General features: G+C 41.7%; 3 protein-coding genes across 5 annotated transcripts; 1 reads left to right on the top strand and 2 right to left on the bottom strand.

Annotated features, from left to right (window-relative positions):
- Nucleotides 1-7,611: 7,611 nt before the first annotated feature.
- Nucleotides 7,612-55,690, bottom strand: ATAD2 (ATPase family AAA domain containing 2). Its single transcript, XM_083359701.1, has 28 exons — nt 55,075-55,690; nt 48,466-48,617; nt 46,965-47,014; nt 45,408-45,576; nt 44,033-44,129; nt 42,869-42,953; nt 42,134-42,244; nt 41,300-41,417; nt 40,506-40,613; nt 40,122-40,230; nt 39,779-39,894; nt 37,474-37,648; nt 37,310-37,398; nt 33,170-33,329; nt 26,558-26,648; nt 24,723-25,037; nt 21,594-21,717; nt 20,827-21,013; nt 19,562-19,747; nt 19,002-19,137; nt 18,716-18,912; nt 16,767-16,926; nt 16,120-16,242; nt 15,427-15,579; nt 12,898-13,284; nt 11,330-11,463; nt 10,219-10,347; nt 7,612-8,250 (listed from the first exon to the last, which is right to left on the bottom strand). Exons 1-28 carry the CDS (start codon nt 55,303-55,305, stop codon nt 8,197-8,199), a joined length of 4,146 nt encoding a protein of 1,381 aa, XP_083215827.1. The 5' UTR covers nt 55,306-55,690; the 3' UTR covers nt 7,612-8,196.
- Nucleotides 55,691-58,465: 2,775 nt separating this feature from the next.
- On the top strand, nt 58,466-68,530 carry NTAQ1 (N-terminal glutamine amidase 1). Of its 2 annotated transcripts, none has more exons than XM_083357965.1 (6): nt 58,466-58,701; nt 60,457-60,556; nt 63,522-63,572; nt 65,450-65,598; nt 66,829-66,953; nt 68,314-68,530. In XM_083357965.1, the coding sequence occupies exons 1-6, from the start codon at nt 58,619-58,621 to the stop codon at nt 68,430-68,432; spliced, it is 627 nt and encodes a 208-aa protein (XP_083214091.1). In that variant the 5' UTR covers nt 58,466-58,618; the 3' UTR covers nt 68,433-68,530. The 2 variants fall into 2 exon arrangements, with proteins under 2 accessions (XP_083214091.1, XP_083214092.1); XM_083357966.1 differs by lacking the exon at nt 68,314-68,530 and adding an exon at nt 67,273-67,511.
- Nucleotides 68,531-78,013: 9,483 nt separating this feature from the next.
- FBXO32 (F-box protein 32) lies at nt 78,014-104,815 on the bottom strand. 2 transcript variants are annotated; one of them, XM_083357898.1, is made up of 9 exons: nt 104,417-104,815; nt 92,257-92,369; nt 91,735-91,784; nt 90,617-90,709; nt 84,280-84,373; nt 83,238-83,422; nt 82,430-82,612; nt 81,790-81,933; nt 78,014-81,222 (listed from the first exon to the last, which is right to left on the bottom strand). In XM_083357898.1, the coding sequence occupies exons 1-9, from the start codon at nt 104,536-104,538 to the stop codon at nt 81,133-81,135; spliced, it is 1,074 nt and encodes a 357-aa protein (XP_083214024.1). In that variant the 5' UTR covers nt 104,539-104,815; the 3' UTR covers nt 78,014-81,132. The 2 variants fall into 2 exon arrangements, with proteins under 2 accessions (XP_083214024.1, XP_083214025.1); XM_083357899.1 differs by lacking the exon at nt 104,417-104,815 and adding an exon at nt 103,529-104,031.
- Between the last annotated feature and the right edge of the window lie 29,528 nt (nt 104,816-134,343).

Consider the following 134,343-nt stretch of genomic DNA (forward strand, 5'->3'; position numbering starts at 1 on the left):
GCCTTATCTAGACCTGGATTCCTTACGTACAGTCACCCATGCCCTTGTGACATCTCGCCTAGACTATTGTAACGCTCTCTACATGGGGCTGCCCTTGAGATCCACTCGGAAGCTTCAGCTGGTGCAAAGTGCGGCGGCACGGACACTCTTGGGAGCCTCCCGATACTCCCATATCACACCTCTCCTCCGTGCGCTGCACTGGCTTCCGGTTGCCTTCCGTGTGAAGTTCAAGGTGCTAACAATGACATTCAAAGCCCTACATGGCATGGGTCCGGACTACCTACGGGAGCACCTTCTGCCGATGTCAGCACCCCACCGTCCTGTGCGCTCCCACAGAGAGGGCCTCCTCAGGGTGCCACCGCTCAAGGAATGTCGGCTGGTGGCCCCCAGGGGGAGGGCATTCTCAGTGGGTGCGCCAGCCCTCTGGAACACCTTACCTACCGAAATCCGGATGGCCCCTGACCTCCGTACCTTCCGTCGCGACTTAAAAACTTTTTTGTTCCAGCAGGCTGGCCTGGCATGATAGCGTTAATTGGGGTCCCAGTTTGTGTGCATTAGTGTTTCTTATTATTTTATTGTTCGGTCCGTATACCTTCCCTTCCTCTGTACACCGCCCCGAGTCCCTCGGGAGAAGGGCGGTTTATAAAAACTAATAAATAAATAAATAAATAAATAAATAAACAGAATTTCATTTTTTTAATGTGTGTCAGTGTGCCCACACTAAAAAAAATGACAATAAAGGTACCTTACCACTTTCTACAGTGGGACGATCGAGAGCATCCTGTCATATTGCATTACAGTTTGGTTTGGAAGCATCACTGCCTCAGACAGGAAGGTGGTGCAGAGTGGTGAGGATGGCAGAAAAGATTATTGGCAGTTCCCTCCCTCCCATCCAGGACATGGCATATTTTTATTTATTTTATTTTAATTCCATTTATATCCCGCCCTTCTCCGAAGACTCAGGGCGGCTTACAAGAGATGCTCAAGGAAGATCCGCAGGATTAACTGGGATGCTACACATTCTCTTCAGGACCTGTTTTCCTTATTACCTTCTGGGGGAGGCTTTGGGATATGCGAAGCAGAACATTCCAATTCAGTCAGTTTTGTTCTGTACAGTATCAACCTTGTGAACTCTCAAGCTTCCTCTTTCCACTATGTATTCAAGGTGGACAGTGATATTTATATGCATTTATATGTAAGGGTGTAGGTATATACATATGTATCTGTATAGCATGTCTATATGTGTTATGTGTACACTTTTGAGAGCAGGCAACAATTTCACTCTTAATGTGTGCCAGTGTGCCAACAGTAAAAAACGACAATCTTCTTCGGAGAAGGGCGGGATATAAATGGGATTTTAAAAAAATAATAAAAAAATAAAGGTTACTGTATCTTATCTTAAAAATTAGGACGACTCTTAAGGGAGAATCAGTCTTGGATTCCACACCTTGTGTAGCAGTCGATCGTGCACTTCAAGTCACCTAAAACCTCTTTTGCGGAAGGTTATGATGCCTTTTCAAATAAGGAAAAAAGCTGGAAACTGGACTTTTTTTCTTTGAAGACATTTCGCTTCTCATGAAGAACTGAAGCTTCTTGGATGAAAAGAAAAACATCTTTTGAAAGCACCTTTATTTACCTTTTGAAAAAGTACCTTTGGGACAATCATGACCTAGATGACTGAGGATCTCCATAGACACCCCTGCTCGTGGGTTGCTGGCTCCTCCATACTCTGGCATCCGTTTTGGGGATATTTTCATAGTTCATCTGAAGAGCATCAGATTGAAGATCTCCAGCATTTAGGATAAAAAACCTTTGTCCAGTTTCACCATAGGCCAGGGTTTGCAATAAATTGGGGGGTGGGGGAGAGAAACTGCCCTAAGCTACTCCGTTTCAATTATCTCCTGTATTTTGCGCAGGTTTTGTATTTGTTTATGAAATTTTATAAAGCTTTGGGTGGTATACAATATGAAAGCAAACACTACAAAAGAACAGTGCCTAGGGAAAAACTGGACACTCCTAAAAGCCAGTCGGGGCACAAAGGACCCACCGTTCATTCTAGATGCAAATTGGATTGCACTGTTACACATCAATATTTTACATTTTTCTAAATAATTAACATGAGGGCAGTGCCAGAAGCACTAGGAACAGTCTAGCTAAAACGTGATGGCTCACTTACAAACGCCGAACTCCAGCTGGATATTGTACACAAATATGCTGACCTGCGTTATTTACTTGGCTTTGGATTAGCGTGTTGTGCAAATTCAGCCGTGCTTTTTTTTTTTTTTTTGAATGATGAAAGCTTTACAGTACTGGCAATTTTCTCATCCCTGATCATCCAAATCATAGCATTTGGAGTGGACTTTTCTTTTTCCTATCCACACAACCCTGAGATCGCTTTCCTAGTTTGTTTATTTATTTAATTAATTAATTAAATTTAATTTTTATACCGCCCTTCTCCCGAAGGACTCAGGGCGGTGTACAGGGCAATACAATAAAATACAATATATAAAAATTAAAAAATATTAAATACAATAGCCCAATTTAATAAATTACAAAACGTTAAAATACCCCTAAACCCATCAGACCAGGCCGGCTTGTTCAAATAAATATGTTTTTAGGTCACGTCAGAAGGAGCGAAGGTTGGGAGCCATCCGGAGCTCCACCAGTAAACGGTTCCACAGGTCTGGTGCGCCCACAGAGAATGCCCTCCCCCTGGGGGCCGCCAGTCAAAACTCTTTCACCGGCGGCACCCTAAGGAGGCCCTCCCTGTGGGAGCGCACTGGACGAAGGGAAGTTGATGCCGGCAGCAGATGTTCCCATAAGTAACCCGGACCCATGCCATTTAGGGCTTTATAGGTCATAACCAGCACCTTGAATCTTACCCGGAGGACAACTGGAAGCCAATGCAGCTCACGGAGTAGAGGTGTTACCTGGGAGTATCGCGGAAACTCCCACCACCACTCGCGCGGCTGCATTAGTTATCCAATTAGATTACGTGAGGAATTAGATGTATGCACTCAAGTTATATTTACTATTTTACCTCGCTTATAAAAACCATTTAATTTAATTTTAATTTAATTTAATAATTTAATTTGTATACCGCCCTTCTCCCTAGGGACTCAGGGCGGTGAACAGGGCAATACATAGTAAAAAACCGAATACAAAAATTAAAAGCGATTAAACTATTATGCCCATAATAATTAATACATCTTAAAATTAGAGCTATTTATAAAAACCCAACCCCATCCCATCAGACCAGGCCAGCTTGTTCGAAAAAGGTTTTAAGATCGCGCCGGAAGGAGCGAAGGTTGGGGGCCATCCGGAGCTCAACCGGTAAGCGGTTCCAAAGGTCTGGCGCGCCCACAGAGAACGCTCTCCCCCTGGGGGCCACCAATCGGCATTCTTTGATCGGCGGCACCCTAAGGAGGCCCTCTCTGTGGGAGCGCACTGGACGGAGGGAAGTTGACGCCGGCCGCAGGTGTTGCCGTAGGTAATCCGGACCCATGCCATGAAGGGCTTTGTAAGTCATCAGTAAGACCTTGAACCTCATCCGGAGAGCAACCGGTAGCCAATGCAGCTCGCGGAGCAGAGGTGTAACATGGGAGTATCGGGAAACCCCCAAGACAACTCGCGCGGCTGCATTCTGCACCAGTTGAAGTCTCCGGGTGGACCTCAAGGGCAGCCCCATGTAGAGAGCATTACAGTAGTCCAGATGAGAGGTCACGAGCGCATGAGGGACTGTACGCAAGGCATCCCGGTCTAGATAGGGCCGCAACTGGCGCACCAGGCGAACCTGGGCAAAGGCCCCCCTAGTCACAGCTCCAATATGCTCTTCCAAAGAGAGCTGTGAATCTAGAAGGATCCCCAAGTTGCGAGCCCTATCTACGGGGGTAATAGCTCATCCCCCATGGCCAATGATGGAATAATCGGAATTTCCCGGGATGCCGGCACGAACAGCCACTCAGTCTTGTCAGGGTTGAGTCGAAGCCTGTTCCTCCCCATCCAGACCCGGACCACCTCCAGGCAACGGGACATCACGTCGAGGGCATCGCTGGGGTGGTTTGGGGTAGAAATAAAAAGTTGGGTATCATCAGCATATTGGTGATACCCAACTCCAAAACCACGAATGATCTCACCCAGCGGCTTCATATAGATGTTGAACAGGAGAGGCGAGAGAACCGATCCCTGAGGGACTCCACAAATGAGAGGTCTCAAGGTCGATCTCTGCTCCCCTGCCAACACCGACTGCGAACGTCCCAGAAGGTAAGAGGAGAACCACTGGAAAACTGTGCCTCCCACTCCTAACCCTCTGAGACGTCGCAGCAGGATATCATGGTCGATGGTATCAAAAGCCGCTGAGAGGTCTAAAAGGACTAGGACAGAGGAGCAACCTCTGTCCCGAGCCCGCCAGAGATCATTCACCAGCGCGACCAATGCCGTCTCCGTGCTGTACCCAGGCCTGAAACCCGATTGGTACGGGTCTAGGTAATCAGCTTCATCCAAGAACAAAGGGAGCTGCTGCGCCACCACGCTCTCAACAACCTTCGCCAAAAAGCGAAGGTTGGAGACCAGACGATAGTTGTTTAAAATTGCTGGGTCCAAGGCAGGCTTCTTGAGGAGGGGTCTCACCACCGCCTCCTTCAAGGCGGCGGGAAAGCTACCCTGACTCAGAGAGGCCGTAATCACTGCCTGGAGCCAGCCTCGTGTCCCATCCCGGGCTGCATAAGTCAGCCAGGAGGGGCACGGGTCCAACAAACACGTGGTGGAGCTCAGCTTCCCCATGATCTTGTCCACTTCTTCAGGAGTCACAGGATTGAACTCTTCCCAGATTAAATCGACAAGGCCGCCCGTATCCTCTTCGTCAGACTTTGCCCAGTCGGAGTCCAAACCAGTCCGGATCCGAGCGATTTTGTCTGACAGAAATCGACTAAACTCCTCGGCTCGACCCTGCAAGGGTTCCTCCCTCACCTCCTGGTTAAGAAGGGAGCGAGTTACCCTAAACAGGGCGGCCGGGCGATTATCTGCGGACGCGATGAGGGTGGCAAAGTGGTTAGACCTAGCCACCCTCAACGCTGCGAGATAAGTTCTCGTAAACGACCTTAGTCGTAACCGGTCGGATTCGGATCAGCTGGACCGCCAACAGCTCTCTAGGCCCCGTCTCTGACGCTTCATCTCGCGGAGCTCCATGGAGAACCATGGGGCCCGTTGAGATCTGCGTCGGGTCAAGGGCCGCATGGGTACAACTTGGTCGAGTGCCTCTGTGGCTGCCCTTTCCCAGGCTTCCACTAGGGCATCGACCGAGCTGTGAGCAAAGGAGGCAGGTGGGGGCCCAAGCGCCATTTGGAACCGCTCAGGGTCCATAAGGCGTCTAGGGCGGAACCATCTTATTGGCTCAGCAACCCGACAGGGAGTGGCAAAACGGAAGACCATCCGCAGGAGATGATCGGTCCATGACAGGGGTGAAATGATTGGAGAACCCCCCCCCAAGATCATCTAACCACCGTCCGGATAGAAAAACCAAATCGAGCGTGTGACACCCCCCCCCCCCGAGTTGGGCCCAGAATAACCTGCTTCAGGTCCATGGCCGTCATGGAAGCCATGAACTCCCGAGCTAACTCAGATGATCCCCCCAGGGATGGTAGGTTGAAGTCACCCAAAACTATAAGTTTGGGGAACTCAACCACCAACCCTGAGAGGATATCGAGAAGCTCAGGCAGGGCTGCTGCCACGTGTCTAGGTTAAAAATACACCAGAAGCAAGCCCAACTGAGTTCTGGGACCACATCTCAGGAGGATTTAAAGCTAACTCCTGCTATGCTTATGTCCCTGATCTAACATTCAATATTGCAGATCCCAGCTTACTAAAAAAAAAAAACAAGACAATTTGGACATGAACCTTTCTTGTTAAGCAGCAGAGCGAAAAATCAAAAGGAGAAGCTGTAGTTTATAATAAACTTTGAAGAAATATTTTGAAGATTAAAGACAATTGAGTACTAGGTACATTCTAATGGAAAACAAAGATTCTTTAGCATTTCCCATGGTTCTGGGCAACTTTCATAGCTTTCAAACATCTGGGACCACATCTGTTAAAACCCTTACCCTCCATGCTGGAAATTTCAGACTGAAAGCAATAGGAAAGTTCCCTTTTTTGTCCTGTGAAAAAATACTGGGGAGTGGGGTAACATTTCATGTCAGGTAGTTCTCAATTTACAACAGTTTGTTTACTGACCAAACTTACAAAGGCAACTGAAAAAAGTGACTTATGACCGTTTTTCACACTTACGACCATTGCAGCAGTCCATGGTCCTGTGATCAAAATTCAGATGCTTGGCAATGGGTTCATATTTTATTTATTTATTTATTTATTATATTTTTATACCGCCCTTCTCCTGAAGGACTCAGGGCGGTGTACAGGGCAATAAATATAAAAACAGAATACAAAAGTTAAAAAACGATTAAATATAATGCCCAAATTTAAAATTTAAAACAATACTTAAAAACATATTAAAACTCCAACCCTAACCCATCAGACCAGGTCAGATTGCTCAAATAAATACGTTTTTAGATCGCGCCAGAAGGAGCGAAGGTCGGGGGCCATCCGGAGCTCAACCAGCAAGCGGTTCCACAGGTCTGGCGCGCCCACAGAGAACGCCCTCCCCCTGGGGGCCACCAATCGGCATTCTTTGATCGGAGGCACCCTGAGGAGGCCCTCTCTGTGGGAGTGCACTGGACGGAGGGAAGTTGACGCCGGCCGCAGGTGTTGCCGTAGGTAATCCGGACCCATGCCATGTAGGGCTTTGTAAGTCATTACCAACACCTTGAATCTCACACGGAGGGCAACCGGCAGCTAATGCCGCTCGCGGAGCAAAGGTGTAACATGGGAGTATCGGGAAACTCCCAGTACAACTCGTGCGGCTGCATTCTGCACCAGTTGGAGCCTCCGAGTGGACTTCAAGGGCAGCCCCATGTAGAGAGCATTACAGTAGTCCAGACAAGAGGTCACGAGCACATTAGTGATTGTACGCAAGGCATCCCAGTCCAGATAGGGTCGCAACTGGCGCACCAGGCGAACCTGGGCAAAGGCCCCCCTAGTCACAGCTCCAATATGCTCTTCTAAAGAGAGCTGTGAATCTAGAAGGACCCCACGACTGCAGTAGCCCGTGGCTATGTGAATCCCCTTTTGTGACCTTCTGACAAGCAATGTCAATGGGGAAACCACATCCACTTAACAACCGTGTTACTAACTTAACAACTCTAGTGATTCAGTTAACAGCTGTGGCAAGAAAGATCCTACAATGGGGCAAAATTCACTTAATGAATGTCTCGCTTAGCCACATAAATTTTGGGCTCAACTGTGGTCGTAAGTTGAGGACTACCTGTATTGTAGTATCCCCAGCCCTGGTGAGTTTTCAATCACCTGCATTTGTAAGAAACGTCAACAGTTATGCAGAGGGCTCTCAATGGCCATAATCTCCCTATCCACATAGTATGGAGGCTCCTCAGTACCAATCTAGGAACAACAGTGATTATTTTAATCTTCGACAAATGAGATTTGGGGCTAAGGTTGCAACTAGTACATGTAACTTGACAAAAAATGCCATTTATAATTAGTATCAAGAGTAATTTATTTTGTCCTTTAAGATTTTAACATATATATTACATAACCTTTGGAGCATTACAAAGCTTGTACAAACAGAATTAACACTAAAAATTAGTGCAATAAAAAAACAGGAATGCTATTTCAATTGAGCTAATAGAACCAAAAAATATCTTGTCTTCAAAGCAATTTGATGATACAGTAAAACATCACATGCAATTCAACATATATACATGATTTGACTAAAGAACATTGGGATAAATTAAGATATTTTTATTCAATTTACAGAAAAAAATATGTATTTTTCAAAAGGTCACATAAATAACTTGACAGATTAGGCTGTTTAAACTCATTGGATCCTGATAGTTGTTAAGAGGTTCAGTTCTACCAGACAAAAAAAACCAAGCATTCAGTAGGATGACTGTCAGGCACACTGGCCCATCCATTTGCCTTCTTTCATTCTTGTTCTCAATGTACTAAAAGAATAGGGCTTCTCTTCCATATGGGTAAAAATCTAGAAATGCTAGATAAAGCTTACTGTGCGTACATAATATTGGGTCTCACATTAATTTCCAATAAGATTTCAGGGATTTGACGACATTATGAAATTATGAATTCAGAAGGATTGAAGGCTGCAATTTCTCTTGCCATTGCCTGAAAATGGACAAAAGAATACATAGTTTAATTAGCTGTGTAACTTCCTTCCATCATTGAACTATAGTTTTGAATTGTAATTTGTGTTGCAAAGTTTGGTGGGGCAAGCAGTCATTATTTTCTATTTCCCTTCAAGGAAAAGATTCTTTTCTTAACTCATGGAATTTCAGGGTGGGTCTTCTGACTTTTGGCTAAATAAGTCAGAATAATGGTTCTCTGGCTTGTTTGCCAGATACCAAGGCATAGCTCAAGTTTCCGGCTCTTGTTTTGTTGGAAGAAACAAAACAAGACTGGACTGACATATTAAAAGAACAATGAAAGTTCTGCTATTTATTCACAGTCACTACTCAGCTATCAAAGCAATGTCATTTCCAAAATCTCACTATTTAACAAGAGAAAAAGTAAAGTTAAATATAAAGAAATATTATTATTTTGGAGAAATCAACCAGGTTCCTGTGATTTGGAGGCAAATTTGAAGCCATGAGAACCATTTTTTGATCAACCAATGACTATAACTAAACCAAAGGCGGCAAATTTTAACTCTGAACTTTCTGTTGGGTCATGCAAGCTGTGTATTGGATGGGTCACCTTTCTTTCCCACTCTTATGTCAGAGATTAAGCTCTACAGAGCCCTCACAGAAGGGACAGTTGCTCTGGAAACTTTGTCCCTTTTGGATTCTGCTGCAAAAGCCATAGGAGGAAATTTGAAAAAGGCAGAAAAGGGAGGATAAATCTCCCTTGAGCATGCTACCATGTTGCTAACGCCATGCATTGATGGTTTCCCCCCCGCTTTTTTCATAAATTATTGGTTTGCACCTAAAGATGCATTCAAAGCATTTTTCCTTATTTTTTATTTATTTATTTATTTTTATTTATTTATTTTAATTCCATTTATATCCCTCCCTTCTCCGAAGACTCAGGGCGGCTTACAAGCTTAGCAGTAGCCTTCATTCTATGTATATGCCTGCTTATTAGGGCTTTCACACAAACCCCAAGCGGCATTATTACAAAGTCAGTTTAATTGCCCCCAACAATCTGGGTCCTCATTTTAGTATCAAGCAGCAGTCCCCAACTTTTCCAGCTTGGTGTCTGGGGAGATAGTTCCATAGTGAGTGGCAGGTGTGCCCATATGAACAGCTCCATTCGTGTGAATGGCAGATGAGAGTGAATTGCACAAGCACCTACCATGAGCTGCCCGGTTCCAAACAGGCCATGGCCTGGGGTTTGGGGACCCCTGATATAAAGTGATCTCATTTAAAGGCATCAGCTGTCAGTAATGATTTAAAGCCGAAGATAGTTTGTTATAGCAAAGGCTTAATTAATACCAAACTGCTATAGAATAGCTCACCACACAAGGAAACAAAATATATGCAAATGCAAGAGAGCCAACAAGATGTTTAGATTGCAAAAAAGCACAATGAAGCTTGTTTGCCCCAAATGTAAAGTGACAAACTTGGAAAAAGTGACAAAGCCTTGGTGGAGCAGTGGGCTAATGCCTCCTTAAGTAACACCAGCTGCCTGCAATTAGTGCAGGTTCGCATCCCACCAGGCTCAAGGTTGACTCAGCCTTCCATCCTTCCGAGGTAGGTAAAATGAGGACCCAGATTGTTGGGGGCAATAAGCTGATTTTGTAATAATGCCGCTTGGGGTTTGTGTGAAAGCCCTAATAAGCAGGCATATACATAGAATGAAGGCTACTGCTAAGCTTGTAAGCCGCCCTGAGTCTTTGGAGAAGGGCGGGATATAAATGGAATTAAAATAAAAATAAAAAAATCACATGTCCCAATAAATGCAAATGTATAATTACGCTTTTGACTCCCCCCCAAATGACAGTAATGCAGTAGTAGAAGAGCAGAGCTGCAATAAAACACAATACAAACTTCGATATCTACTATGAGACAGTGCTAGTAATATAATCAGATGCAGACTTAAATTATGACTAGACTACATTCATGCAAAATACTGTACCTCAATCAATTTGCTTTTGTCATAGTCTCCACGATGTCGATAAATACACTGACTGAGTAAGGCATAGAGTTTCTCCAACTCAAGAATAGTGTAGTCACCACTTTTCTCAACAACCATATTTAGTAATTTCTGGGGGAAACAGAGTAGTACTATTTATTCCTTCAAATAACATCAAGCATTTATTAAATAATTTTCTTCAAGAGGCTGGCTATACATTCCATACATTCTGTATGTACTTGCAGATAAGTAAGAATTTTAAGTGCCAAAATACTGTACATCCCCCTCCCCATGAGTTTGTTCAATGTGTGAACAGGCTTATGAGCAATATGTAGAGTAATGAATGAACCTTTACTGTTAAAGTACAACCATATATACATTGAGATTGGCTGAGTCTTCTTTCGCGCCCACCCCGCCACAACTCAGTGACAACAAACCCACCATCTTGTTGCCATGTGAGCTAATTGCACAACACACCGGCCTCACAAGCCAATCATACATAAAGTTATTTAATATTTTTTAAAAGTACTTGTATATTTTGTGTATATTAGATAAGTCTATTTCTGGATAAGCAAATCTTTAATTTTTAACTAAAAAACATGAAAAATGCATCACTCATGATAAGCCAACTGTCAAAATTAAAACACACGAATATTTTGAAGGGTTGGCATATCCCAACATAGGAGCAATTTCCTATGTGGAATAAAAGGAGAGTTTAAAAATAAAATAGTGGAGCTATTTGTGAACCTGAGCTATTTTGCCTGCTCTCCTTTCGCAAAACTATTTATCTGTTTAACATATTAGTTTGTAACCTCCAAAATATTATTTTGGTTTGAGTGCAAACACATTTCAATTCACTGAGCTGGAAAGTGTCTCTGTATAGAAAATAAATAGCATAATTTATACTCTGTTTATGAGTATTAGAAACTGTGATCTAATAGCAATGTAATATTTAGCAGATTTAACACTATACATTATTCAGAAAAAAAGACCCACCCATCCCCCTGCTCACAAGAGAAGGCAAGACACACTCTGCACTCAGGTGTACACTATATTAAGATACCCAAAAGTAAATAATAGAGAAGGAAGAGTGCCAGTTCCCTCTAAAACATACATTCAGCTTGTCTTGATCCACCGTGAGTGGTGGCGTTTGCTCTGACAGAATTTCCATGGCTTTCTCAACATTTATAAGGTGCTGCTGCTCTACCTGTGAACGCCTTGCACGGGTCATACGAAGCATGCATATATCTAGAATAATAAAAGGAAAACCAGGATTTGTTGCTGCTAGAAGATGTGAAAAATATACAGTAAATAAATAAAATAAACCTTGTGGTACTTACAAGTAGTTATCTAGCAGCAGAGTACCTATAGCAGTGATGGCGAACCTTTTAGAGACCGAGTGCCCAAACCGCAACCCCAAACCCACTTATGTATCACAAAGTGCCAGGGCTGCATCAACATTGTGGTGTACTCGGGGTGGGGGGCAGGGAGGCACCTCTGAGTGCCACCTCTGCTACACAAAAACTGGGGGGGGGGGGCGCGCCAAAATGGGCCACCGTGCTGCAAGGTGCCAAAATGGCCGCCGCCGCACCACGGGGTGCAAATAGAAGGCACTGCACCATGCAAGAATGGGGCAGGGCTAGTGAGTATCACGCAGGCACTAGCCCTGCCCCGTTTGCAGTGTGTGCGTGCTCGCGGCCCCATGTGCGCACGCACGCGTGTAAAATACTTCCCTCTCCCTTTTCTTCCAGTTCACCAATTGACAATGGTTGGTGACCTCTGCTCTACCACCTCTATTCGAGCTTCGCCTCCTTTGTGCTGGGCGGGGGTCCTGCTCCGGGTTGCGGTGGCGGCCTAATGGACCTGCTGCTGGTGGCGGTGGCGCACGTGCCAACAAAGAGGGCTCTGAATGCCGTCTCTGGCACGCATGCCACAGGTTTGCTACCACTGACCTATAGAACTTTAGTCTGCCTATCCCACAGCCCAGTAGGCCACGGCCCAGTAGTAGACTGTGGCCCATGGGTTAGGGACCCCTGTTCTACAGTCCACAAATGGGATATTAGGGCTTGCCAGCAAAAGCCTTACTTTCCTAAGGCTTTCTTTTCAAGGATTCAGGTGTTGGTTTCTGTATTAGCAGTTTTGAGGGGAAGGTCTTCTACCTAAGTGGGCCGCATGTAGAGATTTTTATCGTGATGAATGCAATAAAATCATCACAAAGCAAAAGATTTCAGAATACTGGAACTAATTTTTTTCCTTTTTATGCAGTTCCGAGACTATCCCACAAAGAAAACGTTAACTATGGCAATATAATTCTAATGGCCCTGGAATAATCACAAATTCACGGAATAAAACTAATTAATTCTGTTAGCCTGGCACTGCAATGTGAATTTAAACTTAGCTGGCAGAATCACTAACATGGAGAGAGCAATTCAATATTTAAGAGAATGTGAGGTAGAATTAAACACTCCCCCTAGAGCAGGGGTCCCCAACCCCGGGTCTGCAGACCGGTACTGATCCGCAGCCTGATGGGAACCGAGCCACAGAAGCAGCGGGTGAAGACATGAAGCTTCATCTGTGTGTGCACGGAATCTAGACTGCACGTGCAAAGCTATCCTCAGCCCTGGAGCCCAGAAAGGTTGGGGACCACTGCCCTAAAGTATATTTTGACAACTTTCTACTCACCATTAGCATCCCTATCTAAGGAATGTTCTGTTGCATCACCATTGCATGCCTTTTTTGGTTCTGAAAGTTCTGCATCCTTGTTGCTCTTGTCAAATTTACACTTAACATCATTGCGAATGGCCAGCTCATTTTCCGCATCAGATATACCGATATGCTGCTTTGGAGGCACGTGTTCAGAGTCATCTAGAGATGTCTGTGTTATTTCAACTTCAGTCTGCTCCATACTGGAGTTATTATTTTCCATACATTCTTCTCCATCACTCTCCGCTTCATCTGGCTCTTCTCCTGGAGCTTTGTTCTCTTTATTGAAATGCAAAGTCTTTTTCCGCTTTGCTAGGTTGCCCAGGCACCATCGACTCTTTCTTCTTAGTTTTCTCTTTGATAAGGCTACATTAAAAATACAATCAAATTCACTCCTTTCACTTAAAATTCACATATTCAGAACAAGTTTGGGGAGTACTGCGGGAAACCACCCAAGTTACTTATGTTACTACAGATGTAAAAAAAAAAAATCTACATATGAATTTGCACATAAAAAGACCATTTGCCTTCTCTGGTGTAATGGTTTAAACAGTTTGATATAACTATAAGATCTATACTGAAGCTAGACCTGAATCTCAACATCTTCCTTTTCTGGGGGGAAATGTATTGATATTGTTTAAATAACCATTCATATCTTTCAAAGACATATAGTAGTGGCATGCTTTATAGATGCCATTTCTAGGATCAACATATGAATACAAAAGATATTTAAATGCTTTCCTATTCATTTCTATGCATTTTTCAAACTAAATACGAACACAGTCTGTTATGTTAATGTTCCCATTCCTGAATCTTCATCAAGGTGACCGCAACTAATTATTGTGAAAATTCTGTGCAATGGCACTGTTTTACAACTGCCAGAAGAATACTATGGGTTATGCTGTGTAGCTGCTGCAGCAGCTGCTTGCAAAACTCTTTTGCAGCTTGGAAGTCTCTCGGCCTTTCCTTGGCTGAATAACTAAGCATTGTGTAAGAATAAGAAATTGAAGACATGCTGCTATTAGTGTTGTGCAGCTGTCACTTTGAGGCCTAAGGGGCCCTGCTCTTTTGCCATGAGGTCTTAGCAGGGTGTGAGAACGGGTTTGAAATTTTTTTCCCCGCTGCAGTATGACATCCAACCAGCAGACAACAGAGATTTTGACAACCTGATAAAAAAAAAAAATGGAAGTGACGCTAAAGACCACTTTTGCATTATCTGAAGGAACCAGATACATTCCACTTATACCGTTTCTCAGCTTTTTAGTTTAAGATCAGGTGTATACAGGTAGTCCTCGGCTTACAACAGTCTACATAGTGACCGTTCACTTACAACGGCACGGAAAAAACTGACTTAGGACTGTTTTTCCACACTTATTATTTATTTATTTATTTATTATGGGACTTATATGCCGCCCTATCTCCCAGAGGACTCAGGGCGGCTAACAACAATTAAAAAAAAAACCAACAGTACAAAAGTTAAGAAAAAAATTAAATAACAGCCCCAAATATTAGTTACACAGTTAAAAATTAAAACTTTTAAAAACCCATCATCAATCCAGGTCAGCCTGATGGAAAAGGAACGTCTTGAGGTCGCGGCGAAAGGACCGGAGGTCCGGGGCCATCCGAAGCTCAAGGGGGAGTTGGTTCCAAAGGGATGGTGCTCCCACAGAGAAGGCCCTCCCCCTGGGGGTCGCCAGCCGACACTGTCTGGCCGATGGTACCCTGAGGAGGCCCTCTCTGTGTGAGCGCACTGGGCAATGGGAAGTCGTCCCCAGCAGCATCGGTCCTGCAAGTATCCCGGGCCTAAGCCATGTAGGGCTTTAAAGGTAAGTACTTATGACTGTTTCAGTGTCCCAGGGTCATGTGATCCCTCTTTTGCAACCTTCTGACAAGCAAAGTCAAAGGGGAAGCCAGACTGTGTAACAAACGTTAACAACTTTAGTGGTTCACTTAACAACTGTGGCAAAGAAAGTCATAAAATGGGGCAAAACTCACTTAATTTCTGTCTCACTTAGCAACAGAAATTTTGGGCTCAATTGTGGTCAAAAGTTGAGGACTACCTGTTTTCCAAGTATATAAATATTTGAGAGATGGGTTGTTTTGAGAAGAAGCACAACCTATCAGCAACCAAATATTCCTGCAGAATAAAATGTTTATTGGGAGAAACAACTTAAAACGTTTTCTGCAGGATTTAATTAATGGTCAACTTCATTTCTCAAATTATTCACATAGCCAAAAGGACAGCGTTTTAAGAAAGATGCCAGAAGAAAGCAATGCAGTAATCATTTTTGGTGTTTGTAATGTGACTAAATAGTAAAACATTTGCAGAGTAGCATCAGTAGGATATGAGTAGTTGTGGCTTACACAAAATTTTTATGCATCCTCTATTTATAGGGTTACGAAACCAGAGAATGAACTAAATTAGTGCTTATTAGAAATAAGTCAAGAGAAAATTCAAGCGCACACATTCTTGGCTCGCAACGCAAGACCAGATAAATTAGCACTTACCACTATGAATGAAAGGAGAACTAGAATCCAGAGGTATGGGTGGGCTTTTAATCTTGTCAACACATTCAGAATCCAATTTCTTATCCTGCAATGTGGTATTTTGCTTTGGCATGACATGGTAATAGGATGGAGCATATTTTGAAGAACTGCAACCTTTAAAAGTAACAATACATTGTAAGAATCCTTTACCCACCTTTGTTGAACTACTCTAATAGGTTGTGTACAAATACATTTGGGGCTGATGCCACGTTCTAAAGAAAGGGATTCTGGGAGAGAGGAATCTGATACCGTGATGGCGCAGTGGTGAGAATGCAGTATCACAGGCTAATTCTGCCGACTGCCAGCAGTTTGATTCTCGCCGGCTCAAGGTTGACTCAGCCTTCCATCCTTCCAAAGTCAGTAAAATGAGGACCCCGATTGTTGGGCAATATACTGACCCCGGAAACTGCTTAGAGAGGCCTGCAAAGCACTATGAAGCAGTATAGAAGTCTAAGTGCTATTGATACAACTTTAAGTCTCCTAGCCTGAAAAAAAATGCTTCTTATACACAGAATATACACAGGTATATTCTCTCTATTCCAATCACAGTAATGCTATATATTTGTCAAAGCAAAAACATCCTAGTACACAACGTAATAGTGTTAAAATCATTCTGCAACTTTTTAAATGTGCCACATGGTGAAGAAAACCCACCTCTCTTTTTGCGTGATTCCTGAATTTCTTCACAAAGTTGTTCAAAATTTTCATCCATTTCATCCTTTATTATAGCATAGGCTGTATCTTTGAGAAAACAAGCTCTATGTCTAATCAAACGATCTAAAACAAATGCATAAGAAAATACTTTGTTATGAAATTTAATAGTTCCGCAAAGGTCTGTAAAAGTTTAATAAATGGTTAATATGAAGTTTAATACCTTTTAATAGCACCACTGAGGCTTCAAGTTACCCTACTCTTAATGTCTTCTTTTTTAATTTGATGGAGAACAAGTTGGGTACAGCAGGGTGTTAAAACATCTGATTATTTAATGTAATATACAGGAGGTCCTTGACTTTCAAAGCTTGTTTAGTGACACTTCAAAGTTACAATAGCACTGAAAAAGTGTTTTACACACTTAACAACTGTTGCAGCATCTCAAGACCATGTGATCACTTTCTCTGACCTGACAAGCAGAGTCAATGGGGAAGCCAGATTCACTTAACAACTATGGCTGGAAAAGTAAAAAATGGGGCAAAATTCACAATTCAACAACTGTCTTACTTAGCAACAGAAATTTGGGGCTTAATTGTGATCATACGTTGAGGACTACCCGTATAATAGTTTGCTTACGCATTAAGGCTTACCTCCAGGATCTCTATCAGGATTGTACTCTAATGCATTGCTACAGATGAGATCAATATCTTTTAGATAATCTCTGGCAGACAGATACTGATGAAGATCAATTTTTGAAATAATGGTTGAAAGATCCATTGGCTGCTTGATGACTGTGACATAATCTGGTACCTACAGGAGCATTATAAGAAAAAAGTCTGAATATATAACCTGCCTTCAGGAGTAAAATAAGTTTACATTTCTGTTTGTTTTAAGAATGGTTGATACCTGAAAATGTTGGCATTAAGGCTTTTGAACTACCTGTTTAAGATCATATTTTGAATTCAATTTTTGCTGGGAAAACCAAAAATCATTTAGTCAACTGCACAGTTCTGGAAGCTGTTGTTGTTGACAACTCGGGAGAATAGGAGACTTGGAGTCCACTTGCCACATATAACTCCAGCTCCCATTTTAGAGTTTCCAGAAAACCTATCAAGCAATCAGTTTTTTAAAGTGTACATTTTCCTGATTATAGAATAAAAATAAGAGAGCTCACCAATCAGGTCAATTTTCCCTTTTCAGAGAAGAGAAGCAAAAGGTGTATCTTATAAGTAAAGGTAAAGGTTCCCCCGCACATGCGTGCTAGTCGTTTCCGACTCTAAGGGCCGGTGCTCATCTCCGTTTCAAAGCCGAAGAGCCAGCGCTTGTCCGAGGATGTCTCCGTGGTCATGTGGCCGGCATGACTAGACGCCAAAGGCGCATGGAACGCTGTTACCTTCCCAACGTAGTGGTCCCTATTTTTCTACTTGCATTTTTACGTGCTTTCGAACTGCTAGGTTGGCAGAAGCTGGGACGAGTAACAGGCGCTCACTCTGTTACATGGCACTGGGGATTCGACCTGCCAAACTGCCGACCATCTGATCGACGAGCTCTATTCCTCAAAAACTGAAAGCGTTTATTTCATTGAGAAACCTGCCTCTCAAACAGGCTGAGAAGTTTGACTTGCCTATTCAACTGGAATTGTTTTATCACTGGTTATGATCCCTACAGCCCCTAATCACAAGGAAGTTGCTCACCCTTGACACAAGACATATAAAATTGAATAAAAGAGAACAGAAGAAAGAAAATAGGACAAGAACCGGGTAACTGTCCTGCTGGACCAGACAAAAAATCATTGTAATTTTGAACATCTGTCAAGCATATAACCTTTCTTCATCATGTACAGGTCGTTCTATTGAGACTTATACAAGGCCCTGATATTTATGTTTTGGAAGAAGATATACAAAGCATGTGCCAAAATCCCATTCTTCTTCCCTGGTTCGTTCTCAAAACTCCTTTGGGAAGAGAGAAATGAAAAACATTCAACCCATGAAAACAAGAAGTTCTAAGAAGACAAATAAGAGAGTAGACAAAGGCAGAGGGTAAAAGCAGAAAGGAAGAGAAAGGAATGCAAGTGAATGAAAGATGGGGAAATGCCAAGCAGATTTTGATGAAATGGTAAGCAAGAGAGAGAGGACACTTTTAACAGAAGTTGCCTTTAGTGAAGATGTACACATCCCAGAATTGCTCTCAAATTTTGATATTTTAAAATCAAGTTTACCATTTAGAGTATTCATCTCGAGCAGCATTTAGGTTATTATTTTGATGTAAGTTTTGTCTGCATTCATTACTTTTTCTAACTGATGTTAGAACCCTATGACACAGGGTCCCCCAACTTCTGTTCCACAGCCCAGTGCTATCACAGTCCGTTCAGAAACAGGCAGCAGACGTGGTGGGCAAGTGCACAAAGCTGCATTTATGAAAGCGGTGCCGCGCACACGAAACCATCCCCCCCCGCTTGTCCATCAAGCCGGAAAGCTTGGAGACCACTGATCTAATAGCAACATTTGGCAAATTTGAAACTAAATTCAAACTTAAATGTAATCAACGATAGCCAATGATTTGCACTGCAGGATGTACAAGAGAAGAACACAAATTATACCTCGTGCAAATCAACAGGTTTTGTAAAGGCTCTGAAGCGTTTATCAATGGCAAGTCTGTGTGTCACATTTCTTAAAAAAATTCTGAGTTCACGTAGAGTATCTTCTTCTTGCTCCTCAAGCTGTTTGACTTCCTGTTCTGTCAGCTGCCGTGGTTCCGGTGGGGGAGCTACTGGTAATACCTCTAATGCCTGCAAAACTTAAGAAGGAAAATATATTTGAAAACATGTAGCTATTTACAAATCCATCGACAATAAGCTTTATCCAACGTATTTGCAGCACATCTACCTGCTTTCTTTTTTGATACCGGCGATTTAACTGCTTGATGGAGAATTAGACTTTCAAAGAATTTTCTTCTTTCTCCAAAATTAGGCAAACGAACATCAAAAACTTCTCCAAAACCATCAACAAATAATTCCTTTACCTAAAAAAGATAAGATACATCATGCAAACAAATTAACAAGAGAAATAATGTATAAACAAATCAAAGGACAACTGAAGTTAGTGTATCTGTAGGTAGGGCAAAATTCTAGATCTACTGAACTAGTAATGCTTCATGCAGAAAGTCTGACAAAAATAAAGCGAGCAATAAAAATACAATAATGGGAAACATTTAGAGTAATACAACAACAGTTTTTGATAAGCAAGCAACACTGAAGTATGAGGCAGGGATGTGTGTGCATACACACTTTTTTGAAAAGAAAAACATTCTCTTAAAAAAAAAATAAGGTGTGAAAGGAGGGATTTTTTAAAAAAAATTTATCCTAAACTTGACTGTGCTGCTAAATAAGGACAAAGTCAGTTACAATAAGGTACAATGGATTATCCTATGAACAAATTGCACATACCTCATCTGGCAGAACTTCATGACATGTATCTGATGTTGCAAGAAGAAAAATAGGAGCAAAGGATGGAATGTTCTGTAACAGTGTAGTAAATGTTGCTTGCAATGTGTGTCCAACTGTTCCCCACCATATATGAATATTTGGAATGTATATTATACTTGGAGCTGTTCTCTTAGCTTCACAGATCAACTAGACAAAGAAGACATTTTAATCACTAAATCAATGTAGTTGTCCACTTTACTAATACTAGTTTTTAGTATTCATGTAGTAATCTATAAGAGGCATTTTATAAAGACATGTCTTTTTCTGAAAATTCCAGTTTTCAGTCCAGATGATTGAAGATACATATTCTATGCCAAGACAAAAAGGAAGGAAGGAAGGAAGGAAGGAAGGAAGGAAGGAAGGAAGGAAGGAAGGAAGGAAGGAAGGACCAGTCAGCCAAACAAAAGGTTATTAGAAAAGTGGACTAGTCATTTAACAGATCATAATTTAAAATATACTTATATTCCACAAGAGTTTGTGAAATAGCCAGTTATGAGGGCTTCAGTTGATAAAATCAAGTTTTTAAATGCACGAAAGATTGTGGAAGAAGGTAAGAGAGGAGTCCAGTTTAAGAAGCAGCCACAGAGCCCAGAAGTAGAACTATGGAAATGAAACATTGTAAAAAGACTTGGCTTTATAGTGAGAATCTGATCCATATCCTGTCTTGGAATACAGATTGCTAGCGGTTGTTTCGTCTTGTTCTTGAAAATAACAAGCTTGAAAGATGGAAATGAATCTTTGAACTATTCAGTGGAAGATGTGAGATGAATTTTGGAATTTAAATTTCCACTTGAAATCAGATAATGTTTTGCAAAACAGACTGGACAAGTTACAAGAAATAGACATTGTCTGGGTTTCAGTCAAAAATGACCCTAATGTGAAAAAAAAAAAAAGACACTGGCACGTTAAGAAATTCTCCAGCCTCTGCCCTAAGATTGCAGGCAGAACTACTAAATAGTTAGCAGAAGCAAACAGTGCATGTTGGGAAAGGAAAAAGCTGATTCTGTTCTCCAATCTGTTCACACTGAAATTTCTAGGAAGAAGCAATTTCTACTTCCTGGAAATTTAACTTGGTAACCACTGGAAGAGAGGTAGCATCCGTTTCCAAGGTTGATAATTCTCCATAGGAATAGGGAAAAATGTTTACAGGTAGTCCGTGACTTACGAAGGCAATTGGAGCCAAAACTTCCTTCTTAAAAACTAAATGGTAAAAGACAATAAAATACCTGTGCGCATGTTTCTTCAGGGGTTTTGGAGCTGACACCAAAGAGAATAGAAAGGTCTAGTGTATAAACAGGAAACTTTTCTAAAGCATGTATGACTGCTGGAGCCAAATGAGAGGCTTGTCCATATTCTGGCTTCCCACTAATTAAGAGTCTTGGTCGGCAAGATGTTGGTTGGTGATAAGCATTTCTGTTAAAAGAAAAAAAGAAAACAAGGAGCTCCTAATTCAACGCAAATATTAGCTTTTCGGTCATGTAAGATCCAAGATCAGCCTGAAACTAACACATTTTAAATATCCCGAGTCCCGTTTTTAAATCAAAACAGTAAAGGATGTAATAAAGTATTTCAGTTCATTCATATATAGATATATGTAGTGCTTCAACAACTAAGCTATCACAAACTGGCAGAAGCTGCAAGCATAGGTGACCTGAAGTTTTTTTTAAAAAAAAATTACCCATATGCATAGCAAAAATACAAAGTCAAATATCTCCATCTTTTCTCCCTAAAAATTAATCTGTGATAGCATTACTGAATACACTTTTCTCACTCTGCTTTTCATTGTTCTAATTCATATATATGTATGCACAAGTTCATCCAAAAGCTGTGCAAAATAATACCCTTCTTTTTAAATTTTAGTACTGATCAAGGAACACAAAGCAATGAATAAATCTTATTCAGTAGGAAAGGAAACCTAAAACATGCATGAAAACAGTACACATTAGGGGGGTGTTTTTTGGGGTGGGGGCAAAGATTGCCATTGATCACCTACCTATTAAAATTAAGAAAATGTGTCCGCTTTTGAGAACCTTTCTGAAAATGTCCCGTTTCAAATACTGGTGGTCCTTCTTCATCACTGTATAGCAGATCAGGTTCTGACACATGATTAGCAAAATCTTTAAAGGAAACAAAAAGGCAAAGAATTTCATGTGAATATTGTATATATTTCTAAGCTTATTTCTTATTTCTAAGCTTAATTTAAGATTTTTTTTGTTCTCACTGGGTCATTGAATCTTATTTCTAAGGCCAATTTTAGATTTTTATTTCAACACAGGCAACTAAAGGGAGTAAGTCGTCACGAAGCCCGATATCAACTTTCTAATGAAAATATAAATAAAAATGAAGAAAAAAAATGCCTCAGAGTACATTGTGTGCTACTAAATTACAGCTCAAATGTACATATTTTAGACAGTTATTTTTGCTTGTTCTCATTTTAATTAAACTGGATTGTTTAAATTTTAAATAAACTGGATTATTTAAAAGTATATTCTTCTCTAGGGGTCCCAAAGCCCTGGGCTGCACGAGCAGCAGATACTCATGCGTGAAGCTCCATTTGTGTGAGTGGTGGGCACACACACACGTTTGGGCAAATGGAGCTTGTGTGCACTCACACAGAACCATCCCCTCCCACCTGGGCCGCCAAGGCAGAAAGGTTGGAGACCGCTGTTCTATTCCACAAAATATAACATGGAATTGATGGAATTAGAAACACAACCTTTGATTAGTTTTCACGGTTTCTATGTAAAATAAAAAGGTAAAGGTAAAGTTTCCCCCGCACATGTGTGCTAGTCATTTCCGACTCTAGGGGCCGGTGCTCATCTCCGTTTCAAAGCCGAAGAGCCAGCGCTTGTCCGAGGACGTCTCCGTGGTCATGTGGCCGGCATGACTAGACGCCAAAGGCGCACGGAACGCTGTTACCTTCCCACCATAGTGGTCCCTATTTTTCTACTTGCATTTTTTACGTGCTTTCGAACTGCTAGGTTGGCAGAAGCTGGGACGAGTAACAGGCGCTCACTCTGTTATGCGGCACTCGGGATTCGACCCGTCAAACTGTAAAATATCTAGCAGGAAAACTGATGTTGGGAAGTAATTATTCACTAAGGGCCATGGGTATCCAGCTATTCAGCTGCAGTGGTGTTTCATAATAAGCTAGTTCTTAACTTTTCTACTTTCCTCTGCTGTGTGCTGCATCACAGAAAGTTACAATGTGGGACAACAGACAGGATCATTTGGTTTTACTGGCAAACCTATCTGGCCGATCAATGTTATTTTGGTTAGTTATATCAATTGTTTTTTTCCCCATTGATAAAATGGAGCAGTATATTGGAAGAATAATTGAACAATGGAACAGATTATTTTGTATTGTCCCTCTGGATTGCCAGATACAATAAAATACAATACTCCAGATTGTGTTGTCCCTCCATTCCTTACTCAACGCCCTGGTCTTTTAACTTGTTTTACCTTAAGTTATTATCACATCAATCTTATTTTACTTCTTGACCACAGTTAAATAGTTTTTAAATACTGTTCTATAGTTTGCACAGTACTACAATATTTCTTCTAACTTTTTTGGATATTTTAAAGGTTTAGAGATTGCCCTGTCCAGTAGTGATCAACTCAAGGGGGCTTTGTTCATCTCTGATTCTCAGCCGAGGAAGCCTGCACTATTTGAGATGTTTCCATCATGTTGTGTAGCCAGAATGAAAATATGGAACGTAGTAACTTTACCACCGAAGTGGTACCTATTTGTCTACTTGCATTTGCATGCTTTGGAACTGCGAGGTTGGCAGGAACTGGAACGAGTGACGGAAACTCACCCTGCTGCTTTGGTGCTCAGGTCTCAAACCTGGGCTGTCTGCTTTCCAACTGACAAATTCAGTGTCTTAACTGCTGAGCCTTCACACCCCACTCTTAGATAATTTTACAGTATTTTCTTTTTTTTTAATCCTAAATAATTGTGATTCTTTTATTTGCTAGTCAATGACTGAATAACTGATTGTAAAATAAACATTCCAATTACTAGATCACTATTTATAAGAAATAAGGAGGAGGAGGAGGAGGGAGCTTTAGTTAGCAAAGGGGGCATACTCATTCCTTTCTCCATCTCTGCTTTCTTATGAAACTAGGAAATCCAATATGGATGACTGAGATGATTAAAATAATTTCTGGGATGAGTGCAGCAGGTGATTTAATTAAAATATTCAGGTTAGTTCCATAGCTGAAAATAATACTACCGTCTTTTATTTATTTACTTATTTTTATCCTGCCTTTATTTTTACAAATAATTCAAGGCAGAAAACATATCAAACACACTTTCCTTCTATTTTCCCAACTACAATCTGGGATGTGGTTGGGCTGAGAGAGAGAGAGAGAGATTGGCCCAGTCACTCAGCTGGCTTTCATGGCAAAAGTGGGACGGCCTCCTGCTTTTCTAGCCTGCCGCCTTGATCGAGCGGTCCCCAACCTTTCCAGCTTTGTGGACCAGTGGGAGAGGGGATGGTACCACGCAAGTGGCGGGCGAGCGTGCGTAGCTCCATTTGCGCTTACATAGAGCTTCCGTGTGAGTGCTCCCATCACTCGTGCACGTGTAGCTGCATGTGCGCACTCGCCCACTGCTTCTGTGGGCCGATTCCAAATTGCCCATGGCCCTGTAGTGGGCTGTGGCCCAGGAACTGGGGATGCCTGCCTTAGCTATTAAACCAAAATGGCTCTATCGTCCAGCATCTTGATTCCATTAGTCATTTGTTAATGACTACCATTAAAACAGTGTCTCCAATTGTCTGGCTTTCTTTCATGCTGCTCGGGAAGCCAGGAAGTTGTATTCTTAAAACATCTGAACAACATGGATTTGGGAAGGATATGCTAATGTTTTTGCCTGTACAAAACCCATTCCACAGCAAGCAGACCTCTTATGAAAAACTGCAAATAAATAAACTTTATTGAATGTTTTTTTAAAAAATTAATCTGGTTAACTAAAAAAAATCACTGCAGATTCTTTTCCACCCCTCTTCAAAGAGGAAAAGGTAAAGTCTGTCAGTGCTAATATTTTATTAAAATGAAGGTGACTTTAACTATTCGTCCTAAATTTATTTTGTTTCAGAAAATTAAGAAATTTAAATACCTGATTTATTCCCTCCTTTCTTTGCCAGTTCTGCATGTGGAAATACATTTTGTACTACCTCCATGATTCTTTGCAGTGCATTTTCAAGCAGTGGTTTTGAAATTGTAGAGAGTGCTTGGCCAGGTGAGGTCACTGCCCGCTGAGAAGCAGGTATAGTCTTTTGCATAGCAACCACAAAATCTTTAGCGGTTATGTTAATAGAAGAGATATCTAACTGCAGCTTCACGCTGCTGGTGTAAATCTGAGGATAACGTCGACGTAAGGCACACAAGGCTGCCTCAGTACATATCGATTTAATATCAGCCCCACAGTACCCTATGAAGAAAAAAACATTTGTATTAAATATGTTTCAATAATCAGTTTAAAGCCATTTCATGATATATGAACCATGTCTCCCTAAGGAAAGAATCTACCATCGCTTATAATTGAATATAGAAATGTTTCCTTTTTAAAAAAAAATTCTACCTGGGCATTATGCTTTACAGATGATTCTAAAGTGGTGTTTCCCAACCTGGGCAACTTACAGACGTAAAAAATGAGAATTTAAAAAATAAAAAGGAGTGCATATATTTGTGAATAGATGCAAAAACAGTAGGTATATCCATATCTATCATGCTACTTATTAGAATAAGCACTGTCATGTAAGACAGTCAGATTGGTATGATGATTTAAGTCATGAGGCTAGAGACTGTGAGTACTGCCTTAGGCCGGGGGTAGGCAAGCTTGGCTCTTTTATGACTCATGGACTTCAACTCCCAGAATCCCTGAGTCAGCTAACTCAGGAATTCTGGGAGTTGAAGTCCACGAGTCATAAAAGAGCCAAGGTTGCCTACCCCTGCCTTAGGGACAAAGCCAGAAAACCCTTTCTCAAAATTGTGCTGAGAAAACTGCAGGGACTAGTTCAGGCAGCTGAGGAGTCAAGACTGACTTTAAAAAACTGCAGAAGATTAGTAAGTACCTCTTCATTTTTCCTGCAAGCCATACTTGCTTCTACAATGCATTTTAAAAACCTCTTTCCAAGAAACTCATCAACTCCTCCAATTATTATCTTTTTGATCTTCACTCCTCCCTCATATATGTCTTGCAATTCAATCCTAATTTATTCTCTGAAATGATGAAACTACTTCAAATATTTCTTTATGTCACTTACTATTTGTATTCAGTTCATATTTGGTACTCATTTCTCAACGATTCCCTTGTTTAATTATACACACTCTTCATATCCGCCAAGCCTTCAGCAAGCAAGTCATTTTTATGGTTCCCTTAAACGTATCTAACTTCCATTTCATTACAACAAATTGGACAGAGGGATGGTCTCATGGGCTTTAGCGTTCTTTAGTAAGCATTCTACCAAGATTAAGTACATGTGTCAAATTGCTCTGCTATTTATATACAATCATTTCATCTCATAACCATCATTTATATATAATTTACAATACCTCAATCTTTTCTGTCAAGCACTGAAGAACAAAGCAGGCATATACTGCTTTCTGGCAGTCAACTAAAGTGTAAAAAACCCCACTGCAATAATTAGAAATTCTTCCTTGTATTCTGCTTAATATGTTTCATTTACTAGGAAAAGTACACAGCCCCCACCTTCACCGGTTGGAACCCCCATTGGCTCTCCTTGCCCTCACCCTATGTATTCCCAGGGCTACAGCTGTACCCAGCACCTGGATCCCAGGCCACCAGCAGAAGATGTCAAAGGTCAGTTGAGGTAGCAGAGGGGGTCAGTATTTGTGTCAAAGTGTAAGATACCCAAAAGCACCAAGCTGGGGCCCAAATTTTAATCATGGAAATGGATTGTGCAAAATATTTTGAATTCCTGTTCTTACCAACACATTTTTCAGCAACCTCCTGTAGAAATATTTCAGATGGCTTAGGGGTCCATTCTCGTGTATGGATCTTAAGAATCTCCTTTCTTGCCTAGAAACATAAATGTTTTTTTTCAAAAAAAGAAAAAAGCTTTAAGCTTTCTTAATCTTAAGATATCAAATATTTCAGTTCCCGATCATGAATGCTCTATGCTTACATTAACACCAGCTTTTTAAATAGAGGAAAACTACTGTATTGTTCATTACTATAATTCCTCAATATAATTCTAATTTATATAACAAAATTACTTTGGAAAGAGGTAACAGACAGTAAAGTTTATGTGATTTTTATCTTAATACAAGATAAAAACTCAAATGGGCAGACATGTTTTTCAGAAAAGTCTCAAACCAAAGAAATAATCAAACAGTAGCAGGTGCAGCAGTCATGAGAAACGTGGCTCATTAGAATATTAAAGTAGATTGAAAAATGGGATTGCCTGCATGACAAGCTCATTATGCAAATCTATATATGATATAATGTGGAATATAAAAAGATCATTGGGCTACAATTTAAAATAAGGGAAACAACACAAAAATGGTTACTTCAATTATTTTATTTAGCATAATAAATATAATATTGATAAGACTACTCTCTGTTTTAAGTGTAATTATATAGCTATATATAATTTTCAACTGCTAAAAATTGAATATCTGTTTTAGGTTTAGGTTTAAGTTTTATTTAATTTGTATACCGCCCTTCTCCCTAGGGACTCAGGGCGGTTCACAGGGCATATATAAATAACGATACAAAAGTTAAAAAGAGATTAAACCAATGCCCAGTTAAAAAAACAATAATACAATACTAAGAACAACAATTTAAAAACCCACATTCCCCCATCAGGCCAGACCAGCTAATTCAAATAAGTGGGTCTTCAGGCCGCGACGGAAGGTTCGGAGGTCTGATGACATCCGGAGCTCCACCGGCAGTTGATTCCATAATGCCGGAGCGCCCACAGAGAAGGCCCTCCCCCTGGGGGCCACCAGTCGGCATTCCCTGACCGGAGGCACCCTGAGGAGGCCCTCTCTGTGGGAACGCACAGGGCGGAGGGGAGTTGACGCCAGCAGCAGGTGGTCCCTGAGGTAACCCAGACCCATGCCATGTAAGGACTTAAAGATCATAACCAAGACCTTGAACCTCACCCGGAAGACAACTGGTAGCCAATGCAGCTCGCGGAGCAAAGGTGTAACATGGGAGTACTTTTACAGGAGCAAAAGAAGACAGAATTCTTTTGGTCATCCCAAAGGTATTTAGTGACCCACAGTAGTAAAGATGATAGAAAATTGAATGGAATTACAGTATTAACAACAAGATTGTTTCCTGTAATGTCCTAGTTTTCTATTTCAGTCTAATGATTTTCTTAATGTTAGATTTTAATGGTCTTATTTCTAACTGAAGAGTTGTTGGGAAATGCAAAGAAAGGCAGCACCAAGTAAGTATGTTGCCACCTTAGGATGAAGCATTTCAGAAAACCATTCCAGTAGCTACAATGGAATGTATTTCAATCTGATACATTATGTGTTTGGTGAGTAGATTGATGGAGCTAATCAGTGCTTTTTTTGTAAAAGAAAAAGGTGCCGGAACTCACACATGTCATACAACCCGCCTCGCCTACCCTACAAGGTTCCATCCAAAAAAGGTGCCGGAACTCCGTTCTGAGCGTTCTATGAGAAAAAAAAGCCCTGGAGCTAATACAGGATAGGATTACTCTTCCTCTAGGAGGCAGGGGGAAGATCCCTTTGAGCAACCAATTTAAGAAAAACGTGCAGTGGATCTAGTCAACTGGCAGCACACCAAAGAAGGCAGAAGAGAATGCAGAGCAATAGCACTTATATACCGCTCCACTGTGCTTTCCAGCAATTTCAGAGCGGTTTCAATGTCAGCATAACCTTTCTTTCTTGATTTATGATGATTGACCAAATGGAAAATAAGAGAACAGGAAATATATTTATTAGATGCAAGAAACACATATAAAAGTACAGCATTATAAATTATTGGAATATCCAAAAATTGGAAAAAACTATTATGCATCAGCACAACAGAAAAAAGAGGAGTAGCTTTATATATTAAAGAGACAATAAATTTGAAAATGGTGTATTCAGATGAAGAAGGAAGAATTTTAATGGTAGAGATTTATCTGCATCAAAAGCAAATATTAGTGGCAATTTATGCACCGAATAATAATCAAGAAAATTTTTTATAAAAACTTACATAGAAAAATAATAGAAATAGAGTATTAAAATGTTTGCTTACTAGGAGATTTCAATGCAATAACAGATGGAAACATTGATTATAAAAGTAACAAAACAGGGAAAAATGGTAGAGGAAGATTACCTAAGACATTCTTTGATATGGCGGAGGAAATTGGAATTCAAGATGTTTGGAGGGAAGTGAATCCACAAAAATAGCAATATACTTTTTACTCAAATAGTCAGAAATCTTGGTCAAGAATTGATATGATTTGGATGACTGCCGATTTGAGAATGAATGTGCAGGACATTGAAATAGAAATAGGCATATGGGCAGATCATAATCCTTTGAAAATGACGTGGAAAGGAATACAAAAAAAGGCTAAGATGGACTTTAAATCGTTCCATATTAAAGGAAAAAGAATTTATAGTTAACAAAAAAAATAGAATTCTTCTTTAAAGAAAATAAAAAAGAAGATACTACGATACAAAATCTATGGGATACTGCCAAAGCATATTTTAGAGGTATAGCTATATCGTATATGGCACAGGTCGGCAACCCGCGGCTCCGGAGCCGCATGCGGCTCTTTGAGCCGGCCCATGCGGCTCCCAGGCCTCCTCCCTCTTGAAAAAAAAAATGGTACTAAAAAAACTTAATCAATTTAAACTTCTCACAAAAAAACTTGAAAAGTTTAAATTGATTGGTTGGTTTGTGGGACCGCCCACAAACCATTTGTGGGCTACCCACAAACCTTTGTTTTTTTACTGGCAGAGTGGAGGAAGAGAGGAAGAAGTAAAACGTAAGTAGATCTGCTTCTCCCCCCCCCCTGTTCCCTCTCGTCGCCGGGGCTAGCAGCCCCGACGAGCAAGAAGGCGCGCTTCGCCCGCCCCCCCGTTGGCTCCTCGTCGCTGGGGCTGAGAGCCCCGGCAAGCGAAAGCCGTGCTTCGCCCGCCCGCCCCCCATTGGCTCCTCGTCGCCGGGGCTGAGAGCCCCGGCAAGCGAAAGCCGCGCTTCGCCCGCCCGCCCCCTCCCCGTTGGCTCCTCTTCGGCGGTGCTGAGAGCCCCGCCGAGTGAAAGCCGCGCTTCGCCCGCCCGCCCCCTCCCCGTTGGCTCCTCTTCGGCGGTGCTGAGAGCCCCGCCGAGTGAAAGCCGCGCTTCGCCCGCCCGCCCCCCATTGGCTCCTCGTCGCCGGGGCTGAGAGCCCCGGCAAGCGAAAGCCGCGCTTCGCCCGCCCGCCCCCCGTTGGCTCCTCGTCGCCGGGGCTGAGAGCCCCACAAAGTGAAAGCCGCGCTTCGCCCGCCCGCCATTGGCTCCTCGTTGCCGGGGCTGAGAGCCCCGGCAAGCGAAAGCCGCGCTTCGCCCGCCCGCCCCCTCCCCGTTGGCTCCTCTTCGGCGGTGCTGAGAGCCCCGCCGAGTGAAAGCCGCGCTTCGCCCGCCCGCCCGCCTCCCCGTTGGCTCCTCGTCGGCGGAGCTGAGAGCCCCGCCGAGCGAAAGCCGCGCTTCGCCCACCCGCCCCCTCCCCGTTGGCTCCTCGTCGCCGGGGCTGAGAGCCCCGCCGAGCGAAAGCCGCGCTTCGCCCGCCCGCCCCCCTGTTGCCTCCTCGTTGCCGGGGCTGTGCGCGCTTCCCCACCTTCCCTCTCGGCGCCAGGGCTGTGCGCACTTCCGCACCTTCCCTCTCGTCGCCGGGGCTTGCAAAACGGCGGATCGAGCCTCTGCCGGCAGACACGCTTGCAGAACGGCGGATCGAGCCTCTGCCGCGCACAGCCCCGGCGACGAGAGGGAAGGTGGGGAAGCGCGCACAGCCCCGGCGACGAGAGGGAAGGTGGGGAAGCGCGCACAGCCCCGGCGACGAGAGGGAAGGGGGGGAAGCGCGCACAGCCCTGGCGACGAGAGGGAAGGGGGGGAAGCGCGCACAGCCCCGGCGACGAGAGGGAAGGGGGGGAAGCGCGCACAGCCCCGGCGACGAGAGGGAAGTGGGGGAAGCGCGCACAGCCCCGGCGACGAGAGGGAAGGGGGGGAAGCGCGCACAGCCCCGGCGACGAGAGGGAAGGGGGGGAAGCGTGCACAGCCCCGGCGACGAGAGGGAAGGGGGGGAAGCGCGCACAGCCCCGGCGACGAGAGGGAACGGGGGGAAGCGCGCACAGCCCCGGCGACGAGAAGGAAGGGGGGGAAGCGCGCACAGCCCTGCCCCCATCCACCTCCAGTATGGATGGCTCTGCCAAAAGAAAAGCAGCCGAAGCAAGCCTCCCATTGAGAGAATGGGGCGGCGGAGGCTTGCAAAACGGCGGATCCAGCCTCTGCCGGCAGCGGAGGCTTGCAGAACGGCGGATCGGGCCTCTGCCGGTGGCGGAAGCTTGCAGAACGGCGGATCGAGCCTCTGCCGGCGGCGGAGGCTTGCAGAACGGCGGATCGAGCCTCTGCCAGCGGCAGAGGCTGGATCCGCGCTCTGCAAGCCTCTGCCGCCGGCAGAGGCTCGATCCGCCATTCTGCAAGCGTGTCTGCCGGCAAAGGCTCGATCCGCCGTTTTGCAAGCCGCTGGCAGAGGCTGGATCCGCCGTTTTGCAAGCCTCCGCCGCCCCATTCTCTCAATGGGAGGCTTGCTTCGGCTGCTTTTCTTTTGGCAGAGCCATCCATACTGGAGGTGGATGGGGGCAGGGCTTGTGCACGTTTTGCCTAGTTTTGCGCATGCGCGTGCCTGCATGCACGCGCGCGCACATTTTGCGGCTCCCACTTTTTTGTGTTTGTGACGGAACCGGTTCTGAGTGGCTCTTTGCCTTTTTCCGGTTGCCGACCCCTGGTATATGGCAAGGAAAAATAAACAGAGAAAACAGCAATATGTATTATTTAAAAAAGGAAATATATTTATTAGAAACACAGTAATATCTCACTCTGAACAACCCCAATTTGCTCCTTTTGTTATAATAATTATAGACATCCAGTTCAATTCAAATGAATGCTGTACATTCCAGTCCCTAACTGAAAGACTGATTTAGACACAGCTGCTCTGTATGCCTAATGTTTATTGCTCTATATCAGGGGTGTCAAACTCAATTTCATTGAGGGCTGCATCAGCATTGCAGTTGCCCTTGGCGGGCCAGGCGGGTGTGGCCAGGGTGGGTGTGGCCTACTGGGTGGGCGTGGCCAGCTCTACATCATTCGCATCAAGGGTGCCAATGGGGGCCTGGGCAGGAGTGGGACAGATCTGAGGGTCTCTGGCAGAAGATGGGGCTGGGGCAAGTGCCAAGGCATGGTCCACTGGAGGAGCCTCACTGTTCCTCTCAGGCCTTGGGGGGGGGGGTTGGACGGTGGCGCGGAGGTTAAATGCCCAGCCCAGCCATCAAGAACCCACGGCACTAAGCCCAGCTCCACTTCCCCAAGGTGGCGCACCCAGCTGCACTTGCCTCCTCCTCAAGGCTGCTGCTGCTGTGCTTGCTCTCCTTAGCCAGGTTGCTCATGATGGGTACGAGGGCAATGTCAAGAGGGAGGCCCACTCCCTCTCCATGGGAGGAGACCTGGCTTTGTATCCAAAGCTTCCTTAGCAATAGGATGGGAGACCCCCCAGGATAGGCAAGGAGGAGGGGGCAAGGGGATGGTGAAAGGGCAGCAGGGCAGGACTTCCCTCAGACCCTCCCTCCTTCCTTCCTTCCAAGAACAGAGTGGTAGGAAAATATTTGAGATGAGGGAGGGAGAAAAACAGGCAAGAAACACAGCTAGGGAAGTGTCATCCTTCGTAAGGAACGAAGAAATGCACCATCGCCTGGGAGTGGCCAGCACACGGCCTTCACCTACTTCACATATCCGGCTTGGTGGGCTATGGGGGAGGGGATGCCATGAGCAGCATGAGAGTCGATGTTACCTGCGCAATGCTGCCCAGCCTGCCCGGTTTTGGCAGGCAGTGGGGCACTTTCCTGACAGTGCTGAGAGGCTGAGCCGGGTGGCATGAATCTGAAGAGAAGCGCAACGCTGCCCAGGCCCTAGCCTGCCCAAAGTAGGCAGGGCCATGTGTTGGCCACTTCCAGGCGATGGTGCATTTCTTCATTCCTCACAAAGGGTGATACCTCCCCAGCGTGCGCCCAGTGGGTAGTGCCAACACGGCATGGGCCAGTCCCTCACTGTTTCCAGCCGGCCTTGTGGAACTAAGACTGAATGCATTTCAGCATAGATGGCCACCACGAAATTGTACATTGGCTTCAGGCTGGCCTGGGCCGGGGCCAAGGCAGCGGGGGCTGTTCCCTCACTGTTTCCAGGATGGCTTCGCGGGCCACATGAAACCACTTCGCGGGCCGGATCTGGCCCCCAGGCCTTGTGTTTGACATGTCTGCTCTATATAATGCTCCAGTGTGGTAAGCCGAAGCTAATTATTCATAAGTAGTGGAATTTCTTACCTCTTTATCTGGTAACGTAAATAGGAATTCTCTGTCAAAACGTCCAGGTCTTCTCAAAGCAGGATCTATGGAATCCAATCTGTTTGTAGCACCGATCACCACAATCTCACCTCTATTGTCTAAGCCATCCATCAATGCGAGCAACGTAGACACAATTGAGCTTCAAAACAAAATTTTAAAATGTGTTATCCTTTACATGGTAGAATCCACAAGACTTATTTTAAATGTCTGAAAAAAGTGATTTTAGAGCAAGTCCTCACAATCCTTTTCAGACTGAGGACTATGTTTTGCTTAACCTGGCACATCAGAAGTACTGTCTTCGAAAAAAAGGCCAGGACATAAAGCAAAAGCATAAAATACACATAAAACTGGTACCAATAAATAAATATTGTTCATATGATTATTAATTACATGGTTCATCTTCAAGCATTGCAGGAATGGTCCTCGATGCAGTGCTGATGTCACTGGAGGCTGTGAGGGTCTCGTTGAGGAGAAACTGACTTTTGCTTAACCCTGAACAAGACAGAGCAGCTCTGGATTTTGCCCTTTCCTGAACCAGGAGTCCTTGCTCCCACTCATGCATGATTAGGCACTCCTTGCTTGAATTAATGCAATATGCTTTACATGGGGGCTGCCCTTGAACACTACTCTAAAACTACAAATGGTCCATAATACAGCAACATGGACAGAATTGGTGTTCCTAAGTTTGCCCATGTTACACCTTTTTGTGCAAGCTGCACTGGCTCCCAGTTTCTTTCCGGGTGCAATTCAAGCTAGCAATAGCACTTAAGACTTATATACCACTTCACAGTGCTTTACAGCCCTCTCTTAAGTGGCTTAGAGTCAGCATATTGCCCCCAACAAGATGCTGGTTATCATCTTTAAAGCCCTACATGGGACCTGGGTTATTTGTGGGACTGCCTTTCCCTAAGAATATCAGCCTGTTCCAGATTGGATAAGGTAGGCATCCTTGAGATCTCTTCCCTGAAATCCTGACCTAGCGGGACCTCAGAAGCCTGCCTTTTCCACGGCTGCCCCTACCTTATGAATACCCTTTCCCTGGCAATTCTGCAGGGCCCCTGCCTTTTATCTCTTCAGAAGGCCCGGCTTTTCACCCAGGTGCTGGGATAAGACAGGACAGGATGGAATGAGCATAATTAAAGCTGGCTGTGGAGCATCCTACGGAGATGCTTAGGCGCTTAGGCTTTTGATTGACTGGTGGTTATGTTTTAGAGTTATTGGGTTTTATTGCTGTTGTGAATTGCCTAGGGTTGCTTAATAGGAACAGGTACGCACACCTTTAAAAGCAATAAACAAACGTGTTTCTGGAAGTGTGTTATCTATAACAAAAAGAATTTTTTTCTGGACACAATCCAGCCCCAAAAGAGACAAACAACCTTCACAACAGCTGAGTTAGTCCCTCCAGGACAGGGATAGGCAACCTCGGCTCTTTTATGACCCGTGGACTTCAGCTGGCTCAGGAATTCTGGGAGTTGAAGTCCACGAGTCATAAAAGAGCCGAGGTTGCCTACCCCTGCTCCAGGAAGATTTTTTTTACATTTTTTGCAGCTCATTTTTGCATTTCTACATTACTAACAAATTGGTGTAGAAAACTGCATTTTAATCATTTTTGAAGAATAGATATACATAAAAGCTTGTATGAAACTGCAGGATTTCACTTTTTTTGGTATATATTTTATTAGAATTTTTTTTCTTTAACATAACATAAATCATTATAAAACAGAATGTTGTCTGGGTGGCATTTATAAAACAATCCTTAACAGTTAATTTCTATAATCTATATTCCATCTGTTAATTTCATTTGATTTCCCCTATCCCTAGCGTATCGTCCATTGAAAAACATTAGATTAAAGCAATTTTGTTTGTTTAACAACAGTTAAATATATAATCTCAATGGTCCTATATATCGTTTTAGTTGCCTTATCGTAAATCCTGTCACTATATTTATTTCAGTTTATTTCCCCCCCCAAAAAAGAAAAAAACATTTACAAATAACAGTCTTTTTCTAACACTCAACTATATTTACGTTGATGGATTTCATCTTTTTTTTCTCCCTTCATGCAAACCTTCTCATACTTTTTTATTTCCCAATCAATGTAAAAATATAAAAAAGGAAAAAAACAAAAAAAAACAAGAACAACTTATTTCTCCTTTTACATTCTAAATGTTCTTACAAATAACAATCATTTCAACATTCAGCTATATTTACATTTATGAATTTAGTTGTTTTTATATATATAAACCCTTTATACTTTTATTTCTTAATAGAGACAAAAGAGAGGCAAATATTATTATTATTTATTTATTATTTATTGGGACTTATATGCCGCCATATCTCCCGAAGGACTCAGGGCAGCTAACAATAAAACACAATAATACAAATGTTAAAAAAAAGATTAAACTAACAAGCCCTAGTGATAAAATATTAAAAACACAAAATTAAAGAGGGAAAGAAAAAAAAGAAAAAAACGAAGAGAAAAAAGAGGGATATGCATTTCTTCCAGTTCAAAATATATCCATTTCCTCAATTTCCACTCTTCTCAACCTATACTAAAAATATATTTAATCTATTTAAACTTTAAACATTCCCTTTAGTATTTCCAGTCATCTAATCCTCTAAAACTCATTTAAAACATATCTTTTATATTTTATTCCTGTTTAAATCGTTCCAACATGAAAGAATAAAACAAAAAAGCAAAAGGGAAAGGGGGAAAAAATCCCTCTAAAAGTAATATATTTCAAGATTTTCCCGTTATTCAGCCAAATTCAAACATATGTATCTTCTTTCCCCTATATTCCAAATTGTTTAGACATTAAAATATTTCCCTTTTTGAATTAAGTCATGTTTTTTTTATATAGTTCCATCCTCCAGTCTCCTTCCTCAGGGCTAGATTTAATCATCTCTGCTATCTTCTCCTGCAGAAGTTCTTGAAATGAAGTTAAGTTGAAAGTAACTTGGTTCATACTCTCAAGGTTCTTCTGCATTATCTTGTAGTTTAAGGTCATTGTCCTTTGGAAGCTTCGCTGCTTACTATATATCTTTTGTAGAGTAAGCATTTTGATCTTTTGCATTTTGATTCATCCTCTCAAAATTATTTTGCATCTCTATGTAGTTTATTGTCCTTTGAAGTAGTTGTTGCTCATCGCATACTTCTTTTTGTAACGTACTCATTGTTTCAGCCATGTTATTGTTTACACAGGTACAGTTTAATAGCTTAAGAGTTCAAAGACAAAAGAAAATAAGGAAAAAAAAGAGATCCTCATCCGCCAGCAGGTGTCAGCATTTACTCATTTATCATGTCTTTCTGTTTGTTCCGTCTCCAAAAAAATAAAAAAGGCACCACCCAAACAAAATCTCTTCAGAGATTTTATCTTGGGGTTTCTTCTTCAGGAAAAGTAGATAGGATAAAGAAAATCAATATTCTTACCCAGATTCAAGCATGCTGTTTATTATTCGCTTATCTGATCGCTTTGACCCGTTGGTATTTCAGCTGTGACTGGACACGACGTTAGCCAGCCTTTTCTTCTGTTGCTTTTTGGGAGGGTTCTCCTGGGTTGTTCGGAGAGATTGCCGTGTCTCCTAGATCCCTGGAATTTCCTTCCTTCAGTCCACCCCTCCAGGGTGGATTCTGGCCCCTTAGGGTCCCCAACAAAAAGAAATTTCAGCCGGAGGATCAGGGTCTCCGGCTGGCTCACTGAACACCGGAACAGGAAGTCTCAGGATTTCACTTTTTTAAAAAAAGACAGCTGAGGTACATTTCAGATCAGATTTTTTTTTCATAACACGGTAACAGAGAAACGCTAGAAAATATATAGCAATTTGCAGATGAAAGCCACCCCAGCTAAAATCTGCAAGATTTTCAGATATTTTACTTTCATGCATGATGTAATGAGTTTATCAAACATATGCCTATTACTTGATCAAAAGTAGTTATTTATGTTGGCAAATAACTAAATACTATCTTTCCTTGCTTATTTAACTGTTTCTGTCCTAATTTTCTCAAAATAGAATGGTTCCAAGGCTCAGCTTACCCTTTACAATCTTTTGAATTGAACCCATCATACTGAAGTTCAAAGAAATTTTGACAAGCTATAGTTTTTTAATTACAAGCAACATACCTGTGAATCTGATCTTGTCTGCTGGACCGTACAGGAGCAAGGCCATCAATCTCATCAAAGAATATAATTGAAGGACGCATCTGAAAGGCCTAAAAAGACAAATTCAAATTAATTATGATTCAAATAGCTATGCAGAACACAAGATACAAAGAAAGCAAACTTACCTGATCAAACAGCAGACGAAGCTGTCGCTCAGATTCGCCCACCCATTTACTGAGACAATCAGCACCTTTTCTCATAAAAAAAGCTATTCTTCTGTCTCCTTGACTGCACTCATTGGCAAGTGCCCTGGCAACAAGAGTTTTTCCAGTACCTGGTGGACCGTAGAAAAGGCAGCCCCTGGAAGAATTCAAACTTGCAGTTAAAGTAATTATTTTAGCATACTCCACCTAATCACTTTTAAGACTTTGGCAACCAGATTTTTAAGAAAAACCTACAAGCAGCACATAAAAGATACAGAGCTTACTACACTGATGTTCTTAGTGATCAGTATTGGTGCCTATGAATTTGGAGGTATGAGCATGCTAATTAAGAATCCTATCCTCAATGGTAACAAACTGCAGCCGGCTCAGGGCATTTTCTCACAAACACAAGAATGTCTTCCTCACTATTGCTCCAGCTATTTTCCAGAAGTTACTCATCTTAACTGAAGGAAATCTCACTTCTTGTTTTGAACTTTAAAAGTTTCTGGAAAACCACAAACCAATTGTGGAACAGTCAGTCACGTTTGTTTTTTTATCATATTTATATAGCACCCATCTCACAAGGGTGACTCTGGGCAGCGCATAATGAACAGATAAAACCACATATAAAAAAATAACCAAGATAGGCAATATATAAAAGAACAAATCAATACTAGATAGCTTAGCAATCTTGACGTAGAAAGAATAAAAAAACCAATTCAGAAATGGAGCTGAGTATGTCTCCATTCATAAATTTCCCAGAACGCTAGATTTTACATATATGTAATTGGGAAGTCTCGGAATTTCTCCACTTGAAATTCCATAGGGCATCTGAATATTGTACTTTAAGGATCTATAAATTTTCTGTAACAGATCTCCAAACTTCTGGGTTCTAAATTAACAAGCCAAATATTATGGGCAAGTTTTTGTTCATGATTATGGACTCAAATGCTCTGTTGAATAGTTTTCTGTGAATTTCCTCTCGTATGAGGTAAGAACTCAAGAGGTGGCAACCATGCCTTTGGACACTAAAGTAACAGTCTCTTTGTTAAAATTACAGAAAGGATCATGAAAGCTGAGAAATTTAGAACAACAGGACTGTATATGCTACCAAGAATAAAGAAGATGGCAATTTTAATCATCTTTATCTTACATATTTCATTTCAATTTTTTAAAATGTGTGTCTTTGCTATCCCTTCTCTTAGTACTAATGCACAGGAAGTTATTAAAAAAAATTAAATTCTCAAATCAGCTTCACAGTTGCAGTAAGCATGGCCCTGAAGAGTATATTGTTGTTGTTGTTATTATACTCCAGATTTTAAATTTTTAGTGATCTGAATGCTTTGCAGTGTTAACGTCCTGTTGAAATAACCTGCAGGTTTTTGATATGCATTCTTATCTGATTTCAGGAGTTCTAAGAGCAGATGCAGACATGACAGAATGAACTGAAACCAAAATTTATCAATTGGCTGCACTATTTAATGAATCTCTATGGCTCTTCAGAAGGATGCAATATGAATGGATTTCCCACTCAAGGATAAATAAATGTGCAAACATAATAGAAACCAACAACCTATTTATTTAAGCAATCAGAGATTGTCTCCAACAATTAAGCTAATAAAAAATAAAAATAAAAGGGAGCTTGCAAAACTTCTAGAGGAATGTTTTAGGTGATGCTGATTCAACTAAAGCTATTCTGAACAGTTTTCTGACAAAGGCTGTAAACAAATGCAAAACTCATACATAGCATTTAGGACTACTCTTTGGTCCAGATTTTTTTAATGGTTATTTTCTCCTATATTTTGTGCTTTTGTGTTGGCTACTATATTTACATTCTCTTAGCTCCAATAATTACTTCAATTTTTAACCTCTGTAAATAATGCATTCCCCAATTCTTAATTTGGTTTTTCTTAGTTAGGACTTGTTTATATTCTGCATTATCTCTTGTGGAAGTCTGACTATAATACAGTAATTTGAAATTACAAAACTTTACACAAAAATAATTCAAGGACACTTTCAGGTTCCTTTTAAGGTTTGGATACTTCTTAATATAATATAGTATAAATTAACATAATAAAAACTTAGAACACATGTATATTTTTGTAAACTGCTATGACTATAGTAAACCTTGTCAGTTTTAACATGCTAGACAAATTGATCCAAACAGTGCATCAAAGTGATTATTAAGAAATTATCTTGCCTAAAGATCTTAAGAAACTATCCCAAGAAAGTCCAAATTTTAAAAAGATTTTAACATCCAATAAAAGGAAATAGTTTGAAGTACTACCTTGGAGGCTGAATCTTGAATCTCTCAAATACTTCTGGATAAAGTAGTGGGAAAACTACCATCTCCTTTAAAGCTGAAATATGATCAGAAAGTCCACCCACATTATCAAATCGTACCTAAAAAGGGAGACAGTTGACAAATGAAAATCATAAAAATCATAGCCAAAATAAAGGCTGAAGGTTAGCTATGCAATCCTTACAAGTGTCATTTAAGTTATTACCAATATGTAAAGAACATCTCAATCTATATGGTGTCTAGCAGTCAACAATAACTTGATATCATACAATTAATCAACAATAAAAATACATTAAAAATATCAGAAAGTAAGACATCAAATCCTTACTGAAGTGTCTATTTGCATTGGATCAACATCAGCCAAGCTTGCTCCAATTTTCATTCGATCTCTGTGGATTCCCTTCAACTCATCTTTTTGAAAATTTAGTGGAAGGCACCTAGTTTGGGAATTAAGTTATTGAAAGTGCTGAAGTAGAAAGTACCATTTAATTTAGCCAAAATTTAAAACCATGAAAAGCAAATAGATGTAGCTTCTTATTTAATGTTAAATTTGAAAACTTGTTTTACATAGCAATGACTATACAATTCCAATGTGACAAACAACTGTTAAATCCTGGTAGCATTTAATTATGGAAAGCTAGAATTTACCATTCCCCCCCCCCACTCAATGTAATCTCTGGGGGAAAAAACACTACCCACTTTGAATAAATACCTGCTCAGTGCTTTGTTGCGACTTCTTTTCCTACGTCTCTCAAAGCGTTCTTCATCATCAGATGAAGACGAAGTTGTGGAATCACTATTATGAATTGCATGCTTTCGCCTATTTTTTTAAAAAAATAAGTATGAAAATGCATGTTGTGCAAGTATTAATATATTAGTAAATATATGCTGAATATGAGTAGATATGAGTGGTTGAGCTGAGTAAAAAAAAGGGTGGAAGAATAAGGAGGGGATATAGTTAAATCCATGTCGGATTTCCTCCATAAATCTAAAATGGCTGAATACAGTCATGGTTAGTGACATAGACTGACAAGCAAAGCATAATTTTAATTTAAACTAACAAACTGATATTTGACACTGTATAATATGTAAACCAAGTTATCAAATCTCTCTTGAAAACAATATTATGAGGACATACATGTAGTTGTCACTCAGCATAATGGAGCTGAATAAGGAAACAAGTCCTCAAAAATCTTGAAAAATCTAAAAGATACTATTTTCAAGATTCAAACAAAGCCAGTATATTTCTTCCTAATATATGCTGATTGGTGTGTTTACAAATATAGGTAGTCCTCAATTTTTAACCATTTTTAGCAACCATTTGAAGTTACAATGGCATTGAAAAAAGTGACTTAAAACCACTGCAGTGTCCCCATGGTCACAAGCTCAGACAGTAAAGTTTATTCTATAATAAACTATAATTAACTTTTGCTAAATTAATTACAGGGTACAAGCAATATATGAAGCATTGCTGCTACTGTATATCTTGCACACACAAAAACATACCTATTTATTTTTTTACAGAAAGGGCTCCGTGGTCTTGCAGGACTAAAGGGGAAACCTTGTCTTACTGGAGAGGCTGCATCATCATAAAATAATTTAGGCTTCTTCGGATGCCTGGGCTCTGTTAACAATATCATACATTTTTTTTAAAAAAAAAGAGGTTAATATTCTCACTTCTACAATAGATAATCAAAGTAGACCACAACCTAATTCTTGGTAAGCTAGAAAAATGAGGGAAAGACAGCAAATCATGTAGCAAATCATTTGTTTACGAAAAGCCAAACATGCTTAATTTTAACTTGTACAAAGTTTTTTTTATTGAAAAGTTTTACAATACATTTTTTAATACAACCCCCCTCCCCTCTCCCCGACTTCCCAGAGCAAAATACAGGGTATAAAAATACAAACAAACATAATCTAAAATATGCAAACAACAATAAAATATTAAATTCTATCGCACTTTAACTCTTGGTAAAACTTGTACAAAGTTTTTGTTAACTTCGTTCCTGAAAGACATTCAGAAATTAAATCTAGGAAGCATTGGCTGAAAAGTTACACAATAAAGATGTACAGCTGCATGAAATGTTAAGATGACAGTCCCACCCAAAGCAAAACAAAAACAGATTTATAGCACTGAGAAACTTTTCCACGTAATATATTCACAACCACAACGAGATGAGCTGGATTTTTTTTTTAAAAAAAATTCAGAATGTTTTTTAAAACTTCCAACCAAGCAGTACAAAGTAACAATTAAATGGATTCTAGAAATAAGGCTAGATGGTACAATTACAGAACTGAGCCAAATAGATTTTTTGATCTTGAAAATTTGTAACCTACTTTCTGGTGAGGCTTGATAACGTACAACAGTTTTTCGCTGCCGGAGATCATAGCGCTTTTGGTTTTCTTCTCCATCTTCATCTTCATGGTCCTCAACTTCTTCTGAAGATTCTACTTAAAATAAATTGTTCTAACTTTAATAAAGGTTCTGAACCTATAACAAATTTTACAATTGCCCTATGTAATTTTATTACCTATTTTGGCTAGGAACATACACATTATCAGTTTTATTTTTTCATTACAAAATTCAGCTTTCAATGCCCAAATCAAACCAGATCTAATTTGAAGCTATCTCAAGGCTTTAATAAAGATCTGAAGGAAACAGAGATAATCTCAAACTTTGGAAGAAGGTAATAGCAAACACCTTTGAAAATGTTGCCCCTATCGCTGAAAAAAAAAACAACACCCAACAACTGCAAGGACCTGGTCCAGGCATTTGCCAACAGTCAAAACTGACTTGAAAACAGGTGTAATTACACATATGCAAAAATGAAATATAATAGTGAATCCTGTGAGGATCACCAGGGGTTAAGCTGAAAACTCTAATCAATTCGTAAGAGCAGTTATAATGGCTGGATCAAGACTTAGTCTATATTCCTACAGAAGCTAACCAAACATTTCTTAGAAGTTTCAACGAAAACATCTTTCATTCATTTACCCACAAGTATATCCTTCACTCTTTACCCACACTTCAAATTTTCATATATAACAGCATAGTAAAAACAGCACAATAACCTGCACTTCCATCCTGATTGTCAGAGGTTTCTTCATCAGTCCTTTGGATAGCTGGCTTTCCTCTGGAGTACATATCAAGGTTTCCCTGGAAATAGTATAAAAGCTCACTCGAGTAATCCGCCATTACATGATGCTTCTATGTCAATTTCAATAGATACAGTAAATGGAATCAGAATATTGGACTGTGCAAATCTGCTGAAAAAGATACGGTACTTCATAATGTATAGATGCACACCTTTCTCAGCTATATTTGTCTCACACAACTGCTTTTGAAACCACTACTGGTTGCCTGCACATGCGTTTGTCCTGATCTAGTTTGAGGATGCAGACAGCTCACAGCCAATTCCATGGCCTTACAAATAGCACTTCTAGTTTAATGATTTTTTTGGGGAAAATATCTCCTGTTGTTATAAAGCGGACCTTAGAATTACCGTATTTTTTGGACCATAAGACGCACTTTTTTCCCCAAAAGTGGGGGGGAAAACAAGGGTGCGTCTTATGGTCCGAAGGTGATCCGTATGGCCAGCCCCAACCTTCGCAAGTGGAAAGCAAGGGAGATTGCCAGGAGCACAAATCGGCACGTGCTGAGAAACGCTGATCTCACGCTCCTGCACTCTCCCTCGCTCGGTTTCAGCTTCCCTTGCTACAAGAGAAAGCAGGCTGAAACGGAGTGACGGAGATTGCCAGGAATGCGAATCGGCTGATCTCACGCTGCTGCAATCTGCCTCGTTTCAGCCTGCTTTCTCTTGTAGCAAGGGAAGCTGAAACCGAGCGAGGGAGTTCGCATTTCTGGCAAACTCCCTCGCTCTGTTTCAGCTTGCTTTCTGCAAGAGAAAGCCGGGCTGCAGGGCCGCCTCCGCGGGTACTGCTCTAATGCAGAGAGGGAAGGACAAAGAGGGAGGGAGGGAGGGAGGGAAGGAAGGAAGGAAGGGACAATGGGAGAGGGAGGGAGAGAAAGAGAGAGAGAGAGAAAGAGAGGGAGAGAGAGAGAAGGAGAAAGAATTTTTTTTCTTGTTTTCCTGCTCTAAAAACTGGGTGCGTCTTATGGTCCGGTGAGTCTTATGGTCCGAAAAATATGGTACTTAGAATTTGTTCAGGTTATGTTCAAACATCAAAGCAAAAGCAATAAAAATATTGGTGCCTCCACAATGAATGTATACTTACTCCTTTTCTACCATTGAATACCCCAAGATCTTCCATCATTCGTCTACGGCGCATCTTCTTCATATCATCCATTTTTTGTAGCACAGCTTCTGCAGTACTGACAAAAAGTATGCAACAAATAATTAAGCAAAACAATATTAACAAAGACTCAATTGAACAAAGAATGCCACAATACTGTATCTTCAGTTCATAGTAAGGTCGAACTATTAATAAATGCAGGTCCAATCCTGCGTACATCAACAGGCAAGCAATAAGGCCCCTATTTTGTTTGTTTCTTTGTTCATTTGTATGCTGCCCATCCCAGAAGGTTTGCCCATTTTCCTTACTCTTGGAGCTCCTTCTATTATATCATAACAAAACAAAACAAATACAAAATTTCCTACCATTTTGGAGTGAAAAAAAGAAAAGCTAGAATTGTAGTGCAGGTGTATGTAATATTTTCCAAAAGGGGTATATTTGGAATTTTGAGAGTACGTGGTAGTACTCTCAGAGAATGATTATTATGGCGGGTATGGTTAATCATAAACACTCATTTACCAGAAAACAAATAATGTGGATCTGCAAAACTCAGGGACATTCCCCAGAAAAGCATTAATCAATAGATAATGGGAGAATATTCCAGAGTTATCCAGAATATTCCATGCTTAAAGTAGCAAAACAGGTATTGGTGTTTGCTATGCAGCATTCCAGCATCATATTGGTTTTATTTTATTAGAAGCTTATTTTACTTAGTTGGTGTAAGGATCTACTACATCAAACAAAGTATCTTGTCAAAAATCGATACCCATAGGCACCATTACAGGTAGTCCTTGACTTTATGACCATAACTGAGTCCAAAACTTGTTTCTATGTGACAGTTGCTAAGTGGAATTTTGCCCCATTTTACGACTTTTTTTGCCACAATTGTTAATCACTGCAGCTTTTAAATTAGTCACACAGATGTTAAATGAATCTGGCTTCCCCATTGCCTTTACTTGTCACAAAAGTGGATCACACAAACCCAGGACTCTGTAACAGTCATAAATATGAAGCAGCACCCAAGCGGCCAAACTTTGATCATGTGACCATGGGGATGCTGCAAGTCACTTTTTCAGTGATGCTGTAACTTCGGACAGTAACTTCGAACAGTCATTAAATGAACTGTTGCATGTCAAACACTACCTGTATTTAGCTCTTAAAAGTGTCTGTTCAAAAAGCAAAGAATTGCCCCTAGAAGCATAGCTCTGCCCCTACACGTGTTCTGACCTTATTCAGTTTGTGGTCTTCCAAACTTCCAATATGCAAAAAGGAAGAACTGTTAATCAACTGGAGCTTCTTATTTTTTTTTATAGAAGTAATCATTTATGAAGGCAATAAAAAGATAAAACAGCCTTACTTTGTAATTAGTCTGTCAAACAGAACCGACTGGTTCATAGTACTATAGCGACTTTGTCTAATTCTGCGACTGCGACGAACTTCAACATCCCCATTTTCTTCCGCAACGTGTTCTTCAGGCTTCCCATCTACTCCTTCGTTCAGGGACCTGGTTACAGGAACTACAGATCCTAAAGTAAAATAAAGAACTTTTGTCTGCTGCACTTAGCATGTTTCCTAAATTAAGGATCATCTCAATTAAATTCCACTTCACTTTCAATCTGTATGTTGAGATATTTTTTAAAATTGTGTTTATGTCTTCAAGGATACAGCTCCCCAACATAACTGAATTGCCTTTAAATATGACAAGCATCCCCCACTCATATATCCTCATCTATGTAATAAATTAGTAACATCTCAGTTTAAAAGTAACTTTCTCAATGCAAACAATGGAGTTATTCATCTCACTGAAGTAACTTTGTATCTAAAAGAATACACTTCTTTTCAAGTCCCTTTTTTCTACTGCACGCTTCTACCTACCTAACCTTTCACAAAGCTGACTTATCCTGATTGGGGAAAAAAATCTTGAATGGCACAGCAGAGAGCATTAAAGGTTGCCATGGTTATGGGAAATCAGAAAACTTTAGGAGCAATCACTTAGATATGAGCCGAAATGGTATAGGGTTTCCTGCCTGAGCAGGGGGTTGGACTGGATGACCTCCAAGGTCCCTTCCAACATTATATTATTATTATTATTATTATTAGTAGTAGTAGTAGTAGTAGTAGTAGTAGTAGGTTGAAGAGCACTGGGCCCAGAACAGAGCCCTGGAGCGCCCCACTATACACTTCCCTCCATGTAGATGCAGTTCCATTGAGGACCACACGCTGAGCACGGATTGTCAGCCAGCTACGAATCCATTTGGTGTTGATGCTGTGTAACTCACATTTTTCTATCTTATCAAGTAGTAGGTTGCAGTCTACTTTATCAAATGACTTACTGAAGTCCAAGTAAATTATTTGAGAGGACAAAAAGGAAACACACTTAACCTGTCACCCAAAAATATGAATAGCATGGAGATTGATCCAATGCACTGATAAGTTTATTAAAAATTCTGAAGCCACATTTTGGCACAAACAAATCCCAAGAGGTTTTTGGCTAATTTTCAGATTTCAGATGAAACAACATCCTGTTGAGCAGAGTGACAAGGTTGAGGTATAAATGTTCCTTGTCTCCCTCTGCAGTGCCAGGGGCATATCCTTCCCTTTTTCAGCCATTGCTATCAAATCTTTCCGGAGGCTTCCTTTCCTCCTTTGCCACCCAACCTCTGTCTGGAAAAATCAACCTTTATATTTCATACAAACTAAAATACTGGAAACGTGCATTTCCCCCCAGTTTTAACATGGTTCAACAGGAATAGAATGTTTTGCACATTACAAACTTCCAGCCAGGGCCACCTTTGTAAAAGCAAATCCAAGGATGATTTGTATAAATGACAGTTCTCTAAATCAGAAATTTCAATTTATTTGAATCTCTGTAGCCTATCCACATCCAACAGAATGTGTATTTTACTAGATTTACCTTCTTCACCATCTTCATTCTTTCCACCTGCCTGCATTCTAGCCAGTTGTCTGCACAGAAGCAAAGATAACAAGATTTTTATCAGCTTGACATCCAATGTATGGCTTTCATTTGGGTCAGTACTAGAATGAGATTTAGTATCAGAAGAATCAAGTGGACTTAACAACAAAATGGCTTGTGCTGTTCCTGTTTTAGTTTCTATACACTCCCGTCAGTTTCTGTATACCTCTTTACTACCTCCTTACTCACTAGCTATAATTATTCCATTTTTTTATTTGCTTTGTTACCTTGTCTCTACTATACTTAGACTTACTATCTGATTATCTGGTGTTAACCACCTCAGTTTATCTGGGTGTCAGTTGCTGGAAAGGATGTATTCTGGTCTTTCCTTCTTAGCTTTTTTAGTGTCACTTTTGAATGCTGTGTAAATGTTGTTTATATGTATTAATGGCTGATTTGTCTGAATGCCAAGCTAAGAGGAATTCCCTAGTATTTCATTCAATGTCACAACACTTCTTCTGTCTATAGTATTGAAAGAATTCATGGCAGCAGTACCCATACTTGCTAGCACTGACATTACCTAGTTGGGTAATGAAATATCTGCAAGCAAACAGCCAAGCTCAGAGTACTAAGGACTCTACAATTCATTTGTCGGCTACATATATTCTCTTCTACTGTCTATTCTTGGAGAATCTATCAATGCTTTTATAAATTTCAAATTGGATTATTCCAGTGGTTGCGTGGAGCTACAAATATTCTATTCCCTATTAGTTCATTTTTAAGGTCAAATCCAATTTATGGCTAATTATGGTTAATTGGCTGTACTGATACCACAGTTTGTTTGGCTATGCTGATACCATGGTTTGTTGGGAAAAAAAGTGAGCTTTATACACAAAGTAAAGCCTTGAGGATAGGGTACACAGAAAAAGATCAGGCACAAATCATGAATAAACTGTACCTTCCTATCTACATAATACACCAACCACAGCTGCAATTATTAAAAACATGTATGTTGCTTTCAAACTGATTTATTTCTATAAATCAAACTATTTGCAGAATTCATTTATATTATCATAAACATCCCCACCACTACTACTTTAGAGTTCAAAAATGTTCTGTGAATTCAATCAATTTATATTGAACTATATGCTCATGCATAGGACCCGGTGTTTCTTTTCTCAAAGTTTCCTCACCACTGGAGTTCAAACTGATAGTAACCAAGAACATAAACATAATAGAATTTCCTTTTAATCTGCTGGTTTTCCAAACATCCTTTTAAAACATTTGTGCTTTTCTAAGTTATTATAAACACTCGTTGGAATACATTATATATATATATATATATATATATATATATATAATTTCTGTAGACTTTTCTTAGAACATAGGTAGGTTTTTAATCAGAAAATGATTATTTCCAAGCCCTATAACATTGCTGAGCTATAAAAGATCCAAGTACAACATAATTTTACCAAGAGATCTGTAAAAGAAAAAGAAATACCTTGTAAAGTGTTTCCTGTTAATCCCATTTTCACTCAGTGTTGACATCTTTTTGTCAAAGCTAGGGTCTGAATAATGTTGATTATTTTTCCTCATAGATCTCAACGCATGCTGTCTTGTGAAATGTTCACATTGTTTGTCTGAAGAGAACTCCTGAAGCAACACGATAAGGATAATTAAAAATGCATATTTAATCACATTCTAACTCTGATGTGTAACTCATTTCTATTTGAAATATTTACGCACATTAATTCTGATTTAATACTTCTATGAGTTATTAAAACAAAGTAAAGATAGAGAAGTGATCCCTCAAATGATCATGTCTTAAACTACTTAACTTTTAAAAGACAAAAACAAAATTAAGTTGTAAATATACATTCACAACTCCAGTATACTCCAGTATTTCCATAAGTATTCTTATAAAATTATCCAAAAATTCATTAAATAAGGAGACAATTTATATTTCTGTCTTATGGCCTGCTGAATGTGGAACCAGTCACTAAGGATGGTTCAGGACAGGTAAAAATGATTCATTAAAAGCAAGTTCAATAACCATAGAATATACATAGAATGAAGGCTACTGCTAAGCTTGTAAGCCGCCCTGAGTCTTCGGAGAAGGGCGGGATATAAATGGAATTAAAATAAAATAAATAAAATAAACCAATATAGAACCTTTAATTTCATATTCTTGCAGAACATTTGGTTTCCATCTATCACACATATGTAAACACATTATCTGAGAATATGACAACTTATTTTATATTTGTAATTCACTTTTGTATTCGAACTACACTATCCAACCATTCTGAACTACCTCTTGTTTCATAAGCATACATACATAAACACATAAGTTATGACCATTTGTTGTGCCTCATGAACGGCTGGCAGGGAATGCCTAGTCAGCAGGAACACAGCTAGGATTAGTTTGGGCTGCAGCTGCAGCTTTACCAGGGCCAATACACATGGGACAGCAACGGCAGCAGAGTGGAAGGAGGCCAAAAGGGCTAGATTTGGGGGGGGGGGAGGAAGAGAGGCAGAAAGGGAATTAAAGAGTAGACAATCCCTTACCTTACTAAGACTCGAAGATGTCTTTTTTCAATAAAGTGACTAAGATATCATTCTTTGATAAAGTGACTAAACTAATAGACCAGCAAAATACTGTGGACGTAGTATACTTAGACTTCAGTAAGGTATTTGATAAGGTAGACCACAACCTACTCCTTGGTAAACTAGAAAAAGGTGGAATAGAGACGTCACCACCAGATGGACCTGTAGCTGATCAACCGTACTCAACAAGTAGTCCTCAATGGCACTACATCCACATGGAGAGAAATATGCAGTGGGGTACGATAAGGTTCCGTCTTAGGCCCAGTACTTTTCAATATCATCAATGACTTAGATGAGGGAATTGAAGGGGAACTCATCCAATTTATTTTATTTTTATTTTATTGGATTTATATAACGCCCTTTCCCGAAGGACTCAGGGCGGTTTGCAGGGTATTTAAAACAAAGATCAAAGATCAAAAATCAATTTAAAAACAATTTGCAGATGACACCAAACTGGCAGGAGTAGCCAACACCTGAAGAAAAACTCAGGATCCAAAAAGATCTTGACAGACTTGAACAATGGGCCCTATCCAACAAAATGAGTTTCAGTGTGGAGAAAAGCAAAGTTTTACATTTAGGCAGGAAAAATCAAAGTTACAAGTACAGACTGGGCGAGACCTGGCTTAAAAACAGTAACTGTGAGAGAGACCTTAATGGACGATCACTTGACCATGAGCTAGCAATGTGCAGCAGCAGCCAAAAAAGCTAATGTAATCCTGGCTTGTATAAACAGAGGCATAGAATCAAGGTCATGCGAAGTATTAGTACCACTTTATAAAATCCTAGTAAGACCACACCTGGAATACTGCAGCCAATTTTGGTCACCGTATCACAAAAAGATGTTGAGAGTTTGGGAAAAATTCAGAGAAGAAAGAGCAACTAAGATGATCAAAGGCCTGGAGACTAAAACATATGAAAATGGCTGTGGGACTTGGGTTTGGCTAGTCTAAAGAAAAGAAGAAACAGGCGACATGATAGCAGTATTCCAGTATTTGAGGGGCTGCCATAAAGATGAGGGGGTCACATTATTCTCCAAAGCAGGACAGGGCAGGACAAGAAACAATGGTTGGAAACTGATCAAAGAAAGAAGCAACCTAGCATTAAGGAGAAACTTCCTGACACTGAGGACAATTAACCAGTGGAACAGCTTGTCTCCAGAAATTGTGGGCACCACAGAAGGTTTTTAAGAAGAGGCTAGACCAGGGGTGTCAAACTGCCAGCCCACAGGCCTGATGTGTCATGCCAAAACCGCACCTACCCTAGCTCCGGCAATGGGGAAAAAGTCGCGATACGTCGTGACACGTCACAAGACATTACGAGTTTGACACCCCTGGGCTAGACAGTCATTTTTCTGAGATGGTAGGCTCTCCTGCTTAAGGGGGGGGGGGGGTTGGATTAAAAGACCTCCAAGGTCCCTTCTAATTCTATTCTATTATTATTATGGGAAATACCAAGCCAGGAATGAATTGATGTGAGCCCTTGGCTAGTGACCAGTGGGATTCATTTGACAATACAGGTAGTCCTCGACTTACAACAGTTTATTTAGTGGCCATTTGAAGTTACGGCACTAAAAAAAGTAACGTATGACTATTTTTCACACTTATAACCGTTGCAGCATCCATATGATCATATGATTTACATTTGGATGCTTGACAACTGGTACTTATTTGACAGTTGCAATGTCCTGGAGTCATGTGATCACCTTTTACTACCTACTGACAAGCTGCCAATGGGGAAGCCAGATTCATGTAACTATGTTATTAATTTAACATCTGCAGTGATTCACCTAACAAATGTGGCAAGAAAAGTCATAAATTGGGGGAAAAATCACCTAACAATTTTCTCACCTAGCAACATAAATTCTGGGCTCAACTGTGTTCGTAAATCGAGGATTACCTGTAGCCAATGGGACTGCTCTGCACTTTACAGCCACAATGCTTAGCAAGGGAAATTCCAGTCCCAATAGCCACTGTACAGGTGAGTAACCTATTTTCATTGCATTCACATTTTTTCTCCTGAAAGATCCCCAACTCATTCATAGCCAATACAGAAGTCAAATTAATTTTTTGACTTTTGACATTCATCCCTTGCAACAGATCAGAGGACACACTTTGTTTCTACCAGCATTGATACACCTTGAAATCTTTCTATTCATGGTACCATGGTGGAAATGTTCACATAGCCTCTCATTTCACTTTGTGGAAAATGGGAAGTTACTAGTTTTTAAATTAATGATAATGAGCTTTAGCGTCCTTTTCCCCAATTCACATAATATGGTGCAATGCAATAAATAAGTCAGTGTGTTGTCAACTGCCAGATTTCTGATAAGGAAATGTTCAGAAACTAAATTGAAACAAGCTCGGAAAGCAAACCACTGCCAAAAAAGTAGTCAGCAGTATTAAACTGTGAGAAATGCCCCTGACTAAAAAGAAAAAGAAAGCACAACAGCAGAAGACACTACAACTCCATTTACTACTTTTTGATCAAAAACTGCTTCAGATTTAGTACATTATTTAGCTATATCAGCAAGCTAATTATTCAGAAAATATATCTATTTGAATGAGCTCAGAAGAGTTCTTTAGATAGTATCTCTATGTACTATCTCTTGTGTACATACTTATATTTTCATTCATATTTTATGGTGGCTTCTCTGATACACTGTTCAAATATGCTTGACCACTTTTATACTTTATGAATTAGAGAAGCTGCTTAAATTACTTTTTAAAGATAAGGGACTAGAAGCTTCTAGTTAATATCTATGTTTCTAGAATATTGCCAACTGAACAATTAAAATTTGGATTTAAATTTGATTCATAAATTTTCCCATCTCAGGCATGTTTAGTTTCTGTTGCATTTAACAATTATACTTTTTCATAATTACAAACCATTTTTCATTTAAAGTAAGCATAGTATTATGTTGTTTTATGAAATCTATTTCTGACTATAACATTTTTCTAGAGAATGATATAGTACTACACAATTTTCTGCTTTTTTTTTACTCTATTGCTCTTCAGTCCTACTACTCAGAACAAGAACTTGTAGATTACCCAGTTTTCTGGAATAATCTCTCCCTAGAGGGAGATAGCAGACATATATTTTAATAACTTTAAAAATAAAATACAACAGTTGGAATATTTTCTACAATAGAAATATATTAAAATTATTTTAAAAAAATAAAATTTAATTAAAAAATTCAGAAATGAACGTATCTGTTAATTGTATGAGCAGTATTTAAAATTAATTTCCTGATTATGTTGTTTAATTTTACGTGTACCATTGCATATACATTACTGTTTAAGTCTGTTCATCTGAACTTTTTTCAAAATTTCACATATTGTGAATTTTTAATTAATTTGAACACTGTCATATTATAAGTTGCTGAAAATAAAGACCTTTAATCACAATGCTGTAAGTTGAATTCATTTTTCCAAATGTATAAATTTCTTGATTTTCTATCACTGTTACTTGTAATGTTTTAACATCAAACTCCATAGCAGATACTGTGAAAAGGAAAATATAAATACATAATACAATTTGACAACCTATGAGTGGGTATCAGAGACTGCAAGATAGAAACATATTTTGGCACTCTGAAAACAACGTAACCTTTTAGTGCTAGACGTTTACTTTCAGTATAGTGTGTACAAAATTGTAGCCTAATAAATTTATTATACAATTGTAGAGATCAGAATTCAACATCTTCTCCACAATTAAAACATGAGTCTATTTTGCAACTTCCATGAATTGTTAAGCCTAAATCAGCTGCTGTGATATGTACCTCAATGCATGAGGGAAAGTGGGTAGGTGAGAGTTCTTAAAAGCTGTAAAATAAGATTATTTATTTATTTATTTATTTATTTATTTTATATACCGCCCTTCTCCCGGAGATTAAATGTTAAGTGTGTTATTCTTGTGGGATGTTTTATAAGCCAATGTATCAAATTCTATTATATGCAATTATCCATCACAATAAGATTAATTAGCTATAATTGGCTGCTGCAATTGTTGGCTAACTAAATTATGTTTGCTGCTGTTTAGCACATCCTGGTGAAAACATTCATTTTTTTTAATGATTATCACAAATTTCCTGATGGAATAATAAAGTTCTAAACATACCAGTTCAGAGTCCATAGAGGCAATATTCCTGTTAGGTAAACAAGCTAAGATGTGTGTAGCCAATAAAACCCCAATTTGTATGACTAAAGACTCTTTAGTGATTTATGCAACTGAAACGACTGCAGCCAAAGGCACATTAATCATCACCCCTTTTGAAAACTAAATTCTTGATGAAAATTTACAATCCAGCTTAACATAAATATTGGATTCCTTGTTTTTTTTCTTCTATCCAACAGAAATATTTCATTTAAAACGAAGCTGAATCAAAAGGTGTCTAGCTGGATTCACCACTCCAGCTATTACCAAGTTGAAAAATTATGGCAGCGGATGGAATAGTTACAAAAATGCCAGCAAACAGAAAAATCAGTAAAAATTTCTAACCAAACAATTGCCAGCAAATCAACCCCACAGTAGTTAAGAAAATTGCAAGGTCAGTTATAGTCAGAAAAATGACCTTGATGGAAATATTAAAAATTAGCTATGCAAAGGGGCCGAAACTTTTTTTTTTAAGTCCAGAGAAAGAAGATAATATTCAGAAATAGCTCAAGCAGAAGCCTCCCCCATTCCTCACCATCACAACTGCAGGTTTCTGTTATTACAGCCTATGTCAATAAAATATAGTTCTAGTCTTACGGAGATAATTTCTAGAACTGGTCTACCTGGGAGAGGCTGACAGATATCAATATTTTCTCCCCCCCCCCCCGGTCAAAAAAAGGAGCCACGAATAGAGGTTACAAACAGAATATCCTCAATTCCACAAGCTAGCAAACTCAACGCTTAGGGCCACCCATGATTAATTAGGTGAAACTGGAAAGGAAGAGGCCAGACGTCCAACCTGAGGTTAGAAAAGGCATGATTGCAATGGGGAAAGCCCAAGAATATCCCAATTCAGCCACTGCGAGCTTTGCCGGTTTATCCAAAAGGCCTCTTGATTGTCTACTGATCACCTTAAACCAGGGGTCTTCAAACTCGGCCCTTTTATGACTTGCGGACTTCAACTCCCAGAATTCCTCAGCCAGGCATGCCTGGCTGAGGAATTCTGGGAGTTGAAGTCCACAAGTCATAAAAGGGCCAAGTTTGAAGACCCCTGCAGGCTTAAACTATTGGAAAGTGTTCGGGTAAAAATGGAAATTCATCCTCCTGGAAACTTACCTACTGGTCAGAAAGCCATAGTTACTGACCGAAGGTGGAAAAAAAACGACTGGCAAAGAGCGAGACCCAAGCTGGATTCTCTCCTCTTTATATACTCATTTTTGTACTCGAATAACTCCTCAATCCGCAGGATTGTCACCACCACACACACACACACACGCACACTGGGGCCCGCCGGTCTGTATTTTGAACCCCCCCCCCCGCGTTCCTCCATGTTTTCCCTCTCCAAACTCACCCTCCGGGCTTTCCGACCGGCGGGTAGATCCCGGGTGGCCGCTCCGGGGGATCGATTTCCCACCGAGTTTTTCCTCCTCCGAGACGAAGTCGTCGGGGTGGTCAAAGTGAGAAATTCCGAACTCGATTCCATCGTTTCGTAGACCGACTGAGGGGATGTCGAAGCGGTCTCGCCTCCGCCACGAGGATCGGGGCGGCCAGAGCCACCCGAACCGCTGCGGAGCACCACCATAGCGGCCGCCTCCCGTCAACTGCCTCTGAATTCTGGCGCCACAACGCCGAGCGCCATCTCGTCACCAACCGTCCCCGGATCCCTCCGCCGTTCTGTCCTTTTTTTTTTTTTCTTCACTCCTTGCAGGGCTAATTTTCATCCAAGCCGCCGCTGCTGTTAAACGACCCGTCCCGATTCAGAGGCCTTGGGACGACATAGTTGACGAAGTTGCGCTCGGCTGGATTACTTCTATCGGAGTGCTATTTCGCGCCCTGCCCGCCCCCGCCCCCCCCGTTAAGTAGATCCGTTGCCGCGGAAGGACACGACGCGCGTCCTGCTCCGAAAGTTTTTTGGCGCGTGGCAACTTGAAGTGCGGCTTGTTTTCCTTCGTTCTGATTGGTCGGCGCTGTGGCGCGCGGCGGTTTGCTGCTCCTGCCCGGGAGGCGCTCGATTGGAAAACATTTAAAACTTTTGCATGACTCTCCGGGAAAGGCGCATTTTTCTTATACCGGCACAACTACTTGGGAACTCACAAATATACGCGCAATAGGAATACATATAAAGTTGCACTTGTACGTGATGTATTCCCAATTGCAAGACAAAAAAATTGCCACTGTTCTGGTGGAACTGGCAATTGTATACGTAGAACAGCCTTAGGCAAACCGGATTAAAGCTTGTAGGAAACTGGATTCCTGCCATCTGGGCTAAGGACCCAGATTGTTGGGGGCAATAAGCTGACTTTGTAATAATGCCGCTTGGGGGGGGCGAAAGCCCTAATAAGCAGGCATATACAAATAAAATAATATACATAGAATGAAGGCTATTGATTTGTGCTTAAATTGTAAGCCGCCCTGAGTCTTCAGAGAAGGGCGGGATATAAATAGGATTAAAATAAAATAAATAAATAAATAATCGAAATGTATCAGTTACCGGAGGAAGCCAATTTGCGCTCTTTGTGATATAAAAAGCGATTCCACGGAAAGGGATCGGCAACGATGCCTTTTAAAGTGCGGTACTTGGCAGCATGCATTTTGAACTAAGCACGCAAAGCCCTTTAAGCGCTTTTGCTCGGCATTACCAAAATGGCCCTCTTTGGAAGAAAAAGAATCGCATTTCCCATGTAACTTTGCTTCTGCCATTCGGGTAACAGAAAGGAGAGAGAAGGCAATCCTTTACTGCAAACGAAAGATAAGATAGCTTCCCTCTGAAGAAAAAAAAAGTTCTGGCTTCGGTCACAAGCCAGTTAAAAAACCCGCTGCAAAAATAAAACTACTTCCTTAGTCCTCCTTTTGCCTCCTTTAAAGATATTCATTCCCCTGTGACGCTTTCCCGTGAATAACCGCCCACCTTTTTACCTGCATTTTTTAAACAGTTGTACCGAGAATGTAATCAGCTGGCGGATCTACTCTTGTTATAAAGGAGGCCTTTTTCTTTACAGTCCGTTCCTTCCCTATTGGCCTGCGAAAAGTCAAAATAATTTTGCGCCTTGGCAATAGGTCGGAATGGCACACAGCACTGAATTGCACTAAGGTGGCCCATCAGAGTTAATTTTATGTTAAAAAAGCTTTCCCCCCCCCAAAAAAAAATCTGCAACAGATTTATAGCCCCACCATGAGATCCCTTGATCGCTGAGATTACTACGCCTCCTTATAGCTAACACGGAGCCAAGCAGAGCTTGCATCCATAGTCTCCCACAACTTATGGAAGCAGGGCACTAACGGGGAGTAGGCCCTGACATGTGTCCCTTTAAGCAAAGCAGTATTCCCTTAATTTTATGCCCTAACCCAGGGGTAGGCAACCTTGGCTCTTTCATGACTTGTGGACTTCAACTCCCAGAATTCCTGAGCCAGCATGAGCTGGCTCAGGAATTCTGGGAGTTGAAGTCCACTGGTCATGAAAGAGCCAAGGTTGCCTACCCCTGCCCTAACCAAGCAGTCCTCCCACAGCAGTTAAAAATAAAAATGTTTCCTTACTGAAGAGGCTTTGGGGGAGTTAGGAACGTTGATTCCCAAATGAAAAAAAATTCTTAATCCAATCAGAAAGCTGACTCTTCTCTACAATCCCATGAATAGCCTCATTTTCTTTCAGACAACAGGTGGGACTTTGCTGATCGCTTTACTTTCCTGCAGGGAAAGGCTTCACCTGTATGACTTCTACTTACCGACTGCTGTTAAAGGCGCAGAAGCAACGCCCTGCAGAAGTACTTGAAAGGGGGAAATACGTGGCTTATTTACATGACGCACCAATAATAAAAACAGCAAAAAAATTGTTGGGTTGTATTTACACATTTGGTGTTGTTTTTTTTAATGTTCTCCTGAAAATTCTCTTCCATTTGGTTTTCCAAGGTGATGATGAATTAAACTATGTCGTCCAACTTTACACAACCGTGGACTGCTAACAATCAATTATAATAAAATCTATAACAGGTAAAAGCTGGCAAGCATGAAAAAGCAAAGGATCTCACTCTTTTCTATCTTTCGGAGCCGTTTCCAGAGGGCAGGATCTTACTCTAACCCAAGAAAGATAATTGGAGTCTGGTCATTTGTGCCTCAGGTGAGAACTTTGGTTGAATTGTTCAACGATCCGTTGGTTTGTTTTCTCGACTGTCCATGACGTGCTATTCAGAAGTATTTGAGGCTTTACTCCTAGGCAAGTGTAAAATAAACGTCTCCGACTTAGCGCCATTTATCTTGAGATAATATCCTGACTTTCCCAATAGCCAAAGCCCATTGATTGGAAATTGTAGTCCCAATACACTTAGAAGGAAATGGACGTAGAGGTCTCATGTTTATGCTTATAACCTTAGCACGGACACGACTGGAGAGACATAACGATGTAAACAGGCCTGTCTTTACCTGAAGTGCAGTGAGCACTTTAAGCAACGTTGCGGTAAAACGGGTGAGAAAGGGTGGGAGAGACCAAGCTCCGCAACTGATACTAACTCGAAAGCTATAAAGTATTTTTGGGTGTTCATTTGCGCGAATAAAACATTCGGCGTCTGCGAACTGCAGAGAATCGTATTTTAAGCGCACAACACACACACACACACACACACACACACACACACCGGTGTTGCGACAATCTTGCTTAGCCTCTTCGTCTCCTTTTGGCTCGGTCTCCCCTTGGTTGGTCCGAGCGGCCTTGCAAGGCAGCCGCGTTTCCGGGGGAAGGCGTTCCTTGTAACGCGTCCCCCCAGGACGGTCGGAACAGCACGCGTGGAGCGATGCTTCTTCAACGGCCCTCCGTTGCCAGAAACGAGCGGGTTCTCGTTCAGGCTTTCTTCGGGAAATGAACCCTTTAATCCTTTCCCTTGGCCAGCCAACAGCGGGCTTCAATGGCGGAGGTGGAGGCTGCTCCGGCCGTCTATCAACCCGTCGTCCCTTCTCGCTCCGTTTGCGTTTATACAAGCTGCTATTGGTAAGGAAGCGGAAGGGAGGATGGAAGGTATCATAAGATTTGGCGATCGCAGTTATCGATCCAGAAAGTCTTAGTAGGCCAGCTGGTGCCACTAGATCAGAAGTTCCCCCAGCCCTCAAAACCGGAAGCATTTTTTGACAAAGTTTGATTTACTTGTTGTTAGTTGCGAAGTCGTGTCCGACCCATCGCGACCCCATAAGACAACGTTCCTCCAGGCCTTCCGTTCCTCTACCATCTTCTGGAGTCCATTTAGGCTCACACCTACTGCTTCAGTGACTCCCTCCAGCCATCTCATTCTCTGTCGTCCCCATCTTCTCTTGCCCTCAAGCTTTCCCAGCATTAGGCTCTTCTCCAGTGAGTCCTTCCTTCTCATTAGGTGGCCAAAGTATTTGAGTTTCAGCTTCAGGATCTGGCCTTCTAAAGAGCAGTCAAGGTTGATCTCCTCTAGGGCTGACCGGTTTGATCGCCTTGCAGTCCAAGGGACTTGCAGAAGTCTTCTCCAGCACCATAGTTCAAAGGCCTCAATTCTTTGGCGCTCAGCCTTTCTTATGGTCCAACTTTCACTGCCATACATTGCAACTGGGAAGACCATAGCCTTGACTATGGGTGATGTCTCTGCTTTTTAGTGTGCTGTCTAGATTTGCCATGGCTTTCCTCCCCAGGAGCAAGCGTCTTTTAATTTCTTGGCTGCAATCCCCGTCTGCGGGGATCTTGGAGCCCAGGAAAATAAAATCTGTCACTACCTCCATTTCTTCCCCATTTGCCATCTATTTGATTTACTATGTGCTCACAAATAGAGGCAGGAGCAGCTTAGACATAATATAATATAATACAGTTAATAATGGTAATTTAAAGCAAGGAATGTCTTATGGGGATTCTCAATCATCCAGGTCATGGTTATCCCAAAGGAGGCAACTGGACTTTGTTTTTCTTTAGGACAACCATGAGAATCTCCATAGACATTTAGCTATGCACTTTGGGATGGACACCCTTCAAATGGTGCAGGAGTATGAACGGATTTCCAGAAAACATTGCAGACTACAGGAACCATCTGTACTTCAGTTTGAGATGCAGACAGCACAGACTCATCCCCAACAGCCTATGCCTGTCCTCAACAGTGAAGGGACAGGGCGGAAAATATCCTGCAGCCAAGAAGGCTCCACCCACATTTGCACTATTCAGGACACAGAAAAACCTTCAAATGGCCTCAATGACTCTAAAACAAGCATGTCAAACTGCCGGCCTGCGGGCCAGATGCATGACAAAACCGCACCCTCCCCATTGCTGGCAACTGGGAAAAAGAATGCAAATGACCAGCTGTCTGTAAGGAATATAAATCCTTCCATTCCCCACCTTTCAGTCAGAGCTAAAGAAGCTTCTTGGATGAGAAGAAAAACATCTTCAAAGAAAAACTTTGGGTAAAACAAGGAACCTATTTAATCAACTTGATGTCACACCTTCAAAGCTATCCTTTGCTTTTGCTCCATTCATGATTGAAATCCTGTTTGTTTTTCATATTGGGAATTTCATTTTTGTTATCTCTAGTTAAAAAAAAGTAGATGTATACAAAATGTAAACATACCCTGGCAGAATGAAACCCTGATTCAAAGTCATTTATATCCAACTATACAATAGTGGAGAAGAGAGAATGAATTGAATAGAAGATTTAATGTCAGGAAGCATATTCAAAATTAAGATTTTAGTAGCAGAAGGAATCTTGAAAATGTGTGAACTGGTGTTTTTATTTCTCTACAGTGAAGAAAATATCTGGAAGCTCTGTGAATATATCCGAAGCAAGAATCAATACCCTTTAGAAGAATTTTATGCTGTTTTCATTTCCAATGATAGAAAAATGGTGAGTTGGGATGTGGACGTTATATCTGTATTTGATTAAAAAAAAACACCATGCTGACTCATAGTTCAAATTAGCACTGCAATAATGATTAGTATAAGGGATGCGGTGGCTCAGTGGGTTAGGACGCTGAGCTTGTCGATCAGAAGGTCGGCAGTTTGGCGGGTTGAATCCCGAGTGCCGCGTAACAGAGTGAGCGCCTGTTACTCGTCCCAGCTTCTGCCAACCTAGCAGTTCTAAAGCACGTAAAAATGCAAGTAGAAAAACAGGGACCACTACGGTGGGAAGGTAACAGCATTCCGTGCGCCTTTGGCGTCTAGTCATGCCGGCCACATGACCACGGAGACGTCCTTGGACAAGCGCTGGCTTTTCAGCTTTGAAATGGAGATGAGCACCGGCCCCTAGAGTTGGAAATGACTAGCACGCATGTGCGGGGGAACCTTTACCTTTACCTTAATGATTAGTATAACTTTGGATGTGTATGAATAGAATCCTCAATGGGACTTATCGTTAGGTAAGTTGATATATAGATTCGGTTGCTAATATTTTTTTCCATCACTTTGTAACTTTTATAAAAAAGTTGTAATTGGTTATATTTCTATGTCTTCTTAAATGATCAGAAGAAGTTGCAGGGTGATTTGTCTTTTAAAGGACGTATTTAAATTAATCATTCCTAATTTATCTGAGAGAGCCAGATTGGTCTAGTAATTAGGTCAACATGCTAGAACAGGGGTCTTCAAACTTGGCCCTTTTATGACTTGTGGACTTCAACTCCCAGAATTCCTCAGCCAGGCACGCCTGGCTGAGGAATTCTGGGAGTTGTCCACAAGTCATAAAAGGACCAAGTTTGAAGACCCCTGTGCTAGAAAGTAGGAGACCTTCTCCATGAAAGCCAGTTGGGTAAGTTTGGGCCAATCACTGTCAGCCCAGCTCACCTCACAGGGTTATTGTGGGAAAACAGGAGGAATAAGAGGTGTTGGATAGTTCACCACCCTGAGTTCTTTGTAAAAATAATAAAGACAGGATACAAATAAAATAATTGCCTTGATTAGCAATAGAAATTCTGGTCCAAGTTATTTATTTATTTATTTTATTAAATTTTTATACCGCCCTTCTCCCGAAGGACTCAGGGCGGTGTACAGGGCAATAAATATCAAAATACTAAATACAAAAGTTAAAAAAGATTAAATAATTATGCCCAATATAATACAATAATTAAAAACTATGCTAAAACCCAAACCCAAAACCCAAAACCCATCAGACCAGGCCGGATTGTTCAAATAAATAGGTTTTTAGATTGCGTCGGAAGGAGCGAAGGTCGGGGGCCATCCGGTAAGTTGAGGACTACCGGTAGTCCTTGACGTAAGACTACAATGGAGCCTTAAATTTATTTTGCTATGCGAAACATATGTTCAGTGAGTTTTGTCCCATTTTACAGCCTTTCTTGCCACAGTTGTTAAGTGAATCTCGGCAGTTGTTAAGGTAGTAACACAGTTGCTAAGTGAATCTGGCTTCCCCATTGACTTTGCTTGTCTGAAGGTCACAAAAGGTGATCACGTGACCCCCAGGAACACTGCAACCGTCATAAATATGAATTAGTTGCCAAGCGTCCGAATTTTGATCACGTGACCGTAGGGATGCTACAGTGGTCATAAGTGTGAAAAACAGTCATAAGTCAGTGTTTTCCGTGCTGTTGTAACTTTGAACGGTCACTAACAGTCACACGAATCTTGCAGGTTGCTGCTTACTTAGCCAATAGGGCAGACATGTCAAACACAAGGCCCGGGGGCCAGATCCGGCCCGCAAAGTGGTTTCATGCGGCCCGCGAAGCCATCCTGGAAACAGTGAGGGAACGGCCCCCACTGCCTTGGCCCTGGCCCAGAGACCCTCCTCCTGCCAGAGACCCTCAGATCTGTCCCACTCCTGCCCAGACCCCCATAGGCACCCTTGATGCGAACGATGTAGAGCTGGCCACGCCCACCTAGTAGGCCATACGCACTCTAGCCACGCCCACCCAGTAGGCCACGCCCACCCTGGCCACACCCAGCCTGCCCCTTGAGGGCAACTGTAATGCTGATGCAGCCCTCAATGAAATTGAGTTTGACACCCCTGCAATAGGGAAAGGATCACTGACGTGACAAAAGCTTGGCAGTACTGTTTTGTGACAATAGGCCATGTGTTGAACTGTTGGTGTTTCCCCAGCTGGAAACCACTGACCCTGCTAGTGCGATTGTGTGCTGCTAGATCCAGCAACTCTACCTCATTAATTATTTGCTTAGCCAACTGACTGTGTAAATATAATCCAGTGTAGCAGAATAAATGGCTGGGGAAGGGCCCAGGCAGAACCTGTTTTGAAAGGCAAACTCCTACATTTACTGTGTTATTTGAACAATGCAATCTGCTTGCACATTTTATTTATTTATTTATTTATTTTATTTTATTAATGGGATTTATATCCCGCCCTATCTCCCGAAGGACTCAGGGCGGCTAACAACAATAACATATAATAAGTACAGAAATTAAGATAAAAATAAAATTAAAATCATCTGTGCAATAAATTAAGATTAAAAATTAAAAATAAATTAAAAATTGTAAACATAATTAAAATGCCTGTCAGTCCAGGTCAGCCAGGTGGAAAAGGAGTGTTTTGAGGCCGCGGCGAAAGGACTGGAGATCTTACATTTTACAAAATAGAAGCAGGCAGAGAGGAGTTGCAGAAGGAACAGTAGGGAAATGAGTGCTGGACTCAAGAAAAGGATTGGTATTTATTTCACTGTCACGTTTTTGGAGGGAGCAAACCCTGGAGCTTACGATGCCAAAAATAAAATAAAATTGTATAGTAGATGTTACAGCCACAAAAAAAATACCCTTGGGTATTTACATGGCGTTTGTTGAAAATGTATTAGCTCTTAGTTGATGGGAGCCTGAGATGTTAAATTACTTTAACTGTGTCCTTTGTAACCTGCAGGTGCCACTTTGGAAGCAGCAGGCAGGGTGTGAAGAGCAGCCTGTGATCTGGGTGAAGAAATCTAAATTTTCTTTGCGCTGTTTCCCGCTACCCCTATGATGCAATTGTTTTTTTTTTTAATGTATCTTATGCAACCAGATCAGTGAAAAGCGCTCAGTCCAATGTCACCCAATGGGATTTTAAAATGTTTCCTCAGCCAGTATGGCAGTTAACTTGGTGGACCAGGAGTAGAGATACCAAGATCTAGTTTATTTTATTTATTTATTTATTTATTTTAATCCCATTTATATCCCGCCCTTCTCCGAAGACTCAGGGCGGCTTACAATCTAAGAAGCACAAATCAATGTGCTTAGCAATAGCCTTCATTCTATGTATATGCCTGCTTATTAGGGCTTTCGGCCCCATCTCAAGCAGCATTATTACAAAGTCAGCTTATTGCCCCCAACAATCTGGGTCCTCATTTTACCTACCTCGGAAGGATGGAAGGCTGAGTCAACCTTGAGCCTGGTGGGATGCGAACCTGCACTAATTGCAGGCAGCTGGTGTTACTTAAGGAGGCATTAGCCCACTGCTCCACCAAGACTCAACCATAGAAGTACCCTGGATGACTTTGGGCCAATCACTCTGGCTCAGCCAACCTACATCACAGGGTGGTTGTTTGGGGAAAAAATGGGAAGGAAGGAGCACTGGGCATGCTACTTTGAAATCCTAAACGAAAGGCAGGAGATATAACTGGCGAACAACAATGTTCTCTGGATGAGTTGAATTTGAAGTCCCATCATTTTCAGCTAGTTCTATTTGGGTGACCAGATTGCAGCTTAATGTGCTGAGTTATGAGTTTTTAAAATAAGAGCTCATTCCACAAGCCAGCTGCATATGTTAAACTAGGCATGTGTTTTCTGGTTTACTTGATTAGAAAATCACAGGGTTTTGAAACCAAAAAAGGCTGCAAAACTTGGTTTTGGTGCTGATATATTCTTGGTTAACTCTAAAATGATTAACTGGTAGTTTACTGACTTGAATGAAACACGTTTTTGTGTACTTGTTTTCCTGTGCAAATGGTCACATGCAGCCTCTTAAATCTCATAACCTATTTTAGCTATATTTGACTTTGGCTTTTTCTCAATGTCCTGGTGCAAAGCAACCCCTGTTCTATACCAGCCTGCTACCGGCCCTGCAGAAAAGGCAGGGACAACCCCTTTGCAAACGGCAAGAGGCTGGAATTAAGCCTGCCAAATTTATTAACATAAAACAGAGCAAAGCAAGACACGAACCATGAAACAGGAGCTATGAAACAGGAACTAATCAAGCGGTTGCCTTCAGCAAACCAGCCCTCCCACGCATTCCCCTTTTATACAGTTCAGGGCGTGGCTTCTCTCTGCCTCCTTCCGAGGTGCCCCATTGCCTTCCTCTGTTTACTCCTGATTGACTGCCTCCTGCGTCGGGCGTCCTTGAACAGGGCCAGCTGTGGGTCATCTTCATCCACGCTGTCCGGCTCACACAGCTGGGTCTCCGTCGTGACCAGGTGGGAGGGGCCTGGCTGAGGGCTCTCATCAGCAAGATCTTCAACCCCCTTAGCAACCTCTCCAACACCCTCCTCCTCCTCTGAGTCGTCTGACCCAACTGCCGAACCCACAGGCTGACCCTGAATCACAACAACCCCGGAGGACTGCTTTGCACCAGGACATTCAGAAAAAGCTCAGATAATGCATGCTAAACTATTTAGAATGATCCATTCTATGATTCAACTAGCATTCCCATATACCAGAGCTAAGAAAAAAACCTAATAACTAAAAATGAATGAAGTAATTATATAATATATGTATAGTTGAATTAGGTTTTACATATAGAGTTTTACCCTTTTTCCAGTTTCTCCTCTCTAATCACGACAGGTTTTCATTCTCCGTCTAAATATATTTTCTTTTCAGGATTACCATGTTATCTTGTTACACGTGTCGAATGGAGACCAGAACTTTATCTATGATCTTGATACTGTCCTACCTTTTCCATGCCGTTTTGGCACTTACGTTGAAGAGGCTTTCAAATCGGACAGCATTATTAATCCTGATTTTCGAAGGTGGGGATATCAGTCACAAACATAATAGTAGTAAGACTTGGGCGTGCCAAAATTAGCTTGACATGTTACAGTTCATAATTTGAGCTTTCGAGAAACAGTTATTGGATCAGCCTGGAAAAGTGGAAAACTCTCTATAACCATAAAAATAAATTTCAGATGCATACTTCTATTAATCTGTTAAATGAGTGTGTGTGAAGTAATAAAACCTTGTTGAGCTAATACAAAGAATGTATCTGATGAAATGAACAGCACAAAGTCTTTAAACCTTCATTTTACTGAACTCCAAAATATAAAATGATATAGTTCATATCTATTTCAAAATAAATTGTATTACCCCTTGGTTGAAATCTTACAATCTAGAAGTAAGTCCCGCTGAATCTCTAGCTGGATTTATGAATTGTGTCAAGACCACTGCTTACTTAATTATACAGGTAATCCTTGACTTACAACTGGCGTCTTAGCTACTGGTTGAAGTTAACCACAGGCTCCCCAAAAGATACTTACAAACTAGTTTCAAAGTTACAGTAGCTGCAACACCCTCACAGTCATTCGCCATTATGACCGACCTCAGCGATGCTATAGCGCTCACCTCCAGCAAGCAAAGAGAGATCAAGTCAGCCAGAGCTTGCAAGCTGGTGCAGGATCAACTTTTCTTACAGACTCACAGCAAACTCATGCCAAACTTGGGCAGGCATCCTGTGCTCCACTTAACAATCCTCGTGTTCATTTAACAATTGTATCAGGGAGACCAGGGAGTGGGGTCATTAAGCGAGGCCATTTTGCTTAAGGACTGTTATGACATGCAATCGTAATGTGCAGGCTCTGTTATGGTTGTATCTCAAGGACTTCCTGTAAGTTGACTTCATTAGCCACCATGGGCTGGGTATAAACTGTGGCTTGTGAGTTTACGTGGCTGGATTGGCACGTAAACCAAGCAAAATACTTCATAGCTTGGCATGATTTGCGAATTTATCAAATGGGCTTTTTTCTTTTACATGGAATTCCACTGTACTTCACCTTTGGCTTAAGTTGACCGACAACAGATTTACTTGTAAAATATTTCTGGTTTAATATAAAATGTCAACCATTCACAGTTAATACAGTGTGAGTCTGATGCTGAACAGCAATTTAATATTTGATTTAGCTGTAGTTGAAAATGCTTGCAAAAGACTCAGCCTTCTGCTTTCTGGGGTAGGCAACTCTGATCACTTAAATGTTTTTCTTCCTTAGAAAAGTCAGATTGGTTCGAGCTGATGTGTACCTGAAGACTTTTGCTTCTGACCGATCGCACATGAAAGATGCCAGCGGGAATTGGCTGAAATCTCCTCCCCCATATCCATGTATTGAAACTGCAGGTAAATAACCAATATTAATTTTCCACACCAAGCTACAGTAGATCTCTTGTTAATACTGACTGAGCTTAAACATTGCAGTGAAGTGTGGTTTGTTTCTATTGAATAAGTTTGGCTGAGTTTTTACAGTGTAAAGCAATAGGAATAGAAATAGGAATAGGAATTAATAGAATAGAATAGAATACAACAGGATAGAACAGAACAGAATAGGATAGGACTGGAAGGGACCTTGCAGGTCTTCTAGAAATCTCCAAATTGAGCTTGGCTCCTGGTGACTCATGGATATGTCCAGATATTGGTGCACCAAATGTTTTGTATCCAGAACAGTATTTCTCAATCTTGGCAACTTTAAGATGTGTGGACCTCAACTCCCAGAATTCCTCAGCCAGCCTGAGAAACACTAATCAGAAGATCCCAAGAGTAGGTATTGTCTTTTCTTAGTATAATTAATCTCATTTTTGTAGTTTCAGCAACCCAGTTCTTTACTTAGCTACTTCCTTACTCTCTGCTGGAGTTTAAGTAATATGGGTCTATCCTGAGCAATTTTCTTCCATACTCTAAGCTCATCCCACTTCTGCCATGGTGGCTTAAAGCAGTGTTTCCCAACCTTAGCCATTTTAAGATGAGTGGACTTCAACTCCCAGAATACCCCAGCCAGTAATGCTGGCTGAGGTATTCTGGGAGTTGAAGTGTACACATCTTAAAATGGCTAAGGTTGGGAAACACTGGCTTAAAGGACAAGAAGAATCTAGAACAGTGATGGTGAACCTTTTAGAGACCGAGTGCCCAAACTGCAAACCAAAACCCACTTATGTATCGTCAGGTGCCGGGTGGGTGTGGCCCATTGGGTGGGTGTGGCCCACTGGGTGGGTGTGGCCCACTGGGTGCCTGTGGCTGTGGTGGTAATGGCAGACTGGGTGGGACTAAAAAGTTCAATCAATCAATTCCAACTGTGAGATTATTTTTTTCCCCATGAGAAGTTGAAATTGATTGATTGATTGAACCTTTTTTTTTGCACACAGCAGCAGAGGCCTAAAGTGAAAAGGTTTTATAAAACACAGCTGAAGGCCTAGGACTGGGGCGATGACGTGCGTGCCCACAGAGAGGGCTCTGCATGCCACCTGTGGCACGCGTGCCATAGTTTCGCCACCACGGATCTAGAACATCTGGGGGACTTCATTCCTTCATGGAGCAATGTTAGCCTTGCCATCTGGAAATGAGTCTTAGAAGAAGAAAATTGAAACTGGAAATAGTTGCATATCATGGAAACCTAACATCTTTTCTCTACTCTAAAGTAGAGAATATTGTGTCTGCTTCCAAAAAAACTAAATAACACAATTTTTTCTTCTTTTTTTCTTTTAAGATTACAAGATGAATCTGGATGACTTCATTAGTATGAATCCAGATACAGGCTGGGGTTTTGTGCTGAAACTCTCTGATTTTGTGCAAGAATTTGGCAGTCAGAACTATGAAGAAGAATAATTGAGAATTAAAGTATGTATATAATTTGCCATGCAATCTGTATATTGCCATGGTTAAAGTTGGAATAATGTTAATTGTGTTGTGGCAAATAAAAATAAACTTAGAAAATAAAACTTTATTTTTTGAATATATGCGACACAAAAGGGAGCCAGCTTGGTCTAGGGCAGGGGTAGGCAACCTTGGCTCTTTTATGACTCGTGGACTTCAACTCCCAGAATTCCTGAGCCAGCATGGCTCAGCTTGGAAACTCTCCCTTTCCCCTCAGCATGGCTGGCTCAGGAATTCTGGGAGTTGAAGTCCACGAGTCATAAAAGAGCCAAGGTTGCCTACCCCTGGTCTAGTGGCTAGAAACCAGGAGACAGTGAATTTTAGTTCTGCCTTAGGAGGTAGTGACAGATTTTATTTTCCTGGGCTCCAAGATCACCACAGACGGGGACTGCAGCCCAGAAATTAAAAGACGCTTGCTCCTGGGGAGGAAAGCCATGGCAAATCTAGACAGCACACTAAAAAGCAGAGACATTATCCTACCAACAAAAGTGTGTATGGTCTTCCCAGTTGCAGTGTATGGCAGTGAAAGGTGGACCATAAGAAAGGCTGAGCACCAAAGAATTGAGGCCTTTGAACTATGGTGCTGGAGAAGACTCCTGGGAGTCCCTTGGACTGCAAGGCGATCAAACCGGTCAGTCCTAGAGGAGATCAACCCTGACTGCTCTTTAAAAGGCCAGACCCTGAAGTTGAAACTCAAATACTTTGGCCATCTAATGAGAAGGAAGGACTCACTGGAGAAGAGCCTAATGCTGGGAAAGGTTGAAGGCAAGAGAAGAAGGGGACGACAGAGAATGAGGTGGCTGGATGGAGTCACTGAAGCAGTAGGCGTGAGCTTAAATGGACTCCAGCAAAAAGCATAGGACAGGAAGGCCTGGAGGAACTTTGTCCATGGGGTTGCGACTTCGCAACTAACAACAACAACAATAGGCCTGAAAGATGGTTGGATGACTGGGTCAATCACCAGGAAACAGTAAGTTCTAATCCTGCCTTAGAGGCATAAAAACTGGTTGGGTAACTTTGGGCCAGTCGCTCACTCAGCCCAACCCATCTCGTAGGGTTATTGTGGGGAAAATAGAAGGAAGGACTATTCTATATATTCACCACCTTGAGTTACTTAAAAAGTAATAAAAGCAGGATTTAGAAAAAAATGAATTCAACTTTACTCTAGGGCAGGGGTAGGCAACCTTGGCTCTTTTATGACTCGTGGACTTCAACTCCCAGAATTCCTGAGTCAGCTGACTCAGGAATTCTGGGAGTTGAAGTCCACGAGTCATAAAAGAGCCAAAGTTGCCTACCCCTGCTCTAGGGGGTTACATTAACTTTTTCCTATTATCTACTATGTTTTCTCATCATAAAACCCATATATTATAATTTCATTTCTTTTCTCTCTCAAAAAAAGTCCAAAAGGGTTTCCAATTAACATTAAAATCAATCTCTTGTCTCTAATCAAAACTGTCAGTTTTATCTCGGCAAGGTCCATTGTCTTCACCATCCACTCTTCATTGTGGGTGTAGTCACATCTTTCCATTATTATGCATATAAAAGTCTTGCTGGGGTGATCATATACAAAGTTCCCAGAGTTTTTCCCCCAACTATTTCACAATCAGTCCCAAAAGAAACATCTATTGTTTCAGTTGCATGTTAATCCTTAAAATCTTCTGGATTGATGTACGTATTTGAATCCAAAATAGCTTTTTTGCATATACGCTAAAAATGTGAACAACAAGAACTCTCTTATTGTTCACATTTCCAATTACAAATTTTTGATGTCGTCAAGAGATCCTGGAAAAATGAGTTAGGAGTGATATAGTGGCCTGTCACTAGATGTCAGTCTACTTCTAGTCTCTCAGTGAAACAGCTGTAAGAAATTGTTGGTTTCTTGGTTATCTTTTTTTCTCCTCTAGTGCAGCGTTTCCCAACCTTAGGAACTTGAAGATGCGTGGACTTCAACTCCCAGAATTCCCCAGCCAGCATAGCTGGCTGGGGAATTCTGGGAGTTGAAGTCCACGCATCTTCAAGTTCCTAAGGTTGGGAAACGCTGCTCTAGTGGATAGTTTAATAAGAGTCACAGTGATCAACAAACCTCTTTCAGAAGACTTAGTGACTTGTTAGGTATTAGGCACCATCATATGATGTTACGTATGATATCACCACAAAAACCAACATGGCTGACTGATCATAAGTCTTCAACAATTTCGCTCCCAAGAACTCCTGATATTTTGAGGTTCTTGCCTGACTCAGATGAGAACTTAGGTGTAAATCATTTGCATCTCATGCGACATGGGGCATTCAGTACCTACGTATATACTCATATATATTGTTGCCAGTCACTTTGACTCATTGGGTCCTGATGAACATCGTTTTAGTTGGTTTTGGGCTTAGGGTTTGGGTGGATCCCTCTGGTTTGCATGAGTTAATGGGAGTTGGTCTGTTGATGGTGTAGGCAGCGGTGTTTCACTGGCAATCAGCAGAGGAAAACATGGCAGGAGATTAGGAACAGCTCACTGTGGGGAAGATGGTTTGAATGTGTTAAGCTCTATTCTCATTCCAGTTCCCAAGTTGTTGATGTTGTTCAGTCACTAAGTCATGTCCAACTCTTCACAATCCCATGGACCATAGCATGCCAGGCTCCTCTGTTCTCCCCTGTCTCCCAGACATTGTTCAAATTCATGTTCATTGGGTAAATTACACTATCTAACCATCTCATCCTTTGCCAAGACTCTTCCTTGATGCCTGCTTATTGGACCTTCAAAGGTTTGGGTCTCTAGTTCGTCTTGCAGAATGTTTGATCGGCCTAAAATAAGGCCTTCCCATCCATGATTTCACTGTCACATACTCTGACGAGTATAAATATCATGGCATGTGTAATGGAGACTTGGTTGGGCATAGATGGGATGCCCTCTCTTGCGGATATACCTACATTAAATTTAAATAAATTCAACTGTGGCATCAATGCAGCGTTGGGATAGGGATAGAGAAGCGTGGCCATTGTCATCCTGGGACTCTTGTGGCTTTCAGGTACACTGCATTGCTGATAAATGATGAAAGACCCTGTTGTGGCTCTAGTGGCAATAGGGATGGCTGCTAATATTCCAGATTCTGCTGCATGGTGGCTTCCCTGCCATAGTCTCTGGTGGCTGGGTTGGTGGTGGAGTTTCCTAGACTTAAAGATACTTGGAGTCTTCAACCTTCCAGAGGCAGATTGCTTAGTTCACAGTCACCATGGCAACCATAAACTTGACCAAATCATTGAGGTCCTAGCACACCGGTCATTCTTGCATCAGAACATAACAGAATAACAAGAATTGGGAGGGACCTTGGAGGTCTTCCAGTCCAGAGGTCTCCAAACGTGGCTGATTTAAGACTTATGGATTTCAGTTCCCAGAATCCCTCAGCCAGCTGTATTGGCTGAGGAATTCTGGGAGTTGAAGTCCACGTCTTAAAGTTGCCAAGTTTGGAGACCCCTATTCTAGTCATACGTTGGCTCTGGTTTTTGCCTTGGGGCAGTGGCAACATGATCTGAATATGGGAGAGATTGACATAGCCCTTTACCACGGACATATTACTCTGTGACTATTTGGAATTCTCCATTGCCATCCCTCATAGAGGGTAAACCTATTCCTTCAATCGATTCCTGGCCCTTGACAAACCTAGTTGGACTCCAGGAGCCTGGAGTTATTCCTGAAGCTCTGATACATAATTTGACTCAGGCCTTAGTCATCACTTAAAATGAAAGAGTGATGATGGTTTTGGATCAGATCGTTCCTGTGTGGCTTCTTCCTGCTCTGGTATCCCAGAGAGTCCACTGGTTTTCCAAGGAACTTCAAGAAATGAAACAGGAGAAGAATTGACTAGTGATTACAGGAAAAAGATGAGTGATCAACATGAGTAAGAGCCTTTATTAAGTGCTACCTTGTGATTATAATGTGGGCCAATCATATCTGCCCTTACTGTGTCTGATGATTGCCATTCAATGGTCTTAAATTAACCCTAACTCTCTCTTGAGAAAAGGGGCTGGAAGAATACCTACAAGTCTGCTGCAAGGAATATTTGAAGCATTTGAGAGATAACATTGTTTGGATCTACTCTGATATGCACCAGTCTGGTGGGATTGATTGAAGCACAGACCTGCTAAGATAACAGGAAGCAGTTTTAAGTCTCAAGGGCAGTTGAGCTGAAAATAGAAATCAGCAATGCAATTTTAGACCGCCTTGATAGAATAGCTCCCAGACCACAGAAAGTACTATTTCAGCTATAATCTGTATTATTCAGACTCTGCTTTGAATCATGTGTGCACTGCAGTTTAACGAAGATTCAGGAAAAACGGACAGATGCACAGAAGGACAACAAAGATATCAATCGATTGGAAAACCTTATGAGGAGAGACTGAGTATGTTAATCTTGGGAAATGACAGGCAAGGGGATTAAGACCGATCAAGTTCAGTTGATTAACAGATTCTGGGCAAATGCTCGGGGGAAAAAAATCCTAATGTAAGAACAAATCAACAACAGTTCCAAAGAACAAGCAAAGCTATGAGCTCTCTGATGGATATTTACTTATTAAGAAAATATATATGACTGCCCAGTGCCCAACTCATGGTGACTCCAGACAGCTTACAGAAGTAAAGCCTCAACTACAAAACCCAATACCCACTCCACCTCCCCTGGTGACAACAGTCAAAGAAATCACTTGATGGGCTCTGTATCAGTTTTGTCAGGGTCACTGACAAAACATGTCTTCAAGGCCTTTGGAAAGAGTATCAAGGTGGAGGCCAATCTTACCTCGAGGAGGAGGATGTCCCACAGGAACGGAGCCACCACGGAGAAGGCCTTTCTTTTTGGTCGCACTAAATGGGCCTCGTTAAAAGAGACAGTCTATAACATACCTATAACTTCCTTGGTCTGGTGTAAACATCTCCAAAAAGATGGTGAGACTCTAGAAAGAGTGCATAGAAGAGCAACAAAAATGATCAGGGGACTGGAGGCTAAAACATATAAAGAATGTTTGCTGAAACTGGGTATGTCTAGTTTAATGAAAAAAAGGATGAGGGGTGACATGATAGCAGTGTTCCACAAAGAAGAGGGAGCCAAGCTATTCTCCAAAGCGCCTGAAGGCAGGACAGGAAGCAACAGATGGAAAGTAATCAAGGAGAGAAGCAACCTGGAACTAAGGAGAAATTTCCTGACAGAACAATTAACCAGTGGAACAACCTGCCTCTAGAAGTTGTGAATGCTCCAACACAGGAGGTTTTTAAGAAGAGACTGGACAGCCACTTGTCTGAAATTGTATAGGGTTTCCTATCTGAGCAGGGGGTTGGACTAGAAGACCCCCAAGGTCCCTTCCAACTCTGTTTCTATTCTGTTCTGTTCTGTTCTATTCTGTTCTATTCTATTCTATTCTATTCTATTCTATTCTATTCTATTCTATTCTATTCTATTCTATTCTATTCTATTGTCAAGTTACTTGGATGAGCAATGAAATATCCCAGATTAACAAAGTTTGGTCCAGGTACCATGATTCAACCAAGACAGAAGCACAGTGGGTACAGGAGCAACTTCCAACTTCCTGCCAGCTTCCCCAATGAAATAAATTGAATAAATATAATAAAAATTGATCTCCCAAGCTTGGACAACACATTCAAATTCCCAGGCAAATGTGCAAAGACTGGGAAGTTGTACTGCATCATATTTAGAGGCCACTAAATTGAGAAGGTTGGTATATACATTCACAATAAGTAATCTGCAACATCATTTCTGAAAATTATGGTGACATGTTTGTGTGTTCCTATTAAAAAAAATAGGAAGAGGAGAGTAATGAATGCTATCTTCTGATATTTTGAAACTAGGAAAACTTTGTTCCAGCTAAAGAAATGGAAATGCCAGTCTTCATAAAGAATATTTTATTCATAATTTCAGTGTCAAAAACAGTTTACAAAAAGGAAAAAATAATAATTGCTACTTGTACCAAGCAATTGTCAAATGGTTGAACATGCAAGAAAAAGAATGTGCAAAATTTATATAGAAGGATTTTCAATAGCCTGTTAATATGCTACTCAAAAGGATTTTAAAAATTATATAATGAGGTTTGGATTTTTTATCTTTATCACCCCTGTATGCTATTTCCATTTAAAAAAAAACCTTTTAAACAAATATACAGATACAGACAGATATATATATATTATTAATGCTAATTAAAATCTAAAATGAAAATATCTATGAAAATAAAAAATACAGTAAAATGTTGATTTAATGGACCATTGGGGGGAGTGTGCCTTTTAAATTTGAATTTGTCTCATTTGCATAACTAAAGTAGTATGATTTGCAGTAAAACCTCAATTTATTGGACATCTCCTTAACCAACTGGACAAAACGAAAGTGAAATTTAATAGAAATGCAGTATTTGTGCATTGCATCTAAAGTATAAACTTAATCAAATATCCATTAAATTATGTTTATTCATTTTGGAACTGAATTCCTGACTTTATGTACAGCAAAATTTGTAATATTTGTCAACACTGTGCTTGGGTTGAGATTTGGTTCCAAGTTACTGTTGACAACGATGGTTTGTTAGCCAAGCCACAATTGGCTGATTTCATGTACTTTGCTATAAAATACAATTTACAATCCTTTCATGGCTGGATTCTTGAAACTAAGCTCACAGATTAATACAATGTCATATAATAGCTTAGCCTGCTGTTTCTCAATCTTTACAACTTTTAAGAAGTGCAGAGTTCAAAAATTCTGGGAGCTGAAGTCTATACTCTTAAAAGTTACTGAGGTTCAGAAACATTGGCTTAACCTAACACCTGAAATTGTAGAAGCAGAAAATAAGATCAGTGCAGGAGAATCTTCTCTACCAAATCTCTTCAAGAAAGAGAAATAAATTACATAAAAGCGTGGATGGACCTTTTCAACAGAGTTAAGGCCTGTTCTATGGCAGTAGGACAGAGTATCTCCCTTGCTCTTCAAACATTGTGGATCCTATAGTACAGTGGTGGCAAACCTATGGCACGTGTGCCAGAGGTGGCACTCTGAGCCCCCTCTGTGGGCACGCGCACCGTTGCTCCAGCAGAGTTCGCCAGAGTAGCGAGCACATGGCGTTTGGAAGCGACAGGGCAGGAAGTGAGCAAGCAAGCAGCATTGCCCCCCCCTGGGGATGCCCTGGAGATGGCGAGGGACTGGCCCCAGTCATGCCTACCCAGTGGGCCACGCCCCTGCCCCCCCCCCGGGCACCACAATGCTGATGCAGCCCTGGCACTTTGCGATAAATAACTGGGTTTTGGGTTGCAGTTTGGGCACTCGGTCTTTAAAAGGTTCACCATCACTGCTACAGTATTTATAAGAAGGTCACTGACATCAGTATTTATAACTCTGATAAGATCTAACCCAGGGGTCGGCAACCTCGGCTCTTTTATGACTCGTGGACTTCAACTCCCAGAATTCCTGAGCCAGCTATGCTGGCTCAGGAATTCTGGGAGTTGAAGTCCACGAGTCATAAAAGAGCCGAGGTTGCCGACCCCTGATCTAACCCAACACCCTAGAAAAGGCCTTTTAGAATAGATTTCCTGCAGGTTTTCCCAGCTTGAATCTAGCCACAATCTTTTTTTTAAAAAAATCCCAATCTGTCAAAAAAGGAAGAATAAAGAATAATTTAAATAGGAGGATGCAAGAACCAGAGTTAAACAAAAAAACATATTTCAAAAGTCTTTCTGATATACCATCTGGTTCCTACCACTGAACATGAGTGAACATAAAGTGCCGACATAAGAACAAAGTGCTAAGGAGCCATTCCAGAAGGGAAATACAGGTGCTCCTTGACTTACTTGACCACAATTGAGCCCAAAATTTCTGTTGCTAAGTAAGACATTTGTTAACGGATTTTTGCCCCATTTTACAATCTTTCTTGCCACAGTTGTTAAATGAATCACTGCAGTTGTTAAGTTAGTAACATGGTTGTTGAGTGAATTTGGCTTCCCCCATTGACTTTGTTTGTCGGAAGGTTGCAAAAGGTGATCACATGACTCTGGGACCCTGTCGTAAATATGAGTCAATTGCCAAGCGTCTGAATTTTGATCATGTACCATGAGGATGCTGCAATGGGCCTAAGTGTGAAAAATGGTCATAAGTCACTCTTTTCAGTCCTGTTGTAACTTTGAACAATGATTAAATGAACTGTTGTAAATCGAGGACTATCTGTACTAAGTCCAGCATTGTAAGATTAAACATTACGATACTTCCAGGTCCAAATATTTCTGGAATGAACTTGAATGCTAAAAATACATGCTTTGGGGAAAATTTGGGAAACACTGACCAAGTCTGTGGTTCTATTTGTGGCACATTTCCATACAAGAGAACAATTAGAGCTTCTGCCAATAAAACTATTGTAGCCATCATCTTAATGGTTGGTCTTAATACTTCTAATAATGCTTACTGATTTCTGGGCTTAGTTGCACTTTGAGATAGTTTGTAACCTGCATGAGGATGGTTTATAAATATCCTCAAAATTTTGCATTTTGGAAGTGGAAAAAAATCTGGAATTGCAACAGTTGTTAGCCCTCAAGTATTTGCAAAGATATAGAAGATACGGAATCTGCTACAGCCAAAAGCATTTTATCAGACAAGTGTTTGAATTCGCTTCCAGATTTTTTCCCGATTCCTCCTCCTCCTCAAAATATTTTTATAGCTCTTTTCCCTGAAAGGATCCCAGAGTGGTTCACAAGAATATTAAAAAATAATTATTATTATAAGGCCAAATGACTCAGTTCAAAAGATAATGTGTTGAAGGATTGTTAATAGATATCTAATTAAAAAAAAACAACAGTGCAGATATTCTTTTTTTTCTGCTGACCTGGATATTTTTATGGAAAGAAAAAAGACAGCAGCAGTGAAAAGATTTGAAGTGAACAGTTAAAAGAAAGATTTTGCATTTTGTACATTATAGCAGAACTTTACAATGCCAAATCTTAAATAGAAAGAACCATGGTAGGTGAAATAGATTGGACACTTCAAAGTCATAATAAACATAATATTTACAGCAGGGCCATGTTTCTGCCAACAATTTAGCAAACAAGAGGAACTGTTTTCACAAAGCAGGGCAAGATTTTGTGTCAAACTGCAGAGCTGCTAAAATAAGCCATCAACAGGTTGCTGAGAAAAAGTCTGTTTTCCCTTCTGTAGTGCATGAATAGAAGCCAGAGAATTATCAAAGAAATATTAACATTTTGTAGATACTGTACTGTGCATGGAAGATTCCAGCCCTGTTTTAAAAAAGGCAAACAGAATGCATATCTGTGTGTGTTTATTGTTGATTTGTAAGGAATTTTAACTGACTGGATGCCTTAATACTTGGTGCAAACGTGTGCAAAACCATTTTACTAAATGGTTTCCAGGCACATTTACCTCAGGATCCTACTGCAGACAAAAGATTGTAAGTCACCACCAGACTATTCTGGAATATGGTTTTTGTCCCTGAACTTGTGTGAACATGTATCAACGTCCTAGATTTGCTTAAAAGTTATAAAGTTAATATCCTACACAAGTGATTCAGATTATTATTAGCATTCAAACAACATAGGTGCAACAATCAGCTTTTCTACAGTGTAACGTTCACACATTTTGTCAAATCAAAAAATTAAAAATACACATCCTAGCCACCAAGTGTGCCCAGTAGCAGACAATTTTCAAAAAACTGGGTAGATACAGGTAGTCCTCGACTTACGACTTCAATTGAACCCAAAATTTATGTTACCAAGGGAGACTTTTGTGAAGTGAATTTTGCTCCATTGTATGACCTTTCTTTCCACAGTTGTTAAGCGAATCACTGCAGTTATTAGTAACATCGTTAAGGGACTCTGGCTTCCCCAGTAACTTTGCATCTCGGAAGGTCGCAAAAGGCGACCACGTGATCCCACGCCACTGCAACCGTCATAAATGTGAATCAGTTGCCAAGCATCTGAATTTTCATCACCTGACCATGGGGATGCTGCAATGGTGATGTGGAAAACAGTCATAAGGCACTTTTTTTTAATGCCGTTGTAACTTTGAACAGTCACTAAATGAACTGTTGTAAATCGAGGACTTCCTGTATATGCAGAAGAGTAACAGATTTGCAGCCTGTGCTGAGTAATTTTTTTTTAAAGTGAGTGATCCAGTAAAGAAAAATGGCTTCACACACATATATACACCCTTTAAAATCCCACCTCCCACAAGCACCCGTAGGAATTTGCTGCTCATGTAAGAATAATGCAGGGGTAGGCAACCTTGGCTCTTTTAGGACTCGTGGACTTCAACTCCCAGAATTCCTGAGCCAGCATGGCTCAGCTTGGAAACTTTCCCTTTCCCCTCAGCATGGCTGGCTCAGGAATTCTGGGAGTTGAAGTCCATGAGTCCTAAAAGAGCCAAGGTTGCCTACCCCTGGAATAATGGAAGTTGTGTCATCATGCCATAAGCTTTGCCCCTTTTACAGACCTGTACAAAAGGAGTGGGCCTTGTCCCTCGAGATTGCAACATTGCTTTCAGCATTTTGCACCTTTCCTGAAGATGCTACTGAGGCTTTCTGGTTCTTTTTAATTCTCATTTAATTTAATTTTCATTTGCATCTAACCTCCCAATCACAAAACCTTTTCCTTACATTTGATAACCCCTCATTTGCCCAAACAGGGCTGCTTTCTGAAAGAGCCTATCTATAAACACATGAGTTTCCTATTCACTTACAAAATAGTTCTCGTTTTGTGACCACAGTTGGGACCAGCAACTTGGTTGTTAAGCGAGGCAGTCACTAAGTGAAACCAACTGTTTACAACCACAGTTAAGACCCGAATTTCCATTACTAAGCCAGGTGGTTGTTAAGGGAGTCACACTCACTTTAGCAACTTTTTGGCCACAGTTGGTAAGCAAATTATTGCAGTTAAGTGAATCACACCGTTGTTAAGCAAATCTGGCTTCCCCTTTTGATTTTGTGAAGGTTGCAAATAGTGATCACACGGCTCCAGGATACCACAAATGCTGTAAATACATGCCGGCTGCCAAGTGCCAAAATTTTGATCATGCGATCAGGAGGATACTATGACAGTCGTAAGTGCAACTAATGGTCGTAATTCATTTTTGTTTTTTTCCAGTGCTGTTATACCTTTGTTGCCAAACAAATGATTGTAAGTCTAGAACTATCTGTATTCTAGTCTGACTTCCTATTTTCCTGACATCAGCATCTCAAACCCTCAACCCCTGATGCAAACACCATGCTTGTATGGGAATCTTTCTCATTATATAGTGGGGAAGCCTCAAAGAGAAAGACGAAAGTAATATCTTGATGATTCACTCTTTCTCAGCCATAGTGAAATCTGAATTTGAGGCTAGAAATGTCATTTCTTGGATATGCAGTGTGCATGTATCTGTAATTATTTTTTCTTAAAATCAGGTGCTTCCTCTTCACTCAGGATGCTAACTTCGTTAGCAAATTAGAAGAGGGATCCTAGCTGACTCATCTTTTATTCTGGGAAAGCTCTGGGTAATACCCCTGTGGCATCACCAATTTCAATATCAAATTATATGGAAACTGCCAAACTGGGCTTATGAGATCATAAGGAATGGCCATTATGCAATCTAGGATAGGATTGTCATTCCTGCATTGCAAAGTGCACAATGGCCAGTAGATGTCAGCAAAGAATTAGTTTAGACGGCATCTCTTTGCTGACATCTAGTGGCTGCTCTGTGTTTTGCACCTCAGATACTGTAATACTCATTGAGTGATGATCTTCCACATTTAAATTGCAAAGATTCTGGGCTTTTCGTTAAGATAATGAGTAAACATATCTGCACTGCATGCAAAGTTGAAAAACCAAAGCATGTTTTTAGTAAATGCTCTTCTCAAGTAGTTACCCAGCTGTCTAAGCTGCAGTTACAACATAGTCAGCCTTCAATGGTATCCAAGAACAACCTAGGGAAATTTCCAAATTTCTCAGAACTCAGTTACATTTAAATACCTAAATAAAACAGCCAGATAAATTAAAACTTAAGTGTTAACAAAAAGCAGCACCTGGAAAGCTACTATCAACAGCTTTTTTAAAAAAATCTCTTTAGATGATGTATAGATGCTTAATACCACACACTGGTTATTTGGAAAGCTATTCAGAGGTAGAAACTGGGAAAATATTTTATCTGGAGTCAGTTCATTTTTTTTAAGAATAAAGGGATATATCCTTGTAAATCTCTTTTTAAAAAGTTTTAGATATAAATATCTTCTGCAAACAAATAAAAAAGCAAAGTTCCAAGTTTTAACCTAAGTGTAGTGTTTCATTCCTCTGGCTTTGAAAATCCAGAAGGCATTTCCAAATATTTGCAGGGTGACTCTTCTTTTCATTTCCTAAATTGATTGTCCCCGAAAGCTTCCACACCAATTCTCACCGAGCTTAATATTTACAAAAATCTTGCCTTTTTACATACGGTATCAGTCAAACTAGGAGGCTATATTCTCTCAAGAGTTCAAGGCCATGAGATTATGGCTCTTTCTGCCTCCTAAAAGTCTCTAGTCCTCTTGACTCAGGAACATCAAGCCATATTATTTACAAGCTATGATACAAACTGAGCCTTTCTGCTCAGCAGTGTAAAGTGTCCCATTGGAATAAAGTGATAGGTAGTGAAATAATTTGGGAATTCAGAATCTGAACAAGTTGATAAAGTCCTGGGGTGAAAGAGATGTCAAGCAGCTTTCTGGATTGTTAGCCGTACAGGGGTGCTCGGTGCCCTACAAAACAAGAACATCAAAATCTTTAAAAGTTGTATCAGGGTAGTTCTATCAGCACTAGAAGAACAAATGGTGCACTAAATGCTCATCAACCAACTCATTCATCAATCATATTAAGATCTGCAAAGTTGGTTTAAATTCACATCCTTTTTATTTGATTTTTATCCGTTATTACTTTATACGCAACTCAAGGCAGCGAATATACATATTCCTTCTTCCTCCTATTTTCCGCACAATGACAATTGTGTGAGGTGGGTTGGGTTGAGAGAGAGTGACTGGCACAAAGTTCCCAGCCAGCTTTCATGCCTACAGCAGGATTAGAACTCACAGTCTCTTGGTTTCACTTAATGGAACGTTTAGAATATGTATAGCTGAGATTAGAAACGCAGTGCCTTCACATACCAGAGCATTCATTAATCTACCCACCATTATATGAAATTTAAAAATATTTTTTTTAAATGGCCTGAAAATCCACAAGATTGCTCAAACTAATGAATTATGTAGACAAAACAAAAAACCCTGCTCTACAGCGTATTTCAGCGGAACAGGACGAAGTGACGCATTTACCTTCCATGAAAGGATATGACAATGTCTACAAAGCTGCAAAGTATCTCCATATTGCTCTTTCCGTGGATAACATCTCACAAGCTTGAAGTACATCTTCTTCCAATCCAAATGCCCCTTATCTGACAATATGAGCCGCTTGCGTATCTAAAACAGAGACACAAAATTATAGATTTGCAGAGATGTGGCTAATGGTATGGTCACTCTGAGACAAGAGAACCCATGAAGAAGTAAGTATGCCGCCTTAAAACAGTAAGTGTGAACGTGGTAAGTCTTAAAATTAAAAATAATATTGGAACAGGATGAGCAGAGGTGAAGAATTAACTCAAGAAATAATAATTGAAAGCATCTACAAGTGTGTTCCTTCTCTAAAAATGGTGTGGAAATTTAAAATAAAGTCCTTTTTGAAGGGCATGAAGGAAATGGAGCATTATAAAAATAAGCTGTGTGCCATTGTTGCTTTGTGGACAATATGTCCTCAAGAGGAGGCTCAGAGGCAAGATAGTGTCCATGTATGATACGCCATCCTGGTTGAATAAGCTTCATGATTAATCAAGAATGAATGGCGAACTAAGGAAGATTCTGATTTATTTTCTGTATATTTCTTTGGAGCTTTTACATATCACTTTCCACTGCCATTTACCTGTCGGTCTGTGAAATGGTAGTGGCAAAGTTTTTTCCAGAGGAGCCGGTCCTCACTGAGCACCTGAAGACTTGGAGTCACTTGCCCTAGACTCACGATGTCTCGCCCATCTGACAGCCGTTGCATGATGTCTAGTTGTAAACACAAGGGCAGGTCTGTGAAAGTCATCCCTTTGAAATCAGGCTGGAGAAATAAAGAGAAAAAGAACAGGTGACAACTTTGAAAGATACCAAAGTTTCTATGCAACTCGTAAGAAGGTTCATTTATTGTATTAAAGTTGTCTTCGAAGTGGGGCTGACGTCCTCAGGACTTCATGAGCAGATTCTTGAGGTGATATTAAAAAGATTTGCTATTATGTGTTTTTTCCAGAATATTTTGGTTTTTTTTTTTCAATTTCCCACCTAGCCTATAGTGTTAGACTTCCTAAAAGGTGCCCATTCAAGTAATAACTCCGCTAACCCTGCTTAGTGTTCTCAATTAACCAAGGCCAAGAATTTCCATTGCTAAGCAAAATGGTAGTTAGGCGAAATGTCACATGACTGCATGCTTAATGACAGCTTCTAGTAGTCCTGGTTGCAGGTGAGAAAGTGACATCACTAGGTGAGGACTCACACTTCTCATGTCCTGCCATACTCACCTCCACAGGTTGAGAACAATTATTCTAGAGAATTGAAAAGCCGGCACACCTACAGGTAGACTTAATTCTGCATATTGATTTTGTTGTTGTTGAACCTCTTCAGCTTTAGGAAGTAACCCAATAGGCAGCTTTTTGATCAGCCAGCCAAAACAGTCAAGACTCTTTGCTCACCTTGGTGATCTGGATGTTGTTCAGCTGCTGCTGCCAATGAAGAATCATCTCCATTCGGTGGACCCACATGTTTATGTTGCCAACCAGAACAGACTTGCCAACACTCTGGACCAAGGTGCAAAGTGACATGTACAGAGTCTGCAGCAATTCTTTTATCAATCTGATATTCTGTTGATCCTCCAGAACTTTATGGGGGAAATGAGAGAAAAGGGACATTCAGATATAAGCAAAGAAGAAAGAAACAAACAGACTGAAGAAAAGTCACTTCTGGAGGATCACAGAGAAGGATCAGTTTTGCTTCTCATCCTTCACTTCCAGGGCATGTGTAGGCATTTCCATCCTATGTAGCCTTGCGTCCCTACACAACGATTTGAAATTGCCTTGCAATTATCCCACAGACTTAAACATTATTACAAATGTAGGGAACTCCATGAGCCACTCAATGTTCCCCTGAAATTGACCAGTGCTGCTGATCTTCACAAGACCTTAAACAAAGCTATTTTTTAATTATTATTTGGGGCCTTTCTGTCTTGGGTGATAAGCCAAATCTTCATTACCTCCTCATATCTCAAAACCTGTCACCACTCAGAAGTGTGAGGCACATATATAATGGTATCGCACTTGTGAAAGACAGGCTGCTATGACATTCACACTGGGTTGTGAAGAACAAGGCAAAGCAATTTTGCTCATTCATGTCATTTTTTTCATCCTTCTCTAACTGGTGTCATCCATTCCTAATATGTTGGATTATCATAATTATATGTATGTTGGATTAATATGTTGGATTGCCTGAGTTATGCTGGCTATATATGATGGAGGCTGCAGGTAGAACAGAGGACATCATATTGGGAAGAATTGTTATTTCTATATATTGGATTTGGTAGGATTTTGTCTCACCTCTCAGCTTAGCAAGAACTGGTCAAAAATCAAAGACATAAACCCAACCAGTTTGTCTGCTAAATGAACGTTACTAGAGATCAGCCTGTTTCTTGGAAAATCAAGATATTTTGCCTTTTCTATTTATATATATATATACCCATACCTTTTTGCACAACTTTCTCCAAGATATTCATAAAGTTTTTCTGGGCGATTCCACTCAGTGATGTCAGCTGAGACTTTGCAATCAGCTCCAACAACTATGAATAAAAATAAGAAATTCAACCTCTTGAGCAATTCTAATCTTGGTTTTCTTCTCAACCCAATGAAACAGTTTTAATTATTTGATGCTTGACTTACAAAAATAAAGGATTGGAGCCAGACAGAATTATGGGGGAAAGCAGATGCAAGAGTTTCAATAATTACAATCTATTTGGCTTCTGGTAAGTTTACTTACCAAGCCAAGTCATTAAAACAGAGGACAAAGATAGACAGATGGTTGCCATTTAATCTGTTTAGAGATATACATGAATTTACATGATGGCAGTGAGAAAAAGCCAAAAGCCCCCCACCCCTTTATTCTTTTCAGTTGTACTTTCAACAGTAGACATGGCAGCAAAGTGGTATTAATGACTGGTCAACTCCTGTCCATCATTCCACCCAATTCTGAATGACAATGGAAGACACATGGAACATTCTATTAATATCTTCCACAAGCACATGATGGATATAAATCCAGGGAGCAGGGAAAACAGTCACAGCTAATTGGCTAATCCAACCAATGCCAACTAAACAACTTAATCTTTATGAATCACCTGGGACTTGACACAAATACAATCAAATGCTCACCCTCACAACTATGTGCTTTCAAAGTCCCACAGGACATCACAGTCCTGACCAAGAATGCTTTCTCATATGCATTTCTTTCTACTCCTTTATATCTAAACTGGGCATGGTCTAAGACAAGCATGTCAAACTGCCGACCCGTGGGCCGGATGTGTCATGTCAAAACCGTGCCCACCCCATTGCCGGCAATGGGGAAAAAGTCGCAATACGTTGCGCAATGTCACATGACATATCGAGTTTGACATGCCTGGTCTAAGACGAGCATGCACAACTCAAGAACACGTTGGGTGCCCTGCTCATGTGGAGGAAAGCCCCATTCTGGGTGAAGGCAGAACATACATGTTAAAGGGCAAAATAGTTGCCGTATGTCTCCGTATTGGATATGATTGTTTTAAGCTACCCATTTTGCATTTTAACACAACTCCAGAATGACATCCTCCTCTCCTCCTCCTCCTCCTCATCTATGATCTACCCCAGTAATTCTAGGGACTACACTTTTGCTCCTCTTGTTATCTAAAGACAGCAACACGGAACATATACCCTGTTCAGAACTGATGGTAACACTTAGATGACATTAATTAATTAATTAATTAATTTTATTTGTATACCGCCCTTTTCCCGAAGGACTCAGGGCGGTGAACAGGGCAATACATGTTAAAAACAGAATACAAAAATTAAAAAAAGATTAAACAAGTGCCCAGAACTCTTAGATAGATTAAAACGCATTTAAAAGTAATAAAAACCCAACCCCCTCCCATCAGGCCAGGCCAGCTTGTTCAAAAAGATACGTCTTTAGATCGCGCCGGAAGGAGCGAAGGTCAGGCGCCATCCGGAGCTCAACCGGAAGATGGTTCCATAAATCCGGCGTGCCCACAGAGAAGGCCCTCCCCCTGGGGGCCACCACCACATCTTAAAAGCTAAGCAAAACTGAATTGGAGTGGAGACCACCAGGAACTACAAGCGCAGAAGGAAAGTTGAAAAAGCATCTCAGAAGGCTTTTCTGCACTATGTCCCCCTGGAACACCCCCCCCCCCGCCCCCAGAGGTACTTGGAAATCTCTATGAAGTTGCAAGGAATCAAAGTCAACTTCAAGATGTCACTTTCTGTACTCCAAAAGAGTTTCTTACTGGTGTATAGCAATATTCCTCAACCCTGGCAAGCAGAAGATGTGTGGACTCTCACTCCCAGAATTCCCCAGCCAGTTTGCAAACTGGCTGGGGAATTCTGGGAGCGGAAGTCCACACATCTTCCGGTTGCCAAGGTTGAGGACCCCTGCTGTATAATACTGAATATTTGAAGGACTACTACCCTTACTTGAACATGCCTTCATTTTAAGATATGCTGAATTCTTTGTTAGCTAACATAATCAGAGTCACACAGATTACTAGTTATCTTGCTGAACATGCTAACCCCATTTTAAAGGGCACCTTTAATCCTTCTCTGACTTCCAACAGATGTCAACAAAGTGGCAACATCTTGGCCTTAGAGTCCTTGGCCACGTCCTGCCAGGGACATAACAGGAACTCAGAGGGGTTTTGGGTGACAAATAATGATTCATTTCTCTCTTCTTGCCTCTGATCCAATAAAATCATTTCACATAAAGCTAAAATACTCCAAAGTAAAAAAAAAAGGAATTAGGAATTTACACAATATTCTATGGGGTGGATTGATTGCATTCATTGCACTTGGCTAATCTAATTAATTTATTTGAAACGTCCTATTTTAATTTGAGCTACATTGGTTTGCTGGAACCTGTTCTTTTTCCCACTGTTGCTTAATCATCTGCCAATCTGAATTATAGAATTTGGAATTTGGAACAAAATTTGGAACAATTTTTAAGGCTGCAGAAAACAGAAATGATTGGAAAAACCAGGTTTGGTTCTTTAATACTGCAACTTATACATATTGAAATGCTAATGGCGAGAAATTTGGCTTTAGATAAATGTCTTTCAGCTTTATTTTTTTAAATGATCCCTTATTTCTTTTGGTTATTCCATTTTTTCATCCAATTTTTGTCCTATTTAGCAGCTCCCTTGTTCCTTTTCCCCCCAAAGTGTTCTGTAAGTTATTTTGAGCCATTTCAGGCAGAAAAAGTCATTTCACACTCAACACCCCAGTCCAGGAGAAGTCACATTATGACAACATAATGACCCTGCAACTCCTTGTTATATCATCCCTAAATGATGAATTATGTAATTGCATTCTCATTTGCAGTTGATGCCAAACTGTGATGACTTCCTCAAGTAAATGCTGTGGTTGCTTTCCTGCATCATGACATCTTAAAATCATGACATTTTATGCAAGGATGTAAACTGCAAAATCTGGGTGACCTTGTCATGCTATATGTCATTGTTTACCCCTTTGTGTCCTCCCTCCATGGATAAACCATTTCATGTCTAGTTATGTTTTTTGGGTGGCCAAATCTAGCTTAATGGCTAGGTACCTATAGCAGTCCCCACCACCACTCTTGCAGCCATCCTGAGGGCGCCCTACTAGCATTCCAAAAAAATGATCTACCACAAAATAGCATATTGAAAATGGAGCAAACTTTGGATTTACGCACTCTGCCATTCCAGCTTGGCTGCATGAAGCAATTTGGAAGTGCTTGTTTCAAGATGCATTGATTACAGCACAAGGTGCTTTTGAAACCAGGCAAGTGTCAGGCACAAAAGATCATGGCCACACATGAAGTTCCAATTAAACTGATTTATTACTAATCATGCTTATGCACAAGAATCAAGTAATAGTTAACTTGCCTGCCATTAGATAAGGGACAACAGAATTCAAGAGGGATTGGACTTCGTCCATTTGTGGCTACATAGAGACTCTAGGCTAATTGCACTTTTGACTCCACCTCCAGGTTCTGCCACTCCTTCTCTTACAGTATGGTAAAATTTGACTGAACTTGTACCAGTTGCTTCCTCCTCACATAAACAGTTGAAGTGAACAACTGTAATTTCAAAAGCTGCCACTATTTTTTTAAAGCAGGTTGTCAGCAATCAATTCCCTAAGGTTTATGCCTTTCCATTTTTTCCTCCAACCAATTCTATTAAAAATAAAAGAAGTGAATCAGTTATTTTTTCCAAACAAAAATCATCTAACTGAATTGTCTGAAAACTTAAAGTTCAGTGTGATGTGCCAGAATACACCATGCCAATTCTCCAAGAAATGAGTTCAGTAAAGGACAAGCATATTTTCTGTTCTTGGTTGTTCTTGTGCAATGAGCAATTAACTCAGGTTTATTTAAATTCAAGAAGAACATCCTTTAAATACTGTTGCATACAGACATACATTTTATATAGGGCTGGCTTGAACATTTACCAAATTAAATTATGGAGGTTTTTTGGTTTTACTGAAGACTGTAAGCCAGGGTTTCTAGCAATAGGTTGGGTGGGCCTCACAGTTAATTCAATAACCCATCATTAAACAAATCATGGCTTGGAACAGTTACAGACACATCCCGAGACAAAGGTGCCAGTCTGTCTGTTCTTTTAACCAATTTATAATCTACACGCTAGGAATTATTTTAGTTGGTTGGTGTACAGTTCAGAGAGAAGTCACTGTCACAACAGCCCTGGATTGTTTTTGACTGATAAATGAAAAGCAACTGAGTTTTTGTTTGGAGTTCCTGATCTAACAACATATAACTGACTCCCGAACTATGACCAAAAGGCTGTATATCATTTCTTTGTTTGTCTGCAGTAAAGCACTTGACTTGACTGGTTCTGGCAACCTGCCAGCCAGAACTTTCTCCTAGAAGTGAAAAGCTAAAGCAGTTGACAACAATGACTAAGCAGGACGACAGTTATGCGTAAACAGCTTTGACCTGCCAGCTGGCCTTGATACAACATTAAATTCAGGGAGGGGGGATGGAAACATGGGAGAGCACAAGAAGAACTAAAATTGAGACTCAGCCAAGGGGGCTAACAGGTGTTGGTAGGATTTAGGACCAGGAACTATTCTGGAACAGAGACTTATTGGAACCATAGGAAGTGATGATATACTTGTGTGATTCAATAAACCATATTACTAAACCCAGATGCTCTTGAGCCTTCAATCTTAAACAGAAGTTACCAGTAGCTTTTGAAATTTCTTTCTATAAAAGGTCTAAATTAGCTTTCTCCAGCCTCCAAATTTGCCTTCCAAATTTATTGGGATTTATTTTTTTCCCCAGAATTCCCACCCAGGGTGGAAGTTATAATTCCAACTAATCCAGGAGATTGGGCTGGATATTTTTTGTTCTTAAGAATAAAGTCTCCTACTAATTCTCTTGGGTTGTAAACTGATCGCTGAAGATAGCCATTTGTACTCTCATCAAGTATGTCCCAAAGCTCTTCACACATGCAAACAATTCCTGCAAGGCTAGTTCTTGCCCCTCTTTCATGTCTACCTTCCCCCAAGATGTTTTAACTTGCTGACTGAATGAATCAATGTTTTTAGATCCAGACAAAATATAGTACTGAACCGTAAATTAAGCAACCAAGCAACCTTATTGCACTGTGTGAATGCAGCCATAAAATCTGTAATTCATCTGCTAAAGCAAGCTGTATGATCTCATCCAGGAGAGCTATCTGCCAAGCCCAATTGAGTTGTTCTAAACAATTGCCCCAGTCATAGATTAAATGGAAATTAGATAGTTAGGATAATAACAATAACAATAATAATAGAGTTGGAAGGGACCTTGGAGATCTTGTAGTCCAACCCTCTGCTCAGACAGGAAACCCTATACCATTTCAGACAGAGGGTTATCCAATCTTGTCTTAAAAATTTCCAGTGTTGGAGCATTTACAACTTCTGGAGGCAGGTTGTTCCACTGATTAATTGTACTAACTGTCAGGAAATTTCTCCTTAGTTCTAGGTTGCTTCTCTCTTTTGTTAGTTTCCATCCGTTGCTTCTTGTCCTGCCTTCAGGCGCTGTGAAGAATAGCTTGACTCCCTCTTCTTTGGGGCAGCCCCTGAGATATTGGAAAACTGCTATCATGTCACCCCTCACCCTTCTCTTCATTAAACTAAACATACCCAATTCCAGCAACTGTTCCTTATATGTTTTAGCCTCCAGTCCCCTAATCACCTTTGTTGCCCTACTCTGCCCTCTTTCTAGAGTCTCAACGTCTTTTTTACATTGGGGTGACCAAAACTGGATGCAGTATTACAACTGTGACAGAGAGACAGACAGACAGACAGACAATGATAGATGGATAGAGAGTGAGACAGAGAGAGGGAAGGATGGCACTTGTACCAGATCTGCATACATATTTTATGACCACCCCATATTAAAGGTGTAAGGTAAAGGTAAAGGTTCCCCCCGCACATGCGTGCTAGTCGTTTCCGACTCTAGGGGCCGGTGCTCATCTCCGTTTCAAAGCCGAAGAGCCAGTGCTTGTCCGAGGACGTCTCCGTGGTCATGTGGCCGGCATGACTAGACGCCGAAGGCGCACGGAACGCTGTTACCTTCCCACCGGAGTGGTCCCTATTTTTCTACTTGCATTTTTACGTGCTTTCGAACTGCTAGGTTGGCAGAAGCTGGGACGAGTAACAGGCGCTCACTCTGTTACGCGGCACTCGGGATTCGACCCGCCAAACTGTGAATCTTCTCGGAGAAACAACAACATCTGAATGAACTGCCTCAGTTGGGTAAACCAATCTTTGACACTCACCCGTACAACATAGTTGAATCTTCTGGAGTCCAGAATAGCATTAGAGAAATCCAGTCTATTGAAAGCTTCTCCCAGGGTGCAATAGCCATGGCGCTAAGAATAAGAAAAGGAAATAGGTGAGTGATTTCTTTGTGATAATGATTCAGATTAGAAGCAAATTGTCTGGATGGTCTGGAACTAGACTTGCAGAACAACAAAGTCTGGTGGATTGCAAGGCTAAGAGGTAATCAGGACCTCCACTTTCATGAAAGCAAATACTAAGAGAGGTTTTCCAGTGCAGCAATCATAGCAATCTCTTTCTACTGGAGATTTCTTGGCCTGGATCTGCTGATCACCAACCTGCATAGGCGGATCCTTTCTTTCTGGGCTTAGAACTGTCATGCTGCAAAAATGATGCTTTTATATTACATAGTCAAATGCCCATAAAAGAGATCGTGAGGCAAAGTAGATGAGTCCAAATTAAGCAAATGGACAAGACCAAGATTTTCCATTTTCTTGGGCTCGTGGAAGATCATTTTTTAAATGTGTTGGCTAGGCTCATGATACGTTTCCCACTTCAGCACTGAAGGGAAGTATACCATCCATTTTGAGCAACCACAATTAGGGGAGCTTTTAAGATCACCCAAGGTTTATTCTGCCCCCTTAGATGAAGTAGATCTGCTCTTTCTCAGGTTTAATTTGAACGGGTATAGTCTGAAGCAATGTTTCTGAATTCTCAGCAGCTTTAAGATGTGGGACTTCAACTCCCAGAATTACCCAGGCAGTGGGAGAATTCTGGGAGTTGAAGTCCTCACATCTTAAAGTTGCTGAGGATGGGAAATATTGGTCTAGAACAGGGATGTCTAACCTTGGCAAATTTAAAATCATGCTGGCTGGGGATTTCTGGGAGTTGAAGTCCATAAGCCTTAAAGTTGCCAAGGTTGGACCCGCCAGGTCTAAAACATTATACTGCATCATTCTACTGCAGCCAGTCAAAAATCAGTACTTTTAATAAAATATATATCCATATTACAATATTGTTGAAGTAATGTTATTAACTACATTTGATGGAAACGATGGAAGAGATTGGGAGATTTTAGGCAAAATATTAATGGTTTAAAATAATAATGGGTACTCACTTCTTTAGTGCTTCCCTTGTGTACATAAATCCATTTTTCTTGGTGAAAATCTGTGCAAACAAAAATACATTTCATTTAAAATCGTATAGACATTAATACTTGGAACTCAAAAATTTTGTCAGCCCTTTGGTCCCATCTGGATTTTTAGGAATACCCTCCTTCTCCCCCCCAAGTTATGGATACTCTGTTTTTAAGAAACAACTGAATATAAAAACTCTAGTTCAAATATTCAGAGTGTAAAGAGTTGAGATCAGTTCACTGGTGGGAAAGAAAGGGGAAACTGCTTCTCTGCCAAACACAAATGATGATAATGTCATTGCAAAGATTAAAATCCAAGTCATCCATCTTCACATTGCAATGAATCCAAGTTCTCTGGTTAAGGTCAAAATCCGGGTGCAAAATCTCTCCAGAGACTTCTGGAAGAGTTGCAAAAACCATTTCATGGTGTGAGAAATAGATATATATTTTAGTTCTCCCTCTTTAAAGTTGCCTTTTGTTAATTTGATATTGTAAATGTCTTACACTGAATCCTGGTATTATTATTCAGCTGGTCCTTCTTTCGTTTTTTCGCAGCAACATCACAGTTCAGATTATGGAAGATGTTCTCCTTGTTGAATTCCTCTTTCCAGCAGTAACTGGAAATGACACACAAAAAAGGGGAAAGGATCTTGAACCTCTTATACATTTGTCTTCATCATGACTCCTCCACTCCTTCCTAAAGAGGAGTTGGAGCAGAAATATAAACAGCTAAGTTGATGTATGTCCCAAAACTGCACTCTTCTAACAGAATGAAGAAATCTTTCTGAGAGTGAAGGAATCTCTTTTTTCCTAGAACTAGTTGCTAACCTACTGAAATATTAGTTGGGAACTATTAATAATCATGAATGGAACCAGAAAACAGTGGTAGGTGGATGATGGCAGCCTTGCAGAATTGCCCTACTCTTCCAACGGGCACCCTATTGCTACAAACTTTCATCAATGATGGCTTCTTTCCTCTAAAATTTCATGTGCAAGGTGTTTGGGATTCCTTCCTTCTCCCACCGATTGCTTTTCTGTTCCAGATCAAACTACAGGTCTGGATCTTTTATTTTATTTTATTTTAATCCCATTTATATCCCGCCCTTCTCCGAAGACTCAGGGCGGCTTACAATTTAAGCACAAACCAATGTGCTTAGCAATAGCCTTCATTCTATGTATATGCCTGCTTATTAGGGCTTTCGCCGCCCCCCCAAGCGGCATTATTACAAAGTCAGCTTAATTGCCCCCAACAATCTGGATCCTCATTTTACCTACCTCGGAAGGATGGAAGGCTGAGTCAACCTTGAGCCTGGTGGGATGCGAACCTGCACTAATTGCAGGCAGCTGGTGTTACTTAAGGAGGCATTAGCCCACTGCTCCACCAAGGCTCTTCTCGATATTCATTGTTCTCAGACCCCATTGAGATGAGACCCAGTTTGGTGTAGTAATTTAAGGCACCAGACTAGAAACTGGAAAAAAAGAGATATGAAGCCAACTGGGCAAATTTGGGTTATCCATTCTCTCTCAGCCCTAAAAACAGTACTCCTGTCAATCACTACTGGAAAAATTATCAAGAAATGTTGCCAGAATTCTGCAAGGACTTGTCCAGACAATCTCTAGGAGCTAAGGTTGACTCGAAGGCATGCACACACAAGATCCCACTGAAACCAAAGTTTATTTTTTTATTGTTATTTCAATTCCTTTATTGCATGCCAGTGGATTTTCTTTATTATTCTTCATCAATCTGATACCCTCTAGGTGTGTGTAGACCGAAGGTAATAGGGCTTGTAATCCAATACATCTGGAAAGTGTCAAAGTTGGTTCTAAGATTCTTTTTTAAAGCTGTTTACATCCGTATATGCTACATTTATCTGAAATGCATTTTACAGTTCGGTTTTATCTTTACAGTCCCAGTTTATTATGCCAAGATGATTAAGAAGGATTTGTTTATACCATTCTTTCTTGTTTATGATCTCTGCTTTTTTCAGGTTTTTCTTAACATGACTTTTATCAGTTCTATCTTCCTTCCCTTGAGGCAAAGGAGTTTTCTTCCTCAATAATTATGTGCTGCATCCCTTTCTCTGCCCTTCTCTTTCTTTGAAGCTCTTTGTTTAATCATGGCTTACTCTCTTAATCTTCTACAGTCAAACTTTGCTCGTAACCCTAACAGCATCTGGCACATGGTCTCTTCCCAGAGTTTGCTACTCCTCCCTTTCTACATTGGCACCTGGCAGGTGGTACACGACCATCCTAGAAAAGTGGTAGCGGGGGAGGGGAATGGCAGCACCACACAAGCCTGGGCTGTCAGGGCTCAGCGGAAGTGCCAGGATCAGCACCAGGCTCCAGCTGGAGCTCGGCATTGACCCTGGCGCTTCTGCTGAGCCCAGAAGAAGCGCAGATCAGCTGGAATGTTGCAGCATCTCCAGGGTCTTGTGATTTACATTCAGATGCTTGGCAACTGATTCATAGTTATGACGGTCACAGTGTCCCAGGGTCATGTGAAGTGACCAAAACCTGCTGCAACCACCCAGCAGATGGGGGGGGGGAGAAATAAAAACCAAACACCCCCCCCCACACACACACCCCGCTGCCAATCCTCAACAGAAATGCTCACAGCAATGAGAACCTCGGACAGGAGGAAGAGCGCTGGCAGGCAGGTGTCTTGCTCGGCTGTGGCTTGGGGGGGCACTTTTTTCAGTGCCATTGTAACTTCAGTCACTAAGCAAACTGTTGTAAGTCGAGGACTACCTGTACTTCATCACTTTTTTCCTTTTTTTTTTTGGTGATCAAATTTTTGACACCTTGCTAGGCGACTGGTGGTACTCGGATGTTGCCATATCCTAAAAGTGGTACAATGGGTGAAAAGGTTGAAAAGCCCTGCTTTAAAGGTGTGGAGGTTGGGTAAATTAACCTCGCATACATTGAGAATGCCACAAAAAAACACCTGATTTTTAATAAATAAATAAGTATATGTTGATTGTTGGACAGGAAATCATTCCTGTAAGGGGATCTTCATTGATGAGAAGCATATTCCTCTGGCTTCTATCACCCAAATACTTGGAAGAGGCACAGGATTAATCGTTTAGTAATATAACATATGCTTTGCAAACAGAAGCAACCTAACCTCAGGATCCCTAGCTCCTGTTAGGGATGTTAAACTGTCCGAAACTGTAAGAAGTCCCCTCTAAACATCATAAAGATTACCCCAAGACAATCTTGGCTCCATCACTTCATGGATGGGTCCATGAACAGTCATTGGTTTGGTAACAGTGCACCATTGCTATTTCTGGCGTGGTTTTTTTTAAATTTCTCATCTGATCCTGGAATTTCCTACTGGTCTCTTTTGTAAATATTAACCTGATTTGCTTTTTTTTTTCTTTCTTTCTTTCTTTCTTTCTTTCTTTCTTTCTTTCTTTCTTTCTTTCTTTCTTTCTTTTTTGAAAAAGAGAGTAATCCATGTGGTAGGTGCTATAATGTGGTATGACAGAGGAGCCAGTATCACCCATAATACATAATACTGATTTGGTGACCCTGTGAACTGACTCAGTGACTGGTCTCCTGAAATAACCCATTCTGCATCTATACACTACACTGAGCCAAAAATTAACTCAATGGGCTGAGTTTATACAACACAGTAAGCCATTAGATACTAACCCTTGTTCAAATTACCAATGCAAACCCCAGGTCTTTAACTGACCTGGTTAAATGTATTGTGTGAACCGAGTCAGCAATTGGCAGAACTGCAGATTCACATAAGCCCTGTAATCTTCTCTCGTTACACCATTCTTCTAACCTCACCACAGTAGTGATTAAATGCACGGGAGATACCCAACTACCCTATTGGTCTATTGGGGGAGAAAGGAGAGTCCTTACTGGGCACCCCAGAGATGTTCCCCACCCTTTGTCCCTTTGTTCTCCATCATGGCAACCAGACCAAGGGCAGCCCATGTAATGTATTCAAACTTATAAGGGTTTCAACAATTTCTTTTATAAGTAGGTAGAAATACAAAGTTCAGGTACTCTGATCCCTGGTTTTTGCATCAACACCACTCTGACGTTGAAAGTCCATTATTTCAAGGTCCATTGCAATCAGAAAGGAAAAGAGAGTTAAAAGAATTATCTAGCGCTTCCTTAAGGTTAGCTATAAACAAGTTGAACCATCAAGCAGTTCCAGAAAATGCCTCATCTAGAGAAGGACGTTTCCTGATACAAGATCCAGTTACCATTTTCTCAACCAGAAAAATTAAATGCTTAGGCAATGCCCATTTCTGCAATCTTGCACAACAAGACCCATGGCCTTTGGGTAATAATCTTGTCCTTCCACTAACCGCCTCTTGCTGATGTCACAACTTCCTGCTTGTGTCACATCTAAGCTACATTGCTGATACCTTCAGGCACTGTTACACTCAGGTCTCATATATTTAGTAACTGCAATCCAGGTTTCTTCAAAGATCTAAAAATACTCTGTTGTGAGCAGGATATTGCAAGGAGGATGATTGGGGAAAGCAGTGTGAAACTAAAGCTGTCTACACTTCCAGGAAGAATGAAGATCCAGGAAGTGACATTTGACTTAGACTTCTACTTTCAATTGACTTTCTACTGAGAAGTCCAGAGGCAAAGACAGCGGATCTATCCAGTTTGTGCAAATCGTGGGAGTACAAACTGATTACAGGTAGTCCTCAACTTACGACCACAACTAAGTCCAATGTTCCCATTACTAAGCAAGACAGTTGCTAAGTGAATTTCGTCCCATTTTATGATCTTTCTCGCCACAGTTCTTAAGCGGATTACTGCACTTGCTTAAGATAGTAACACGGTTGTTAAGTGAATATGGCTTCCTCATTGACTTTGTCAGAAAGTCACAAAGGGTGATCACATGACCCAGGGACACTGCAACTGTCATAAATGCATGCCAGTTGCCAAGCTTTAAAATTTGGATTGCATGACCATGGGGACGCTGCAACCATCATAAATGTGAAAAATGGTCATAAGTCACTTTTTTCCCCAATCCCACTACAACTTTGAATGGTCGCTAAACGAGCTGTTGTAAATCTCTGTAATCTCTGAGATTGCAATAATCACCACAAAATACAGGGCTATGCACACCTATCACTCCAAGGAGTGAGTTTTTATTTCAGGCTCAACAAAATAAAGCAATATTTTACCTCAGGCTAACTTTGCTAAAATTCTGTTTATAATTGTTTAGCCCTCTATAGCAAGGGTTCTTCTTTACATGGCAATCTGTTCCATCATTCCAGTGACAAAGCTGTTATCGTGGTTTTTTTTAAGTGTTTCCCTAAAAGAAAACAAATAGCTCACCCATTGCTTCTGCTACACAAAGATATCATGTAACACGATCCTATTCAGTGTCATTCACAGGCAAACCCTGTTGTTGAACCTCCTGGACAATTTATGGATTTGTATTCAGTCTCATTCTTGGTTGTCTAAAGCTACAACCAAGAATAAGAAATGGTTTGACCTGCATGGTACAGTAAACTTAGTCACTCGATACTCTTCTTTTGTGCAGAAAAACAGAACGCATGACTCATGTTTATATTTAACAGATGGGAATTTGACATCGTTCTTCTCAAATTCCCCGAAAGTCTTTAGGCCGTTGCTTCATGAAAGGAAAGGGGAAGAGAATGGAAGGGGGGGAAAAAAAAGAGATTTTCTAGAAAACTGAGCCTTAGATCCTTCTTGGCCACGATCCATGGTGGCAAAGACAAAGCTGGGGACACAAATATCTGAAAATTCACGTGACAATTGAAAATTAATTTAATTGTTAATTTAATTATTAAAAAGTAATATTGGTTTTTATATGTGACGCTGTTCCGAATCTGATCAAAACCTGGGGAAGACTCTTACTCCCGAGTTTCTGTAACTGAAATAGCAGTGTAAATTCAAAACGGAATGTACCGTAGGGGCATACCATGCGATAACATGAACTTTTCTCATTTTCTCTTTGCACATTAACAACAAAGTTCCTTCAAATTGCAAAAGGTGATTATGAAATGTGGTGCTCTAGCTTTAGCTTTGGCAGGCAAATATGTTGGAGGCAAGCTGCCAATTTTCCAGGTTTTAGAGATGGGAGACTTTTAACTTTTTGTCCTGTACACCGTGTCATTGTCTTTTAGCAACTATAATAATAAATCTGCTTAATTTATCGGCTACAAAATCCAAGCCTTCATAGGAAATGAGTTACAGTCACAACTGAGCCCAAAATTTTCATTGCTAAGCAAGAAAGCGAGCTGCACCCCATTTTATGACCCTTTTTGCTACAGCTATTAAGCGAATCCCTACAGTTGTTCAGTGAATCATGCAGCCGTTAAGCACATCTGGCTTCCCCCATTGACTTTGCTTGTTGGAAGCCAGCTGGGATGATCACAAATGGTGATCACATGATCGCAGAACAGTGCAACTGTGATAAGTACATGTCAGTTGCCAGCACTTGAATTTTGATCATGTGACTATGGGGATGTTGCAACAGTCATAAGTGTGAAAAACAGCCATAAGTCACCTTTTTCAGTGCCACTGTAAGTTTGGTCACTAAACGAATGGTTATAAGTCAAGGACTGCCTGCTGATTATAATTAATTGGAAGGTAAAAGTTTATATACCAATGATATCCGAAGGCAAAAAATACTGTCCCTCCCTGTCCCTCACCCCCAATATACAACTGTCAAATTCATTTCTATGAGTTTATTGCACTCATGATTATCTTGATAATCACCAATCAAATTAGGCGCCTTAATTGATTTCCAGTCCTCTGCCTCCATTAACTGTTAAAGAAAAGGAGGGACTATATCATCAGATCATGAAATATTCTTTTCATGCTGTCGATGTGGAGGTGGAATTAGATTTCTATTCGTATTTTGTATATAGCCAGTCCAAAAATGCATAATTTTCAGGAAGAACTTGAACCTTAAAGAAGGTAGAGAATATCCAGGAATATTCTGATATAACTACACAAATTTACTTGTCTACGTAGGACCTGATAGTAACTGATAATGCAGCAATGAAAACCCCTGAATAAGAGCAGCTGTTACTTGAATCCAGGAAGAACAACATTGTCTATCAGGCATGTCAAACTCGCGATGTCATGTGACATCGCGTGACGTATTGCGACTTTTTCCCCATTGCCGGCAATGGGGTGGGCGCGGTTTCAGGACGACACATCCGGCCCGTGGGCCAGCAGTTTGACGTGTTTCTCAACTTTAAGATGTGTGGACTTCAACTTCAGAATTCCCCAGTCAACCATGCTGACTGGGGAATCTGGAAGTTGAAATCCACACATCTTAAAGTTCCAAGGTTGAGAAACATTGGTCTAAATGTTATCTAAGGAGGCATCACATTTCCCCCCCAAGAACCAACTTACTCCTTGTTTTCATCTGAAACTGTATCTTTGTTTACTGGGCCATGTTACCAGGACATTGAAATATCACCTGCTCCGATGATTCAACAGTACTGTATTGCTCAACATCATGTGATGGGCTCTGGAACAACTTAAAAAGACCATTTTGAAATGTCACTAGGGCTGATGAATTTCAGGAACCGTAGGTGAAGTCAGAAGTCAGCATTACTCGGGATCTGATAATGAAGACATTCAGACAGGGACTCCAATATTGTACTATTGTACTATTGCCTATTTTCTGAATTCCCTGAGCAAGCAAGTAATGAAAGACCACACTTAGAATGTTGCATCCAGTTTTGGTCACCATATTATAAAAAAGATGTTGAGATTCTGGAAAGAGTGCAGAAAAGAGCAACAAAGATGACTAGGGGCTTGGAGGCAAAAACATACGAAGAACAGTCGCAGGAAATGGGTATGTCTAGTTTAGTGAAAAGAAGGAGTAGGGGTGACCTGAGAGCAGAGTTCCAATATCTGAGGGGATGCCACAAAGAAGGGGAGGGGGGTTCTACCTATTTTCCAAAGAACCTGAAGGCAGAACAAGAAGGCAGAACAGATGGAAACAAATCAAGGACAGAAGCAACTAAGGAGAGATTTCCTAACAGTGAGGACAATTAACCAGTGGAACAGCTTGCCACTAAAAGTTGTGGGTGCTCCATCACTGGAGGCTTTTAAGAAGAGACTGGACAGCCACTTGTCTGAAAGAGTATATTTCAAACCCCTGTTTGAGCAGGGGTTGGACTAGAAGACCTCCAAGGTCCCTTCCAACTCTGTTATTCTGTTAGAAACAAGAAAGCTACTACCTATCTCTAGCTTACAAACAACTAGACTAACACTAGATGGAATTTTCCATAACTCTTTCTTTCCATCTTGTGATTGGCTGGATTTTTGCAGACAGGCAATATCCCAATTCCTGTGTATTGCCTTAACAGTGATAAGTGTGCTCAAAATGAGGGGGAAAACACCCTACTCAGGGCACCTTGCTCCAAAATCTGGAGCTGGAGTTGGAACTGTTACAGACAGATGTTTTATTCTAGCTGGGGAAAATCCTCAGAATTCTGTCGACTCTTCAAAGCTTATTCAGATTAGGAAGAAAGGAAAACAGGCTGCCTTGACATATGCTTGGATTAAAATCAACCAAGTTAGTGTGCCTGCTAGAAAAAGACTCTGACACAGCTCGAATGTGCAAGATAATTTCATACAGAATTCCATGGTAGCATTGCTCATATAAACCAAGACTAGCTGGGTTAATCACACAAAAGTGCTTTCCATGAGATCAGATCAGTTATCCATTTTTTTTTTGCAATACTGGTTTAACCAGCAGAAGCAGCAAACTGAAGTGCTTAATAAAAGTGCAAATTAGAATTCCAGAATTTGACCTTCTAATCGGTTGACATGAATGGGCTATCAGTAATGCAAATGTTCAAAACTGTATTGACCAAATGCTGATTTAATAGATGAGAACTTTTCTATAAACTACCAAAAAATGTTCTCAGGGTCTGTTATACCCAGCCACAAGCCCTAACCTCAAAAAAGTTGCAATGAACGTTGCTGTTTCAGTTTGAAAATATTCTGCTTCCTCTGAAGTGGTGGTAAAACAATGCAACAGTTATAAATTTACCATTCCAAACCAAAAATGTTTGGGGCTAATCCCTCAATAGAACTTTGTCCATTGCACTAGGTAATCTAGTCCCATACAAAGTCATTGCCATCTAATTTTTCATTTTGTTCTGAGGAGCTCTGCATCAAAGCAAAACAAACAGAAAAACTCTGGAGAAAGTAACTAGTCCTCTACGAAAGCTTTGTTTTCTTCTGGTTTTCATTTTATTGGACCAACATTGATGCAAAATCGTTCTTTGTGATGCAATGCTCACTGAAGGACACAAAGAATTCTGGAGCTAGATTGGTCAGTGCTTAATAATTTTATTGTCTTTATGCAGAGGAGTGTTTAATACGCAAATAGAGATTACTGTTTAACTGGCCAACGCTGGATCACATGCCAAGGAAAACAAACCAGAATGACCTGCCATAATACCCATCGTGACTTTTGTTAACTAAACATATTAAAGCAACAGAGCTCTCAAGAGTTTAAAAATAGATTCCGGCCATTTTGTTTAGTTCAACTTTTCAATAAGGGAGGCCTGAAACCACTTAACTGTCAGTATCAATTGCTTGTAACTGAACAGATAATGCAGCTAAGCAAAAATTCAACTATTGGGGACGTTCTGTCTCTTTCTTTTATAGATGGATATTTCACCACAATAACCACTCACTGATTATGATGCAAAACTAACCCATAGTTTATTTAAACTGGCATTTTCCTGGAAAATAAGAACAGGAGACGCAGAAACGAAGCCTTGAAAAACTGACCACAATAAAGTTTCAATCTGCAGCCTGGTTTCTGTGTTTTGCAGACAACTTATTTATTGTGTAAGAAGTCAATGTCATCACATTTACTGAACTTTGTTTCAAAGATGTAAGCTAAGTCTTGCCAGTACAATTTTATGCTGCTAACTCTGAAACAAACTGTACCTGGCTCAGAAGGATTTAGTGAAAAGCTAAGTGAGGATTTGGCCCAACATCTGTTTAAATCCAAAATCCTTTGTCCCAACTGGACAACAAACCAGGTTATAGGTATATTGTTGTTATTATTTGTGCTCTGCAACAGTGTTTCTCAATCCCAGCCACTTTATGATGTGTGGACTATAACTCCCAGAATTCCCCAGTCATGCTAGCTGGGGAATTCTGGGAGTTGAAGTCCTCATGTCTTAAAGGGGCCAAGGTTCAGAAACATTGCTCTATAGCCTTGTCTAGTGTACAACTGCCCAGGATTTATCAGCCTACAACCAGCATCATCCACAGTTAGATGAGACCTAGATGTGGAGGTTGAGATCTGTAGTTCTGCTGATTTTCTGTCAGCCTTTAAAGTAGACCAGACTAGGATACCAGAGTTATGCATGCTAATGCTACTTTTATTATAAAGTTACCATAGCAGCACCTTGTAGGTCTGCAACTTCCTCCTCTCTCCCTTTATCTTTCTCAACTTACATTTCTGCCCCAGACTCAAATTTCTTTTATCTGACTGTTGTTTTCGTTGTGGCTCTTGTCTATGGAGATTCTCAGTTATCCAGGTCAGGGTTGTCCCAAATGTGCTTTTTCCAAAGGCAACTGGACTTTCTTTTCCCTTGAAGACGTTTTGCTTCCCCTCTAAGAAGCTTCTTCAATTCTGGAGAAGTGAACTGAAGAGAAGTGAACTGAAGAAGCTTCTTAGATGAGAAGAGAAACATCTTCAAGGGGAAACAGTCCAGTTGCCCTTTGGAAAAAGCACTTTTGGGTTGTGGCTCTCCTTCCTCCAAGATTATTTCCGTCATCCATTATATCTTTCAACTGTCTTACCAATGGAACCAACCAGTGCCTCGTCTTTAAACCACATGCTGATAATTCCTCATTTTCTAACCCTCATTTTGGGAACTCAAGTCTTTGGGAGGTCCTCATCGGTTAAACAACATGCATACTTCCTGAGCTGAACTATCCAATACACCGCTGTATCTATAACTTTCCAACTATCTGATCCCTTTTAGGGAGTCTTGGGCTACAATTCCCAGTACCTCCAGTTAGTTATGGTAGTTGTAGCTGAATATGACACCACTCAAGCATGCTGGCAGGCTGACCTTCCGCGAGGGAGAGACTCATGTTTTTAAGGGGTGGAGCTCACTTATAACAACAAAGAGAACATGTACATGTCTTTGCAGCACACCATTTCCTCGGGAACCTATGAGTGGAACACCAAACTCCCATTCCTTGTGACAGCACTGTCATGCAATAGAGATGGCTCAGTTCATGTTTTTCTTGCTGGTATTGGGTCTTCGACTTCAGACCATCAATCAGGAGGATCAGATTTATATGAAACCATTACCTTTTAGGCAGGTGTCATAAGAGCAATGGAAGGGGATAGGTGGTGACCGGAAGGACACATCTAACGTCTTTTACCTGATGGGCATATCTGATATTTGACAGCATATGGTGGGCACCATACTTTCATGAATGGACCTTTCCAATTTAAAATAATGGCATGGTTAGTGAAACAGAAACATGGTCAAGGGTATCTGAAGCTTACAAAATACAGAGAAACACTGGAATTGATGACAATGATTGAAGTCCATGAAAACTTACAATTAGATGGATAATCTTATGTTTCGCAATCTACGAATGAGTCCTAGAGACATCCCTAAACTTTACATATTCAGACCATCCCATTATTTCTTTCATTACTTCATTACTGCTCTCGTTCTCCAAATGTTGAGGGTACATAAGTAAACCAGCAATATAGACTTAGTTGGAGCTTAGGAACATTACAAAATCATTGTACCTGGAGATTCAGCTACTAGAGACTAGCATCGCCTTAAATATTTTAGATCATCCTCTCCTGAACCGGCTGAAGTTACAGTTCTCACAACTTTCAATCCATAAAAAAATAAAAAATAAAAAAACCCCACAACAATCATGGTTGTTATTGTAGTCTCCAAAGATCTGGACAACCTATACCAAGTTAAGGGGAGGCCAGTTTGGGCTGGCATCTTGAAGCCAAAGGTAAAATATCATCGATTAGGGTGAAGCCCACAACTGTGCTGTATGGGGCGCAGCAGGGCTGGTTGGTTTGCCCTTCCCCTACTGATTGTTCACTAAATTCAGGAGCGCCTGCTTGCGATGACGCCACAGGTCAGGAACAAAAACAAAGGGATTGCAACCGGGTGCAAAACAGACGTGCACTTGTGACAAAGCATCCCACACTGTTCCTGGTGGTACAGTTGCGTGTGTGTGTGTGTGTGTGTGTGTGTGTGTGTGTGTGTGTGTATACATCCAAATGTTGACTTCTTCTCATAGGGTACATAAGTAAACCAGCAATATAGACTGAGTTAGAGCTTAAGAACATTACAAAATCATTGTACCTGAGATCGTTGCACCGTACCACGGTATATATATGAAATATACTACTCAAAAAAAAAATAAAGGGAACAGAAAATAAGACATCCTACTATTAAATACAGTACATTGTGTTGTTTAAGTGTTCCCTTTATTTTTTTTTTGAGCAGTATATATGAAATAGGCCTCCGATCCAAGATCTGCTTCTTCCCTTGCTCCCTTTGCCCGGTTGCTCCTGCCCCGAGAGTCCCCCACCCTCCACACCTCCCACTCCGGACCGAAGTTTCCTTTATATGCCTCTGGACCTCTCGCAACGCTCCGGCCAAAGTCTCACCTGTTCCTCTCGTTGTCGCAGCCGCCTCCGTGCTCCTTCCCGTCTAGGAACCTGGTCCAGCCATCCGCCGTCTTCACCCAGTTCTGGCCCGGCGATCGCCAGTCCTGCCCGAGAAAAGGCATGGCGGGCACAACCGAAAAAGGAGGACGCCGGAAATATATATTTATTTAAAATATATATTTATTTTAAATATATATATATATATTAAAAAAGGCGCAAGAGAGCGCGCCTTGGGCTGCCTCCAAAGCAGAAGCTCTAACGATGCTCGGTAGCCAAAAGGAAACCCGGAGACGCCGCCTAAGCAAGGCGGTTTTTGTATTTAGGACGCCGTTTTCCCTCCACCCCTCGACGATCGAGCCCTTGGATCGCTTCTCTGCCCGGGCTCCGGCCGCCTCTGTTATTTATCCGGGCCAGTTGGTGGCTCTTTGTTGCCGGAAGAAGCGCGCAAACTCCGCCCCGCGCTCGGGGAAGGGAGGGAGGAAGGACACGTGGCTTTGTTTATGGCCGCTTCTCGGGAGTGGAGCAAGCCAGCGAGAGCGCGCAAGCAGGGAGAGGATTGTTGCTTTGGCCGCGGGTGTTTATTCCGCAATCCTGGAAATGGAAACTTGGCCTCGCTCACCTGCCCAGTGTCGGTATTTTTAGGACCAACCCCCACCCCAAGCAGATTTATTTATTTATTTAAAAAAAAAACCAAAGCAAAGCAAGGTTACTCTAAGACGTAGAGCACCGTCGTGATTCTGTTATTGTGGTTAGTAGTAGGTTGAGCAATGTGGTTATTCAAGGTAAACTCTTTTTTTGGGGGTTGAGTCCAACTCTGGGTGACTTTCCGAACAGGGAATTTTCTTGGCAAAGGGCTACTGAGCAAATTGTTCCGGGTTTCTTCCAGTTTGTTCTCCTTTGTCCATTCCCACCACCCCCAGTTTCCCAGATCATAATTAGATTTCTTGGTGGTCTCCATCCAAATGTTAACGGAATAACAGAGTTTTGGAAGGGACCTTGGAGATCTTCTAGTCCACCCGCCTTCTCAAGCAGGAGACCTTATCATATCATTTTGGACAAATGGCTGTCCAATCTCTTAAAAACTTCCAGTGTTGGAGCACCCACAACTTCTGGAGGCAAGTTGTTCCACTGATTAATTGTTCTCACTGTCAGGAAATTCCTCCTTAGGTCTAGGTTGATTTTCTCCTTGATTAGTTTCCATCCGTTGCTTCTTGTCCTGCCTTCGGGTGCTTTGGAGAATGACTTGACTCTCTCTTCTTTGTGGAAGCCCCTTAAGGTGTTGGAACACTGCAACTCCTTGGTTGAGCCTTGGTGGAGCAGTGGACTAATGCCTCCTTAAGTAACACCAGCTGCCTGCAATTAGTGCAGGTTCGAGTCCCACCAGGCTCAAGGTTGACTCAGCCTTCCATCCTTCTGAGGTAGGTAAAATGAGGACCCAGATTGTTGGGGGCAATTAAGCTGACTTTGTAATAATGCCGCTTGGGGTGTGTGTGAAAGCCCTAATAAGCAGGCATATACATAGAATGAAGGCTACTGCTAAGCTTGTAAGCCGCCCTGAGTCTTCGGAGAAGGGCGGGATATAAATGGAATTAAAATAAAAAATAAAAATAAACTCCAAACCTCCAATCTTACAAGAAAGTTTGACTCTTGCCACTCAGGTGGGCAGAGCCTTTATTAGCACTGATCAGAAGGTTACAGTAGTGTGAGCAAATTTTGGAGTTATCTGGAGCTCTTCATTTCTGCAAAGATAAGTATAGAAGATGCAGTTGTATAATATATAATTTCCCAACTGATCTTCATCTGAGGATGTTCCCAAAGGTCCAGAGAATATTTCACTTGAAATTCTTTCAAGCAGGAACTTTGGGTTCCTTTTAAGAGTGGTTTTGTTTTGGGGTGTGTGTCAAAAACTAAAATGGATTTAATTTATCTTTATTAAACTATGGATAGTAATATTTATTCCTTGTATTTCTTATTTTCCCTCCTGCTCACTAAAACTATAATCTAGTGCAGTGTCTTCTCTACCTTGGCAACTTCGAAAATATAGAGACTTCAATTCCCAGAATTCCCCAGGAAGCATGGTTGGTTGGGGAATTCTGGGAGCTGAGGTTTACAGATCTTAAAAGTTCAGATTCAGAAAGACTAAAATCAAGAGTTAAACCCTTTGGCATTAGATTGGGAGGAGAATCTTTCTGCTTATTGTTAACTGTTTTGTTTACAAGGAAAACAATAAAACTTTCACCACACTTTCAAGATTAGTAAAAAATTATGCTCCCTGACTTTAACACATAGTCACTCTCATCCATGCCACAGGAGTTTCAAGATGTCCCCAAACTGTTCCTTATTGCATCATAGCAAAAAAAACCCACATTCCTCCCTCTACAACCATTTTATGGACTCCCTTTTGTTTTATAGGCTTCTTTTATGTAGCAATAAATTGAATAAATGTGCATGGGTTACATGTGTAGAGTTTCTTTTCCATAAAATTAGCACTATCTAATTTCACTTGCACTAGCCTGTGCAAGAGAAGCAAGGTAGATGTTTGAGAAGTTTTGAGTTCAGACATTTACACATGTCCCTGATTACCTGAGGCTTGTTTGTAGATAAGTTGTTCTCTGATTGAGCAACAAATGAAGGGGTGTGTTGATCCTCCCCTGTTATTGTTGAGTGGGTAGAATCGTTCACACACCATGACATTTTATCCTGTGTTTTTTTGCAGACTGATAGATACTGTCCACCACAGACAACTAAGCTCAGTATAATGTGCATGTAATTTCTCCTGGAATGAAAAAGACCTAATTCAAATGTCTTTGGCTTTCTGGAAATCGTTGGCTGTCTTCCAACTTCCTTTCCACATTTGAATCATAGCCTAATGAATGGACACTTTACTTTTTATACTTATGTCTAGCTGATTACAGAAGTCACCCAGCTGTGAATTACCCACGGCCAGTTTTTTTCCCCACCATGGAATTTGGTATCTGGGGACAATATCCAAAATCCTTGTGAGAAAAACCAAACTACAGACATAGACGGAGTGGTTATGGGGTGGATCCATTGACATCCAGCTTGAAGTCCATCTACTGTTGGTAACGAAAGCTTGCAAGCTGATTGTGGGAATAAATAAAGGAGGGAATGTAACACACATCATCCTGAGCATCTGGAGGATAGATACAGTAAATCTAAGCAATGAATAAACTACATGTAGTAGGGAGGTGCTCTGTTCAGAATACTTTTAAATAATGAATCTTAATCAACAGTCATAGATGAGAGGAGCAATAATATTACAGGTAGTCCTTGACTTATGACCACAATTTGAACCCAAAATTACTGTTGCTAAGTGAGACGGTTATTAAGTGAATTTTGCCCCATTTTACGTCCTTTCTTGCAACAGTTGTTCAATGAATCACTGCAGTTGTTAAATTGGTAACACGGCTGTTAAGTGAATCTGCTTTCCCCATTAGATTTGCTTGTGAGAAGGTCGCAAAAGATGATCACATGACCCCGGGACATTGCAACCGTCATAAATGTGAGTCAGTTGCCAAATGTCTGAGCTTTGATCCCATGACCATGTGGATGCTGCAACGGTTGCAAGTGTGAAAAACGGGTCATAAGTCACTTTTTCCAGTGACGTCGTAACTTCGAATGGCCACTAATTGTAAGCCGAGGAATACCTGTAACAACCTAGTCCTAGACTTACCACCATTCATTTAGCAACTGTTTGAAGTTACAACATCCCTGGAAAAAAAATGACTTAGAGTCGGTACTCACACTTAACAACTATCTCAGCATCCCCACAGTCACATGTTCAGAATTCAGGTGCTAGGCCCTTGGCATGTGCTTATAGTGGATGCAGTGTCCCAGGGTCACGAGATCACCATTTGCAAGCCTCCCAACCAACTTCTGATAAGCAAAGTCACTGAGGGAAGGTGGAGTTGCTTAATGTCCACATGACTTTAGAGTGAATTGCTTAACAACAGTGGCAAAAAAAGGTTATAAAATCAGGCACAAATGACTTTAATCATGGCTTGGCTTAACAATGGAAATTCTGATCTGAACAGGGGTCGTAAGTCAAGGACTACCGCTACACCCAAAAGTCAATAAAGAAAATAGGAATTGATTAAAAAAATAGATGCAAGAGACATAGAGGGGAAGGAGAAATGTTAGACTTCTCCAAAGCACCAGAGGGCAGGACAAGAAACAATGGTTGGAAACTGACCAAAGAGAGAAGCATCCTGGAATTAAGGAGAAACTTCCTAACCGTGAGGACAATTAACCAGTGGAACAGCTTTGCCTTCAGACGTTGTGGGCGCTCCGTCACTGGAGGTTTTTGTGAAGAGGCTGGACAGTCACTTGTCTGAGATGATAGGTACTCCTGCTAGAGCAGAGGGCTAGACTAGAAGACCTCCAAGGTCCCTTCCAGCTCTATTCTATTCTAATTTCATAAGCCAATGTAGGAAATGGAGCAATGTTGTTAGACCTGACCTCTTCCTCTTCTGGATTACAGGTAATCGCTTAATAGGAAAAGCACAATTGGTGATGGGATCAGAATGAGCTTCTGCTGATAATAGGGAATGGTATGGGGACAGCTCAGAAGAACATGTGGTTGATGCCATCTTTGTGCCTGAAGATATGCAGAAGTGTTCTTAGTAATGAGTGTTGATCAATCTCCCTTCCATTACTTTTGAGAGTTGGGCTGAGGAATTTTTAATAACAGGAAGGCTTGTCTCCTTGAGGCCTCTCGCTCACAGTGCTACCCTTAAAAACCCACCCCAAAGTCAACATACAGCTTGCCACTTATGGGGAGATCATCACCACTCTGATACGAAATCATTTCCATCTGGTCAGAGATGGAAGTTGCTTCTCTCCATCCGAGGAGAATTGCCCCACATCCAAAGCAGAGCAAAAGGAAAAGAAAGAAAGAAAAGATCCTAGGAAAAAACCCAATCCATTAAATGGATCCTCCTGGGGAAAGACACAGCTGCTTTAAAGAGCTGCACGCGGGCGCTAATGCTCACGCTCCCACAAATCTGAAACAGTTTTTCAGAACTGAATTTGACGTGCTGCAAAGCCCTAATGGTGATTTTGGTATGGGTCATTTTCAGTGAGCGTTGCTGGGAATTCCTGGAAAGCTTACGAAAGGTTCCTGTTAATGGCTATTATTTTTTTCCCATGGTCAGTATTGCAAGAAGATATAGGAGGCTGTACCCAATGACCTGAGTCATTCTGATTTTTTTTTTTATCATTTGAAAGGAAAACTAATTTCTATGCCTACCACCCAAGAGTTTGCAGAATGATGCTTAGACGCGAGAATCCTGTGTGGTTAGAAAACCTACACACCCTTCGTGGTTTCCCCCCATTATTAGCCCTCCCTCTCTCCCTATTTGTATGTGGAATTAAAAGGATGAAGGTATTAGGAGATAAGAAGCTAGTGAAGAAGCACTATATATATATATATAAATTATGTTGATTACAGTATTGTGTACGGCCATAATTAAAACTGACGGCAGCATTCCCTTTTCTGCAAATTACTATATGGTGCATGGGAAAATAAGGCCTGAAGACATCCTATTACATAAGCAATGCAGGTAGTCCTCAGGTTATGACTGCAATTGAGCACCGCAATTACAGTTGTAAGTTGTGATGGTTGTAAGCTTTTGGGTGAGGGGTGGGGGGGGGTCTGTTGTAACTTCAAAAGGCTGCTAAGCACTGGCTCACCGCTTCCACAGACCAGTTCCGAATGGCTCACCATTACTGGGCCATGACCCGGAAGTTGGGGATCCCTGAACTAAGTGATCTTGGGCCAGTCACTCTCGGTAAATGAATGAAAGAATGAATGAAAAATGAATAAGTAAGTAAGTAAATAAATAAATAAATAAATTCCTTTCAGCTGGGCACCTCCATATTGTCAGACTTGGTCCAGTCACTCTCAGTAATTAAATAAGTAAATAAATATCCTTTCAGCTGAGCACTGCCATATTGCTAAATAGATCTTAAACCTCATATTGCTGTTTACATTTCTCCCAATGATGCTGTTGATGGTTAAAAAGTAGCCTAAACAGAGATGTCCTTGCTTTGCAGGCAGCAAGAAAAGATGGCTGCTTATATAAGACTGATTGAGAGATAAACACTTTCTTCCCCACCCCCACCCCCTCAGCCACCCTGGAGGTCTAGTTGTCATAATCCAAGTCACACCATCCCTCTCCCCCATCCTGGCCCAGATCTGATTGATCTGCTGACTGGCAGACTTACAGCAGCAGCTGGCAGGGACACTATGCTCAAAGTGTTATGTTCTCCTCCAAGCGAAATGCTCAAGGTTGTAAATATCAACCTCTGAATTGTGTCTCTTATTCAGGGTGGGGAGGGGAACAGCATGGTGTGATTGAATACCTGTGCAAAATGAGGAATGTTTGAAAGCTAACCAATGTTCGATTATTCGGATTAACTACAATAGGTTAGCAAGAGAAGAAGTTTGTATTTTTGGAGAGAGAAAAAAATGACATATCTATGGAGATTCTCAATCAGCCAAGTCATGGTTGTCCCAAAGGTGCTTTTTCCCCCCAAAAAAGGCTACCGGACTTTCTTGGTTTTTTTTTTCTTTTCTTTGAAAACATTTTGCTTCTCATCCAAGAAGCTTCTTCAGTTCCAACCCAAAAAAAGTCCAGTTGCCTTTTGGAAAAAAGCACCTTTGGAACAGAAGAAATAATGGTTTGAAAGAAGAGTCGAAAGCCGGTAGGGTCCCGGGGGGTGGGGTGGGTGGGTTTCAGGGTATCAAAAAAGTAAAAATGGCAGCCACAATTATGTGGGTGCTTCATCACTGTAAATTTTTAACAAGAGATTGGACAGCCATTTGTCTGTAATGGTATAGGATCTCCTGCTTGAACAGGGGGTTGGATTAGAACAGAGATCCCCAACCTTTTGGGCACCAGGGACCAGTTCCGTGGAAAGAGGATTTTCTGCGGACCGGAGGGGGGATTGTTTTGCATGCTGCCTGCATCCCAAGGGTGGGGCTTTCTTTGTTTGTGCGGCATGGTGTCTGGCATGCCGCAGCCCGGTTCTGGTCCATGGACCAGGGGCTGGGGACCCCTGGATTAGAAAACGTCCAACTCTGTTGTTCTGTATTCTGTAATAATCTTTATCTGCCTCCTACCCGCCATTTCTTTATAGCAGGCACAATGTTAGGAAAGGCTGAGTTATTTAGCTAGATTAATTATTTGCTGCATAATGAATACATTTGTTTTTCTCCCCAGGAAGAATATGAAGCTTCACCAAAAGTTGCTTGCTTTACGGCTAATCTGACATCCATAGGATAAAGCCTTTAGGAGCTGCTGGAAAAAGAACAGAAATCAGAATTAAACGCAGAGGTGACGTGTAAAATCCACGTCAAAGGAGTCAGAAAGGACTTGATTAAGATCATCCATTGGCTTGGAATTTTACTGGTTCACTTCAACTGTCGTTTGATAGCACAAACACCATCAGTATCACTTACTCACTGGTTTTAAGTGGTGTTTCCAGCAGCCCTTTGACTGACCTCATCACATGAGAATTGTTCTGCCTGCCTGCTGCAAGTTACTGCGAAAAAATAGGCTTTTTGAGTGAGTCATCAGGTGATGAAAGCTTCAGGCGACTGGATTATCATGTGACAATTAGCATAAAGGTGTTGTATGAGAGAAAGCCTGCAGTGGTGGTGACATAGCATCCTGTCCTCTATGGTCAGAAAGGAAGGAGGAAAAATGGGATGGAAATCATTTGCAGGCAGATATCTTCAGTTGAACGTTCGTAGAAACCACCGGATGATTAAGAGAGTGGTTGAATGAATGGGTGCTAGAGATAACTTGAAAACATGCAGTAAATAGGTCGTCCCAAAGCAGTTGTGGGATTCAGCTGGTTCGCACCACTTTGGCAGAACTGGTAGCTAATTTTTTGTTGCCCTGGCCCAGAATGGACTTCTGGAAGCGGCATTCACACAGAGAACCGGTTGTTCACATATTTGCAGTGTTTTTTTTTGTAAAAGAAAAAGGTGCCGGAACTCACACATGTCATACAACCCGCCTTGCCTACTCTACAAGGTTCTATCCAAAAAAGGTGCCGGAACTCCGTTCTGAGCGTTCTATGAGAAAAAAAGCCCTGCATATTTGAATCCCACCAGTGTCCCAAAGGTGCTTTTTCAAAAGTCACCTGGATTTTCTTGTTTTTCTTTGAAGACATTTTGCTTCTTTATCCAGTTGTGTAGAACTGAAGAATTAAAGAAGCTTCTTGGATGAGAAATGAAACGTTTTCCAAAAAAAAACAAAGTCCAGTTAACTTTTGAAAAAGCACCTTTGGAACAACCATGACAGAGAATCTCCATAGACATGCAGCAAATAGGATTCTTAAGTTACGTCTCTGCTATCATCAAGTGGAGATATAGAGATGTTCGGGGCAACTGAGTTATCGCATCTGGGCTGCAAAACTCCTTATGATCAATAGAGAGCAGCAAAGAGATATAAGCCCCATTTTTTTTTGCTGCCGTCCGGATGTTTGCAGTTCTTATTGGCTAGCCCAGTACATCAAGGAAATCCTCCAAACTCTCTTAACTTTGTTCATCTTCTTAGCACTGAAAGTGCTTGATTGCAAGGCCTGTTTGCATTAATTAGCTACTTCACACAGCAAAAATCATCAAGGTATGATACAACCACAGGGTGCTGATTTTGGCCTGGGAGTGACTAACAGCCCTATAGACACCCAGCAAGCTATCATGCTGGAAGGAGGGTTAGAATCCAGGTCTCTTCTCTCCTTGTCCATCTCCTTATCCATTATGCCAGTCTAAGTTCTATTTGAGCCAATTTTTCTTGCCATAAAAGAGTTAAACTAACTTGTTAGTTCGTTAAAAAAACTCTTTTCCTTCAACCTTTTACAGTTTCAGAAGCCAATATGGCAAAACAAGGCAATAGCTTTTTATTATATTCCTTATCAAGGTTTACCTTTCATGACACATAAAAAGAGACATTCTGTACACACTATCTGCCTGTAAAGTTATGTCTCCTTCCCCCTTCCTTCCTTCCTTCCTTCCTTCCTTCCTTCCTTCCTTCCTTCCTTCCTTCCTTCCTTCCTTCTGTAGCCTATTAACTAGGAGTGGGTGAGAAAACATGAAATACTTGTAATATTTGACAGTATATTTTGCCTGATTAGTTGTGCTCCTTGAAAAGAAAAGAGAAAAAAAGCCATTGGATCACTTGCAATAAGGAAATATGTTTTTGATATGTATTATTCATTTACTCAATTTATACTTGACAGCAATCCAGAGGACCAAAACACAGTTAGGACCAATGGATGAGAATATGTGTAGTTCAAGGTTGAACTATTGAGTTTTAGACCTACCTGTATATGAAATTACCTTTCCCAGCTCCAGAAACACTGGTTTTTAACTTGGGAATATGCTAGAGGCCTTAGGACACAAAAGCCTTCAGCATGCCACTGATTAACGTCTTGTCAATTTCAGTCCTGTGTGAGAATACAATCAACTAATTAAGGTCAAAGAGCAGATCTTGTTAACTTTTAGTTAGCACTTATTAGAGAAGGGCTTGCAGAAAAACTGCTCAGAAAGAGATACCTTAAGGACAGTCAAAATGCAGGAACTTTATTTGAATGTAAGACTATGCTTGCCAGACAGAGCACATGAGGGCAAAAAGGTGGCCATGTCCTCTTGTGGGATATCTGATAACCAGTGCTTTTTTTGTAAAAGAAAAAGGTGCCGGAACTCACACATGCCATACAACCCACCTTGCCTACCCTACAAGGTTCCATCCAAAAAAGGTGCTGGAACTTCGTTCTGAGCGTTCTATGACAAAAAAAGCCCTGCTGATAACTCTAAACCAGGGGTGGGCAACTGTGGCCGCTTTACGACCTGTGGACTTCAACTCCCAGAATTCCTTAGCCAGGTATTCTGGCTCAGGAATTCTATGAGTTGAAGTCCACAGATTGTAAAAAGGCTGTAGTTGCTCATCCCTGCTCTAAACATTGCCTACATGTGAACTAGACTTGTGTTGTTTCTCTGGGCCATATATGTGTGTACGTGGTTATATGCATAATTTATTTTTATGATATTTTGTCACATTTATGCAGTGTATATTAGGGGTGGTTACCCTTTGAGAGCTGTATGCAACAAATTCTCATTTTAATATATGCTGATGAGTGTACATTTAAAGTGACAGTAAAGTTATTATTCTATTCTATTATTCTATTCTAATTTTGCCAATATTGCTGGTAAGATCTTTCCAGAGATGAACTTCCCCCACTTTGTCTGAAAATTTGGATGTTCTGCAGGTATACCATATATTTCCGCTGATGAACTGCAGTTTGCCAGATAAACTACAGGTGGGCTTCAAACTACAACTGGTCACTTAGCAACTTGTAGAAGTTACAATGGAACCTCCAAAAAGTTATTATGGTTTCACACAGACACAAACACTCTCGTCACACAGTCACATTTTTAGTGCTTGGCAAATGGCTGTAAAGATGTGCCAATTGCCAAGCACTCAAAATGTGATTGTGGCTCATCTTTATGGTCATTTGCAGCATCCCATGGGCACACGACCATGATTTATTTTATTTTTTGCTGGTTTCCAGTGTTTACTTCTAGTTTCTGGAAATTTCCAATTCAAAAAATGGATAACAGATTTGCTTAACAGCTGTGGTGTACGCTTAATGACCATTGCAAAAAGTGTTAAAAGTCAGGACCGATCATTTGCTTAATTTATTTTATTTATTTATTTTAATTCCATTTATAACCCGCCCTTCTCCGAAGACTCAGGGCGGCTTACAAGCTTAGCAGTAGCCTTCATTCTATGTATATGCCTGCTTATTAGGGCTTTCACACACACCCCAAGCGGCATTATTACAAAGTCAGCTTAATTGCCCCCAACAATCTGGGTCCTCATTTTACCTACCTCGGAAGGATGGAAGGCTGAGTCAACCTTGAGCCTGGTGGGATACGGTCTTAAAGTGAGGACTGCCTGTATAGACTCTGAAAATGGTCACAAATATAACATGCTCAGCAGTCATGTATATTTTCTGCATTTCCACATCCAATATATTTATAATTTTATGTGGAACATCCTGTTTCCCAGTTATTTGGGAACCGCATTCCCCAGCAAACAGGAAAATTTAGACTTGGGTGTACTTGTAATCCCTGTTAGGAAGATCACAAATTCTTCTGGGGCAGAACCATTAACCATTGTTTGTAAAAGAAGCAGTGGATTTGTGAAGGGAGAAATACTAAGCTAGGGTTCAAAACTCACTTCATTATTTTCAGGCTAACAATTTTTGCATTGCGCAATTGTTTTATATTGTATAAATGTTCTTAGAATTGCATGTTTATTCCTGGAACTACAAGTTTGGAGTTTATGTTTAATTTAAAAAAAAATCGCTTGACTCTGATAGAATCGGAGAACATGTTTACCATTTGCAGTAGTTATTATCACTTAGTAGTACGTGCAGCTGATGTACCAAGATAAAAATGCCTGAGAAATATTGAGAAATTGGTATCCTACAGCTATCCTTTCTTTTAAAAGGATAAACCCAGAACTCAGACAATATCTTTCTGTAGATATTGGGCTATAATTCTTCTCAAGGGATGAAATCCAGGAAAACTGTACCTTAAACAATAGTTTGATAGAAGCAATAACATGACAATGAAGATGACAGAGATATACGGATATAGATAGATGGTAGATAGATAAGTAGCTAGAATAGAACAGGAAGTTTCTCCTTAATTCCAGGTTGCTTCTCTCTTTGATCAGTTTCCAACCATTGTTTCTTGTCCTGCCTTCAAGTGTTTTGGAGAATAGCTTGACTCCCTCTTCTTTGGGGCAGCCCCTGAGATACTGGAACACTGCTATCATGTCACCCCTATTTCTTCTTTTCTTTAGATTAGCCAAACCCAAGTCCTGCAGCCATTCTTCATGTGTGATTAATGATAGATAGATAGATAGATAGATAGATAGATAGATAGATAGATAGATAGATAGATAGATAGATAGATAGATAGAGTAGGCAGGCAGGCAGGCAGGCAGGCAGACAGACAGACAGACATAGATATGAAAGAGACTGATAATAGATGGCAGAGATGATAGATAGATAGATAGACAGACAGACAGACAGACAGATGCAGGTTGGCAGATAGGCAGAGAGGTATTAGACAGAAATGCTTCTGATTAAGTCTAAGGGCAGCTCAAGAAATGACTAACCACCCTGGATGCTTCTTCAAAAGTGCAATTGTATTATATGTATAAACATCTTTAATATCTTAAAACATAAGTTAACAAGGCAGACGATGAGGTAAACCGATTTGACAGAAGAACACGCGGGAACTTTGACAGCTGTCAAAGTTCCTCGCAGGGCGCAGGCGCAACCACTGACAGCTCGCGGCTGTCAAAACACCGAGCCATGCGGAAGCAGGAGCTGTCAAACACAGACGACGCGGATTGGACGGGGAAGACGCGGCGCCAAATAAAACAAACCTGATTGGCCCTCACTGACAGCCGCCGGCTATAAAAAGCCGGCAAGTTATTCTATTCTTGTCTTGCTCTAAATAAACCTTTAAGTTAATAGCCTGTCGTCCCAAGTGGTCCTTCGGCTACTTCACTGGCGACGAAGGTGGGATCGCTCCAGAGCTGAAGTCACGGCCGCGGAAGAGAGTTCCCGGCCAGAGCAGTCACTGGAAGTTTTAACTTCCAACGGAGCGAGACCCAGGACCGGACGACATGGCAAACTTCGGCCGCGTGAGGGAATTCGACACCCGACATCCCGAAAGGTGGCAATCACACCTGGGCCAGGTCGAAGGATTCCTCCTTGTCAGCAAAATCACCGATGACCGAGCAAAGGCCGCCGCGCTGCTATACATCAGCGGACCCCCCGTCTACGACGCTGCCGTTGGGCTGTTCAGCCCGGTACCCATCACCGAGGTATCCTACGCGGACCTGGTAGACCAGCTGACGAAGCATTACATGCCAGCCCGATCCGAACTGTACTGGCGGGTTCAATTCGCCCAGAAGAAACAACGTCCAGACGAACCCGCAAACGATTTCATCGCTGGGGTCCGACACGCCGCGCGGAACTGCCACTTCCCCAACCTAGAAGACCGCATCAGAGACCAGGTGGTGATCGGCCTGAGGGACGAACGCCTACAGAAGAAGCTGACATCCAAGACCGACATGAGCCTGGCAGAGTTGACCAGAGAAATCATGGCCTACGAGTACAACCACAAGAAGAAGCCGACTACCACGACCCCAGAGAGCCCAGCGACCGTCTTCCAAGAGAGTGCAACCCTGAGCGACAGCGAAGAGTCGGTGGATTTCACCGACGGAGAAGCCCTGCAGCGCAGAATGGAACACAGGCAACCGAGGAGAAGCGACACTTCAGACCGCTGAAGGTCCAGGAACCCCCCTCCGCCACCGCCGCGTTATGAACAACGGGCCGCCTGCGCCAGCTGCGGGGGCAACCATGCCCGAGGAAGCTGCCGGTTCAGAAATGCTAAGTGCCACAATTGTGGGAAGACTGGCCCCATCAAACCGGTGCGCCGCAGCAAGGGCCGTGACAACATCAATGATTTGGAGGCAAACTCCCCAGGTAGGCCAGCTACCCAGGCCAACAGAGGAAAAACGCCAGGGGCCCTGGTAGAAACAATTGACAGGGTAAACAGCCTAAGCTCAAAGGTTAGGATCAGGGTAAAAATTCAGGGGGTGCCCTGCCTCATGGAGGTGGATTCAGGGTCAGCAGTCTCCTTAATTTCATTTAAAACATATCAGGAGATCTGTCAACAAGGCAAGGAAAAAATTCCCCTGAGGCAAACCCAGGTCCACCTAGCAGACTTCCAGAAAACCCCTATTCCTAAGGTGACAGTAGAGTACAAATCTTTCAAGGGTCCCCTAGAAGTGCTGGTAACGCCCGGAAATCGCACCAACCTGATAGGGCTGAACTGGTTCGGGCCATTAGGGATCGCCATAACGGGGGTAAATACTGTACAATCACCCAGTCTCGAAGCCGTTTGCAATAAGTATGCAGACGTCTTCGATGGCACATTAGGGAAATACACGGGTCCCCCCATCTCTTTACAATTAAACCCAGCAATCCAACCCATTAAGATAAGAGCAAGGAGAGTGCCTTTTGCCCTTAAAGAAAAAATTGAAAGGGAACTAGAGCGCCTCGTAGGGCTCGGGGTACTTGAACCTACGGAGGGGGGAAGCTGGGAGACCCCAATAGTCACCCCGGTAAAACCTAACGGGGAAATAAGATTATGCGCGGACTATAAGGCGACCCTCAACTTAGCACTCAGCCCCCATGCTTACCCGGTGCCAGCGGTAAGGGACGTTTTTGCTTCCATCCGCTCTGGCGCCATTTTTGCCAAACTTGATCTCACGCAGGCGTATTTGCAACTGCCTGTCACTAACGACACCGCGGAAGCCCAGACAATTGTCACCCACCGCGGTGCCTTTAAAGTAAAAAGGCTACAATTCGGCATATCTGCAGCCCCGGGTATTTTCCAGGGTATCATGGAGAAAACCCTGAAGGGACTACCCGGGGTCTGCCCCTACTTCGACGATGTTCTCATCGCCAGAGAAAATGAAGCAAATCTAGCTGACAGACTGTCAGCTGTGCTGAGCCGGCTCAGAGAAGCCGGCCTCAAACTTAAGCGGGAAAAGTGCTCCATTGGAGTCACATCCACAGAGTTCCTAGGGTACAAAATAGACGGTCAAGGTATCCACCCTACCACAGAAAAACTAAGGGCTATTCAAACGGCGCCAAGCCCCAGTAATAAACAGGAACTCCAAGCCTTTTTAGGGCTATTAAACTTTTATCATGCCTTCATTCCCCACAAAGCCACTATCGCAGAACCTCTGCATAGACTCCTAGATAAGGGAACTGCCTGGTCCTGGACCAAAATTCAGGAAAATAGCTTCCAATCACTAAAAAAGATTATTTGCAATAGTTCTACGATCACCCTTTTCCGAAAAGATACACCAATATGCATCGCTTGCGACGCATCTCCCTATGGAATTGGGGCAGTATTAAGTCATGTATATAAGGACGGCACCCAAAGACCCATAGCCTTTTATTCACGTACTCTGTCAAAAGCAGAAAGAAATTACGCACAAATAGACAGAGAAGCCCTAGCAATAGTCGCAGGGGTTAAAAAATTTCATGACTACCTGTATGGGAGACCCTTCACTATATACACAGATCATAAACCCCTATTAGGGATATTCACTTGGAATAAAATAACACCTCAGATTCTCTCACCGAGAATACTTCGATGGTCCACATTCTTATCTGCCTATTCTTATCAATTAATCCATAAACCAGGAAAGGAATTAGGACATGCAGACTGCCTCAGCAGACTGCCAATTCCTAGCAAGGACCCAGACCCAGCCCCAGCTGGCTTGATTTTAGCAATTTCTCAACTCCCAGACTGTCCCCTCTCTGCACAGATTATAGCTAACAACTCAGCTAAAGACAAAATTCTCAGCAGAATTCTCAGGTGGACCACAACGGGGTGGCCAGCACAAAACCCACACTCCCAATTCCAGCCATACTTTAACAGGAAAAATGAAATATCTACGCATAGGGGATGCCTGCTATGGGGAAATCGAGTCATAATACCTAACAAAAACATAAATCAGACATTAGACATCCTACCTGAGGGACATCCTGGCATTGTCAAGATGAAAGCGATGGCCAGGAGTTATGTATGGTGGCCAGGCATTGACAAAGAGATAGAAAAATACGTGGGAGGGTGCTACACTTGCCAAGCAACACGGAACGAACCACCCCAGGCACCAATTCACAAATGGGAAACGACAAAAAATCCATGGTCACGCATACACTTAGATTTTGCAGGACCCATCCAGGGACAAAGTTTCCTAATTGTAGTTGACAGTTATTCTAAATGGTTAGAAGTCACCCCCCTTAGAAAAACTACATCAGGAGCCACAATACAAGCCCTAAGGAAAATATTCGCCACACACGGCCTCCCAGACACCATAGTTTCAGATAATGGGCCTCAATTCACCTCTCGTGAATTTCAGATCTTCGCTATGAAGAATTGTATTAGGCTGATCACATCTGCACCATTCCACCCATCGACGAACGGGATGGCAGAAATTATGGTGCGTTATACAAAAGAAGCCTTAAAAAAATTCGTCAAGGGGAACTGGCAGCGGCGACTCAGCCAGTTCCTAATGTCACAACACGCAACGCCATGCACAACAACGGGCAAATCACCGGCGGAACTAAGATGGGGGAGAAGACTGATAACGCGGCTCGATAGATTACATCCTGACACGTTTCCGGAAGAAAACGAGCAACCACAACCAAACCGTACACTCACACCAGGCCAAATGATATGGGCGCGATCTTATACAGATAAAAACAAATGGGTCCAGGGGACAGTGCTTAAACAAACAGGACCCATTTCCTATCTCATATCTACACAAACTCACGGCAATCTACGCCGCCATATTGACCAACTCAGACCCAGACAACCACCACACACCCCAGAACCCCAACTGGTGGAACATGACCCCCAACCCCCAGAAATACTACCGTTGCTGGACCAAGACGAAGAGGGACTAAGAGACGTGCTACCAGCACAACCAGACATCGCCCCTCTTCCACGACGCTCCGACAGAAACCGAAGGGCCCCCGCCTACCTAAAGGACTACCAATGGGCAGGGTCCAACAATCAAGGGGGTAGGAACGCTCCAGGGGAGGGGTAAGGGGTGTATTATATGTATAAACATCTTTAATATCTTAAAACATAAGTTAACAAGGCAGACGATGAGGTAAACCGATTTGACAGAAGAACACGCGGGAACTTTGACAGCTGTCAAAGTTCCTCGCAGGGCGCAGGCGCAACCACTGACAGCTCGCGGCTGTCAAAACACCAAGCCATGCGGAAGCAGGAGCTGTCAAACACAGACGACGCGGATTGGACGGGGAAGACGCGGCGCCAAATAAAACAAACCTGATTGGCCCTCACTGACAGCCGCCGGCTATAAAAAGCCGGCAAGTTATTCTATTCTTGTCTTGCTCTAAATAAACCAAGTTAATAGCCTGTCGTCCCGAGTGGTCCTTCGGCTACTTCAGCAATGTCACGTGGTCGCACAGAGAGACGGACACTTGAGCTGGGTAGTACTTCTTTATTTTATCAGGAATGAAGCTGGAGCAAAGGGGTTACCTGGCGTCTCTTTATACCTGCCCAGGTGAATCGCAGCCCATAGATTCAAACCTGGGCTTCCTGCCAGTGCAGGTGGCCAATGGATTTAAACCCTGGCTTCCCGCCAGAGCTGACCATGCCCTGGGGCTGTCAACGGCAAGCTCTATTCAGGCTTTCCCACCAAAAGCGGTTATAGCCTGGAGCTGTCCAGCCCCCTGCTGTGCTGACATTCCATGTATGCTTTAAGAGCATACACTACAGAAAGAAAAATCAAGATCCAAACGTAAAGGAAAAACAAATCCCTGGCTTTTTTCATGGCTATCTAATCCCACTGGATCTAGCATTAAAGCAACAGAATGGTGGGTTTTGCACAGCCCTAGTATCTGGTAGAAGGTGACTGACAGAGCTGAAGAGAGCACTTAAACTATGGAGTCTAACTTGCTACTCCGTGCAGGCATGCAAATGACAGCTTCTCTGCCAAGAAACTATCCAGGCGTCTTCATAAATATTCAAGATTTAGTTATTTAACTTGAATCCAAACTTTTAGGTACTTGAAAAGTGTTAAACATAGTCAGTTCTCTCAAACGTTCTTAAGAATAGTTTAGTAAAACTCCTCATCATAGTATTCCTATCACCATTTTCTCCCTACCTGTTTCAATTTCTCTGAATATTTCTTAATAGAGCTTCTACATTCACAACTGTAGTCAAGTCATAAAAATACAGCAACTGAACTACTACTACTTATACTATTTCTTCTTCTTCTTCTTCTTCTTCTTCTTCTTCTTCTTCTTCTTCTTCTTCTTCTTCTTCTTCTTCTTCTTCTTCTCTTCCTCCTCTTCCTCCTGTTCCTCCTCCAAATGTATACTATGTATACTATGAATTTTCTGTGGCAGAGTCATCTCCTGACCTGAACATGTTCTAACACCTTTCTGCCCAAAAACATTTTTCTTCCTTGCCAGCTGGGTGCGATTACTATCAACTTTGGATCCAATTGCTCATCAGGTTATGCAACAACAATGACATTGTTATAACTATGTTTAGAAGCAGGCAGGCAAACCTGCCCAGGCAGAATTGCAACTCCACACCTGAGGCTGAGGGAATCCAACCTTACAGGTGGATGAAGTCATCTTACTCTTCACATTGCTCCAGTGAACAACTGCTGGGCCATAGTACACATCACTGTGGTTAGATAAAGGGGAATGTGAAGCACCTTTTCAACCCACCCCAGAAAAAAAATACCCCCATCTTTATATTGTAGGAGTGAGTTGTTGAGGCTGAAGGCCGTCACGAGTCTTTGACATGCTATGAATTTTAAAAGTTGTATCAGGTCAGAATCTAAAATTGGCTGAGAAAACACACATGGTATTATTTCATTTTTCTTCTAATCAATTTAAAATGAAATGAAATGGAGGTAGTTAGTTAGTTTCCACTCCTTTAATGATTTTTGCATTAAAAACGAAAGTGGTAACTGTCCTACACGGAGGTCACCACGTGGTAACCATACACGGAGGGCCTTTGGAGATCCAAGGACTTCAAGGGGTTGCAGTATCTGCTTAAATAACAATGGCTGAGGCCACCCAAAGTGCAAGAACCAGAACTTCCTATCTCCCATCACCAGAAGTAGTAAAAGAGAAGGAGAAGGAGAGGAGGAGGGGGAGGGGGAGAAGGAAGAAGAAAGGGACAGGGAGAGGCAAGAGGAAGAGGAAGAGAAGGAGAAGGAGGGAGGGAGAGGAGGGAAGAAGAAGGAGGGGAGAAGGAAAGAAAGGGAGAGGGAGAGAGGGAGAGGGAAGAGAAAGGAGGAGAAGGAAGAGGAAGAGAAGGAGGAGGAGGGAGGGAGAGGAGGAGAGGGAGAGGAAGAGAAAGGAAAAGGAGAAGGAAGAGGGAAGAAGGAGGGGGAGAAGTAAAAAAGGGAGAGGGAGAGGGAAGAGAAAGGAGAAGGAGAAGGAAGAGGAGAAGGAAGAGAAGGAGAAGAAGAAGGGAGGGAGAGGAGGAGAGGGAGAGGAAAGAGGAGGAGGAGGAGAAGGAAGAGGAAGAGGAGGAAAGAAGAAGGAGGGGGAGAAGGAAAAAGGAGAGGGAGGGAAGAGAAAGGAGAAGAAGAAGAAAGAGGAAGGAGAAGGAGGAGAAGGAGAAGAAGAAGGGAGGGAGAGGAGGAGAGGGAGAGGAAGAGAAAGGAAAAGGAGAAGGAAGAGGGAAGAAGGAGGGGGAGAAGGAAAAAAGGGAGAGGGAGAGGGAAGAGAAAGGAGAAGGAGAAGGAAGAGGAGAAGGAAGAGAAGGAGAAGAAGAAGGGAGGGAGAGGAGGAGAGGGAGAGGAAAGAGGAGGAGGAGGAGAAGGAAGAGGAAGAGGAGGGAAGAAGGAGAAGGAGAAGAGAGGGAGAGGGAAGAGAAAGAGGAGGAGAAGAAGGAAGAGGAAGAGAAGGAGAAGAAGGAGGGAGGGAGAGGAGGAGAGGGAGAGGGAAGAGTAGGAGGAGGAGAAGGAAGAGGAAGAGGAGGGAAGAAGGAGAAGGAGAAGAGAGGGAGAGGGAAGAGGAAGGAGAAGGAGAAGAAAGGAAGAGAAGGAGAAGAAGGAGGGAGGGAGGAGGAGAGGGAGAGGGAAAAGGAGGAGGAGGAGAAGGAAGAGGAGGGGAGAAGAAGGGGAGAAGGAAAAAAGGAGAGGGAGAGAGAGGGAGAGGGAAGAGAAAGAGGAGGAGAAGAAGGAAGAGGAAGAGAAGGAGAAGAAGAAGGAGGGAGGGACAGGAGGAGAGGGAGAGGGAAGAGTAGGAGGAGGAGAAGGAAGAGGAAGAGGAGGGAAGAAGGAGAAGAGAGGGAGAGGGAAGAGAAAGAGGAGGAGAAGAAGGAAGAGGAAGAGAAGGAGAAGAAGGAGGGAGGGAGAGGAGGAGAGGGAGAGGGAAGAGTAGGAGGAGGAGAAGGAAGAGGAAGAGGAGGGAAGAAGGAGAAGGAGAAGAGAGGGAGAGGGAAGAGGAAGGAGAAGGAGAAGAAAGGAAGAGAAGGAGAAGAAGGAGGGAGGGAGAGGAGGAGAGGGAGAGGGAAAAGGAGGAGGAGGAGAAGGAAGAGGAGGGGAGAAGAAGGGGAGAAGGAAAAAAGGAGAGGGAGAGAGAGGGAGAGGGAAGAGAAAGAGGAGGAGAAGAAGGAAGAGGAAGAGAAGGAGAAGAAGAAGGAGGGAGGGACAGGAGGAGAGGGAGAGGGAAGAGTAGGAGGAGGAGAAGGAAGAGGAAGAGGAGGGAAGAAGGAGAAGGAGAAGAGAGGGAGAGGGAAGAGAAAGAGGAGGAGAAGAAGGAAGAGGAAGAGAAGGAGAAGAAGGAGGGAGGGAGAGGAGGAGAGGGAGAGGGAAGAGTAGGAGGAGGAGAAGGAAGAGGAAGAGGAGGGAAGAAGGAGAAGGAGAAGAGAGGGAGAGGGAAGAGGAAGGAGAAGGAGAAGAAAGGAAGAGAAGGAGAAGAAGGAGGGAGGGAGAGGAGGAGAGGGAGAGGGAAAAGGAGGAGGAGGAGAAGGAAGAGGAGGGGAGAAGAAGGGGAGAAGGAAAAAAGGAGAGGGACAGAGAGGGAGAGGGAAGAGAAAGAGGAGGAGAAGAAGGAAGAGGAAGAGAAGGAGAAGAAGAAGGAGGGAGGGACAGGAGGAGAGGGAGAGGGAAGAGTAGGAGGAGGAGAAGGAAGAGGAAGAGGAGGGAAGAAGGAGAAGGAGAAGAGAGGGAGAGGGAAGAGAAAGAGGAGGAGAAGAAGGAAGAGGAAGAGAAGGAGAAGAAGAAGGAGGGAGGGACAGGAGGAGAGGGAGAGGGAAGAGTAGGAGGAGGAGAAGGAAGAGGAAGAGGAGGAGAAGAAGAAGGAGGGAGGGACAGGAGGAGAGGGAGAGGGAAGAGTAGGAGGAGGAGAAGGAAGAGGAAGAGGAGGGAAGAAGGAGAAGGAGAAGAGAGGGAGAGGGAAGAGAAAGAGGAGGAGAAGAAGGAAGAGGAAGAGAAGGAGAAGAAGAAGGAGGGAGGGACAGGAGGAGAGGGAGAGGGAAGAGTAGGAGGAGGAGAGGGAGAGGAAGAGGAGGGAAGAAGGAGAAGGAGAAGAGAGGGAGAGGGAAGAGAAAGGAAAAGAAGGAGGAGAAGAAGGAGAAGGAGGGAGGAAGAGGAGGAGAGGGAGAGAGAAGAGGAACAGAGGGAGGAGGAGGAGTGTCTACCTTCTAGCATGTTATCTCCCCAGAGGTCGCCCCAGTCCTGCTGCACCTTAATTTTTTTTAATTTTTATTCCATTTATATCCCGCCCTTCTCCGAAGACTCAGGGCGGCTTACAAGCTTAGCAGTAGCCTTCATTCTATGTATATGCCTGCTTATTAGGGCTTTCACACACACACACCCCAAGCGGCATTATTACAAAGTCAGCTTAATTGCCCCCAACAATCTGGGTCCTCATTTTACCTACCTCTGAAGGATGGAAGGCTGAGTCAACCTTGTGTCTTGAGGCTCTGGCTTTCTCCCCAGGTCCTGATTTAGGAGTTACATGCCCTGGGGTGTACACTAATGTAGGACTCATGTGCCTGCCTGGTTATTGCCATCTCATCTCTGTTATCATTTTTTGTTCTATTCCTTCTAAGAAGATGTTGCTTTGCTCACAGCACTGTCACAGGAGATCAGCGCACCAAAGCTTGGAATAATCCTGTCTTCACTACATTGCAAAAGAGAGCTTGTCCCTTTATAGTTAAATGTAGGAATTGTGTGTGTGTGTGTGGGGAGGGGGTGTAGCAGGGAACTGTCTTCTGCAATTGGGGGCACAGGGAAGAAGAAGAATGGGTATGGATTGATCAATCACGTGATATTCAAGTGAAACATTAATACCACTTTATCAAGCCTTGGTAAGGTCACACTTGGAATACTGTATCCAGCGTTGATGGCCACGATGTAAAAAAGATGTTGAGAGTGCGGAAAGAGTGCAGAGAAGAGCAACAAAGACGATCGGGGGGCTGGAGGCTAAAACATATGAAGGAACAGTTGCAGCATTTGGATACGTCTAGTTTAATGAAAAGGAGGACTACGGGCGACATGACAGCAATGTTCCAATATCTCAGGGGTTGCCACAAAGAAGAGGAGCCAAGCTATTCTCCAAAGGACCTGCGGGCAAGACAAGAAGCTATGGATGGAAACTAATCAAGGAGAGAAGAACTAAGGAGAAACTTCCTGACAGTTAGAACAATTAACCAGTGGAACAACCTGCCTCCAGAAGTGGTGAATGCTCCAACACTGGAAGTTTTAAAGAAGAGATTGGACAACCATTTGTCTGAAATGGTATAGGTTTTCCTGCCTGAGCAGGGGGTTGGACTAGAAGATCTCCAAGGTCCCTTCCAACTCTGCTATTCTGTTCTGTTATTGATTATTATTGGAATTGATTGTTGCCTCCTCTTGACTGCAGTTCTACCTGGCTACATATTTACCCCTGGATACCATTACAAGAACAAAAAAATACTATTGAGATCTTGTTTGTGAGCTGTCCTTAGGTATTCGTAGTCTACTCTAAGAGTACAGGGCTAGATACACACTATGAGAACATAGCTGGATGAATTCCAAAGTTTACAGAAGTACGTAAAACTAAACAGAGTATCACGCACCTGCTGCGCAATAAGGATTGCAGATGCCGTACCTGCGTCACCATGTTCAGTGAATGCTGAGTGAGAAGAACACAAAACAGAACTAGAGAATAGCAAAGGAACTTATCAGAGGCTTAACTGCTAATACCCGAGTTTTTCAACTTCACATCCTCTACAGGGTTTGGAATCACCTCTCCTAGAAGCAAATGGCGTCTCACATTATTGTAGTATTTAGCTTTGACTGTAACTCTAGGGAGATTTTCAATCATCTAGGTCAGAGGTCCCCAATCTTTTGGGCATCGGGGACTGGTTCCGTGGAGAGAGATTTTTCCACGGACCAGAGGGTGCATGGTTTTATGTGTGCTCCTGCATCCAGTGGATGGGGCTTTGCTTGTTTGTGTGAACCGGTTGCAGGCATGCATCCAAGGACCGGGGGTTGGTGACTCCTGATCTAGGTCATGATTGTCTCAATGTTGTTGTTGTTGTTTTTCAAAAAGCAACTGGACCTTCTTGGTGTTTTCTTTGAAAATGTTTTGCTTCCCATCTGTTCTGTACCAGCCTACTACCGGCCCTGCAGAAAAGGCAGGGACAACCCCTTTACAAAAAGGCAAGAGGCTGGAACTAAGCCTGCCAAATTTATTGACACAAAACAGAGCAAACAGAGCACAACAAAAACACGAACCATGAAACAGGAGCTATTCAAACGGTTGCCTTCAGCAAACCAGCCCTCCCACACATTGCCCTTTTAAACAGTTCAAGGCGTGGCTTCTCTCTGCCTCCTTCCGAGGTGCCCCATTGCCTTCCTCTGTTTACTCCTGATTGACTGCCTCCTGCATCGGGTGTCCTTGAACAGGGCCAGCTGTGGGTCATCTTCATCCATGCTGTCAGGCTCACACAGCTGGGTCTCCGTCGTGACCAGGTGGGAGGGGCCTGGCTGAGGGCTCTGTGAAGCCTCAGGGCTGTCCTCTGCAGGCTCTCCAACACCCCCCTCCTCCTCCTCTGAATCGTCCGACCCAACTGCCGAACCCACAGGCTGACCCTGAATCACAACACCATCCAAGAAGCTTCTTCAGTGAGAACTGAAGAAGCTTCTTGGATGAGAAATGAAATGTTTTCAAAGGTTTCCCTATCCAGTCACGTCCGACTCTACGGTGCCGTGCTCATCTCCGTTTCTTGGCCGAGGGAGCCAGCATTGTCCAAAGACAATTGCCGTGGTCCATTTGGCCAGCATGGGTATATGCCAAAGGCACTGTTACTGTCAACGCTGCTAACGTCGGATGTTTTTGCATTGACAACAGATGGAAATGTAGCCATTTTCTTCCTTTTGCTTTTAATGTTAGATGATGCTGGGGAACGGGGGGGATGTGAATGAGAGTGAATGAGACATAACAACACTGAGCCTAGCGTGAGAATCAAGGTTGTTGAAATCAGAGCTGATAAAGAATTGGCAGGCTGGAGAGCTGGAGCGGAAGCCTGCACTTCAAGCTAATTGGGGAATGTGATTTATGACTGTTTATCGGGGTGGGTGGGAATTATACTTTGTTACTTTGTATCCAGGGGAGGGGTTATGTAAGTGCCGATATTATGCTACTCGAATAAAAGATTCTTTAAGGTAAACAATACCTCGGAGTTCTTTTGAAGAGTTTCATCTTTCGGAACCATGGCAGTTACTTTTCCACTGAAGTGGTACTTATTTATCTACTTGCATTTTCATACTTTTGAACTGCTAGGTGGGCAAGAGTTGGGGCAAGGAATGGGAGCTCACCCTGTTGTGTGGCGCTCAGTTCTCAAACTGGGGCTGTCAGTTTTTCAACTGACAAGCTCAGTGTCTTTAACCTCTGAGTCATTGCGTCCCCTTTTTTAAAAAAAAAACATCAAGAAAGTCCAGTTTCCTTTTAGAAAAAAATGCCTTTGGTTCAACTTTGACTGTAGATTTCAAATTTCCTTGAATTTCAAGGAAGTTAGAGAAAGACATAGGTTTTGCTTCACTGGCAGTTGTTGCACCGTCTATGGACTCTTTTTCCTGTAGAAATGTTTGGCATAATTAATATATGACAGCTTAGCATACTTGGGGAAAGCAGAGGAGTTTATAACAACTTGATACAGTTGTTAAATGAATCACCGCAGTTGTTAAATTAGTAACACAGTTATTAAGTGAAACTGGCTTCCCCCATAACCCTGGGATGCTGCAATTATCATAAATATAAGCCAGTTGCCAAGCATCTGAATTTTGATTATGTGACCATGGGGATGCTGCAGTGATCATAAGCATGAAAAATGGTCATAAGTCATTTTTTTTCCAGTGCTGTTGTAATTTTGATCAGTCGCTAAACTAACTGTTGTAAGTCGAAGACTACCCGTATCTGTCAATCTTCTGGCTGAGAAGCCCAACTAAGCAAAACACCAGAGACATTGTGAACTCTAATGTCAACTTTATTAGGCATTAAACAAGCCTAATAAACTCTAATGGCAGAAAGTGAAGAGGAACCTGTTGCGGGTGAAGAAGGAGAGTGCAAAAGTTGGGTTGAAACTTAACATTAAGAAAACCAAGATCATGGCATCCAGCCCTCTCAATTCCTGGCAAATAGATGGGGAAGAAGTGGAGGTAGTGACAGATTTTATTTTTCTGGACTCCAAGATCACCGCAGACGGGGACTGCAGCCAAGAAATTAAAAGACGCTTGCTCCTGGGGAGGAAAGCCATGACAAATCTAGACAGCACACTAAAAAGCAGAGACATCACCCTGCCAACAAAAGTGCGTATAGTCAAGGCTATGGTCTTCCCAGTTGCAATGTATGGCAGTGAAAGTTGGACCATAAGAAAGGCTGAGCGCCAAAGAATTGAGGCCTTTGAACTATGGTGCTGGAGAAGACTCCTGCGAGTCCCTTGGACTGCAAGGCGATCAAACCGGTCAGTCCTAGAGGAGATCAACCCTGAGTGCTCTTTAGAAGGCCAGATCCTGAAGTTGAAACTCAAATACTTTGGCCACCTAATGAGAAGGAAGGACTCACTGGAGAAGAGGCTAATGCTGGGAAAGGTTGAGGGCAAGAGAAGAAGGGGACGACAGAGAAGGAGGTGGCTGGATGGAGTCACTGAAGCAGTAGGCGTGAGCTTAAATGGACTCCAGAAGATGGTAGAGGACAGGAAGGCCTGGAGGAACGTTGTCCATGGGGTCGTGATGGGTCGGACATGACTTTGCAACTAACAACAACAACAACAACAACAACAACAACAACAACAAACAAGCCGGTAAGATAGAAAGGAAGCTCGCTCTGAAACTATGGCGGGAAACAGATAATTAAAAGAGTAAAACTTTCCCTCCCTTTTCTGACAGTTCAGGTCACATCATCCAATAAATCTTCCAGCAATTGTTATGAGAAGAAACTTCGGTCCCTGAAAACATTCTCTCAACGGCTTCGGCTCTCACTCTGATAGGGAGCACCTGTGGATCCCAAACTCTCCCTTTCCTGTAACTGTTGGCAAACTAGAAGTGCTATGGCGGTCCTAAAGACAGTAAAGTTCATAGCTTGACAGTATCTAGGAAACTTAATTGATGTCAGTGAAGGGATGATAAAATGGCAAGATGGCAGTCATAACCATGACCATTGAACCTCTTTTTTGATAGTTCTGTGAAGGGGGAAGAGATTATTTTAACCACTTTTCAAACTCATCCCAAGCTTCAATCAAGCTGCGGTGGAAAATATAGGTAATCCTATATTCAGTATGTTAGGACATAAGTTGTGACAGCCCCTCCCCAAAGGGATTTATGATTCAGTTTTGAAGTTGCAACATCACACACACACACACACACACACCACAGTCATGTGACTGCATTTTGTGTGTTCAGTAACTGCTGGGATTTACAGCTGTTTGTAGTGCTGTGGGGTCATGTGACTGATACATGATGGTTTTGCTGGACACCGGCATTTATTTCTACAGCTCATAGCAAAAAATAGTTTCCTTAATGAATGGGGCATTTGCTAACAATTTCTGCATTTGCTTTATGACTACTACAAAAAGACTGCAAAAATATCTCTTGGTCATGTGGTGATCCACTTTATGACCATCACTGTGGTGGTGCAGTGGTTAAAATGTAGTATTGTAGGCTAATTCTGCTGACTGTCAGCAGTTTGATCTTGACCGACTCAAGGTTGACTCAGCCTTCCATCCTTCCGAGGTTGGTAAAATGAGGACCCAGATTGTTGGGGGCCATAGGCTGACCCTGTAAACTGCTTAGAGAGGGCTGTAATGCACTGTGAAGCAGTATATAAGTCTAAGTGCTATTGCTATTGCTATCATAACTTATGACTATAATTCCCAAGTTCAATTATGGTTGTAAGTGGAGGACTCTTTATAATGCATATCAGCTCTCTTGAAAGTGGCTTAGATATTTAGGAAGCATTAGGGATATTTTCACTTTCATATTTGCACGACAGGAGTTTTGTCCCTGGAGCAAATATAAAACGTTCCACGTTTTCCTTGTCAACTAATTCGTGTTGGTACGTTCCAATTCGCAAAATGCTAGAAATGCTTTGGCATCTGTAAATATTTCCAGTCAGACTACATTCCTAAAATAGACATTCTTTGCTGCAATACTCTACAAAAAGCTGCCAGGAATGTGACATCAAAGTAAGTTTATGAGGCTCTTCTTTAACCAAGCACAGCCTGCCGAGTTTGCAATCAAGCACAAGAATGTTAGTTTAAAGCTTTTTCTCAGGAAGTTAGTTTAAAGATTATTCTCTGCCCTGGCATTCTTGAACACATTTACTGTATGTTCCAAATACCATTACTGTTCCTTTGGGTTCTATTTTTTTTAATGCTATGAAAATAAATATTGGCCATAGACGTGAGGCTCTGCAAAGAATATAGTGTTTTATTGTCACATATTTTAATAATATGCACATTATACCTTCACACTCATATACATATAAATAGCAAAAGCACACCGTTCCATTCTGCAATGTAAATGCTGATTTATCTATTGTTGGAAACCTCGCTATCTGCTTTAACTATGGTTCACTCTAGTTCTCCTCCTATTGAGTTTCCTTAATCAGGTTTGAGGTCAGGAGATAAGAAGTTAAGATACTGAATCGTGGAAACTGTATACGGATAGTCCTCAATCTATGGCCACAACTCAGCCCAAAATTTCTCTGGCTAAACAAGACAGTTGTTAAGTCAGCTTTCCCCCATCTTACCACCTTTCTTGCCAGAGTTTTTTATTTTTTATTTTTTATTTTAATTCCATTTATATCCCGCCCTTCTCCGAAGACTCAGGGCGGCTTACAAGCTTAGCAGTAGCCTTCATTCTATGTATATGCCTGCTTATTAGGGCTTTCACACACCCCAAGCGGCATTATTACAAAGTCAGCTTATTGCCCCCAACAATCTGGGTCCTCATTTTACCTACCTCGGAAGGATGGAAGGCTGAGTCAACCTTGAGCCTGGTGGGACGTGAACCTGCACTAATTGCAGGCAGCTGGTGTTACTTAAGGAGGCATTAGCCCACTGCGCCACCAAGTTGTTAAGTAAATCACTGCAGTTGTTCAGTTAGTAACACAATTGTTAAGTGAATCTGGCTTCCCATTGACCTTGTTGGTCAGAAGGTCACTAAAGATGATCACATGGCCCTGGGTCACTGCCACCATCATAAATGTGAGTCAGTTGCCAAGCATCTGAGTTTTGATCACATAACCATGGAGAAGGTGCAACAGTTGCAAGCGCGAACAATGGCCAAAAGTCCCTTTTCAGTGCCATTGTAACACAAAACAGCCACTAAATGAATAGTTGTAATAGTTGTATCCTGTGAAGGATACCACATTAATGGCATGAAACATTATTCCAGCAGAACTTTGATTTGTAGGGTTCAAACTTTGATGTCATTGTCAGACATCGTCAGTCATGTCTAAACCTCAATCACTCTATGGATCAGCACTCTCCATGCCCCTCTGCCTTGCCTTGCCTCCTTCCTATCTGCCATGGTCATCCCAGTATCAACCTTTATAGCAGAGGTCCCCAATCCCCAGTCCGTGGACCAGCACTGGTTCTTGGCATGCCAGAAACCGGTCTGCACAAAGAAGAAAAGCCTCATCTGTGTGATGCAGGCAGAAGACAAAACCACGCCCTCTCCGGTCCATGGAAAAACCTCTCTCCACTGAACTGGTCCCTGGTGCCCAAAAGGTTGGGGGCCTCTGCTTTAAAGTGTCTAGCCAAAGGGGATAGGGCAGCTCCTTCTCCTCTGATCACTCCCACCATGATTGACTTTTCAGGTGAGTCAGCTCCTATGATGTGGCGAAAGAATGATAGCCACTGTTTGGTGATCTTGGCTTCGAGTGATATTTTTGGTGAGGTTCAGTCTAGGACTTCTTTTTTGTGTGTGATTTTTGCAGTCCATGGGATGCATAATAGTCACCTCCAGCATCACAGTTTGAAGGCGTTCACCCTTATAATATCTGCTTTTTCCAGAGTCCAGGTTTCGCAGCCCTAAGAAGCTATTGGACAAATTATTGTGTTGAATCATCTGCCAAGGACTTAATAGCCAGCCATCAACATCACATACAATGCACATAAAGATAGTTCCCTGAGGATGGGCTCCAGCAGGAGTCCGAAAGCTCGGAAGACAAAACCTCCAGTTCAAGTGACCAGTCCAGATTGCATCCTAATCTGCATTTGCTTGGGAGGCTGATCTCTTTATTCTTCCAGATGTTATTCATGCCAAACATTGTAGTTCTTCAAAGTGCTGTACACCTTCTGATCTCAGACACCATGTTGGTCATTTTTAAAGCCCAGGAAGTTGAATTCCTTTATTGTTTTGATGGTCTCATTGTTGATCTATACCAAGGGTCTTCAAAGTTGGCAACTTTAAGACTTGTGGACTTCAACTCCCAGAATTCCTCAGCCAGCTGAGGAATCGGAGAATCGGAGCAGTTGAGCTTCAAAATCATGATGCTATTCTGCTGGGTGAAGAACAGGGCTTTTCAACCTTTTCACCCATTGCACCACTTTTAGGATATGGCAACATCCGAGTACTACCAGTCGCCTAGCAAGGTGTCAAAAACCTGATGACCAAATAAAAAAAAGGAAAAAAGTGATGAAGTACAGGTAGTCCTCGACTTACAACAGTTCACTTAGTGACTGTTTGAAGTTACAATGGCATTGAAAAAAGTGCCCCCTAAGCCACAGCCAA

Source organism: Vipera ursinii (assembly GCF_947247035.1).
Source record: "Vipera ursinii genome assembly, chromosome: 3".
Classification (NCBI taxonomy): domain Eukaryota; kingdom Metazoa; phylum Chordata; class Lepidosauria; order Squamata; family Viperidae; genus Vipera; species Vipera ursinii.

What these genes read in the sequence shown, in the direction of transcription:
- ATAD2 (XM_083359701.1), bottom strand. Translation starts at nt 55,305, where the DNA reads ATGGTGGTGCTCCGCAGCGGTTCGGGTGGCTCTGGCCGCCCCGATCCT. An exon ending in TTTGACAGACTAATTACAAA is followed by an intron (nt 44,130 to 45,407) that starts GTAAGGCTGTTT and finishes ACTTTTTGTCAG; the next exon opens with TACTGCAGAAGCTGTGCTAC. An exon ending in TTCTCCTTTCATTCATAGTG is followed by an intron (nt 13,285 to 15,426) that starts GTAAGTGCTAAT and finishes TTTTTAATGTAG; the next exon opens with CCTTATCAAAGAGAAAACTA.
- NTAQ1 (XM_083357965.1), top strand. Translation starts at nt 58,619, where the DNA reads ATGGCGGAGGTGGAGGCTGCTCCGGCCGTCTATCAACCCGTCGTCCCT. An exon ending in GTTTATACAAGCTGCTATTG is followed by an intron (nt 58,702 to 60,456) that starts GTAAGGAAGCGG and finishes ATTTCTCTACAG; the next exon opens with TGAAGAAAATATCTGGAAGC. An exon ending in AAGAGCAGCCTGTGATCTGG is followed by an intron (nt 63,573 to 65,449) that starts GTGAAGAAATCT and finishes TTTTCTTTTCAG; the next exon opens with GATTACCATGTTATCTTGTT.
- FBXO32 (XM_083357898.1), bottom strand. Translation starts at nt 104,538, where the DNA reads ATGCCTTTTCTCGGGCAGGACTGGCGATCGCCGGGCCAGAACTGGGTG. An exon ending in TAATAATACCAGGATTCAGT is followed by an intron (nt 91,785 to 92,256) that starts GTAAGACATTTA and finishes TTGTTTGCACAG; the next exon opens with ATTTTCACCAAGAAAAATGG. An exon ending in GTCATATCCTTTCATGGAAG is followed by an intron (nt 81,223 to 81,789) that starts GTAAATGCGTCA and finishes CTTGTTTTGTAG; the next exon opens with GGCACCGAGCACCCCTGTAC.